The sequence below is a fragment of the Oryza brachyantha genome, chromosome 1 (assembly GCF_000231095.2).
Source record: "Oryza brachyantha chromosome 1, ObraRS2, whole genome shotgun sequence".
Taxonomy (NCBI): Eukaryota; Viridiplantae; Streptophyta; class Magnoliopsida; order Poales; family Poaceae; genus Oryza; species Oryza brachyantha.
The window spans coordinates 23,310,173-23,446,215 of NC_023163.2; the positions used below are offsets into that span (position 1 = coordinate 23,310,173).

At 42.3% G+C, this 136,043-nt stretch overlaps 11 protein-coding genes and 1 pseudogene across 18 annotated transcripts in view; 6 read left to right on the top strand and 6 right to left on the bottom strand.

Annotated features, from left to right (window-relative positions):
• The first annotated feature begins 17,804 nt into the window (after nucleotides 1-17,804).
• On the top strand, nucleotides 17,805-20,985 carry LOC102707442 (phosphatidylglycerophosphate phosphatase PTPMT2-like). Its single transcript, XM_006644615.3, has 6 exons — nucleotides 17,805-18,280; nucleotides 18,884-19,006; nucleotides 19,278-19,371; nucleotides 19,940-20,022; nucleotides 20,106-20,195; nucleotides 20,301-20,985. The coding sequence occupies exons 1-6, from the start codon at nucleotides 18,047-18,049 to the stop codon at nucleotides 20,700-20,702; spliced, it is 1,026 nt and encodes a 341-aa protein (XP_006644678.1). The 5' UTR covers nucleotides 17,805-18,046; the 3' UTR covers nucleotides 20,703-20,985.
• Nucleotides 20,986-25,818: 4,833 nt separating this feature from the next.
• LOC102706348 (endoribonuclease YBEY, chloroplastic-like) lies at nucleotides 25,819-31,965 on the top strand. Its single transcript, XM_040520118.1, has 12 exons — nucleotides 25,819-26,451; nucleotides 27,323-27,574; nucleotides 27,655-27,750; nucleotides 27,956-28,124; nucleotides 28,241-28,324; nucleotides 28,404-28,504; nucleotides 28,821-28,913; nucleotides 29,658-29,729; nucleotides 30,065-30,184; nucleotides 30,262-30,312; nucleotides 31,050-31,238; nucleotides 31,502-31,965. The coding sequence occupies exons 1-12, from the start codon at nucleotides 25,900-25,902 to the stop codon at nucleotides 31,667-31,669; spliced, it is 1,947 nt and encodes a 648-aa protein (XP_040376052.1). The 5' UTR covers nucleotides 25,819-25,899; the 3' UTR covers nucleotides 31,670-31,965.
• A 61-nt stretch (nucleotides 31,966-32,026) lies between these two features.
• Nucleotides 32,027-33,019, bottom strand: LOC102707722. Its single transcript, XM_006644616.2, has 2 exons — nucleotides 32,651-33,019; nucleotides 32,027-32,556 (listed from the first exon to the last, which is right to left on the bottom strand). Exons 1-2 carry the CDS (start codon nucleotides 32,887-32,889, stop codon nucleotides 32,256-32,258), a joined length of 540 nt encoding a protein of 179 aa, XP_006644679.1. The 5' UTR covers nucleotides 32,890-33,019; the 3' UTR covers nucleotides 32,027-32,255.
• An 11,010-nt stretch (nucleotides 33,020-44,029) lies between these two features.
• On the top strand, nucleotides 44,030-47,574 carry LOC102708008 (glucan endo-1,3-beta-glucosidase 13). 2 transcript variants are annotated; one of them, XM_015837485.2, is made up of 4 exons: nucleotides 44,030-44,195; nucleotides 44,558-45,832; nucleotides 46,998-47,028; nucleotides 47,137-47,574. In XM_015837485.2, the coding sequence occupies exons 1-4, from the start codon at nucleotides 44,150-44,152 to the stop codon at nucleotides 47,261-47,263; spliced, it is 1,479 nt and encodes a 492-aa protein (XP_015692971.1). In that variant the 5' UTR covers nucleotides 44,030-44,149; the 3' UTR covers nucleotides 47,264-47,574. The 2 variants fall into 2 exon arrangements, with proteins under 2 accessions (XP_015692971.1, XP_006644680.1); XM_006644617.3 differs by having other exon boundaries at nucleotides 44,032-44,195; nucleotides 47,134-47,573.
• Nucleotides 47,575-56,721: 9,147 nt separating this feature from the next.
• LOC102706623 lies at nucleotides 56,722-64,314 on the top strand (annotated as a pseudogene).
• A 5,101-nt stretch (nucleotides 64,315-69,415) lies between these two features.
• LOC102708289 (probable glutamate carboxypeptidase LAMP1) lies at nucleotides 69,416-76,414 on the bottom strand. Its single transcript, XM_015836650.2, has 12 exons — nucleotides 75,322-76,414; nucleotides 75,159-75,226; nucleotides 72,777-72,858; nucleotides 72,508-72,600; nucleotides 72,265-72,417; nucleotides 71,975-72,043; nucleotides 71,655-71,742; nucleotides 71,464-71,553; nucleotides 70,581-70,669; nucleotides 70,311-70,427; nucleotides 70,078-70,218; nucleotides 69,416-69,973 (listed from the first exon to the last, which is right to left on the bottom strand). The coding sequence occupies exons 1-12, from the start codon at nucleotides 76,351-76,353 to the stop codon at nucleotides 69,791-69,793; spliced, it is 2,205 nt and encodes a 734-aa protein (XP_015692136.2). The 5' UTR covers nucleotides 76,354-76,414; the 3' UTR covers nucleotides 69,416-69,790.
• A 4,141-nt stretch (nucleotides 76,415-80,555) lies between these two features.
• On the bottom strand, nucleotides 80,556-85,620 carry LOC102706905 (probable glutamate carboxypeptidase LAMP1). Of its 2 annotated transcripts, none has more exons than XM_006646245.3 (12): nucleotides 84,530-85,616; nucleotides 84,367-84,434; nucleotides 83,250-83,331; nucleotides 82,981-83,073; nucleotides 82,738-82,890; nucleotides 82,125-82,193; nucleotides 81,904-81,991; nucleotides 81,713-81,802; nucleotides 81,533-81,621; nucleotides 81,276-81,392; nucleotides 81,045-81,185; nucleotides 80,556-80,956 (listed from the first exon to the last, which is right to left on the bottom strand). In XM_006646245.3, exons 1-12 carry the CDS (start codon nucleotides 85,559-85,561, stop codon nucleotides 80,774-80,776), a joined length of 2,205 nt encoding a protein of 734 aa, XP_006646308.2. In that variant the 5' UTR covers nucleotides 85,562-85,616; the 3' UTR covers nucleotides 80,556-80,773. The 2 variants fall into 2 exon arrangements, with proteins under 2 accessions (XP_006646308.2, XP_040378995.1); XM_040523061.1 differs by having other exon boundaries at nucleotides 80,844-80,956; nucleotides 81,026-81,185; nucleotides 84,530-85,620.
• Nucleotides 85,621-91,328: 5,708 nt separating this feature from the next.
• Nucleotides 91,329-96,082, bottom strand: LOC102707181 (probable glutamate carboxypeptidase LAMP1). Its single transcript, XM_015837259.2, has 12 exons — nucleotides 94,952-96,082; nucleotides 94,802-94,869; nucleotides 93,918-93,999; nucleotides 93,594-93,686; nucleotides 93,366-93,521; nucleotides 93,116-93,178; nucleotides 92,901-92,988; nucleotides 92,687-92,776; nucleotides 92,511-92,599; nucleotides 92,182-92,298; nucleotides 91,950-92,090; nucleotides 91,329-91,845 (listed from the first exon to the last, which is right to left on the bottom strand). Exons 1-12 carry the CDS (start codon nucleotides 96,065-96,067, stop codon nucleotides 91,663-91,665), a joined length of 2,286 nt encoding a protein of 761 aa, XP_015692745.2. The 5' UTR covers nucleotides 96,068-96,082; the 3' UTR covers nucleotides 91,329-91,662.
• A 2,710-nt stretch (nucleotides 96,083-98,792) lies between these two features.
• Nucleotides 98,793-104,259, bottom strand: LOC102708569 (lysM domain receptor-like kinase 3). Its single transcript, XM_006644619.3, has 11 exons — nucleotides 103,511-104,259; nucleotides 102,544-102,621; nucleotides 101,956-102,255; nucleotides 101,272-101,417; nucleotides 101,099-101,188; nucleotides 100,900-101,005; nucleotides 100,408-100,559; nucleotides 100,214-100,311; nucleotides 99,980-100,130; nucleotides 99,336-99,443; nucleotides 98,793-99,230 (listed from the first exon to the last, which is right to left on the bottom strand). The coding sequence occupies exons 1-11, from the start codon at nucleotides 104,172-104,174 to the stop codon at nucleotides 99,066-99,068; spliced, it is 2,058 nt and encodes a 685-aa protein (XP_006644682.3). The 5' UTR covers nucleotides 104,175-104,259; the 3' UTR covers nucleotides 98,793-99,065.
• A 13,866-nt stretch (nucleotides 104,260-118,125) lies between these two features.
• On the top strand, nucleotides 118,126-119,311 carry LOC121053298. The gene has a single exon (XM_040520057.1). It carries the CDS (start codon nucleotides 118,126-118,128, stop codon nucleotides 119,068-119,070), a length of 945 nt encoding a protein of 314 aa, XP_040375991.1. The 3' UTR covers nucleotides 119,071-119,311.
• A 6,593-nt stretch (nucleotides 119,312-125,904) lies between these two features.
• Nucleotides 125,905-129,449, top strand: LOC102708847 (auxin-responsive protein IAA6-like). Of its 6 annotated transcripts, none has more exons than XM_006644624.3 (7): nucleotides 125,906-126,202; nucleotides 126,714-127,103; nucleotides 127,212-127,380; nucleotides 127,944-128,206; nucleotides 128,285-128,432; nucleotides 128,571-128,634; nucleotides 129,139-129,449. In XM_006644624.3, the coding sequence occupies exons 2-7, from the start codon at nucleotides 126,755-126,757 to the stop codon at nucleotides 129,175-129,177; spliced, it is 1,032 nt and encodes a 343-aa protein (XP_006644687.1). In that variant the 5' UTR covers nucleotides 125,906-126,202; nucleotides 126,714-126,754; the 3' UTR covers nucleotides 129,178-129,449. The 6 variants fall into 6 exon arrangements, with proteins under 6 accessions (XP_006644683.1, XP_006644685.1, XP_006644684.1 ...); XM_006644625.3 differs by having other exon boundaries at nucleotides 125,907-126,202; nucleotides 128,773-129,254; XM_006644620.3 differs by lacking the exon at nucleotides 129,139-129,449 and having other exon boundaries at nucleotides 125,905-126,202; nucleotides 128,571-128,888.
• Nucleotides 129,450-135,607: 6,158 nt separating this feature from the next.
• The window catches only part of LOC102710067 (uncharacterized tRNA/rRNA methyltransferase slr0955), a 1,699-nt gene continuing 1,263 nt past the window's right edge, over nucleotides 135,608-136,043 (bottom strand). Inside the window, exon 1 of the mRNA XM_040520184.1 lies at nucleotides 135,608-136,043. This exon is cut by the window's right edge and continues 1,263 nt beyond it. Within this exon, the coding sequence (XP_040376118.1) occupies nucleotides 135,649-136,043 (395 nt within the window). The 3' untranslated portion in view covers nucleotides 135,608-135,648.

Here is a 136,043-nt window from a genome sequence, read left to right on the forward strand (position 1 = left end):
TCCTGGGGCTAGGACGGATGGCGACAGGGGCAGGCGGGCTGGGGCTAAACCTGCCGTTGGGGAGGGTTTGGGGATCCTCGGCCTTACCCATGCCCACACCCAGTGTATATCATGCCCATGCATCCCCTCCCCATATCCACTGTCATCTAAATTACCCATACCCATTGTGGAATGGGTAAAATTGATGGATATGGGTAAGGAGATTTGGGTAATAGGCATAATAACACATTAGCCTGATAAAAACCAGGACATATTAGGGATAAAGACTGAAGTTTCCAGTGAAAAAACAAAGCAACTATAGAGAACGTTGATTTTCTCCAAATATCAACACAAAATAAATTATGACATTGGATGGGGAGCACTGGCCCAGGCAAAATGATAGAGATGTCTATTGTTTGAAACATAATACATCATCAAAGCCATATAATAGCAGCATAACAATATCTGCTGTTAATCATAAGATGCAATTCAAAATTAGTGACTGGCTAGCATCAGGAGCAATATGTTTCACTGTAATCTTAACAATTTTAGAAAACATGCAACATCACATCCAAGCTGATGTACAGCTGGCACTTCTTGAGTGCAGGACACACTACCTGCAGTCATTTGTTCCACAAAATCACCTGTTTTAGAAAAAAAAAGTTAGCAAGTTTATCAAAATTGTAACAGTATTGCACTATAATATTTATGATATCTAACTGGTATATAACCCCTTAGTCAATCCTGTGTACAAATCACAGCTTCAAGTGTTTGAGGGAGTAGGCTACATCTCTTGTCATCAAGTGTTTGCTTAGCCAAGCTGAAGCATGATTTAGAAGCTACCGTTGACATAGGAACACTCAAGATATCACGGGCCATTTGAGAAATAATCGGATATTTTGTACCATGCAATTTCCACCAATTTAAGATGTCAAAATCAGTATCACTTATTCCAGGGTGAGGAGGGTCGTCCAGATAGACATCGAACTCTGATCTTTTCTGCTGATTTGAGTTGCTCTCTTGAATAAACTTTTCTAATCCTAATCTGGTGGAAAATAAGCTCACCGAGGACGGTTGCAAACTGCTCTCCTGAAGGTTTCTTGAAGTGCCAACAACCGATGAGGATTGTGTTGGTTGCTTTGAATATTCATCAAATAAGTCACTAAAACATTTCCTAATACGTTCAACCTTCACTTCTTTTTCAAAAGGATAAAGTAGTCCATAGTAGTACTCAATAGACTTTAACTTATAACGAGGATCAAGAATAGTTGCTATGGATAACAACTTGTTACAAGTCTCCCAATACTTCTCAAATTTCTCTGCCATTGGCACAGCCATTGCAGCAATAAAGGCATCATTACTCAACTTCCACTCTTGCAGAAAAATATAAATTCCACAGAAATCATTAAAGTAAAGACTCGCCGTAGGAAATTTTGAGCCAGAAGCTCTCAGGGTTGCTTCATAAAAGACTCTCAAGCAATTTGTTACTTTGGCAACATGTATCCAATCCTCATCTGATGGGCAAAACTTGTAAAAACTATCACATTCTTTCAGTCGAACAAAAGCTTCACGAAACTTAATGGCTGTCTCAAGCATGTCAAAAGTGGAGTTCCATCTAGTTGTACAATCAGTTTCTAAAGATAGGGCTGGAGCACTGACTTGTTGGACAATCAATTCAAACTTTTCTAACCTTGATGTAGATTTGTTGATATAATTTATTGTCTCTTGAAGATTAACCATAATTGCAGCAATGACTTTTATACCATCCTGAACTATTAAGTTTAATATGTGTCCAACACATCGAATGTGAAAGAAATCACCATTCAAGTGCAATGCTTTCTTAAGTACTAGGACAGCAAGTACTTCCCGCACCACAACATCATTTACTGAGCAATTGTCCAAAACAAAGCTAAAGAGTTTCCTATCCAAATTTCATTCATACAACCTAGTCATAATTGCTTTAGCAATGGCAACACCTGTGTGTGGGGTTTTTACATGCACAAGCCCAATTATCTTTTTATGCAGCTTCCAATCAGCATCAATGTAATGAGCTGTCATGCTCATATAGGCAGTCATTTCTGTTGATGTCCACATATCAGACGTTATGCTGATTCGACTCAGATTTTTATCCAATATTTCATATAGCTTACCCCTTTCCTCCTTATATAACCTAATGACATCCTCTTTCACAACAGTTCTATGCATTAACTTAAATTGAGGTTGTAGGTTATAAACGAACTGTCTTGTGTAATAGTGCTCACACATGCAGAATGAGTAATTGTGGCACACTACCATTCGAACAAAATCCTCGCGACTTCTTTGCTGGTCAAAAACAGGAAGTGTTGCCTTTGGAGTACCGGTCTTCTTTTTCTTTGACTTTTGAAGCTCCGGACAAACACGTATATGATAACTCAAATGACTTGTTCCATTCTTATTACCAGTGACTAACTGTGAATTACAATGTATACAAACTGCCTTAGCACAACCCTCCACTAGTGCTATTTTAAAGTCTTTCCAAACTCTCGATCTTAACTTTTTAGTAGCATGATGACTTTGTGCATATCGACCTAGCTCAATTATTCCATCAACTCTATCGAATTGAATCAAAGGTATAGTATCAGTATATTCTACAATAAAATTGATACTCTATTTCAAAGCTATAAATATTTTAAGTTCTTTTAGCATGAATGATGAAAATAACACGAAGAATTAATTCCAAGTATGTGAAAAAGAAATATTACCCATCATTGGTTTGCTCTTCAGATGATTCATTCTGAAAACTTTGTAAATCTTGATTACCACCTGAGCTTTGAATCTCACATGTGTCACTTGAGCTCATGAGAGCAAAATCTCTCATGCCACCTAAACTTACGTGAATTGATGAGAGTAATGAAGTGACAGGATGTACAAGTATATTAGGTCTTTCCACTTACTGGAACTTTCATTTACAGCATGGTCATAGCTAAAGTCTTGCATTGAACCAATAATAGAAGCGCTCACCAATTAATAGTCTGTATCTGTCACGCCCAGAAATTTACACCAAATTTCTGAACAATAGCATGTATTAAATCTCGGTCCAGGCATCAGCCCGAGTACACACTATGACAAATCAATACACAGTTCCACGACTTAAAAACAAATAAAAACAATTATCTATCGAAATGCAGCGGAAAAGGAAAACAAACTAAACCATCTAATCTTCAGCTTCAGCTGGTGAAGACGGCTCCACACCACAGGCATTCTCGACGGCGGACTGAACCTCACTTCAACCTTTGGAACAACTTTCTTCTGACACAGGCTCTGGCACTTGCTCTGGTGGGGGAAAATTAAGCAAGGCTGAGTACAAACCACCATACTCAACAAGTAACATCCAAGAGAGGGAGAATAATGAATGCAATAGGGTATCAAGGATAGGCTAAGGTTAAATTGCACAAAGCTGCAGTAATTTAGCAAAACAGTAAATAGAATAGACTGAAATAAAAGTAAAGTAACATTTAAAATAATCATCCACTGTCCAACGTTACACCACGTTGCAACAGGCCCAAACCACTGTCGAACGTTACACCACGTAGCGACAGGGTCAACCCTCTGCCCAACGTTAAACCACGTTGCGACAGACCCAAACCACTGCCAACGTTACACCACATTGCGCAGGGTCAAACCAGTTCCAAGATTTGTAAAATTATTAAAGGGGTTCAACTAATCCCAGTGAGTTTGTCAGTTCGCCCAATAACCGCGGGCACGGCTATTCGAATAGTTTTACTCTGCAGAGGTGTACAACTTTACCCACAAGACATGGCTGCCAAGCATGTTACCATGCCCCAACGTATCACCACGATACCTCAGTACGGAAACCATGATAAGACCTTTCACCCAGCCCTCCCTAGACAATCGCACCACACTTCAGGTTTCACCCCCTCCTTTACACCAAGTCGGGCAGTCCCCTCTTGTGCCTTGGTAGATCCAGAAGCAGGAGAAGCTTTCGTTACACCACGATTGCCCGTCCATACTCCATCACGCCGACCCTTGCCTGGGTACGTCGAATAGAGATAAGCTAGATTACGAGTCTCACTGTTGCCCATTCTGGCTTGTGGTTAGTACGTGTAAGACCTTCAGGGTTTCCTGAGAACCGGTCCTTAACTGCCATGGGCACAACTCTCAAAACCATGCACCCACAGCCCACCATAAGCAATATTTTAGTTGTCATTAATCCACAACGGGAAAATGGGTGATGATCACAACCATTAAAGGTCTATCAAAGTTTAATCAATAATCAAATAAGAGTTGGTGAGCTAGTTGAACTAAGCATGGCTAAGCATTGACTAACCCTAATTCTAGTCAAATTAACCCTGGGATGACAATAATAATAAATGGGGATCAACGGGTATATTGGTAAATGCCCAATAAAGTAAATACATTTGAATACAATGCATGCTTGAATGTAAAAGCGGGGGATTTTATAAACATAGGTTCAATATGATCAAAGAAGGGTGCCACTTGCCTTGCTTAGACCCACGAGAAACTTCGGCGACGACTTCGAGAACGAACGGCGCTGCGACGGGGTCAAAACCTACGACAAACAAGGCAAAACAAACAAAACAGGCTATAAAACAACTGAAACAGAGAAAGAAACTATTTTTAATGGATTCTTAGCATTTTTCTGGATTTAATGAAACTTGAATGGACCTAAACGGAGACTAGATGAATTACTTATGAATTTTAGAAGTTTTCTGGGTTTTTTAACTAAACAGAAAAGTCCTAAATCAATTATTGCGCAATTAATTGGAGGGATGACGTCAGCATAGGAGTGAGAGGAGGCTGACGTCTGGGGCCCACATGGCGGTGAGAGAGAGAGGGAGAGGGGAGGCTGACCGGCTGACGAGTAGGGCCCGCTCATCAGTGGCCCAGAACAGAGGAGGACGGGGCGGCCTTGGCCAACAGGGGGGAGGGGCGGCGCCGGCCGGGAAGGCGGCGTGTCACACCCGGAGTTTCGTCCTAAGCCTAAATCGTAAAAGAAATCCGTAAATAACAATTGGCTTAATTAACTCAGGAAAAATCCCTCTAAAAGGAATTAATTCACTTAAATCGAGGCTCGCAAATCGACTAACAGGATTTAAATTCGAATTGCAGAAGTATAAAATTTGGCCAAACAAATTAATTTAAAACTCGGCAAAAGTGGGGTTTTCCTTTTTCCCTCCTTTTTCCTTTCTTTTTCCCTTCCTTCTCAAATTGGGCCGAAGTCCAATTTTCCTCCCTCTCTCTTTTTCCTTTTTCTTTTTCTTTTTCTTTTCCTTCCCGGGCCGGCCCAGCCGAGCCGGCCCGTCTTCCCGCTCGGCCGGCCCAGCCGCGCCGGCCCCTTCCCTCCGCCCGCGCGTGCTCCCGCCTGGGCCGCCGCTCGGCCCAGCTCGCGCGACGCCCGCGCCGCGAGTCACCGTCGCCGCTCCCTCCCCTCTCGCGCCACTGACAGGTGGGGCCCACCTGTCAGCGCCGCAACCGCCGCTCACCCGCGCCGCGCCGCAACCGCCGCCGCCGTAATGGCCGCCGCCGAGACCGCGTCGTCGCCGACTCGGTCTCCAACCTCCGCCCGCCCTAGCCGGTCGCCGCCACCCTATAAATCCCCTCCGCCGCCGCGCCGTCGCCCACTTTCCGCCGTCGCTCGTGTCGCCGCCGCGCTGCTGCCTCTCGCCGCCGCCGCGCAATCTCGTCGCCCGTCGCCGGTCGTCGCCGCTCTGTTGCGTCACCACCTCCGTCCCACTGTCGCCGACTTGTTGCCGCCCTCGCCGTCGCCAGGGAGCCTCCTCGGCGCCGCGCGTTCCCTCGTCGCCCGGCCGCCGCCGCGTCTCGCCCGTCGCCGCCGCCGATCGATCTCCACCGCCACCGCCGATCTCCCGCACCCGCCCGTCGCCACCTTCGCCTCGGTTTCGCCGACCCGTCCGCGCTCTCGCCGCCGCCGGTGAGCCCCCGCACCCTCCTCCCCTCTTTCTCCCCCTTTCCGGCCGACTGCAGCCGAGTCGCGTGCCGTCGCCGGACGACGCCAAAGCCCGCCGCTCCCGCCGGCCACCGTGGTCGTCGTCGCCTCCGCGTCGCCGACGTCTGGCCGCCGTCGCTTGCGCCCGCGCGTGCCGCGTCGTCGCCGCTTGCCAGTCGCCGTCACCGCTGTTCTTCCACCGCCGCCCGTGCGTCGCCGCCCCGGCCGTCGTCGCCGTCGCCGCTCGCCGGTCGTCCCGGTCGTGGCCGTCGCCGTCGCCGTGCGCCGCCGCCGCCGCGTCGCCCGCCGCTCCCGCCGGTCGCCGCCGTCCGCCCGACCGCGCGTTCGGTCCCCTTCTCTCTGTTCCCTCTCGCTGACGAGTGGGTCCCACTCGTCAGTCGCTCCCCGCGCCCGCCTTCTCTCTCTCCTCCCGGGCCCAGCTGTCAGCGCCTCTCTCCCTCTCTCTCTCACCGACAGGTGGTCCCCACCTGTCAGCCGTCAGTACCTCTCTCGTCGCTGACGTCAGCAGCCCCATTAATTGCGCAATAATTGATTTAGGACTTTTCTGTTTAGTTAAAAAACCTAGAAAACTTCTAAAATTCATAAGTAATTCATCTAGTCTCCGTTTAGGTCCATTCAAATTTCATTAAATTCATAAAATTACCAAGAATCCATTAAAAATAGTTTCTTTTGCTATTTTAGTAGAGTTTGTGCCTGTTTTATTTATTTTTGTGCTTTGTCGCTTAGATTCGGACCCCGCCGAAGAGCCGGTTTACTTCGAGATCGTCGCCGAAGTTCCCCAAGGGCCAGAGCAAGGCAAGTAACACTCATCCTTGAACATATTGAACCCATTATTGCAAATTCCCCGCTTTATGACTTCAAATATGCATTGTTTTAATTAAAGTACTTACTTTATGTTATTTTCGGGTAAACCTTATTATTATGCCGTTGTTTATCCAACTTTATTCATTGCTGGACCAGGGGTAACTTGATTAGAGTCAGGCCTAGGTTAATGCTTAGCCATGCTTAGAACAAATAGCTCATGGGATGACATTTAATTATGCTTAGTTCTAAATAGCTCAGATATTGATTCACTACCCGGTTCGGGTTAATGTCAACTAAAATATTGATAATGGTGGGCTATGGGTGCATGGTTTTGAGAGTCGCACCCATGGCGATTAAGAACCGGTTCACGGGAAACCCTGGAAGTCGTTAAGTGCTAACCACATGCCGAAATGGGTAAGGTGGGATTTGGAGCATGACTTCGAACTATTTGACGTACCCAGGCAAGGGTAGGCGTGATGGAGTATGGACGGGCAATCGTGGTGTAACGAAAGCTTCTCCTGCTTCCGGATCTACCGAGGCACAAGAGGGGACTGCCCGACTTGGTGTAAAGGAGGGGGTGAAACCTGAAGTGTGGTACGATTAAATAGGGAGGGTTGTGTAACGGGTCCTATCACGGTCTCCTTTCCGGTATGCCGTGGTGGTATGTCGGCGCACGTTCAAGTGTAGTGGAGTCGTGTCTTGTGGGTACAGTAGTACACCTCTGATCAGAGTATAAACTATTCGAATAGCCGTGCCCACGGTTACGGGCGAACTCCCAGCTTCACTGTGATTAGTGAACCCTAATAACTTGAGTAAAATCTGTTATCACTTGGGACTACTGCAACGTGGTATAACGTTGAGTAGTGGTTGGGCCTATTGCAACGTGGTGTAACGTTGGACAGTGTTGTGGTATTTTACAACTGTTTACCTATTTATGCTTTACTGTATTTAAATTACCTTTATTCTTTCAATCTCTGTTATTTATTTAAACTGCTGCTTTATCGCAACTACCCCTAGCCTGTCCTTGTTAATCCCATTGCATCATTTATTTTCCCCCTTGTCCGTGTTACTTGTTGAGTACGGTGGTTTGTACTCAGCCTTGCTTAACTTTCCCAACCCAGAGCTAGAAGCAGAGTCCGATGGAGGTGCCTCTCAGGAGTGAGCTGTTCCGCCGTCGAAGTGTTGCCTGTGGACTGGAGCCGTACCCGCTGGAGCTAGTCTACCCCTTTGTTTTTCTTTCCGCTGCATTTCCGCTAGAATAAGTGTAATTTTCAGTTGTTTCTAAGAACGATGGTTATGTAATCAACATTGTCTTTTTGTGTACCCTGGCTGGTCCTGGACAGGGATTTAATACACAATTAAGTTCAGAAATTCGTGTGAGGAATTTCTGGGCGTGACACGGCGGAGGGCGGTGACCGGCGGACGGCGGCGCGGACAAGCGGGCGGCGACAGGCGGCGGTGATCCGTCGGACGGCGATGCGAGAACAGGCAGCGGCGCTGAGAGCGGCGGCGCCAAAGGAGGACGGTGGCAGCTCGGGGAGAGCGACGGCAGTGACGCGACGAGCGCGGCGGTGCTTCGACGATGGCGGGGTCGCGTTGGCGACAGCAAGGCGAGGGTGGCGGCTGGCGGACGGGCGACGAAGACGGCCGAAGCGCGCAAGAATGCGGCGGCGGCGTCGGCTCCGGCGGCCACGGGCGGAGAGGAAAAGAGAGGGATAGAGAGGACAGCAAGGGCTTACCGGCGACGAGGACGGCGGCGGCAAGTCGGCGAGGGCCTAGGACAGGTGGTGACGGCCGGCACGAGGTAGATCGGCGGCGGCGATGGAGATCGCTCGGTGGCGCTAGCGCGGTGGCACGACGGACAACGGCCAGCGACGGCAACGGCCGAGAAGAGAAAAGGAATCCGACGGGGAGAGGAGGGAGGAGCGGTGCACGACGACGGCTCGGCGTCATGGCGTGTGCGCGGGGAGGCAGAGGACGATGGAGGGAGGGGAAACCGTGGCGATGGCGGCCGGGGACTGGCGGCGGTGTCGGCGCGACGACGGCTTGGCGTCGCGCGGCGCGGTGGCAACGACCGAGGGGGCCCGCTGTGGTGACGGCAAGGGAGACGACGCCAAGGTGGCGCATCGGCGGCGAACAGCAGCGCACGCGCATGGCAGCGGCACATGCGCCGGCGGCGGCTATCGAAGGGGAAGAAAAAGGAGGGAGAGGGGAAGAGGATGCTCACCGGTGGCGCGAAGGGCGGCAGCGAGTCGGCGTCAAGCGGGAATGGGTGATGATGCAGCTCCGCGACGGCGACCGGAGGTGAGGCGCGAGCTCGACTGGCGGCGGCGAGGCAATGGCGCAGCGACGGCTCGGGGACGTGCGAATAAAGGCGGCGGCGGCTTGAGGAGAGGGGGATTTATAGGTGGCGGCTACTGCGCGTAGGGCGGGGAGGTCGTTGGCGCGGCCAGGGTGGACGCGGCGCGGCGAAAGCGGGAGGTGGTTAGCGGCAGCGCGGATTACGGCTGGTGGTGGCACCCGGCAGTTGCGGCGCAGCCGTTGGGCCGGCGCGGGCGGAGCGGCGGTTCGACCGACGACGCGGCGGCACGGGCGAGGCACAACCGGTGAGGCGAGGGGCAATGCAGCTCAGCGCGACGGCGAGGTGCGCGGATTGCGGGCGGCGCGGCTGCACAGCTCGGGTATGAGCGTAGCCAGCGCGGGCGAGGCAGTAGCCAAGACAGCTCGGCGCGGGGAGGTGGTGATGCCGACCGACGGCGGCGACATTCGGCAGAGGGTGGCGAACGACGACCGACGCGGAGGCGAGAACCGATGGCGTGCGCGCGCACGACGGCGGCGCAACGACGCGAGGGAGGCGTCGCTAGGCCGGCTGCGCGAGCAACGGCCGGCGATGGCCGGGGAGAGTTGAGGGAGGAGGAAGGAGAGAATGGGCTCACCGGGTTGAGGAAGGAGGGGAAGCGGCGACGCGACGACACGGCGAGGTGGGACGCGACGAGAGCCACGGCGAGACGGCTGAGAGCGGTGGTGTGCGACAGGGGAGTGGCGCAACGCGGACGGCGCAGCGAGGTGACGCTGGCCCGAGAGCGGGGCGGCGGCGGCAAGGAGAGGAAGGGGAGGGGCTCGGGAAGAGGCGGCGCACTCCGACAGCGGTGGCGACCTGCGCGTGCAGAGGCGAGCAAAGGCGAAGAGGGACCGGCGGTGGCCGGGGAGACGCGGCAGCGGCCAAGCGGCGACGGCGCGCTAGCGGTCAAGGCGACCGAGCGACGGTGACGGCGACGCGGAGCAGCGGCCAAGGACGGGCGCGAGGCGCACGCACCGTGTGGCACAGCGGGGACGTGAGCAGAGAGGTGGATGACGTGCCCGACAGGTGGCCTCACCTGTCGGTGTCTCGGGAAGGGAGGAGGCGTGGAGGACTTGGGCGCAAGCGGCTTGGGCCGGGTGAAGGACTGGGCTGGCCCAGCGGGAGGGAAGGGAGGAGAGGAGGGAGAGCAGGCCGGAAGGGAGAAGTGGGCCGGCGCTGTTGGGCCGAGAGAAGAGGGAAAATGAGTGGGCCGAGGGAGGTGATGCAGACTTTGAGCGCCGGTTAGGACACGACTCGGGAAATTGCAGACAGTGCACGCATTCACACGACAGAACCAAATCATGCATGAATTAGAAATTCGTACGACAAATTAGATCCGATACGTGAAACCGTGAACTGTTAGCGGAACAACGGCAGGACTTAACGACCCGTTAAATTGAGATTTAACGACTCGCTAAACTAGAATTAGACGACTTTAACGTTAAACCAATCTACGTGTAAGAAATTGAATTTCATACTGTAGATCAATCTCACGCTAGCTAATAGATTGGAAAACCTCAGCAATTAAACGGTAGATTAACGATAGATTGATTTGCATGAATAAAACGTATGCAAACCTAAGGTTTGGTGGAGAGATCAGCGACGGATTGCGGTTGTTCCTCGCTGTTAGGCTAGAAAACCTGAACAATTAAACGGTAGATTAATTTAGATTGATTCGCAAGAATAAAATATATGCGAACCTGAAATTTGGTGGAGAGAGACCAGGGCGACGTGCTGCAAACCAGGATGCAGCAGGGCTGCTAGCGGCTTGCTGCGCAGCTGCTGGGATAGGGGCAGCACAGCTATAGCGGAGGCGGAAGAGGCGACTAGAGATGCACGGGAGAGGGAGACGGGGAAAAGAGGCAAGGGTGTAGGGGGTATTTATAGGGGGAAGCTAGAGATAGATCTTGTTATCCATCCCTTATTAACAAGGAATAGATAAGGTTTCAAAGAGATAAGATTTAGAATTCTAATTAATTGGAATTGATTTTTTGGTGGAGATAGAGATGAGGCTGCATGGCTTGGAGAGGAGGAGGAGAGGATCGCACAGGGAGGAGAGGAGGTGGAGTTCGGCCAAGGGAGAGGAAAAAGGAAAAGAGAAAAAGAAAAGGGAAAAAGGAAAAAAAAGGAGAAGGGAAAAAGAAAAGAAAAAGGAAGGAGGGAAAAAAAAGAAATTGCCTCCAATTTTGCCGATTTTTATTAAGTTTATTAGACCAAATTTTATTGACTGCAGTTCAAATATAAATCCTGTTAATCATTTAAAATGCTTTCGGGACATTTTTAGAATATCCGAAAAGCTTCCAATTAATTAAATTAATTTATTACACTGAGTTTTCTCCTGAACTTTAATTAATAAATTATTTTTAATGCATTATTTAATTATTTCTTGGCTAGGGTAAAACTCAGGGCGTGACAGTATCTGACAGAATAAAAGAAAAAAATTATTATAGCAAAACAAAAGGATTAGATGGCAACGTCTATCCTAGATCTTTTTATTTTCTCACTGTCTTGTCCCCCATCCACAAGAGCAAACCAGAAACAAAGGATTATCAAATCAAAGATTCGATCAATCTCCACCACAAGCATAAATCTGGAACTAGAATCATGCCATAGCTGAGAGCACAGGAAAGATTTGGTTTTTCTCTATTGATTGTTACTAGGGTTTGAGAAGGGGAAAGATTCCAGAAATCAAAGGAGTAGATCAAGCAATACCTTGTCACTGTTGCTCCTCAACGCCCAGGATCACCGACGGGGATGGCATTGTGCCGCTGCCTCACTCTCCACCACCGCCGAAGCCGCCGCCGCCGAAGCCATCACCAGTTCGCCGCTGCTGTCGAAGACATGGTTGGGGACGGGTATGATGGGGCACAAAGCGGGCAGAAATATCCCCATACCCTTTTAGTTTGTGGTTATACCCATACCCTCTGTATTTTTAATGGGTAAAGAAAATTTGATCCATACCCTACTCGTTTGATGTGAATGTGGGTATGGGGAACGGGTAAGGATACCCAACGGTAGGCCTAGCTGGGGCCAAGCGGTGGCAGGGACAGGCAGGTTGGGGCGTGAGATTAGGGGTATAGATTTCCGATATTCCAATTAACAGATGAAAAACAGACTTGTCTTTTAAGTTTAGGGATCTTTGGTGGACTTTTTCCTTGAGAAAAGAACTCTTTGGAAAAGAGCCCACTGGATGGCCTTTAATGTTAAGGGCTGGACTTAAAACCTCACATCCATTTCGGCCCATTATTCTGTTTATGCTCCACGATTCAGCGATGATTTGTGCGAAATGACTGCATTTTCTTTCATTTTATTAATTAAAAATGCAGTATGCATTTTTCTTCAGGGGTACGTGAAATGGACACCCACTAAGCTTAGTTATGGGAGAATTTAGTGTTTTTATCGCACTCCAGTGTTATGATATCTGCTTCTTTATGCTTTGTGAGTTCCAGGCTCGTGAATCACGCTTGAGTATGAGTAGGTTTTGCTCCCTTATCACGGTGGAGTACACGTCAGATGCTGGAGCGGAATCCGAATCTGAATATGACATGTGGAGAATATGTGCTTTTATCCGGCGGCAAGCGTGTATAACTGTACTAGTAGATCGTAAAGTATTATCTCGACAAATATAACAACAGAAAACTCTCCACATTTGCTGTTAAAGATGATCAAGTACGGAGTACTATATATGCAAAAGAACGGACTTTTACTACTCGTTCCCAAAAAAAAAACCTTCGTTTAAAAATAAGGTAATTTTTTTCTTGTTATAGTTATCTCAAAATAGAGAAACCTAACAAATGTTATTGATAAATATGTAATTCTAAGAAATTCAATCAATGAGCGTAAGTTCTACAAAATATCATTATATAAACGAATTTGTTTAGAAAATGTCATTGTCGTTATGATTCTGTCAGCATTTCTCTGTTAAGTAATATAGCATGAACAATGAATTTAACGACAGAAATGGACGGAACTCTAACGGCGATGTCATTTCTCAGACAAAGTCATTAGTATAATAGCATTTTGTGGAACCTGCGCTCGTCAATAGCATTTCTTAAACTCATACGTTTGCTAATGACATTTTTTAGATTTTCTCCTCAAAATAAGTTTGTTTCTGAGTAATCGCTGCATTCGCTGCATTGGAGTTCATGAAACCAAGAAATAAATACATTAAAAATAGATAAAGTATAATACAATTGTATTGGGATATGATAAAATGAAGGATATTATAATTATTTTGCTTTTGTATTTATATGAGTGTGATGAGTGAAAATAAAGTTCTTTTGGCGTAATAGTTAGAAATAAAATAGGAATGGTTTTGATATGAAGTGATTGAGAACATGATAGAAATATGTACATTATTATACAAGATATACATTATAGAAATACTTATATTTTAAAATATATGAACTAGACAAGGCATACAATCTTTTTTCTATACATGTTCTAACTTGGCAACTTCCAACTTATTCAGCTTTTTTTTTTCTTTCGTTGGCACACAACCAATGTCCAAAACGATCGTGTATGTGACCAATGTAAGGAACCATCGTGTATGTACTCTGAATTCGTAGCTTTGTAGGAAAAGGATGGGGCACTGCGCACTAGCCACAAGCGACAATCCCACAAGACTACAGGCAAAGGCCACGAAGGTCTTGTTTATTTTCCAAATTTTTTTAAAAAAAACATCGCATCGAATCTTTGGACACCTAAATAAAACATTAAACATATATGAACCAAAAAACTAATTGCACAGTTACAGAAGAAATCTTGAGACGAATCTTTTGAGCCTAATTAGTCCATGATTAGCCATAAGTGATACACTAACCAACATGTGCTAATGATGGATTAATTAGTCTAAAAAGATTCGTCTCGCGGTTTCTAGGCTAGCCGTAAAATTCGTTTTTTCATTCGTGTCCGAAACCTCTTCCGACATTCCGTATCCGGTCAACATTTAACGTAACACTTGTCCCAAAAATTTTCTCAATCTAAATACCACCGAAATCTTCAAAACGCAAGAGATAGCACGAAGCCATGACTCATGAAGCACGAGCGCGCGTGATGTCACTCGGTGTGAACCCTGCAGTATGGAGGCGATTGCGACTGCAGTCATTGGAGTTTATCTTTTGGTTTTTAAAAAATAGAAAATAATATACAAATAAAATGTTTATATATGTGTTCATAGCGATATAAAAACCAAAATTGAAAGATAAACTACAACAAAAATATCGCAAAACCAAGTCTAGATTTAAAATTTAAAATTCAATTTTATCTTGTAAACATAAAAAAACAAAAGATGAGGTGATTGCCGCAAAGCCATGCTACGGTAGTCTCCTGCCAGTAAAATATTTCGGTGATAATTTGACTTTTAAAAGTAAAAAAGTCAAACAATATATTTATAAATAAAAAATAATTATGAATAAAATTGTTATATACGTGTTCTTAGTGATCTAAAAGACAAAACAGAAAATAAAATACAATGAAAAAACTCAAAATCCTACAAATTTAAAATTTAGCTTATAAAAGTTAACATAGGGAAGGACGAGAACATTTGATTCGAAACTCTCATGTTTGTGTTGGCACCACGGCCTTAGTCAGTCTTAATGAAGGTTTTATGGATGTGTCAAACATATTAATTAAGTGACACATCCGTATAAAAGAGAATATTTGTATGAAACTATGAGAAGAGAATTAGTTTTATGGCGATGAAACGTCATCGGTAACATAGTTTTCATCGGTAACACAGTGAAACTTGCATTGAGGGACTTGATGTGTTTCGTACAATCAAACACTTTATACGCAATCAAACTTTTAGCAGTAATTATATGTTTTATTTAGCTTTAAAAATGGTACGATGAAAGTTGCACAGTGAATAGCTGTTTCATATATCGTTTGATCGAGTTAGCTGTTCTATAAACTGTGCAATGAAAAGTACTGAGTGGTTTTTTGGATCCAGTGATTTTTTTTAGTCTCTTGTCACATCGGATGTTTGGACGTTACTTTAAGAGTATTAAATATAGACTGATAACAAAACTAATTGCATAAATAAAGACTATTTTATTAGATAAATTTTTTAAACCTAATTAATCTACGGTTATCAAATGTTTACTGTAGCATCACATTCGCGAATCATGGACTAATTAGGCTCAATAGATTCGTCTCGCAAAATAGTTCAAAGTATGAGGTAAGTTTTATTAATAGTCATTCAAACATTCGATGAGGCAGGGAAAAAAAGTTTGGAGATCAAAAACCCGTGAGTAATTCAGTATGAGTGTTAATTTATTTCTCATCAAAACCTATCAGGGAGCTGTGTGGGTCATCGCTGTTCCAGACCAATTATGCAAGCGTGGGGCCGGATGGCCCGGATGAGGTGCCACCCAGCCACCCAGGCGAGCCGCTGAGCTGAGCACTGCAGCCGCGTCACGGCGGCTACTAGCGTGGTCGTACTCGTAGGCTCGTAGCCCGATCAATCCATCGACTCCTACGCGGCCACATGGTCAAACCCCGTGCGAGTGCGCTGGGCCCCACACCCCACCCAGCCAATCCCCCATCCGGTCCTGGCGCCCAAGGATACCGTCACGGTTCCCGAGGACATCAGCCGCCGCGGGCCCACGGGTGGCATCCGCCACCAACGGGATGCTTCCAACTCACACCGCCCAGGCGGGGGCCAGTGCTGCGGAGCCTCCTTTCAGCTGGGCCCGCGTGTAACAGAGCCGGGCAGCCCGCTTGTCGGAGAGAGACGGCGAGTTTTGAGCGCGAGTCCCGACGCACGCCGCGACGAACGACGGAGGGGGACGGCCCGCCCCCACGGCGCGTGCGAGGTGGCAGGTCGTACGCGCACGTCGCCTTGACGCCACTGGCGACGCCAGCTCGCCGCGGTCCAATCCAATCACGCGCGCGGCCTCGTGGCCGGCCGCGGGCCGCCTTTCTTCTTCTCGGAGCGTCTGATGCCGGCCCTCCGATCGACATCTGACGGTGCACAGCTGTTTTGCCGTGGCACAGGGGGACGATTTGCCTGGATTGGGAATAAAGGGCCGGGATTAGATAGGAGATTTCTGCACGATGTGAGTTGCCTTTTTTTGTTTGAGAAAATATAGCAAAAAATAATTGACAAGCGCATCAAGAAAGGCTACCTTTAAATGATACTGCTATGTTTCTGCTAGAAATACCAATCCATGGGGGTATTGTTTATAATATGATGCTTATGAATGGTATTTGTTGCATATCCTTTTTTTTAAAAAAAATTAGAACCTGATGTGAGTAGCTGAGTGCCGGCGTAAAGGAAAGGAAAATATTATAAATGTTTCGTGGTTATACGTGGTTTAGCAATTTAGTGCCATTGCCCATTTACACCCGGGAGAGCTTTCCATGTGTGGAGTTGGTGATAAGGCCTTTTTACGTTTACATCCTAAAACTTCCATACAATGATGGCCCTTTGTTTTCTAACTACTATTTGCAAGGTAGCTTTCTAAATTGCACTCTCAAAATGGACTTGCCACCCTTTTTCCTCCTTATTTGGTCTAACATTCTCTAAGGTGTAGCTATCTAAACAACTTTTGGTAGTTGCCATGTCACTTATTTACTCTAAAATACTTTAATGGTATGGTTATTTAAAAAATGTGTCATTGCACAAAACGACGGAAAATATAAACGAACTTATTGTAAGTGCATGTTTCATAAAATATATAATCCAAACGTACGCATCCTTGAGTTCATCTTCATATGTCGTTTGCTGGTGATTATCTAGCAAGACTGACCATAACTTAGAATAATAAGGGGAATTTCTCCAATATCAATGATCCTTAACCTCTCCCCTTATCAACCATAAAAAATGTGTGTGTTTATTTTAACACGTGTATAGTTTCTAGTCCCATTTGCCATTTCAGTGCTCAAAAGCAGGAGTTTGTTTTTAAGGTAATGTTGAGAATAAGAAATTGATCACACATCAAGATTAATTTGTTAGCAAATATCTTCATTCTCCCATCCTCCTTCTCACACACGCTCAAGATGTTTGTGTTACACAACACCTTCCATCTATTTTAGTTTAAGTGTGTTCAAAAGTCCATGCTAAAAATAAAAAAAAATAAAGTTCATATTTCAAAAGCGGCTATTAAGACAACAAGAACATAAAGGTGCACTTGCTTCCAAACTATTTTATGTATCGCATATTTTCATTGAACAAACTAAACAGCTCATTCCAGGAGAGCAAGAACTCCATTATATTGTAACTGCAGTACATAAACAATGTTACTGAATTTGTAGCATACCAGAACTTCAAAAATATTAACTCATGGAGCATATGGACCTCTAAGGACATGTACAATTTATCTGTTTAGTTGTCTGTATATATTAAATAGACAATAATTGTCTATACTTATTATACATATCTAAAAACTCTTCGATCTGTCCATACCATTCTACATTTGTATTATGTGGTACTCATTTTTCTTCTCTTAACGCAAGTGGGACACCAAAATCTTTTACATGTACCCTAGAAAATGAACCTCTTAATTCAAAGGTACCATGCAGCATGAACAAAACGCTGAGCGTTGAGGATTTGTTGTTGCACCTACCAAACCGTCCAACCATCAAAGAGCACAATTATGCAGCTGTTCGAGGACCTGACGAGAAGAGCGCACCCACGCTTCTTTCCTCGCCACCAATAAATTCCATCTCACCAACAAAAACCCACGAAACCAGCGAGGCGAGACCCGTCTCCCCCTCTCCGATTCAGCAAAATTGCCACCTGTTTCCGCGTCCGCCTCTACCGAGGTTTTAGACACCGCGGCGCTCTTCCCATTTCTCGCGTCCCGCGGGACAGGCCGCCGCACCACCACCACCTCCCGATCCGCGCGCTTTCTCTCCCGCGCCCCGGCGGATCTGCTGTCTCCTGAAGGGCGAGGGAGCGCTGGAGGCGTCTGGGCGGCTAGGGTTGGGGCATGAGGATTAGCGAGCTGGGAGAGTGTGACGGGGTGCGGGTGGAGGGGGAGGAGGAGGAGGAGCAGCAGGCGGAGGAGGCCAGCGTCGGCGTCGGCGGCGTGGTAGCGCGGCTGAGCGCGAAGCGTGCGCTCGTCGGCGCCGGCGCCAGGGTGCTGTTCTACCCGACGCTGCTCTACAACGTGCTGCGCAACCGGTTCGAGGCGGAGTTCCGGTGGTGGGACCGAGTCGACCAGGTGGTGCCCCCTTCCCTTGGCGTCTGAATTCGGGTCGCGTGATTAGCTGTATAAGCCTTGCGATTATAGGCTTTGCTTTTGGTTTACTCGTTACTGTTAAGGTGGTTGTTGACTTATCTCTGTAGGATTTGTTCACTTGGGGGTGTTTTTTTTTTTTGGAAAACTGGTTGGTTTTGTTATGCCTGGATAATACAGGGACTGCTTAGCTCTGCCGCAGTAACAAGTGAATGCAAGGCTGCCTTTGAATTTTTTTTTAAATCTTAAAGTGTTTCATTACCAGTGCCGGCGAAAGATAATACCCTTCGCTTCCCCGTGAGCAGTGATTGTTAATGCGGTTGTTCCATTTAGATTTAGGCTCTGTTTTACTGCTAGCCAAGAAATTTGAGTAATTGTTTTTTCAGTGTTAATGTTGTTTCGGCCTGTTCTACGGTGAATTTTTATGTAGATTATATTATTCTATGATCTTTCGTTTGTCATCGCTGGAGGGATTTGTGGACATGGCTCTAGTTATCGTTCTTAGCTGTTACACTGCAATTTAGTACTCTTAATTGAGTCTGCGCTATGAAGATGTCATCGACTGATTTGTCCGATCTCCATCATCAGTATGTTTTGCTAGGTGCTGTTCCTTTCCCAAGTGATGTTCCACGTTTGAAGCAACTCGGAGTCCAGGGAGTAGTAACATTGAATGAGCCCTATGAGACACTGGTCCCGACATCCTTATATCAGGTAAAATTCTGTATTACTTGCTCCTAGCTAGCACATAATTTCTTTTGAGTTGTCAAGCCCGACATGCCACGCAATTTGAAGATGAAACTTGGTCTCCATTATTTAGTCCTTGTGAGATTGTTTGATGCAGTCTTGTGTTAGTAATCTCCATGTCTTATAAAGCGCAGTTTGATACATGTGATTGATCCAGAGGATTTTAGATCAGTCTATTACGCGTTTGCAACCAACAATGCAAGTCCATCCTGACTGTAACAACATCCTACTTTTGCAGGCCCATGGGATCGACCACCTTGTTATTCCCACAAGAGACTACCTATTTGCACCGGCCCTTCAGGATATTTGTCGAGCCATAGATTTTATCCACCGTAAGTTCATTCCCTTTAAGAAACATAGTCCTAAATGTGGTCAATGTTCATGGCTTCATGACTTTTGTTGAACATGGTCCTTAGTGTTGTTGCGCTTAGATATTTTTCTACCCCTGTGCTATGCTGTAGTGTGAAATATTGTTCTTCCGCATGGAAACATCGATTTAGATTACAGATTGGTGAAGTCAGATTTAGGGAAATCGAGCTAGTTGTAGCCAACTTTGATTTTGCGAAGCAAGTGATATCTGTGTGACTGTGTCCAACTAATGGATATGGAATTTGGCATGCTATCATTGGCCAGTTAGTTGTTGGTGTAGTAGATGTATGCAAATTTAAGTTGCAGCGACATGTTCTGATTCACATTCCATTTCCCACCACGGGATGACAAGGTTCTGTTAGCTGGTGCTGTATGATACCATGCACGATTATTACGTAAAATCATTAATATATCTGCTGACCAAAAAAGAGGAAATCCGCTGGTATACTCTTTCAGCACTGTCATTTATGCAGACAATTTTCATTGACCTCGAATGGATATTTTCTAATAGACAATTACTACTTTTTTCAGGCAATGCATCAGAAGGAGGCAACACTTATGTTCACTGTAAAGCTGGAAGAGGCCGTAGCACCACTATTGTTTTGTGTTATTTGGTAGGCTAAACAATAATTAAAGTAACTCAGTATTGTACATCTTTTTGCTCCATTTTGCTGATGGCAGCTTACTTATTTTGCAGATTAAATATCAGAGCATGAGTCCAGAAGCAGCATTGGATCATGTCCGTTCCATTAGGCCTAGAGTGCTTTTGGCACCATCGCAGTGGCAGGTGTGGGGACTTTTTTTTTGTCATTGCATCTTGTCCAAGTGAAAACTATTACTTAATAAACCTACAGCTGCTAATCTGCTTCATGCAAATGACATGATTGTGCAGGCTGTAAACGTTTTTAGTACCCTCACCACTGGGTGTCTTCCAATGCGGAGTGCAAACCTGGGCCATTTTCTAGAAGCCGGGGATGACTGCATCACTAACACAGAAATTGATGATTACTACTCTATGGAGCTTGATTACGAAGATAGTGGTTTACCCCTTTGTCAAGTAATGTTACCAAGGCCGACCAGTCCCACAGTATGCACTGACGCAGTGCTCATAACAGAAGCAGACCTTGAGGGATATGATACTTATGCCGGTACCAGGAAGGATGTTGTATCGGTGGAAGTAGTAGTCAGCCGTAAACCCATCATGAGAAGACTATCATGTCTGTTTGGATCTCTGAAACTTACCAGCAATTGTGAGCCAACCCCAAGCCGGTTTGCTGAGGTTCGGGCCTGCTAGGTATAAACCACCAGCGCCTTTATGCAGTTTTCAATGCTGTGAATCAAGGGTACATAATAGTAGATAATAATAGGCAATTAGCCAGTTAGGCATCGTAGAAACAGTGATGTTTCTACTTTCTCTGATCATGGCAATGCCATCGGGAAGAAAATGTGTGCATAGGGAGTTTGGAGAGTGTAGAGTTGTGAATGCGCGGATTGTCTTGTTTTTCCCTGAAAACATGGGATTCACATCATGGTTGTTTCTTTAATTGGAATAAAAAAGATGTCCATGATCCAAGTCACTGTTTGTCTGCTGCTACTTTTTTTGGGGAGACAATGTTTCCTGCTATTCGGCAATCGCCACATCATAGTCTTGGCACTAGTCAAAATCTTGCATTCTTGCGTCTGTGTCTCTGAATTCTGAACTGGACAGCTTTTTCTTATGGCTGGATGCTGGATACTGCGGCTGCTTTGCTAATTGTGATTCTTATGGATAATGGAGTTATGGAGCATGTTGGTGGATAGAGAATTTGCTTAGAAGTGAGCACTCGAGGTTGGGGTGCTTATTTAGGTAAGAAGCGGCATGTAGAGACCGGGTTTTTAATCCATTTTCTAAAAAAAATTTAGGTAAGAAGCGGCAGACTTAACTATTGTTAAACCTCAATCTGCATGCTCCATTATCCATCTTCAATCTGCTTATTCAGGTTAAGAGGTTGGGAGTGCTTATTTAGGGAAGAAATGGCAGGATAACAATTGTGCGGCAGAACGTGTATTGTGTTTGTCATTCCTTTGCTTATTGTTAAATATTAAATATTATATATTTTTCCATACAGCTGTGGCAACTACGATAATTATAATATACATGCAATCAATCTGCATTCCATATTGTTATAATCTACTATCTTTGTTTCATATTATAAATTATTTTAGGTTTGTTCTAAATCAAATCTCTCCAAATTTAGCTAAATTTAGAGAAAAATATAACAATATTTCCATCATAAAGTAAATATATTGTAAAAAAACATATCTAGTGGTGGACTAAATGAAATTAATTTGTTGTTCTAGAAATTAGCACGTTTTTATTTATAACTCGGTATAACTAAAAAAAGATGTTTAACTTAGAACAAACCTAAAATAACTTATATTATGAAACAGATCCCTTGTAATTACTAATATGGATATTTCTTTCTCCTTGGGTTTTTATAGATCTCCCTTTGTTTTTTTTTTTTGGAGAGACCTCCTTTTGTTTACTATGGTGGTTTCTAATCATTTCGACCTTGTTTGTAAAGAAGGTCAACTGTGCTTCAAAAATCTGTAATAGAAAATGTTAATGAATCCTCAAGCAAATTAACCACATAGAACCTCTGCCACACATAACTTTTAAAAACTTACTCTGAGTTACTCTTTAAAAGTGATTCATACTTAATTCAAATTGCACCCTTCTCATACTAACTTTTTTATATAATAGAATTCATTCATTCCGGCCTTTGCTTTATAAAAGCTACAACCAATTGTCCTTGTATTCCCTAGACTAGTAATCAGATCTCCGAAATAAATGATTGATCCTAAGTCGATCAAATTCATGTTCCATCGCCGCTAGCGACTAGCGTGGAACTAAACGGAAGATTCCATTGGAGATTAGTTAAGTTATAGATCGATCATCTCTCCAAATCAAGTTCCTACTATTACCATTGAATCCAATCCATGGGTACACTGCCATGGTCCCTCTAACATTATGCTTTCTAGAAGGTCGTAACATTTAAATATATCACTACCACTATGTTTTCACCCAAAGAGAGAGGAGATTTTGCGATATCGTTATCAAGAAGATGTGTGGCACTAAGGTGTCACCAATGCCCTTCTAAAATTGTGACAATGTCTCCACTATTATATTCATTGACATCAAACCAAGAGCCGGAATCGCTAAACGCATCTGGGAGCAACAGTTGGTCATGATTACAGAATGTCACCACAAATGCTTTAAAAGCCTATGTGATGCGGATAGCGCGGTGCCACTAGCCTTGGACTCCCCCTATCCTACTTCGCCGAACATTGGTGCCCTTCCTGCTAGAGGCCTTCATGTGATGGAGGCAAACACATTGGACTGAAGGAAAACAAGAGAAGAAGTGGTCATTCCCTATTATAAACCTGAAAGAACCTTAATGTTGCTTAATTAGAGGAGGGTGACTAGGAGGGTGATTGCCATTCAACATATGTGCAAACCAAAAATAATTTTTGAATAAAACTTTTATATACGTATTCTTAGTGATCTAAAAACTAACAGTGGAAAATAAACTTTGGTGAAAAAAACCCCTAAAATCAACTTTAAATTTAAGGTTGAAAATTTAAAATTTGGCTTATAAGCATAAACAGAAGCGAAAAGATAGGTGTGTAGGTCTTCCTATAAAGCTCACAATAAAATTAAATTCTCCATCAGAGTATTCAATCACAAGCACCGGAGACTCTGGTCTAAATTTCTGGATATTTTGGTTTCTTGGCAAAAAAATATCCAAAGAGATGTGTGCCAAGAACAATCTCACATAGAGAGGAGATAGATGGAGCAATAATAAGAACTAAATGTATAAGTAAACTACTACAATAATCAAGGATATGAAATCACGAAGAAATCAAATAGAGATAAAGAGAACATTTTTCACCAAAGTTTGGATCCAAACATCTTGCTCTCTGTTGAGGGACTCCAAGGAATCGAATCTTTCTCAATCTCAAGCCTAACCCAAGAAACACCAAGGATGAAGCTTTGGTCTCCAAACAACCACCAAGGCAAACCCCCATTTTCAAACGACCACCAATAATCCAAGATTAGACAACGAGCAACCACCTTCGGTGAAGCTTGCTCTATCAAGCAACCTCCAAGAACAAGCTAGGTTATCACTCAATTATCTTTTCTTACAGAGATGAGGATGAACATTCACAGCTTTCGACAACTCACTACTACCTTCGGAGATCAATTGTGACTCCTAGCCGTTTAGGGGACCTTGATCTCAAAAAGTAACAAACACAATTGAAGATTTGTTTGCTATGAACTCAAGTGTTCAAGGGATAGAGTGAAGCTTAGTTGCTCCCAATCACGTAATCCACCTCTCTCTCCACAAATCAATCTCAGCAAGATCTACCATTAAGGTAGCGAATTTGGAGATAATATTTACCTATGCATAGGTCAACTCATGCCCCAACTCAACAGCTAATAAAGGAGGGGATGGAGGGGCTTAAATACTCGAGCTTCCTAAAACTAGCCATTACACATAGATTTGAACACTAGAAATTCTACTTGAAAACACTAGAGACTCTAGTCAATACTCTTTACTAGATATAGAAATCACACTAGAGACTTTGGTAAAAATAACCAAAGACTAAGGTAGAGCTATCTTTGTCTGAACGGTAAAGTTGGACTGAAATCTCCACTACTCCCTGATAACATTCCACTAAAGCGGTCATAACTCTTTGCCCTGGAGTCCGTTTTCGATAAACTTAGACTAGATGGAAGGCTAATTGAGAGGGCTATCCAATCCAACCAAAAACAAGGACTAAAACCACTCATAGGTTAGGTTAAATCTTGGTTTTCTCTCAAGGAAGCACTAGGATATGTCACTTTGAGCACCGAAACATAAACAAACACATCAACATTGAATCCCTCCTAATAGTACGGTATTTCTATACTCAATTGCAAATAGAAAAGCTATACTGCTAGGAATGCCTTCATGCCATCTTCTCACTTTACTTTGAGGGTTGCCAACGTCAACACCATTTCACCATTAGGACTATTCACCTACAACTCATAAACACATTACTCCTAAATCAATTATACCTTTGCCTTTATCAATACATCGTACTCTCTTGATCTTCGATATTCCATCTTGCACACTTCAAATTACCGATGTGAATCATCCATGACTTCACATGGCATTGAAAGGTTCATCGATATGAAGCCTATCACCCTTCACCACCAGATTGGTCCATCGGTGCCAAGTCCTTTGCTTGCCGTTTCACCACTGCATGGTCCACCGTGGCCGAGTGTTACTTCTGCTTTACCATCTTGCCATATAAAGCCACTTCGTTCTCCACATCTTCAATATCTTTTCTTCTCATCAATATATCCATATCTTGTTGCCGGAACTCAACCTATTCACTCCATTGCATAAACCAATAGTTAGTTCCAACATATGTTGTCATTAATCATCAAAACATCCTACAAAACAAGGACGATGGATATGCATGGCTGTAGCCAACGATCTTGACCAACATTGGTGATTTGCGTGCTACCATCCTTGTTTGCGGTGTCGCTCAACGCAGCCACACTTCCACACAGCCTTCTCGACGGCGTCGAGGAACTCCAGTGCCCAGTCAACCAACGTCTTGTGCGACGACAGTCGTGATTCTTAGCCAATTGATCAGACTACCGTTGTCCTCAGCTGTGAACACCCTGCCAACGCCACCCTCGGTTGCGCTTGCAACAGCTTGTTTAGGCAGCATCGAGATGGAGATGGCCTGCATCGTCTCCGAGTAAAATGGGTTGATAGTTATGCGAGCATAGCGAGCTTAATTAGTTGACCATCAAAGCCAAAATCTAAACCAAAACAAATGGTTAATACTAACTAATAATTTGTTTTAAGATTTGGATACTCTTTGAAAAAAGATTTCCTTGGGTGATAAATATGTGTAGAATAATATTTTGTCAAACTTTTTAATCGTATATCATCAATAATTTCTTAAATACTTAGGTAAAAAAATATATACTTGTTTGCATTAAAAAGTACTGCGTAATATTGTAAACTCGTTTTCATGACTTTTTTATATAAAATTGATGCTCAAAGTTTTTAAATTCTGATCGAATTTTGTCCTAGACGTTCAGCATGACTGGATGGAGTATGTAGGTTTCAGATTCAGAGTTCGAGACAAACAAACGGGTACTCAACATATTGCAGGGAGTACCCTCTGCAAAGCTCGAAATACCGTTAAGGTGATGAATCGAACACTCCATCATACAAAAACGTCAATTGCATGCTCATGGGGAGCAAGCAACGAATGCATTTTTTTGCGTAGGCTTCCAGAACTCGTACTGCAATTATCCAAATAAATGGGAAACAAAGCTCACTGATGAGTGATGATGATAAAAGAGCCCGAAAATCCGGGAAGCGGAGAAGAGACCCATCGCCGTGGGCCGGAGGAGAAAAAAAATATAGACCGTTGGATACGAAATGGACGGCCCAAGCGAGACCCAAGGTATACGCAGCACAGAAGAAAATCAAACGAATCAGCACGAAAACCCTCCTCCGCCCAACCTCCTTCCTTCTTCCCAGCCTCTCTCTCCCGCCGCCGCCGGTGGAGGAGGCGGCGCCTCGTCCTCGGCGACCATGGCTCGCATCGTGTCGCGCGCCCTCCCGTTCGCGTTGCGCTCGCCCCAGCCCGGCGCAGCGCTGCTGCGTTCGGAGGCGGCGCGCTGTCCACCCCTCGCCGCCGCCGCGGCGGCGGCGGCACCCGCCGCCTCGATGCTCTCCTGGCGCGGGCTCACGCCCACCCCGGATCCCTCGCGCTCGTCGCAGCCGCCGCCGCTGCCGCTGCCGCCCTTCGCGGGGTTCCTCGCGGGCATCCGAGGCTTCCGGAGGGGTAGGCGCGGCCAGTCGGCGGCGAGGCGTGCGCAGCCGCAGGACCCCATCCCTGCAGCTCCGCCCCCGCCGAAGGAGAGTGAGATCGAGCTCTACGCCCGAGTCAGCATCGACGATGACATGCCCGATGACCCCGAAGTGCTGGTATGCATGCTACTATGGAACTTATCAGTATTAATGATATCTGGCTGTTTTGGGTGAAGTCACTGGAATCACGATAAATTTGATGATTTTACACTTTCTTCGTTACCAAATTGTTTATGTTGACACTTGTGAGTATGATAAGTGGGATCTTCTGAGTCATACATTATTCACAGAGTAAAATGTACACACATGTAGGGGTGATCGTTTGGCTTGGCATATTTGCAAACGAAAAATAATTGGTAAATAAACTTTTACGTATGTGTTCTTAGCAATATAAAAGCCAATGCTGAAGAATAAACTACGGCAAAAAACACCAAAATCAACTCCAAATTTAAGATTGAAAATTTAATTTTGGCTTATAAGCATAAACATAAGCATAAGTGAAAATATGATGTTGGTAGCTTTCTCTGGATGATTTATCCTCAAATGTTATTCTACTGTTTCTAATCAATTTATTTGTGATTTCTGCTCCAGTTCATGTATGAAAAATTATGATTAGCATATATGAGACAATAGTTTACTGTTATCCCTAATTGGTTGTGTTTGCCCTTCGCTAAAATGAAGTACACACTTTGGGTAGCTGAGCATATGTTTTTGAGCAGATTTCTTTGATCTAGAGGTAAACAAGTGGGCAATGTAGTCGGATAAAAAGTTAGGCATTTGGATGTCTAATTATGTTTTGGTTGTTTGAGTAATTGAGTCGATCCATCATGTTATATTGGAGTTCCTTGGTTGATTTTGATTTGGTAGTTATGTCCATCCGAACAAACCTTTGTTTGGATATTCTGCCAATAAAATGGCATGCTAGTTTTGTTGCATTTTCAATTTGTGACATGCTTATTTACCTATGTTTCTGTTAATGTGCATGTAGAACATTGTGGAAATTCTAAAACTAAATGTTCCGATGGCGATGAAAATTGCGCTTGATGGGCTTCTGGATTCCAACTATAAATCTCGAGACACTTCAATAAGTGATGTTGGGAGGTATGATAAGGTTGAAGTGTCTGTGGTGCTATGCAATGACAACTTCATCCAGAACCTTAACAAAGAATGGAGAGGCGAAGATAGCTGTATTGAAATGCTCTCGATGTCACAATACATTCCTGATCTTGATGTTCCTACTGTAAGAATAAATCTTCTATTTGAGTGCTGTTCTATTAGACATGCCATCTAGTTGTATTTTCTGAATATTTGTGCCCGCAGTTAATGTTAGGTGATATAGTAATCTCAGTTGAGACAGCTGCAAGGCACGCTGAGGAGCGAGGTCATACACTTCTTGATGAAGTGCGGATACAAGCGGTATGCTCACTTGTTTATTGACTGTCATTAGCCCCCTACTGTTTAGAGGTTTGAATACACATTTTATCTTTTTCATGGTGAAGTTCCCAGCTTCCTTTTACCAAATCATTTAATCCCATGTTATTATACATAGACAGATAGACTGCAACACAGATAATATGGTACAAATACAAAAATTGACTGTTTACTTACTACTCTGTATTAGGTTCGTGGAATTCTACGTCTTCTGGGTTTTGATCATCAAACAAGCGATGAGTCTGCAGTGGAAATGGAGAAGGAGGAGCAGCTCATTTTGAAGAGTCTAAGGTGGAAAGGGAAAAATCTTGCTAAGAGTGTTCTTGATTCAGGCAAAAGCCAGACAGAAACATTGGATGGTATGTTCTTTTGGGATTTCTGTAGTTATAGTCCTTACAATTGTTTTGATATTGAAGAAGTACTTTCACACACATATGTTGGTAATCTAGCTCTTGTTGCCTAAGAATTTTTACAGAGCAAGTGACAAGTGGCCTAAAGAGAGCTGGAAGCCTAAGATTTTATAGACCAAAGTTCAAATATATCTTCTGCGATATGGATGGTACATCATTTTCTCTTTGTGCATATCACACTCTTGATATGTGTTTATATTTATCAGTGATCTTTTCTTTCTTAACAAGGTACACTACTCAACAGTAAAAGTCAAGTTACAGCAAGGAATGCAGAAGCTCTGAGGGAAGCAAGGTCAAGAGGAGTAAACATAGTTATTGCCACAGGAAAGGTACTACAAGTTCTTCATCTCTGTTTTTAGTAATGACTTAACTGTCCTTGCCAGGACAAGCCAGATCTCCTGGATCACTACTGCATCTTTTTCCCAGCCAGGCCAGATCCAACTAAAAAACTTACACTGCGCTCATCTCGGTATAATGGAATTAAACAATCCCCTAGAAGAACCCTGTTTATCGTTTACATTTTTTATATGCTGACAATCAAGAACACTGTCTGTTCTGTGTGCTTGTTTTTATTTGCTACTGCCATAATTTGGTAACTCAAAAATGCTGATAATTGTTTCCCATACATGTTCATCTTTGAAACAGGCACGACCAGCTGCCATTGATGCTCTCAGTATGGTTGACTTATCTGGAAGAACTGGCATTGTCTCAGCATCGTCTCCTGGCATATTTCTTCAGGTTGGTGGAAAGTGTTCAAATAAAACGTGCAATCTCTGAAGTATCATATTTTAAACTGAAGAATGCATGTCACATGCACTGTGATCTTTACGGCATCGTACTTAAATATGTGGGTAATGAACAAAATCATTGAATGGTTTTTTCTCTTAACTTTTTGCCTTCAATTCTTGAATTGAGTGTAAGTGTGGAATTTGGTCTAGTGACAGACTAATAATTCATACCTCCCTGCATTTGAATATCTGTGGAATGCTGCTACTTGAATCTATGATGAAATGTAACATAGTTAAAGGTTTATTCTTTTACTAAATTGTTTCCCCTTTTTCTTTCTTGTATATGTATTGAGTGAACCGCAAAATTTAGTCATGAGATAAGTCAACTTTTCTTACCTTGCTGGTTTCAAAAGGTGGCTATCTTGTGTTCATAGAACAGAAAGTGTGCTGCTGATGTTGCCCCGTGCAGCCGTTAATTCGTAACTTATATTCTAGACTTTATTCAAAAGAAAAACAAAAAGGTTGATAGCATCTTTTGATCAGGCCCTGGTGGTCTGTTCTTCTGTTCAATCCTATCATGTGCCTTCCTAAGTTGATGTTACCTTGTATTCTGCATATTAATGAGCTATGCTTTTTTCTTGAGCCCACTGTTTCATGACTATGGCGATGTTCCTACTGATGGATAAATGAAACAATTTTATTGTTGCTGTGTGCATGATTCCTGTTCTCATCAGATTAATGCTTTCATTTGTAGGGCCTCTTGGTTTATGGTTTGCAAGGAAGAGAGATTTATAAAAGAAATTTAGATCAAGAAGTATGCAGAGAAGTAAGTTGCAGTTTTCTTCTTTCTAAGCATTGAGAGCTTGGGGCCATAAATGTGTATACAAGAATAATTTAGATCTCAAATGCTACAATTTCATGGTTTTCCTACGTAATAGTTATATTACCTTGAATGCATCTCTCCAGTTAATGGACTAATTAGATACCCTCTTATGTCAATTTAATATGTTGTTGCTTATTAGTTGAACATTCTAAAGAAAATGCAGCCTATTTTTTTGAGCAGATAATTTTATTATCTTAGTATCTAACACTAATATTACCAATTTAAATTATTAGCTTCCAATGCTTGCACTGAGTAGTGACACTATTGGCTTGTTGCAGGCATTATTATATTCTTTGGAGCACAAGGTACCATTAGTAGCATTTAGCCAGGATCGATGCTTCTCTATGTATGATGATCCTTTGGTTGATTCTCTCCATTATGTGTATCATGAACCTAAGGTATGATGGTATTTTGATAAAGTAAATTTTAGTCCATATTCCTATTGACTTGACTGTAGTTGTGACTCTTATTACAGGCTGAAATAGTTCGGTCTATTGATCAGCTTTTAGGAACAGCTGAGATACAGGTGCTGTGCTTTCTTAACAATTTTTAGGAATAATTTCATGATCAGTTCGGTGTGAACTATTTTAATGTTCCTTTGCTTAAATACTAAAAGCATCATGATTCTGTCTAAGATGGCATTCTGGTTGGTAATTCATTTTCTCAAAAATTGATCCAAGTAATTGGTTTATAAAACACTATTAGTTTAGTTACCATAAAAAGCACGGGCTTTCTTTGGGACAAAAGGGGAGAAGGTAAGAAGGGACATAGTTTGGTTCAGAGACTTCGGGTGGGTGGGGCAGTTGTCCTACCATGTACTAATCTACTTAACCATGCAATAAATCAGGCCTATATATCTCTTAATACAATTGGAACCCTCTAAATGCAGTTATTACTCATAAAATTGCATCATCTGGATCATTTCTAGCCTTTGGATGATTGATCTGAGGTACAGGCTATACAAAGCAACAGAGGAACCAAGTCACCAAGCTACAAACTAAATCCACCTTGCATCTCATGTCTATCATTTCTGCATACAATCGAAACCATTTGGATAATCAAAGATTAATTGCTTGTTCAAGGCTTGAAGCAACTTAAAGGCAAAGGTTTTTACATATATTCATAATATAAACCAATCTATACAACAGACACGCTTCTCATTTTGACTCTGGCTGACATTTTCATTAATGGGGATTATTTTATTAGCAATTTGATGGTGCTAAAGATGCCTGTAGCTTACTGCATTATAGTTTTCATCTTCAGAAAGTGCTCTTCCTTGAAACTCCTGAGGGAATTTCTTCTTCATTGAGGCCATTCTGGGAAAAGGCAATAGAAGGAAGGGCCCGTGTGGTTCAAGCACAGCCTGATATGCTTGAACTTGTACCTCCTGCAACTTCAAAGGGCGATGGGGTGAAGATTCTTTTGGACCACCTTTGCATTAGTCCAGATGAGGTATAAGTCTAGTTCCCTGTTACATGTTTTTGCATAACGGAATACAATTGATACCATTGCTGTTCAGTTTGTTCAATTATGAAAAACCATCATTAATCTTGATTTAAGTCTGCACGAGTTTTCCAACCTGTTTACCCAGTGATCTAGAGGTATAAGTAGATTTAAAATGGATATAGAGATCCTTGGATCTTCCATAGAGCCATTGAAAGCACACCCTGCACTTGCATTACTTATAACTTCCAACTTTTTTTTTCTTCTGCAAGGTAATGGCTATTGGGGATGGAGAAAATGACATAGAAATGCTACAGCTAGCATCATTGGGTGTTGCGCTTGCAAATGGGTCTGAGAGGACGAAAGCAGTGGCAAATATAATTGGTGCCACTAATGATGAAGATGGAGTCGCACAGGCTATTTACGACTATGCTTTCTAACAGCTGCTAACTCTAAGGAGTAATGGGGTGGGATAGGATTATCTACTCTTCGGTTCTCCCCAGTGCCCTGGATTCACCGTATAACAAAAATTAATCACACATCCATCCACAAGATAATGCTGGGATGTGATCTGAAACCCCTGTTGGAGTGAAAAACATTTGAATTATTAGGCTTTGGTTTATTTTTGGCTTTGCGAAAGTTCATGACCAGCCATGCACCTGTGTGTTTGGAATATTTATATAATTGTATTCATTTTCTTTTCATCTTTGATGACCAAGGATTGCCTTTACGTTTCTGTTAAGCTGTTTTTTTTTTCCATAACAAAGGTAACTGGATGTATCACAGACTCATGCTTCAAAATTCAGAGATAGAAGATTGTTCATCAGCCCTAGACAGTTGAATGAAAAATTCAGTTTAGTTATTTACAAACAGAATTGATGTCTTCATGAACAAAATGATTCTCTGTAGATGGCAGAGAAAGAAATCCTCTTACATCTGCGACAGGCTAATATGCTTGTCAACAAAATCCTCAAAAAAAGAACAGACCTGAAACCCTGACAAAAAGAAAACATTTCAATGGTGTCCCTACTGATGGTATCCATTTTTGTGTACAGGAATTGGGGGAGGCCTATAGAGCATGTTCTTGGTGTTATTCCTAGCCATCAGATTTGCGCAAGAACTTCCAGAGGACTTCTTGGCTATTGATGTGCTGTTTGCTCCAGGTATATGACAAGCTTGCTGGTTCCCATCCAGTGCTACATAGCTCTTTGATGATTTGATCTTCTTGTATGGACTCTCTTTCTTGCGTAGATCCTCTAGGCATCTCACCTCGGACAAACATGCAAATGATTGAGATTTCCCGTCGTAGTATTTGGACAATCCTTTCCTGCAAAGAACAACATAGCATGCCCTGTGAGAAAGAATTCCTTTTGCTGTACATATATTGATACTATATGCAAAACTTTTTCGCAGGAACTTACTTGACAGGGAGTTGTGCCATCATAGATGACAGATCATAGAGGCTAACTGAATTCAGCCTTGTCGCCTGTGAAGCTGCCTGTTGCGCAAACTGGTATTCTTGAGCTTCAGCTTCCTCGCTGTCTGAAAATTGGGCCTCATCATCGGAGTCGCCTGAGATGGACGATGATGTCTCGAACAAGTCTTCATCTTCTTCTTCATGGTATACCGGAAGGACAGCAGCTCCACCGAATTTGCTCATCCTTGCAGATTTCTGCCTTCTGGAACGAAGTCACCGTAAGAAGAAGGTACGCTTTGTGTATGGATATATTCTTCCTCCTCTTGCTTCCTCTCTTTCACAACCTTTACAACGTCCGGTGGGAGGGGTGGGTATATATATAGCTCCAGCTGAAATGGGATAACGCTAGGTGCCTGCTTTCAAACACGGCATAGTGCCCTTTGACTAATATTATTAATCGACGCATTTTGCATCCATGACATCACCAATTTGTTGTGTTTACATGGACTAGTTAGGTTTTACCAAGACACTGACATGGACCCCATGAGCATGGCTGCTTGTGCCTTTGTCCCGTTTTTTTCCAAAATTAAGAAAAGGTAATAGAAAGAGCGTGAAAGTTGGTTGGCCACTTCCACATGCTTTCCCAGATTCTGCTGCTGGTGCCCTGATCTGATCTTATCTTCTCAGTTTGTTGAATGGGACCCAGATTTGTTCATATATCTCTTTGGCAAGTTGGTTTCTGAGCCTGACATGTAGGCCACGGCATGTTATGGTGGAGATGATGCCTCATCATGTTAAATCATTTTTGTGGGGAGCTAAGCGAGGACACGCGGCGCGCTGCTGTTGGTTTCTGATTCTCATTGCAGGCTGAGTCGGTGGCCGAGGTAGAACTCAACTTAGATCTTTCGGTTTCAGGAAAAATCTTTTCATTACTTAACCAGGAGTATTTGGGGGGAAATCACGTTTTATCATATCACTTTGGCGCCTTTAAAAAATTGAGTATGCAGCATACAGACGTAACGAATATTAAATTCTCAACCTTGGTAAAACCTGTTGTTTGTTTATCTACTTTCTAAACAGTTCGAAATGGTAAATTTTCAGCTAGTGCTATTTTCTTTACGTTGGCGAGGGAAATATGACTTGTTTAGGGGTGTTTGATCCATCCTGCTTTTTTAAGTCATCACATCGAATATTTGGACACTAATTAGAAGTATTAAATATAGACTATTAATAAAACCCACCATATATTTTGGACTATTTCACAAGACGAATCTATTGAGCTTAATTAGTCTATGATTAGCGAATGTGATGCTCCAGTAAACATTTGTTAATTATGGATTAATTAGACTTAAAAATTTGTCTAATGAAATAGTCTTTCTTTATGCAATTAGTTTTGTTATCAGTCTATATTTAATACTCCTAATTAACGTCCAAAACAAGGAACTACAAAGAAGTTTCTGGATCCAAACAGCCTTTTAGTCCTTGATAACCGCTAGAAAATACTCTTGTCTCCTATTTTGGGGCAGAATTTCAGCATACAAACAGTGTGAGTGGAGCACTAGCTGCACTATGGTCTGAAAGTTAACTGGTAATTTACGTAATCTCGAACAGTCTTAGCTTTCAAAACAGAGACCATTTTGCTCATTTCCTTCCTGATCACTGCTCACTGGTTCCCCATGTACTCATATATCTTGTTTCAGACATAACGGGTAAGTGGAGATTCCATGGACCCAATCAGAGTTTGGTGAGTAACACGTGTATGGTTTTCCGCGTCACAACTGTGATTGCACTTCGCTATGATACTTGGCCTCCATTGCACGCAATTTTGCAAGAGAGAACGAGAGGCAACAAACATACGGCCGGCTCTCGAAATAAAGTTGTATTACATCGGATTATCGTTAACAGTGTTAATGCCTGCCCATCAGAACACACGAGATGCTGTTTCAACTAGGAGAAGTCGATACACGCCCCTGCAACAGGATATCGTCGGTCTTAGCCACTTGTCCTGTCTATGGTTTCTTTTAAGACCTGAAATTTAACAAAGTATTTTGATATTCATACGGGTACTAAACTACAAAACTGTATAATTCTACACACCGAAGGCCTAACCCAGCGTAACGTGGTGAGCTGTTCAAAACTGGACACCCGTCGCCCCGATCCTGTAACGTGCCAAAGGTGCATGTTCGGTGGGCAAAACCAACGACACCTCACACGTCTGCCATTTAACACGAACTCCTAATAATCTACTAGTGAAAACGCCTTTTTTATATATAAACCCGATGAGACAGAATGCCCTGGGTACACATGGCACGAACACCATTTCTGGGGACACGGCCACAGGTTTAGTGGACCAACGAAACCGGCAACAAGCTTTCTTGCTCGTCACCTCGTGTCCGCGTGTTGCTCGGCACGAAGGCTGTCTGTCTACGTACTGCTACAATGCCGTGCTCTGGAACCCCACCGATGCAAGAGGGTGTAGCAGACGCCCCTGAAATGCGCTCGTGCTGTCTTTGCACTTTCGATCGCTTTTTTTTTTTGGGGGGTTCTTGAGCCAATTGCACATTTTGCATGTCCAAATCGGCGCCATTAACCTCAGATTTGAGGTCAAGTGATGGCTGCTTAGAATCTGTACTATGGATATTGATGCCCCCTTATCCTTAACCCTTATCCAAAGCCTGGACTGGTTCAAGCTTAGCGTGGTGGGCGAGCTGAAAGTATTACCGAATTAGTGTTCCATGACGTCTCACTCCCGTAGCGAAATTTTGACTTGAGTACATACATGTTCGTGGATGGGGGGCGGAGCAGCTTCTATTCCGGAAACATTCAAACACGAGCTTTTTACTAATTACTATCGAGCTCAACCTATGCATACACGTACGGACCTTCCTTCCGGCTGCATATGTAGCTTTCAGGTCTGAATTTTCACTATCTAGCTAACCTTTTCGCGACGACTTAAGACTAAACCCAGGTAGGAATTTTTCCCTCTAAAGCATTGTTCGTTCAAAACGCGTCGACGCCTCTGGATAGAGCCTGCCAGCCGAGCCAATCAACCAACCGGCCGCGCTCTGACCGGCTTGGCTCGCGCGTGGAACAACTAACACATGTTTCGTTTCATCCGCTCACTGAACAGGACCTGGGGTGGTAGTCTGGTAGAGAGCTCGGAGCGTCGGACCCGGCGAGCGAGCGAGTACCTGCCATCGCCCAAAAGACGCGTTTGGCTCGTAGTCGTCTTATAATCCCAAGCGATAAGCTTTCGCGGATCGTGCCGGGATCCGGCGAAAGCGACCGAGCAGGTAGAGCATCCGCGCGGCGCGCAGAAATCATGTGGCACGAGGCCGGGGAAGAGAGCGTGCCCCCTCCCTGCGATTTTTTTTTGTGTGTGTGGACCACGGGTCGACTACCTGTCCCGGCCGCGCGCCAGCCGCCGGAACGTGGTCTGCGCGCGCGCGCGCGGACGAACGGCGCATGTGGATAGCGCGCGGGATAGGATGATCGATGCCGCGTCGCTGTTCACCCGATCTTTTTCTCTCTCTCTCTCTCTTATCTCTCGACGCATCCTCCTCCTCGATCTCTCGTCTGTTCCGTGCGAATCCGGCCGGCCGAGGTGCACCACCGCCTGCACGAGCCAGGCTGCGACACGGGGACGCGTCGGCGTCTCCGCCTCTCATGCACGCACGTCCGGACGCGCCGCGCCGCGCGGAACCTGGCGTTTTTTTTTTGTTTCCCCTCCTTCTCCGAATCCGAGGGGCGAGGCCGGCCGAACGGCCGCACGGGCACGCAGGCGGCGGCGTCTCCTGCCGTCGTGGGTGGTCGCCTACCAAAAATCGGTGAGCGATCCAGCACAAGGAAAAGCCGGATCTCTCCGTTAAGTCTTGGGGAGACGTGCCGCGGCTCATGCAGGTCCAGGGCTCGTGCTTGGTCGGACGCGGCATGCAGGATGTTCCTCTTTGGGTGCAGTGGCCGTCATGGGAGCGGACTACGCCATTCCACTGTAGTGGATGGGCGCATCGGAATAACGAAAAGGGCGAGAAGGACGTGAAAGTTTTGATGGATGCGAGTCCAGTAGTATAACTCGACTACTGGTTCCTAAAGGTTAGATTATATAGTTGATTATGTAATATCGATATATATTCAATTGTTCAGTTAATCGGTTATATATAATAGTAGGTTATATATTTACATATAACAATGGGTTATATCTATATTATAATATTAATATTAATACATGCCCATCTCTTTTCTTATATATATTTTTAGAGTTTGTCTTGTGGCAGACTATACATTATAAATATGTATCTTGTTTTTCTTTTATTTCCTTTCATCTTTCCTCATAAACACAAATATAAGCGTTAATTTTTATAGCGTGTTTACATTATGCTGATTCATTCATGCTGCGTGCGAATCCTGCACACTGTATTCTCCCCATGTATATCATGTGTGCTAGGCATGTAGGAGTAACCTCTCATTTGCTTTAGATAGTAACAGAAAATCTTTATTGAGCATGTAACATGTTCATATCACGGCATCACGCATGGGCTTAAAGAACTTTCTTTATATGGCTTCGGAGTTGAACCGTGAATCACAAAACGAAGGCTGCAGCAGATCTTCTCGCCACGGCTTCGCTCGCAGGTTTAACCGGCCGATTTATGGCACATAAAGAGAGAGTACATAGAACCACACACATAACAAAATCCAGATCCGTTACGTACAGAAGGCAGCTCCCGAAAACATAAGACATATCATCAGTTCGGCGCTGGCCGGCCGGCCGGCCGACCATCAATACAACTATTGCAAATTGTAACGCCAAACTTATCAGGCGAGACAGCACCAAACTAGAATGATGAGAAGTTCACCTTGTGTTTTTTTGCTTTCGTCAAGGGCGTTTCAGTGGCGTTACACGGCTGACGACTGACGACCGAATCTTGAGGGGATCAGGGGAGCGGCGGTTACAACTATCAAACTGACGGGAGGAGAGACGCACGCATCGTCGTCTGACCGGCCGCTCCTCTCCGCCCCGCCCTGCAGCATGGGCATCCCAGTGCGGGCGATCGATCGGGTGGGCGGATCGATTGGATTATTAGGCGCCGGGAATCAGGTGGTGGCGGATTTTGAGTGGAAGTTGGAATGCAAGTTGCCGTTTTCTTTTTCTCCCATCGCGTGGTCGTTCAGCGGCCGGGTCAGATGCATGTAGCGGATAACGTCGGGGTTTTCGTAGATAGGCGTCCAGAATTTTTAGATGGCTTTGTTGTGGTTTGGTCAATGTCTCGTCCTTTAGTTTAACTAAGTAATAAGGTGATCCATCGTATGGGCAGCTGGAATCCAACGAGAGGCTTCTGGAGACGCCGCTGCGCCGAGAGGGGCGTGTTCTGTCCAGATAAAACTTACTCGTTTCCTATTAAAAGATTTTTTTTGAGATTATCTAAATTGTATATTTTATTAGTATATAATTAAATTTAGATAATATTAAAAAAATTATAGTGTGGAACGGAACGAATGCTATTTATTGGCAAAGCTAAAATTTGGTATTGCCAAAATTTTGCCAAGGTCAAGATATTAGGCTATGTTTAGTTTGATACCTTGCTAATTTTTGGTATACTTTTGTGAGTAGAAGTTTCTAGAATTTGGTAAGGTTATGGTAAGGTTACGAGGGTAAAGTTTAATTTAGTTTGTTCCTTAACAAAATTTTGATATCGTCAATGTATAGAATGGTTGATGCTGGTACCAAGGCCGAAATCTCTGATAGTGCGTAGGAAGGCGATGAGCTGGAGAACAGAGTGTTGATTAGGTCCAGTAACTTATATGTGATGGATTTTCGGCCCACAGAAAATGCTATTCCTTACGGCCCACAGTAGCGGTTTGCAAGACCAGTTCATCGGTTCCCTGGACTCCAGCTACGCCTCTTTGACCGTGGAATCATCGAAATGCACTGCTACCATTCCCAAATATATAAGAGTGTCAAATTATCCACCTCGTATTTTTTACTTTTGTTTATTAAAATTTAAACTTTTAGTTTTAAATTTAGAGTTGATTTTAGATGTTTTTTTGTCGTAGCTTTTTTCCTAGTCTTTGCTTTTATACGCTAAGATCACGTATATAAAAGTTTTATTTATAAATTATTTTTTATTTGTAAATATGTCATTTTGCTTTTTCTAAACAATCACCCCGTCAAATTTCACAAAATAGCAATCCACACATACCTTAAATACCTTACAGTACCAAAATTGGATAATTCTATAATCTCCTTCACCTAACACCACAAAAAATATTTTGGTAAGTCATTAAGCTCAGAATATCTTCGAGAGGCGTGTAAAATTGATCTTTAAGTTGTATTTAGGAATTAGGTCAGAAAACCTATCTTCCACATGTTTCTAAATCTATTTCAATATTTATACATGCCTAAAATAAACTCTCGTATTCTAGATTTGAGATAGACATATGAGTTCACAATACAAATTATTCAGTTTTAGACTCACTTCGGAGGACGCCGTAATTTTTAGGCCTAATATTTTTTCTAATGGACCGCATATATAGTTTTGGGAGTAAAATATTAGCATTCTTTTGAAGACACTAGCTAAATGTTTGTGTGTCGCAAGATGTTATTGAAAATAGAAAATTAAGGTTTGTTGACAAATATTCTAATTGGTTAAAACAAAATTTTATGTGTGTTATACTGTGCTTAAAAGGTATAAAAAATATTCTAACTGAAAGAAAAACAAAATACCATGATTAGGAAACTGGCTTTTAGAGCTATCCAAGTAAAAGAGCAACAAGAGCATACGATGGCATTAGCATATGACAGTGATGGTGGTGATGACCCACCACCAGCACGTATGCAAATTGCATCATACAGTGAACTGAACGACTGGCTAACTCGTATAAGGCTCATGGGCTGTGTGCCTGGTCCTTCCTTTCACTGGGCCGGGACATGGGCTGCTTATATAGTCAGGCAACCGTAGGCCGTGTTCGGGTAAGGAGGTGATATGTTAACTTATCCGGTACGGAAAACGTAATAATAAATAAGTACATAATTAATTAATTGTTAATTACTAAAAATATAAAATATATTAATATGATTTTTTAAACAATTTTTCTATAAAATTTTTTTTGCAAAAAAGTAGTTTGAAAAACGTGCGTAAGGAAACGAGAGAGTTAAATTATCTTACCGGGTAGGGCGAACGTGGCCGTAGACAGATGAATCATCTTGATCATGTTTGCTCCTTTTAACCATGAGACTGCATACGATGTATCCCTAGTCTTATAAAACCAGTACAAATATAATCCTAAAATAGTTTGAATAATAGTTTCGACTGACATAGCATCTACTTAGCGTGTTGACCTGGGTCTTCATATGCCGTGCGACATCTACATGACATAATAATTGAAAAGATAAATAAAATAGTTCAATTCACATATCAGTCACATAGAAAAAAGTGAAAAACAATCAGGTCCCAGCCTCTTCTTCCTGGGCGACGCACAGGCAGGTCCCCGATAGCCTCGATCAATTCGTCCATACAACAGCAAAGAGCAACTCGGTCGGGTGGTCATGACGGTGGAAGTGCCATGGTGCGGGGAGGGGGTGAGGATGAAACGGTGGTGGCAAAGCTGCACTAGCACTAGAAGCTGGACAAATAGAGGGATTCTCATGATCTCCATCTCCTCCCAGGCATGGCTCACCTCACTTGAGCCTTAGTGAACTCTGAGCTTAGTGACACTAGCAAGCTCAACAGTGACCTCCTTCGACTCGGTGGTTCCTACTTCAATTCCGCCTTCGCTGCTGCCTATTGGTAATTCACATGTTCATGAGCAATTTACAACTCAAACTAGTATTGGTTGATTCTACGAAGGCCAACATTTCATGATTATGTAAGGTACAGTTGTGAAACACTTACAAAACTGAATAAAAATATTCATTCATCCAGAGAAATACAAGATAGAGAGGAGTATCATACATTCACACTTGTTTACATTAGAAAACAACCTAGACCACCGTTAATTCAACTCATCAACGTGTATCATTAGCCACTCAAACCCAATCCATGCAAATTTTAACCCAAATAGAATCCTTATACCAAGAGCAAATGAAAGTGAAGGCTCTCTCACAAGTCATATGTCTCATTAGGCGAGCACTCCGTCTCTATCAATGACCACTCGTACTTCTGGATATGAGAATTCACAGATCATGCCCACTAAATATGAGCACAATTGAACTGCAAGAACAAAATGAAACAATTTGTGAGACAAAACGATGGGGATGCATATATAAGATATTACATGGCAGATGGTGCCCCCCCATAGATGATGATTCTCCTCAGGCATCAAACATTTGTTCATGCATGGTGACACATTAGTGAGTATGTTGCGATGCTCAGGGTCGTGCGGTGCCAACATTGGCACGAGCAACGACGTGGAGGCGAAGAGGTTTCACACTAAAAGAGTATATCCGGGCAAATTGACGAGATGAACTAATACACCTTTACTATCAATGATAGTTAGTGATTGTTTTATGATAATTATCATATTTTGTCAGTATAGCAGCCAAGTTTAGATTAGTGTTAATTAGTGATCATAGATGTAATTTGTTGTTAATTTGTATTAATTACGATAAGATCTATGATGATTAATTTATATTATTAATTATCAGTCATTCGATATGCTCATCCCATCCATCCTTATCCATCTAACAAAACAAAAAAAATTGATCATCCCGTCCATCCAACCTGGATCACCATATCACTAAAAATATAGACGGTCATATCACATCTCACCTTGACAACCAACCAGCTGTCAAGGGTCTATACAACATTAGGGTTGACATCGAGGTAGGCCGAGGGCTTCGCGGGTGGACGACACGACGATAGGTACGAAGCCAAGAGTGGTGGCAGTGGCGGTCGACACACAATGGTGTGGAGGCAAGGGTCATGCCTGTGGAACCGAGGTTGAGGAGTTTCGGTTTTTCGTGAATGGAAGGAGAGAGGAAATGTAGGGTTATGTAAGTTTGAGAGTTTATATATAATGCTCTCGTAACTAGGCTATTAGGCCTATTGGATTTCCAAAAAAATAGACATTGAGTGGGCTCATACATTTCCGTGTTTCGTGGGGAAAAAACTTTCTTGTCCCCAATCCCGTAGGGGTGGGTCGCTTGCCTTGACGGGAATTTCGCCATCCCTAGGCACCGTCTTCTATTGGCATGAGCTCTCGACGTCAATGATCATTTTGTTGAGTAAAAGAGTCTATTTTCTATTAAAGTTTTTAAATGGTTTATTTATGATAATTTTTTTTTGAAAAAACTAAAAAATTCAGCGTTGGACTGTTGAGTATTCTTGTTAAACTAAGAAAACTCCGAACTCATGTTTTCCTCTCATTGGCATTGCATTTTTTTTGCACGGCCCCAGTAGGCTGTGCTATTATGGTCGCCTCCATAGAGGCCCTATTTAGTTTTTATTTTTTTTTCAAAAACATCACATCGAATCTCTGAACGTCTAAATAAAGCATTAAACACAGACGAAAAAAACTAATTGCATAGTTATGAGAAAAATCATGATACGAATCTTTTAAGCCTAATTAGTTCATGATTAGACATAAGTGCTATAGTAACCTACATGTACTAAGAGCAAATACAATAGCAGACTATACGCCAGCTATAAACATACTTTAAAGAGATAATGACGAGAGAGAAGAGAGGTGAGCTATAGATTTATAGCTAGCTGTAGCATGAGCTCCGAGACGCAGCATGTGTTTGACATGTGGGAACAAGTATTAATGGTGTGTAGATAACTATTGTATAAATTCACTATTAGATTGACTATAGTATACAATATTAGACCATAAGACTATAAATCAGTTATAAATATACTATATTAGAGATAAGAGAGTAGAGAGAATAGCAGCGAGCTATATATTTGTAGCCAGCTGCAGCATGAGCTCCAAAACATAATGTGTGTATAACAGGTGAGACAAGATAGTATATACTTGTAGATAATTATTATATTAGTTGACTATAGATGATTTGGAGCTAGTAGTTGGCTATACGATTGAAACTTGCTCTAATGACAGATTAATTATGTTCAAAAGATTCATTTTACAGTTTCCATGTAATTATGAAATTTAATTTTTTATTCATATCAAAAACTCTTTTTATATCCGATCAAATATCTATAATCATGCTCAATTTTTTTCCATCTATAACACCCCTATAATATGTGGAGCACATTAGCACAGTACAACAACCTGAGGCGTGTTTTAGTGGCGGTTTAGATCCAATGACTTTTTTTTTTTGTCTCTTATCACATCGAATGTTTAGCTCTTTATTAGAAGTATTAAAAATAGACTGATAACCAAACTAATTGCATAAATATAGGTTATTTCATTAGACAAATTTTTTAAGCCTAATTAAGCCATAATTAGCAAATGTTTACTATAGCATCATATTCACTAATCATGGACTAATTAGGTTCAATAGATTCGTCTCGCGAAATAGTCTAAAATACCGGTTATATTTTATTAATAGTCTATATTTAATACTTTTAATTAGTTTTCAAACATTCGATGTGATAAAGAAAAAAAAAAAGTTAAGGGATCCAAACACCCCTTAAATTGGCTGCAGCTCCATGCTTCCGCTTCCCAAAACGCCAAAAAGCGCGCCAAGCCAACAGAGGGAGGGAGCCGGCGCTGCCTTTGCCGCTCCGTGACGGGCCCACGCCGCGCGTGTTTTTGCGCGCGGACTGCGCTTGCCGATGCGACATGTCGCTGTCACCCCCGCCTCGGTAACCGGTGCGCGACTCTCCTCCGCTCCTCCTTCGCTTGCTGCCAGAGCCCATGGAGTCTCATGGACCCCATTCCACTACTCCAGTTCCTGGCCCCAGCAAGGCTATTTATCGGCAGTTTTCTCAAGCAAAGTATCTCCATGATAGGATACGCCGCTAAATCGCTAATAAACCCGTGTAAACAAGTGTGGTAAAGTAACAGAGTATTCCACACGAGCGAAGAAGAATCAAAACGACCCGGCTCTAAAGTCATTTTTTACCTTGTTTGCTCAGCTCGACCGACATGTGGGGGTCCTTGTAAAAGAATCTCCTCAGCCGCAAACATTCTCCCACTAGGCATAAATCGCATACTCTTCTCTCTTCGTCTCCCGATTATACTGATACGGACGTGGGCCGCTTGTGTTTGAACACTCGGAACCCAATTTTATAACGCCCACCTCGCGTCCGCCTCGGCACGGTCACGCACGCACTCCACTGCACTGCTCCGCACTGCGCGCTTTGCTCTGTGCTCTGCGCGCACCGCCAGTGGCTGCCTGTGACCTTCAGGCGTCTGTCCGTGTCTCGCTGGCTGCTCGTCCTCCTCTCTTTCGTCGAGACCTCTCCGTCTCCTCCACGGCCAGGCAGGCCACGGCCGCGCGCACCGAGCCACGCATCGTGGGCGCGGCCACCGGCTTGTGGGTTGTGGCTTAAGCATTGGCACAGGAACCAGGCGACGGAGCTCGGGGCTCGGACGTACGCCAATGGCGCATGAGGCTCTTGTTGCGGTCTTCTTCCTGCTGCTCGTCGGTGAGCAGTTCAACCACACGGAGTTTTTCTTCCCTTTTGCTCTCGCTTCGCATAGTAGTGTTACCTTTTGGGGGAAGTGTTCAGTGAGTGCTACCGCTAGATGCCTTGCTTGCTGGTGAGTGTAGCAACCTGTTCTTATACACGATTCTTATTGTTTCGTGGTTGTGGTCTTATTTTGCACATTAAACTTTTTCGTTCTTTACTTTTTCTAGTGTGGAAATCACTCATCTCAATGATGCATGTTTCAAGATTGTTTCTTTTTTTTTTGGGTGGGGGGGGGGTGATGAAGAAAACGAGAAGAGGAATGACCACTGAAAGAACGAAAAATGAGCGCTTACAGCCTTGCAATGTGGCTTTTTCAGGGCATTGCCTAGGCGGCAAGGTTGGCATCTGCTACGGTCGCAACGCGGATGACCTGCCGGCGCCGGACAAGGTGGTGCAGCTCATCCAGCAGCAGTCGCTCAAGTACGTGCGCATCTACGACACCAACATCGACGTCATCAAGGCCTTCGCCAACACCGGCGTGGAGCTCATGGTTGGCGTCCCCAACTCCGACCTCCTCCCCTTTGCACAGTACCAGTCCAACGTGGACACCTGGCTCAAGAACAGCATCCTCCCATACTACCCGGCCACCATGATCACCTACATCACCGTCGGCGCTGAGGTCACCGAGAATCCCGTCAATGTTTCCGCCCTCGTCGTGCCTGCCATGCGCAATGTGCACACCGCCCTCAAGAAGGTCGGGTTGCACAAGAAGATCACCATCTCGAGCACGCACTCGCTCGGAATACTGTCCCGGTCGTTTCCGCCGTCCGCGGGGGCGTTCAACAGCAGCTACGCCTACTTCCTCAAGCCGATGCTGGAGTTCCTTGTCGAGAACCAGGCACCGTTCATGGTGGATTTGTACCCGTACTATGCGTACCAGAACTCACCAAGCAATGTCTCGCTGAACTATGCGCTGTTCTCGCCGCAGGCTCAGGATGTGATTGACCCCAACACTGGACTGGTTTACACAAACATGTTCGATGCACAGATTGATTCCATTTTCTTTGCACTCATGGCTCTGAATTTTAAGACTCTGAAGATCATGGTCACTGAGACTGGGTGGCCGAACAAAGGTGCAGTTAAGGAGACCGGAGCAACATCTGACAATGCTCAGACCTACAATACTAATCTCATTCGTCATGTTGTTAATGACAGTGGGACGCCTGCAAAACCTGGGGAAGAAATTGATGTTTACATCTTTTCATTGTTCAATGAGAACAGGAAACCGGGCATCGAGTCTGAGAGGAACTGGGGGCTGTTTTTCCCTGACCAAAGCTCTATATACAGTCTAGATTGGACTGGAAGGGGAAATGTGGACATTATGACAGGAGGAAACATTACAAATGCTAATGGTACCTGGTGTGTTGCTTCTGCTAATGCATCGGAGACAGATCTTCAGAATGGTTTGAATTGGGCATGCGGACCAGGCAATGTCGATTGCTCTGCTATCCAGCCAAGTCAGCCATGCTACCAGCCTGATACATTGGCATCGCATGCTTCATATGCATTCAACAGCTATTACCAGCAAAATGGGGCTAATGATGTGGCCTGTGACTTTGGTGGTACTGGAATGCGGACAACTAAAGATCCAAGTAAGTTTGCCATCATTTATATGAAATTACATATTGATCATAGTATGTACTCTTCCATTTGACAATTCCTTTGTACAACCATCACTATACTACTAGTTGTTTTGATGTCGTCTGTATAATACCAACGTAGCTGAATGAAAGCATATACTGGAACCAACGTGCACTGGTTATGACTTTTTGTGATGGTAACATAATAGTATCTGACCAAAATTGTAGCAATAGAAAAGCTGGCAACAGATGCTGCAATGTGGGTTATATTTATGACTTAAATAATATTCATATGTTTATGGTGACATTTTTTGGTCCTATATAGCATACAGATCTAAGTGTGTTGATGTAGTAACATATAACTCGGGGTTAATTTGAGTTGCCTGTTATTTATTTGACTCGCTGTTCTCTTGTTCGATGCTATGCCTTGCATGATCTCTTTGAGCTTGCCAACTGGTGATAAGCATTGTTGATTCAGAATGTATGGTAGTCGTACTCTATTTCACGAGTTCATAGTGTTCCTATTGTTCAACTCTGTTGATCTTACAATGGGTGAGGACATGGATAATGTTCTTATGAATTTACTAAGCATTGTGCATGGATCAGCACATGGACCCTTGTGCATGGATCAGGACATGGTTTTGTAAAAGATCATGTATATCAAAATTTGATTGTGGATGCTTGTGTATTAATGACTTTCCAATGGGTAGGTGGATTGACCTTACTCCCTAAAATGCTACTCCCTCTGTCCAAAAAAAAAAACGAATTCTCCGGTTTCCGTGTCCAACGTTTGACCATCCGTTTTATTTGAAAAAATTTTAGGAAATTAGAAAAAAATTAGTCACATGGAAAGTACTATTCATGATTTATCGTCTAATAAAAACAAAAATATCAATCACAAAAAAATTTGAATAAGACGAAGAGTCAAAAACTGAAGGTAAAAAGTGAAAAATTGGTTTATTTTGGGACGGAGGGAGTAGTTTGTGGAAATGGAACAAACTTCAAGATCGGACTACTAGAGATATTGATGGTTAGATCCATGCCAATTATTCTTACAATGGAGTTTTTTTTTTCTGCATATGCTTGATTGTTTAGTACTACTAGAATAGGCCTAATTCACCTTATCTTTGTTTCCTACCATGGTATTCTGCTCATGCTTTGTTTTGCTTGCTTGCAGGTTATGACACTTGTGTTTATATGGCTGCCGGGTATGAAAAAGCTTTCTCAATTTTTGTTCAAGTTTTTTGAAGCATTTTGCACCAACTAATTAGAGAAATAACTGTGCTGACTATTGTTTTCTTCTTCTCGTGAAGCAGTAAGATGAGCACAACAAATTCATCCGCCCTTCCGGTTTTAAATGGTTCCAGCCCATCGCGATTGGACGAACGCTTCTCCCGGTTGCTCTCCATGCTAGCCATTTGGATTGCAGCCTGTGTTCTGTGATATGTTCGGAGAGGTATTCTTGCTGAAGCCTTTAGGCATGGAATTTGGAACGGCAATCGCCTGATACTGGAAACCAGTACTGGTCCGTTTGTGTCTTGGGGGATTAGTAGGTAGTGAGGTGCTATTAGCATATGTGGTAGGAAACTAGTAATTGCCTCGGACAATATATACTATGAGTTAGCATCAAGAACTAGGAACTTTGTTCAGATGATGTCTCTTCGTTGCCATGATCCTATTATGCTCGCTGCATTTTTCAGTGACGCTCTTTGCATGCTTTCTGTTTCCTGGCACAATATTTTTTTTTTGCTGTTAGAGCATCTCAAAGAGATGTCTGAAATTGATCTCTAAAACCTAATTTTGGAAATTGAATTAGAAAATATATCTCCAGGTTATCAAATACATTCCTAATATTTACTCATGCCTAAAATTATCTTAATTGTATCCTAAATTTAGGGCAAAAATATGATTTTCTTATTTATTTTTAGATTTCTGTTGGAGCAGCGTGTAATTTTTATGCCCAATATTTTTCTAGATAAACCCAATACAAGTATATTAGCATTTTCTTGGAGATGCTCTAAGATATACATATAAAACATATAAATTTATCTATAGATGAATCTAGACAAAACCCCGTTATCTTTGTTATAAAGTCCTGTTTAGGGAGCTGCTTGTGGTTTTTTTTCTTCTCTTCGAATTTTTAGCTTCCCATAACGGTTCCCATTATAAGGAAACTCACTCCATCCTTTCTACAATGTAAAACTGTTATTTTATGTTTTTATATTCATATAGATGCTAATAATCTATACACATAACCAATCCATATGGATTGATCAGTTCATGGATTAACCAGGGCTAGAAATTGAAAAATTTGGTGTTTGTTTAGAACATCACCAACGGTTGCTCAAAAATCCATCCCTAGAATTCCACCACCCCTAATCTTTGCGGATCAGTTTAGGCTTATAACCCAAAATTTAAATTAGATCGAGTAGAGGAGGCATCACACCTTGAAGGGCAGAAGTGGCAGTCGTACTGGGAATTCATTGTTGCATAGGGGAAAGGTGACGGAGCCGGGACCTGTCGGTAGCAAGGTGGCTGGTGGTGACGAGCAAGAGGCTAACTCGTATTTTTTACTCTTTTGTTCGAGCCAACATTTTGTTATAGTTTTTTTTTTAAATTGCGTCCTCTGTCACGCCAACACAACGTGAGAGGTACCACCATATCCCAAAACCAGCCTCAATATGCCTTAGAAAGTCGTTTCCACTTGTTTTGAGAGATGATGAATGTGTTGTATCCAGATACAGATTTATAGTTGAAAGCCTTTATTCAAACTCGACGATAAGATAAGTGAACTGAAATAAAAAATTTTCTCAAGCCTACAGTAGTATAGAGCCTGTTTTGCTATCTTGAGAAAAACTTGTCTGGCCTGATACAAGCCTAAGTGAAGCATGGAGTTGTTTGGTTGTCACCTGAGATGCAATCTCCCTCGCGTGGCTTGGTACGCTCCAACGATGGATTAGCCTGACTCAGGCGAGTAAAATCAGTCGCCTGAGACTTAGGCACAACATCGATTGCAATTAGCTAGGTACTATCCTTGGTAGATATGCTGCAAAATACTGTTGCAACCATCGCCGGAGATGCTTTCTCCCTCTATTTTTTGTTAGATCCTATCATCTTTAAGGTTTTTCTTATCCTAGGCAACAGAGGCCAATCAAAGAGGTGAACTGTCAGGCTGCCTAGCTAGGCAAAATTTATCAACGTATGTGCCTCTCAGGCATACAAATTTATCAGGCATCGTGCTCAGGGCACCAACCAAACAGGCTCATAGTATTTGGTTGTGTTTGAGATAGATTACGGATTATAAATTTTAATTTATTGGAATATTTTTCAAACTCTTGAACTGTGGATTTTGTGCAAAATATTTTTATATAAAAGTTCCTCATCTGATACTTCTAAAACAATATTTTATATTTTATTAGTTAATTCACTTGTTTATATCTTAAAGTAGTTATAAAAAACCAGCTAATCAAAAAAAATCCACCACATTCAAACAGGGCCTAATTGGTGTGGGCCTGCCAACATGTTCCAGTTCCGACCTCATAACAAATACAGCCCATATTTCTTGAAAGTTGAAATGCTTAGACCTACGTGGTTCCTTCTTTTCAAGGCCGATACATGAAGCCCAAAGCAGCAGTTAGTTGAATTTCGATCGTGGATTTATACACCGTACACGCACCATGGTCCATGGAGGGGAGGATCTGCAAGTCTTGTTTAGCATACAGGTCGATACCTGGTATCCTGAGAGAAATAGCATTAATCTAATCATCGCTATTACAGCTACCGAGTGTACATCAATGTGACCTTTTTTTTTTCATCTGGAATATGCGGCGGTTCTACTGTGAATTCGTGATGATCTGCGCACCAGCCAGAATGTGGACTATGTGTTATAGAACATACTCCACTAACATAGACTTCTAGTAGTAGTGCCAAGTTGTTCCTTGTTTATACTATTGCACGGCGTGCAAGTTGCATGGTGATACTTTGTACAATGATTTTATGATTGATTACTACAAATGACAGTCGAGTTGAGAGCTATCTTACACATGCGAACCTTTTCAGCAGAAGATCACAGGAAGGCAAGTGGCATCGAAGGTTTGATCCGCTGCCGGTGGTTGATGTAGGTGCGCAGGTGACTAGGTGAGTTGGTGTTTTTGTGCGCCAGCAACCTCGGCTGATCCTGCGCATCCTCTGATGATCACCAGAGCAATGAACATGTATGGTAGTTGCAGTGGCAGTTAAGGCAGGCTCAGCTCAGCACCTCCATCATTCGGCAAGTTCTGGAATCCACTAAACATATTCCTGAACGGAGATGGTCCGGAGCAAATAACTATAGATTGGAAATTCGAGCAAGATCTGCATAAAGAGGATTAACAGTTATTGCTAACAAACACACGAGGTACATAATAATACTGTCAGCATATATGCATCTTATACATTTATTCTAAAATAAGTATATCTTTCTATTTAAACTACAAAGATGAACTTATTTTAGAACAAAGATAGTTTGACTAGAATTATTACATTGACAAGAGAGAGTAAGACCTGAGATCAGTTGTAGAGCCGCATCCGCATACTGACATACACCCAGCATTGCCAGTTTGACAACAGAATCGATCACTGGACGGTTGCACGTAAGCACGGTCTCTCAAATCTCAATATTCGAAGCATATGCTGGGAAACGCAGCAGTCCACCAAGACCAAAGCATCACGTACGATCTGACCAGCCCTGAACGCATCGATCGGATCACGCAGATCGTCCGATCGGTCGCGAACGACCACCACACCCATGGTCCTCTCCATGCGTACGTACCGTCCACGCACCTCGGTCTCGCTCGAATCGACGCAACCACCAACCGCAGGTCCAAGCGGCGGATGTGGCGGCCGCGGCGCCCAATCCGGTGGCCAGGCAACCTAGCTCGGTCAAACCGGGGGCCAACCAACGACCGAGGGGGGCGGGCCAACCCTAGCCGGCACATGCGCTGCGTACCCCTGCCGCGCGAGGTGTGCAGCACGCACACACGCGCACATGTAAGCAGCGATCGAGCGAGCGGAGGAGGGGCCGGGGCGAGGGCGGATCGGAGCTAGTAGCAGACATGCGTATCTCGGTGCGGATTACGGGGGCCTCTTCCTGCCGTCGCGCACGAGCAGCTAGCACGCATGCCATTGGACGGAATGGACGCTTACAAAAGTTTCCGAGGCGCATCGTGATGCCGCGCGCCGCGCCGCTGCGTCGGATTGGCGGTGGCGTGCGTGCGTGCGGTGTCGGCCGGCAGGGGCCGTTAAAACCGTTGCAACCTGCATGCGGAATACTGTGGGATCAGTGTTACCGAGCTCTGATTTTGTCTTCGGATTCCGGAGTTCCCTGATCGGTCTCACCGTAACTCTAGGATTCTGTCCAGGTCGCTTTCACCTTAATTTGTTTACTGCTGGTGATTTGACGTCGATTTACACCGCCATGCCACAGAATTAGCCAGTGGGCAGCTCCGTACTATTCTATTGGCAAGTTTTGGGGGTGTTTGTTCCTATCGGCTTTTTTTTATCCTGTCATATCGAATATTTGGACATTAATTAAAAGTATTAAATATAGAGTACTAATAAAACCCACCCCATGCTCTACACTATTTCACGAGACGAATCTATTGAGCCTAATTAGTCCATGATTAGTGAATGCGACGCTACAGTAAATATTTGCTAATCATAGCTTAATTAGGCTTAAAAAAATTGTCTAATAAAATAACATTTATTTATGCAATTGGTTTTGTTACCGGTCTATATTTAATACTTCTAATTAACGTCCAAACCTCTGATGTGACAATAGACTAAAAAAAAGTCTCTAGATCCAGACAACCACTTAATTTGCATGACAAATGCGTATTCTTCGTAGGAGTATATATTGTACACCGTTTGATCTGTGATGTAGAATATTCGAACATTCAAAGCGGTCATCAGAGCGATCATGACAGTAAAGTAGTAAAAAGAAGTCAAAATTGGCCGTTGTAGCTACAACCAAATATTTGTTATTTATAGCATTAATCTGTTGTGAAATTCTTATGGAATAGATCTAGGAGGGGATATTTTGAACAAAAGTTATCCTGAGGTCCAATCTCTTGGAAACTTTTATTTGAGTCATCATCTCTTCGATGGTTAGGCCTACAGGTGGGTTGGATTTGTTTGGAATCAATGGGATGGATATTAATCTGGATTGCATTGGTTGGTTTTAAATGAGCCACGACCTTTATTTGGATTGGGGGCGGTTTGGACTAGCAAGATTTATGGTTTGGGTTGGGATGGATGCGAGCTAAGGAAGTAAAATCAATCTATGGAATGAACTCATGGACTTTGAACATCTCTAGTTCCCTACAACTTTGCTACGGCGGACGATGGCTTGAGGCCACGAGCAACAACATAGCTCCTATCGCCCATCCACCGTCGCTGCCAACATCATCATCATCATCATTTCACTCTCAATGCTGCTCCATCGTGACCAACCCATCACCGTCACATCCCCCTTTCATCCATACTCCCAGAGCTGCTATATATGCCGCCACCAGCCATGTCATGCTGCCCCCAACATCCTCACTCACTGCACCGCTTCGTGACCTCCCGGTCTTCGACCTTCCTCCGTTCTCTAACCAGGTCTTCATCACGAACGATATCCTCTTGGTTAATCTCTTGATTTGGCGGTATCAACTTCCAAAAATTCTAATATAAGTCAGAATTTCTGGAGACCATATCATTTGATTTGATCAACTTCTGTTGTTTTGATTCATATTTCTCCTTGAATTTTTCTACCTCAAGGCCAATGATAAGGTTAACTTCAGTGTATGTAGGATCAAAGGAGTTTCCCGCTCCATCAAGAGCTAGAAGTAGCCACTAAGAAGAGACAATGGACCTAGACTTTTTTGGGATTAAGTTTGAATATGGTTTGGTTTGAACCCATGGGTTTTAAATGGATTCAATCTGCCTGAAGAGAATGGGTTAGCCTGGTTTGGTTTGGAATTTTGTATGAGTTGGTTCGATTAGGGTGTGTTTGGTTACTCGTATCGCCCTAGCTGGCCCATCTCTCCCATACAGGATGAGTGTAGCCTGGCTCTGAGTGTACGCATGCACTTGTTTGGTTGTTTGCATTAGATTAGCCTGGCTAGCCTGAGATAGTGTTTGGTTTGTTGTACGAGAGATACAGTAGATGAGAGATTTTGTTTGGTTCATATGCAGGAGTACATATATATTTTTTCGGTTAATACGGCCAATTGATGAAAAAAATCCTACTATACAGAAATTAAAAATTTTGAAACCATAAATTCAGAAAAATCATTGTATCATTGTACTGTCTTGTATCCCATATAAAATAAATATTATTTTCAGAAAATAATTGGAAAATTCGGGCTAGGAGGAGGAGGCAAGAGGCGGCCAGCCGGCAATCGACGGAGAAGGCACGGCTGCCCACGCGACGGCGGCGGCCATCGACAGGGACGGCGGTGGCGGATCTGGCGTCGGCGGTGGGTCTTCGAGGGCAGCGTCGTTGGCTGATCTGGCGGCGACGGTGGCAACCGACGACGCGACGGTGGCAACCGACGACGCGACGGCGGCGGATCTGGCGACGAGGTGGGGGTGGCGGCAACCGACGGGCGCGGTGGCAGCGGCAAACGACGGGGACGGCGACGACAACTGACGGGGCGACGCGGTGGATCTGGCGATGGGGCGGCGCCAGCGGGTCTTCGACGGGACGACGCCGACGGGTCTTCGACGGGGCGGTGCCGGTGGATCTGGCGACGGAGCAGCGCCGGCGCGCCGGCGGGCCTTCAACGGAGCGAGGCTACGCTAGTTGATCTAGCGAGTGCGGAGGAGGCACGCGCTCGCCTGGGAGGAGGCATGGGTTCCGCACGAGCACGTGCAACGCGGGGTCACGTGCGTACGGGCGGGTGCGTGGTTGCTGCATCCACCGAGCGAAGCTCCCCTTGCGCGTTTCTCTCAGCCAGGCCCGAAGGCCGAATTTGCATGTCCTCAACCAGACTTGTACAGACAACCAAACATACTAAAGTTACGAGGGAATGCGAGATGGAGCTGGTGCAGACAACCAAACACCTCCTTAGGATCCTACAAGTGACAAATTGTACTGGGTTCAATTAGTTAGCTGCTACAAAAGGAGGTGGGTTGGGTTGGGCTTGGATTGAACTTTAGGGGCTGTTTGGATGGTATACTTAATTTGCCTAAGATTGTCACAATATTTTAGCTAACTTGTCTAAGGTTTGGCTAATAAAAATAGAGCCACACTTTCCTGTGTCATTGACATATGGGCCATGTATGTTGAAAATAGAATCTTGTCACAGGTGTGACACAAACCAAACACACATCTAACTTGGTCAAATTTAACTAACTTGAGGTGTGATAAACTTAGGCAAGTTATGGTAATTAACCAAACAACTCCTTAGTCTATTAGTAGGACTTAGTTCCTACATTTTTCATGTGATCCAATCAAACTATTATTTCTATATTTTTATTGTATTTTGTAACCTTTATTTTATATTTTATTCCTATCAAAAATAATATTGTTCTTATTCGTGTGTTTTTGCAGTCGTACCTCTCAAGAAGGTTATCTTCGGCCTTTTAATGCAAAATATGAAATGCCATATTATAAATAAAAATATTTTGTGAATAAAACTTTGATATATGTATTTTTAGCGATCTAAAAGTAATAACAAAAATAAAATATAATAAAAAAAACCAAAATCAACTCCAAATTTAAAATTAACAAAAGTCAATTTTTAACGGAATGACGAGTTTGTCGTAACAACGACTGATATGATACAGTGAGTGTTAAGCTAGCTAGGAGTAGAGGGCTTGATTGGTCAGAACAATTCATGCATTTTCATCACAGGTTCACGTCAGTCCAAGAGCTGCCAGATAGGACCTGTCCGCATCCAAGGAGGACTGCTTTATGTCCAGACAAAAGACAGAGATCGGATTAGGTTCCCCATAGCGATATTCCCATGTGCCGGCCATCTCGCACTGTCACCTCATCACGCTGTTTTGGACTGTGCTGCTAGATATAATCATAATTAGTACTAACTCTGTTTTAAAATAAGATTATTTTTCGTTTTTCTGTATCCGACGTTTGACATTTTTTTATTTAAAAAATTTGTAAAAAACTTACAAAAATTAGTCACGCATAAAGTACTATTCATGTTTTATTAACTAGTAACAACAAAAATATTAATCGCAAAAATTTTTCAAATAAGACGAATGGTCAAACGTTAGACACGGAAAAACGAAAAATGATTTTATTTTGGGACGGAGGTAGTACTCACTTGGCTCCAAAATAAATTTTAGGTTGATTAATATAGATTAATATTAGGGAAAAATAATATGGATTCAGATGAGTGATGGATGAGAATGAGAGGCTAGTTAAGGATAAAGCAAAAAGAATTTTAAATGAAATCTGATTGATAGGATAAATAGTACCGTGTACCCAAAAAAGTTTATATTACGAGATAAAATTTAAATTCTAAAAATATTTTATAAATAATACGTTGTCCTACCATGGCCGTGTTTGTTTGGATGGAGATAAGTTAACTTATCCCGGCGCAAAAAACGTAGTAATAAATTAATACATGATTAATTAATTATTAATTATTAAAAAAAATATAAAATAGATTAATATGATTTTTTAAAATAACATTTAACAGTTTAGGAAGCATGCGTGTGAAAAACGGGGATGGTAAGTTATGTAAGTTGGACGGACAAACGCGGCCCATGTAGTACAAATTAGCACAGTCTATGTAGAGATAAGAACCAGGGGTGGAGTTGCATTAGAGGAGGGGTTTTCTAGAAACACCGTTAATTTCAAATTTATGTTTAAAATTTAAATTTTCATATATAATATAAGTGGAAAGAAAAAACACATGGAATCTGTACATGACCAAAACTATAAGGCTACTCCTGATCCTAAATATGTATTGAAATTCCATTTCAAAACTTGAAAAACTAGAAGATAAAAGTAAAATTATATAAATTCAATTAATTAAGCCATACGTTTGAAAAAATTCTGGCTCCGTCACTAACCAAAACAAGCATGTCATGCATGCACATATATATCCCCTGATAGATTGGGCACGTATGATATATCGATTTGATTGGTAAAATAATGTGTTATCTCCATTTTCGTCTCATACTGCATCTGCATTACTACCCCATGTTTCGACATGATGCACTCATTGATCCGTACGTACAAAAAGACGAAACTTTGGGAAACTGGCTAAGCGCGTACAGTACTGCGTGCTACGAGTACTCCACTTCATTATACGGCGAGGCCCCAGTGAAGCATAAACGCCGACCGGCCAATATAGGTGAAACGTTCGCGTCATGGACCGATCGTGCTACGTATGGGAGGCAGCTGGGCCAACCAGGGCTGAAACTATCGACGGACGTACTAGCCGGTCCGCGCGCGCGCCCCCCTTCTTCTCCCGCACCGATCGATCGGCGGGTCACTCCGGTGTTTTGTCACTACGCCGCGCCGCGCGTTGATCCCGCTTCCATCTATCGGAAGGTAGCGTGTGCGCTGGAGCAATTTCGTTTCGGCCGCGGAGGGCAGGCAGAGGAGAGACCGGCCCGCAGCGCGGCGGGGAACGCGATGCGCGGGCAACGGAGCAACGCATCATGAATTCATGATTCATGTTTGCGTACGCATGGCATGATGTTATTCGGGTGCCTGTAGCAGACGTCGGGCACGTAAACGGCCAAGGCATCACACACTCGTGCGTACCGGTCTACAAGCAATAGGTCCAACCTTTTTGTCAATATGTCCAGTACCACTGCTAGACAGGGTCTTAATTTGCCTCAGGAACGCAAAGTAGAAACACACCTCGATTATTATGGAAATAAAAGCAGACCGACGCTAACCCATGCCCGCAAACCGCAATGGCGCAAAGTCTTCCAAGTTCCAAGTTCAACTTGATCAATCAGCACTCCAGTACCCCTGGTTTCTGGTCGGCACAGCGTTTGCTCATGTACTGCCCCATCTTACATATAAACTAACAATTAAATTTTAAATTCTGAATTAATTTAGGAGTATTTTTTTATTTTATTTTACTATTTACTGTCTTGGTAAAAAATGTAAATATTTCTGGTTTGTTTAAGGTTAGAGAGAGAAGACTACGTTATCACTTAGGGTGCGTTTGGTTGGTGGTCAAGGTGTAATGTGATATGACCATCCATATTTTTAATGATATGGTGATCTGTATTTATGTTTGGTTGGATGGATGAGATAGTTCAATATTTTGTTTGGTTGGATAGATGAGGATGGATGGAATGAGCATATTTAATTACTAATAAATAATAATATTAATTAACCAACATAAATATTATCCTAATTAGTACAAATTAACAATGAAATATATCTATGATCACTAATTAACACTAATTTAAACTTGTTAATTACTAATTAACAACAAAACACGCTAATTATCACTAAACAATCACTAATGAACACCATTAGTGAAGGTGGATGAGCACATCCAACCAATTTGGCTGGATACACACATCCAACATCTTCATAGAATATTACTCTCCTGTACCACTCTATCCAGCTTCGCCCTCAAACCAAACACAACAAAAAATTGAACGGCCATCTCCTATCCAGCCAAGTCCAGCCAACCAAATACACCCTTAATAAATACTACTAAGGAACATATATCCGTGGGAGTGTTGGTGTGGACAAAATAAGAAAATATTTAAATGAAAAGCAACTTATAAGATAAGTAGTATTGTGAATAATGTTATAAATAATTATATTTTAAAACATTTAAATACAACGCTAAAAACATGTATATATAAGTTTACTCATCAATTAATTTTTAATAATTAATATGTTATTTCTCATGTGTTTAATTTAAGCGAAACCATGAAGACAACTCCACCAGATATAAGCTGCACACCATGTAAATATATTTTATATGGATTTTCACATGAAATGTTCAATTTCTATAAAATTCTACTCCCTCCGTTTCGTAATGTAAGATTTTTGATTTTTTATTTTAATATTTGATTATTTGTCTTATTTAAAAAATTATGAAAATATCATTTATTTTGCTCGTGACTTTCTTTATTATCAAAAAACTTTAAGCATGATTTATTATTTTTTATATTTGTACTAAATTTTTAAATAGAACGAATAATCAAACGTTGCAAAAAAAAGTCAAACATTTCACGTTACGAAACGGAGGTGGCAGTGAAACTCCTCGAACCGAATAGCCCCGTATTGACGTTCATTCTCCGGTTACCCTGCACAAGTCCAAACCTAATTAACAGATACATCTCATTCAGACCAACGAATTTTGCAAAACTTCCATAAATCCTCTCTTCGCTACATAAGTTTAATATCACTGAGAATAAAAGATAAAATTGTTATTTATAATTTTTTTTACAAACATATCCATAAAGTAGATTTCCTCAACAACCAAAGCCGGTAACCGGATTGTCTCCGTCCTGGTGGCCGGTCGATTCATTTCATCGTCGCCTCTGGTCGACGGGGACTGCCCATGCGCCTGAGTGCCACTACATTTATTCGAGCTGTTACGTCCGGTGGCGCGCGCAGCATACTCGCATGTGAGCACAGCTAGGCACCAGCTGCTACTACCTGGCCCCGCTGCGCGACAGGCCACGCCGGCTGCGTATATCATACACGCTCGTTCATTGGAAGCAACAGCAACCTAGCTTGATCGAATTTAATTCGTGAAGAATGCCATCATCGTATTAAACAGATTGTTGTTAGGGCTAATGATCCCGTCCACCTGTCGTGTCGATCGATGTCGTTGCTCGTTACCAAACCTCTGATCGATGATTCTGATTCATTCTCCTCTGCTTTTAGTTTCTTTAATTTGGTATGATTAGTTATATGGCCTATACCACTCATCGGCCATATGTGGACATCCAGCATCTTCTGCACCTTGGCTAACGAGTGCACGTAAAACGAAAAACGATATTAGCTTATTATTAATTAAGTATTAGTTATTGCAAAGTTAAAAATGGATTAATCTATTTTTAATATTTTTTCGCTGAAAACACTAATTAGCAGTTCGCGAAACATGCGCATGAAAAAAAAAACTAACTTAGTGCCCGCGTTTGCAAATGCACCCCATATCCACAGACAATGCCAGTTAAATATTAGCAAACAGTAGACATGATTACTTACATGGCGGTTCAAGACTAAGGACATGTCTAATCCAAAGTATAAGTGAGTAGCCTCAACAAATATGATCATCATGAGACCATAGCTCCCCCAATCCAACATGGTTTTGGATGTGCCCAATCAAATCTGAAGCCACAAGTCAAAGCCACCAAAGCTCACGATCATGTGGTCTAGAGTAGTCCATACGCTCACTTTACGCTTCTCTCTTCCCTCTTTTCCTCGCTCTCTTCTTTTTTTTATCCTGGCGAGACCACATTCGCATTGCCAGCCACGATCCTCGTTCTCTCTTTTCCTCTTCTCGCCTCTCCAACATCATTAGTGAAGGGGTCGATGGTCGATGTCAGATCCGTCACCACAAGCAACCGAGGGATCAAAGCCAAATCCATTGGCACGAGAGCCAGAGGACAGCAATTGCTAAGGGGTCAAGATAGAGGACGTTAACCGTCCTCGATGAATGCTCTAGTCGTCGTCGATGAAGATGATGGACAACACAACATGCCTTCTTTTGCGCTATTGGTGTTCTTCTTGCTAATTAAGGAGTTGGATGGGGAGTTCTATTGATCCTCGGACTACCCGGAAGGCCATATCTCGCCCAATGCTCGGAGCTGAGTTCTAAAGTTATGGTTCTCCACCTGTGACATGTTTAAGTTATCAGATCTTAATAGAGCTCCACGGAGTCACACGACGTCATTATCCTAGCAACCCCGTTGAGCTGTGGCCACTAGCCACTAGTCACACGACGTCATCTGCAGCAAGCTTCGAGTATGAGATGAGATGATGACACCAGCTGTTCTTTTCTGGTGTTGTGCCAAGGATTTAATTACTTGTTGGTTTTATTATGGGCTATAAGAGCTACTCTAATCCAGACTAGTTTTTCGTTTCAACTTTAGCACCGTACTTTTGGCTCGATAGTCTTAGCTACTCATCAATTTTTATTAGCATAGTCTTCAGGCTGCTAAGTTGTACGTACCGTATAAAAGCTTTATGTACTGAAGATATTTTAAAAACCAAATAAATCTACCTTTCAAGTTCTCAATAATTAATAAATAGGTAAATCGGCCGATGAGTATTGCTACAATATGGTTTTAGGGATTACCTAGGGCATGCGAGAGCCAACGTGGAGGAGATATCGTTCAGGTGCAAAACGGGCAAATCCTATTCCTACCTATTACTGTCTCGGCTCAAAAACATTTTTTTAGTTTTCTTTTATTTGTCAATTGTATTAAAGTTTGATAAAGTAGAAATCAAAATACTGAGATTTGAAAAATAGAGCACAAAAAGGATATTTAGTCTTTATAGATAAACTGAAAATATTTTTTTTTAGAGGGGGAACCTTTCAATTTTCCCGACTGAATACAAAACTCTGTCTGCGCCGGCTCACACGCAGCGGCCCAAACAGGCCGGGCGCGCGCGTGGGTACACCAGCGCTACATATAACAAGCGCGAGGGAGCAGCAACGGCCGCGATAACACCTGTGATACCGGGCCGGGGATCGAGCGAGCGCGCGCCATGGACCCCTGCGCGTTCGTCCGCCTCACCGTGGACCAGCTCCTCCTCAAGCTGCCCTCCGTGCCGCGCCCCAGCTCCGGCGCCGCCGGCGTCCACCCCTCCACCTCCCCTTGCTTCTGCACTCTCCACCTCCAGGACCACCCTTCCGCCGGCTCCCACTCACGCACCGCGCAGCTGCCGCTCGCCTCCGAGTCCCCGGGCCCCGTCGCCGCCGGGGAGCCCGTGGTGATAAGCCTCGACGCCGCAGCCGTGCAGAGGCTCTCGGCGCGCCCCGCCGAGCTCGTCGTGTCCGTGCACGCCGGGCAGAAGGGGAGCACCGGCTGCGGCATGAGCGCCGGCCGCGCGCTGGGCAGGGTGCGGGTGCCCGTCGACGTGGCCCGCGCCGCGGCGGGGGAGACCGTCGTGGCGCGCGACGGGTGGGTGGACGTGGGCAGGCCGGCTTCCGCGGCGGCGTCCCACGCGGCGCGCGCGCAGATCCACATGGTCGTGCGGGCCGAGCCCGACCCGAGGTACGTCTTCCAGTTCGGCGGCGAGCCGGAGTGCGGGCCAGTCGTCTACCAGGTTCCCGGCGGCGCCGGCGGCGGCGGCCAGAGACAGCCGGTGTTCACCTGCCGGTTCAGCGCTGGGCGGAGGGCAACCAGGACCAGGTTGGTGGCTTGGTGTGTGGTACACGTATTACTATGTGCATGCATCATTGCATCTTCTTCCTTTTGCTCGCTAAGTTAAGTTTGCCGCTGTTAGTGTTAACAACGTGCTTTACAGCGTCTGAGTGCTGATAACACTTCATTGCTTCTCATGGAATACGTTAGGGCATTTCTAACCCAATGACTAGTATGTTGTTCATAGTATTAAATAAGTTATCATTTAGGATGAAAAATGATGTGGTAAGTGAATAAATGAGAAAAGAGAATGAAATCATGTCTTGCATGAGACATGATTTCTATACAATATTTAAGATATCATGTGAGATAAGTAGCATTAATCGAAGTATGAAATAGTGATGTTTGTATTAGAAAAGTAGTGTCTAGTACTAGTTTCTTGATGACGTGAAGTTTATAAAAACTACATCTAGTGTTATGGGTTAGGAATGCCCTTATATCTGTGCTAGATATACGAGGGGTAGTTGTGAAGGACACTTGGATATAAGAGCTTTTTAGATGGGGGATAAAATACAGTATTACGTCATTAATTATTAGCAGGTCGATGAAAATATTGATGAATTTATAAGTAGACTTTAGACTTTTGCTTACTTTTGTTGAAGGCGCGAGATTTGCTTCCTCATGTCCCAAAACAACTAACTAGTTGCTAATTTCTTGAAAAAAAATAACAATACGTCATCGTATTAGGATTCAAGTATACCGTACAAAATAACCGGCAGTTGGACTTGGACAGTATAGCATGTGGCCTTGGCCTGCCCATACATGTTTATCAATGCAAACGTCCCAAGCAGTCCACATTTTAGAGTTTATTTTTTATAGTTCACTTTAGTGATTTGCTTTTAGATTATTAAGAACAAATATACAAAACTTTATTAAGGAATTATTTTTAGTTATCAATGATTTGTTTCGCTTAATAAGTACCGCCTCCCTTTTATAACGCAAGATGTTTAACTTTTTTTTAATGTTTGACCGTTCATCTTATTTAAAAATTTAGTACAAATATAAAAATAACAAGTCATGCTTAAAGTTCTTTTTAATAATAAGTAAGTCACAAGCAAAATAAATGATATTTTTATATTTTTAATAAGACAAATGGTCAAACATTACAAGTAAAAATATTAAAAATCTTACATTATAAAACAGAGAGAGTATAAGCAACATGATGGGATTGTAAATAATGCCAACAATATAAATTTTCCAACCAAAAGAATCTAATTCTCAAGAAAATATCTTTTTGCGGTATACATTTTGAGTTTAGAGTTGTTTTCAGGCCATCAAATTTATAAGGCCAGAAAACAGAGGAGATACCTGTAATCGAATTGCTAACCAATACCGACTTGTGATTCGGCAATGCTCGTTTTTTTTTTTGGTGAAAAAAAAAGTAGCACAGCTCAACGAAGAATGTGATCCGATTCTATTTCATCCCAACTATCTTCATAAAGAAGTCGAAAATCATTTCTCCCCTTTTCATCTGCTTTTCTTTCATACGGAATTCCTTTTCATTATTGGATGCCAGCTATTAGATACCTTGTGGTTTATATCATGCAGCGGCATTGGCAAAGTCATTGGATAAAATATTTCAACTTCCATAAATAACGACATTTTAAATTAGTTTGCCATGGAAGGGAAACTTTTAAATGTTAGAATTAAATGGTCGGAAGACTTGATAAACAAGCAGTGTCAATTAAATATTCCAAGCCACTGCTAAACTGCAAATCCTACTAAGAAAGTAATAAAGCACCTCCAATCATCCATGAATATATTTGTGTTATTGCTATTTGACCAGTCAGGTTGGGTTATGACACATGAGAAGCTTCACTGTCAGTGCTAGCCCTACTGAATTTTAATCACTGGACTTTGAAAATGAAATACGCCATGGATATATGGACGTCATGGTCAGATATAGACGACACCAACCGTGCATGTGACGGTCTTAGCATTCTGGCTAGTTACCTTACTAAATTGCTCTGCAAAATTCAAATCTTTAACCTCATTAGCTGGCTCAGAATCTTCCCTGCATCATGTTCACCATTGCCATTACCTACTGGCAACTGATCTTGTATCACTTGGCGCCAACTTGTTATGCTTTTCTCAAACTAAACGATTAAATTTTGTCACTAGCCATGCACGCATGCACTTCCATGTTACTACTACTTAGTAGTCTGAGCTAAACTAAACTAATCTTGCATGTGCTGTACGTTGTGGCCAGATCGCTGACGTCGGAGTCGTCCATGACTCGAAGCACAGGCCGGAAGCTGCGGTCATGGCTGAGCACGCTGCACGGCGACCGCGACGCGCAGGCGCGGCGGGAGCAGCGCAAGGGGTGGACGGTGACGATCCACGACCTGTCGGGCTCCCCCGTGGCCGCGGCGTCCATGGTGACCCCGTTCGTGCCGTCGCCGGCGGGCTCGGGCCGCGTCTCCCGTGCGAACCCGGGCTCCTGGCTCATCCTCCAGCCCACCGGCGCCGGGCCGGCCAGCTGGAAGCCGTGGGCGCGGCTAGAGGCGTGGCGAGAGCGCGGCCCCGTCGACGCGCTCGGCTACCGCCTCGAGCTGGTGTTCGACTCCGGCCCCACCGAGTGCGCCGTCCCCATCGCCGAGTCGTCCATCAGCACCAAGCGCGGCGGCCAGTTCGTCATCGACCCGGCCACGTTCCCCGTGGGCGCCGCCGGCGCTCCGTGGCCGTTCTCCGGCGGGTTCGTGATGGGCTCCACGGTGGAGGGCGAGGGGAGGACCAGCCGGCCCACCCTGCAGGTCGGCGTGCAGCACGCCACGTGCATGGGCGACGTGGCGCTGTTCGTCGCGCTCGCCGCCGCCGTCGACCTCTGCATGGACGCCTGCAAGCTCTTCTCGCAGAGGCTCAGGAAGGAGCTGTACCATGACCAAGAGGATTAGCGTGGAGATGGAAAGGAATCAAGTGCATGTACTGGTGGTGCTCTATCTTGGGGTTTGGCTTGTGATGCATGCGCATCACTTGCGAGATGTGATTAAATCAGTCGCCTAGCTATTTGATTGTTTCTTGTGAAAGTGATGGCCTGTGGCTGTTTTTAGTTTAGGCTGGGTCGGATCACAAGAACATACTTGTGTCTGTTTATATTCTTTCGGCGATATTCTTTCCATTCTTTTTAATTTATAACCATATCTGTTCGTCTGTTTATTACTCTGGAAGTGAACTCGGTTAGCGATGCTTATACCAAGGCCTTTCGATGACGACGGTAATCGGTGTCTGTGATGGTGCTTGGTGAGTTGATGTACCTCGTATTACTGAAAAAAAACATCTTTCTCAGGCGCTTCAGCAGGTGCGCGCCATGGCCGGAACGGTACCGTGGCCAAACGTGAGCCCATTTGGTCCGGAATGACGGAACAGGACCGTGACTGAGTGCCGCGTGCGGTCGTGCGGGCCCTTGTAAATGTACGGAGTATTGTCGAGTCGAACGGGATTGTGATGGACGTGCGGCCCACTACAGAACGGAAATGTAGCGTGCGTGAGGCCCGTTTAGGTCAACATAGGCCGGTTTAGTCCGGTGGAGTCGTGTTTACCACCCAACCCGTACACTAGCGCAGTGATTTGCGTCATCCGCAGAGCCTTTAGGAAGGAACTTAAGATAAGGACACTAGGGCTTGCAGCAGTTCTGAAAATTAGAAGACAAGCTTCAAGGGTAACACGGATAAAACAAGGAGAAGCCTGTACCAAACATTTCCATATGAAAATGACAGTGAGGAAACGAAGAAACCACATTCCTAGCTTCCAAGCAGATGGACAGACTGCTCACACCCAAGAAGACAAGATGGAAATGATCTACAAGCATTACCACACCATCCTGGGGGAGAAAATGGAACGATCATGCACAATAAACCGGGACAGATTAGGCATGACAAACACCCAGAATGTGGACCTTGACAGAAACTTTACGGGAAACTGAGATTCTCTAAGCTAAAAACTCGTCATCTGAAAAGGCTCCCAGATCGGACGGCTTCAACGGCACATTCTACAGATCGTGCTGGACCATAATAAATGAGGATGTTATGGAGGCTTTCAACAGTTTTCATCAACTGTCAGAAGGGAACTTTGGGAGTATAAATAGGGGAAACATAACCCTAATACCAAAGAAAGAAAATGTTTGTTCTGAAGTGACTTCAGGCCAGTTAGTTTGATCCATTCAGTGGCAAAACTATTTGCAAAGGTTTCAACAACCAGTTTATCCTCACGTATACACGAACTGGTTTCCAGCGCTTAGAGTGTTTTCATAAGAAACAGGTGTATTCAAGACAATTATCTCTACGTGAGGAATTTGCTCAAGATCTTCAACGGGCAAGGCAAGGCGACTCTTTTCTTTAAACTGGACATAGCCAAGGCCTTTGACTTGGTATCCTGGGAGTATTTCATTGAGATGATGCATAATAAGGGCTTCAGCAAACGCTGGATAGACTGGATAGTAATTCTGTTATCAATAGTTTCCTCCAAAGTTATGGTAAATTGCTACCAAAGTGAGAGGATATACCACAGACGTGGATTGAGACAAGGCGACCCCCTGTCGCCGTATCTCTTCGTACTAGTGATTGAGCTGCTGCAAAAATTGCTGGATATGGCCACTGACCAAGGAATGCTGGTGACAATGGGTTTAAGATTCGCTAAGTGTCGACTGTCCTTGTACGTAGATGATGCGACGATTTTTCTAAAACCTAAAAGGCCAGATGTCCAAAATTTGATGCATATCCTAGAAGGCTTCGGCGATACCACGGGCTTGAAGGTAAACATCCAGAAGAGCTGCTTAGAGTGAAAAACCCTTTGATTCCTCTCGGTGTGATGCTAGTAGCTCTTTCCTCAACGGTGTGTAGACGTTGTCAGTGTGGGATAGTGTGTTTGTTTTTGTTTTTTCTGATTATAGCTTCTAAGGACTATGCCTTGTAATTTTTTTTATCAATTTGAAACATTGCATAATATGGTGACATTTGTGTGTAAAGAAAAGAAATATGATGGTAAGTGTTTTATGGAGCGGAACATGTCACCAAACCAATCACAACCATTTGATTGGGGCAATGAAGAAACACAAGCATTACACCTTGCATGTGTAGTATTTGAGTGTAACGAATCATGATTTTGTCTCATGTCTATCAATTGCTCGGTGTTGCTTAACTCAGATCGTGGAAATCGGTTTACCCAAATGAGGGCAGAAACATAGCGTGTGAAGCGGACTGATAGGCTAATCACACCGATGACGAATGGAAGGGCATAGCTTGCGAACAGAAAATCTCGTCTTTTATTTTTGTAGGTAAGATATCACGGCAAGTCTTTTTTTGTTTGTCGTTAGTATTGTATCTCTGATATGATGGGTAATTGGGTATAAACGGTTTGTATTTACTTTGCATTGCTTTTTAAAGACTTAGTATTATTATTATAGGCTGAATATATAGTTCAGGGGAAACAAAATTCCTAACACACCGCAGGGAAACAAAATAATGGAACTTACTGCACGGTACCATCCTTTCTAAAGGAAATGATAATTGAGCTAAGAAAATGCCCCTACAAAAGTAACCAAACAATAATAATAGATGTAGTTAACAGGAGGTTTGGATGACGCCGTGACAACCACATCCACATGCCTCTACTTTAAGTGCTCATGCTACTTGACAGAGGGAAATTTAACTTCTTGCCTCTCTTACGAGTGGTCAAAATAGATTTGTCACTCGCTGTCTATGACATGTGGGCCCTTATAAGTCTATGACATATAAGTCCAATGGTAAATCTGTAATAAACATTCGTAAATGTGGCAAAAAGTTAAATGGCCCCTTGATAGGCTGACGACACTTCAGCTATGTCCACTGTAATACCGCAGTTCGAGGTTCATTGCTGAGTCAATAGATTTTTTTTATCGGACTATACAAATGATTGCCATGAAGTGTACCATCAAACAAGCCAACAACCCTACGCAACCCGCGCATCGCCGCAGGAAATGGATATGGGAAGAACACAGATTTAGCAAAACATATTTTATAAAAGAATCAGTAGCTTTCTAAGCATAAAATCCGTCCTTTTCTCCCAAAAGCATATTCATGTGCACTTAGACTATTCTTTTATGATTGTTTTCTTTTTGGAATTTTGAAATGAATTGTTTGCTCCAACTTCAAAAAATACGGTTTCTAAAAATATGTACTGCATTGGATTCCTTAGACCATTTGTTTTAAGCTATTTGTGAAGGGTATTTTCTAAAATACTAACTTACCATGTTAATCAACTAAGCATCAGCGTGATAAGGCACCCAACAATAATTTTTCTTCTGTTCAAATCTTCTTATTTTTCATATTACAAACATGAACTTTGTTGCATAAATATGATAATAATGTAATCAATAGTCCATTCTAAATATACCACCAAGTATTTTTCATTTATATAGAACTCCTTCGGTCCAACTCAAGTTAGGTGTGTGTTCTCCCTTTGTCGATAATGTAGCTACTTCTATTATTCATTTTTGGCCCAAAATATAGCTACTTTTCCATCTACTGCATTATTTTAACCATTCACAACCATCTTTTATTTAATTTATCCTTCTACTTTCTCATCTAAACCAATCTTGTTGTAAAACTCCCTAAATCACTTCTGCGACCATGTTTTTTCCCTTGAAAACGGAATCAGAAACGATACCGATATCAAAAATATTGGAAAATAAAAAATAGAACTATTCGATCAAAAACATTGTGGTATCTTTCGGAGGCCAGTAAATCAAGTCGGAAACAACTGCACAATTTCCATCTACATTATTTGTACCATTTGTTTGTATGTTGCTTCCATCGGTGCCAATAGTTGGAGGTGCATTTTCAATAGTTAGAGCTAGACGACTAGTTTATGAGCTGTACCCAGACTGTGGCATGTGGGGTTGCCCTAGTTTGTTAGGTTTTCATAGTATAAACGTAATTTACCGTATTATACAAACAGTGATTAACAAAAGAATGTACTCTCTCTGGACAGAATTAATTGATGTTTAGGACAAGCAAATTAAAAAAAAAACAAGGTAGAATACTTGGCCAAAACGTCAAACGAACGTGACCGGAGGGAATAGTAACCAAGCAATACAGATGGAAATAGGCCACGCCGTTTTTGTTACCGTTTCGATCTATCTATTATATATTATATAATAGGAAAAGGAGTCATCACGTTTACTTTTACAGGCTAGAAAATCCCACATTAATCCAAGAAAAATAAGAGAAAGAAAGAAAAGACAATGATTTTTTTGGATCAGTCAAGGAATTTTTTAGGAGAAAAAAAAAGAACGTAATTAATTTGTTGGATCGGACAAGGAGGAGAGAACGTGATTGATTTTTTGGATCGGACAAGCTAGGAGGAAAGAACTTGATTGATTTTTTTTTGATTGGACAAGGAATTTTTTGAGGATAAAAAAGAACGTGATTTTTTAGATAAAAACCCTTGATTTTTGGATTTTTTTGGAATCGAAAAAAAGAAAAGATAATGATTTTTTGGTCAGACAAGGAAAAGAAAAAAACAGGTTTTTTTTATCGAACCGTCGAAGGAAAATAAGAGATAAAAAAGAAAAGATAATATTTTTTTGGAATCGGACCAGCAAAGGGGAAAAAAATCAGTTTTTCTAATCGGCGCTGCTGCCGTCCAAGGAAAAAAATTAGGTTTTTTTGGATCGAGCAGTCGAAGGAAAATAAGACATAAAAAAAAGAAAAGATAGTATGTTTTGGAATCGGACAAGAAAAAAAATTCAGGTTTTTTTTTGAATTGACGCTGTTGTCGTCCAATCTCTACGGGGATATAGCGGCAGATTAAACTAAAAATAATAATCTCATATACCTAAAAGTTATTTAATTTATTTAAGTAAACATAAAGTCATTTGAAACATGTTGCGGATAATTACAAATAAGTAATATATAGTGATTGAAGAAGACGGAGGGAAAAAGAGATATTATGACATAAATTTTATACAGCAATATTATTTTTAGATCTATTATGTTATTAAGATAATATAAAAGAAGTCAATGTTTTACTTTGTGTGGAGCATCAAATATAAAAGTTTGATCTAAGTTAGGTCTGAGTTTTAAATTATATTACTACTTTAATATTTATATTTCATAATATAATATAAAATTATATATAATATTATATAAGAAATTTTCATAACGAAGTTAGCCATGGAGGCCACCATGCTAGTTTATGGTAATTAGGTAATTACAGTTGTCGTGTTTTTTACCCGGAAAACTTTGGAAACGATAACCGGTCGGCCGGTAATTACCGTTACGTTTTCATCCTCACTCCCCATTGCCAGCATGTCTGCATGTTATTCTCGTAAGCATTTTTCTCTGCGAACACAATGAAGAATCAAGCAGTATTCCTATATCTATACACAAAAGTTACATAGCTATGTGTATAAATCTACACAAGCATCTGTACAAGTAACATTCTAACTTGGTATTTGAACCGATCACCATGAATTGTGTATAATATATCTTCAATCTTTCCCTCGTAGATCAGATATACAATCGTTAATAAGATCAATAGCCAGCAAAATATGACTATCCATGCGAGTCAAATGCTCTTTGGCCTGTTGCGTTTTCTGTCATTGCTGAAACAATGTGCACGCTATTGGGCCCAATGGCGTCATGTCAGGTTGCCGGTAAGTACAACAGAAGCTTGTGTTATTGCCCTTGCGACTCTGTAAATCTCATGCTGTACAAACTTCCATGATTCCGTGGTGTTGTCCCTCCTCGCGCTAGCTATGGCATTGCCTACACCAGGAAAAGATGCGCTTTCCCAGTCATTCTGTTCTGAGGGTCCATACACCTGTGACAGGCAACAGTCACCACTTAGTACAACTGCAATATAAAGCTGTGATGCCATGCTGTGATTAAAAAGAAAAGATAACAGCGTAAATTGAATTCATTCACCAGGTGCTTGAACCATTCTTGCTTGAAGAGGCCTTCCCTGCTAGTGAATGCCCGTTCTGCCTGCATAAGCCGGTCATTGAGCGACCGTGTTTTCAGTGAATCCTTGATCAGCTGGTTGCTTAACAGTTGCCTTTGAAGTTCCTAAGAACAGTAATTCCTCTTAGTCATAATCAAAACCTGGCCTGAAAGGCTGTCTGGAAGTGGAAGAGAAGAAACTCTGAATGTACATTTACCTTCCTCTCGCCATTTACTTTAGTAGCTGCCGTTTTCAGAGCTCTGATTGCATTGTGCAATGGAGAGCAACTGATAGCTGTGCCCCTAACTTCATTCTCTACTAACTTTGTGTATGCCTGTGATAAACACAAACCGTAATCACGTATTGGTTTCAGTTGTCAGTCGCATAGAAGGGAAACCAGCAGGGTTCCTCTTTCTATTCGCGGCCTTTGGTAACCTCGAAATGCCGTCGCAATCTATAGATACTACTGGAAATATGTTGACAATACCTCAAGTTCAATTGTGTACGACATATAGTTGAAGGGCAGGATCTCTTCGTCCGCAAGGCTCAAAGCCATCATTCCCCAGATGCTAGCAGCTGCAATGTGAAAATGTTGCTCATCATGTTTAGGCCTTGTTTAGTTCTCAATTTTTTTTCCCAAAAACATCACGATAAATCTTTGGACACCGAAATAAATCATTAAACATAGATAAACCAAAAAAACTAATTGCACAGTTACGAAAGAAATCTTGAGACGAATCTTTTGAGTTTAATTAGAAAGTGATTAGCCATAAGTGCTACAGTAACCAACATGTGCTAATGACAGATTAATTAGGCTCAAAAAATTCGTCTCGCGGTTTTCAGCCGGAATCTAAAATTTATTTTATAATTAAACTACGTTTAATAGTTCAATATATATCCGAAAACTTAATGTGATGTTTTTGCAAAAAAAATTCAAACTATTAGGCTCTATTTAGTTCCTAAAATTTTTTCCCAAAAACATCATATCGAATTTTTGGACATCTAAATAAACCATTAAATAACACTAAACATTAAAAAAAATTACATAATTATGGAGAAAATAGTGAGACGAATCTTTTGAGCCTAATTAGGACGTGATTAGTCATAAGTGCTACAGTAACCAACATGTGTTAATGATGGATTAATTAGACTCAAAAGATTCGTCTCGCGGTTTTCAGGCAGAATCTGAAATTTGTTTTGTAATTAGACTATATTTAATACTTCAAATGTATGTTTAAAGTTTTGATGTGATGTTTTTGCAAAAAAAATTTATAAACTAAACAAGGCCTAAACACCACCTTAGTTGCAGAAAGTGACAGTACTAACATCCTGCATAAAAAAAGGAAAGAAAAAGAAACACAGTGTACCACCTGCAGCGTGCCTACGGAACCCAGGATCTCCGAAATTCTCCATCCACACGAAGTCGTCGTATAAAGTATGATATACGGGATAGCCTGGTCCTGAAAAGGCCAAGGCACATTAAGCAAAGTACATAAAAAAATGAAGTGGGAAATCCATTTAAAAGATTTCTCTTTAGAAAATACAACATGAGGAGCCTTGCCTTCTCCAAAACCCATGGTCGTTGAAGGAATACCGACATGTTGAACAAAAGCTGCAAAATCTGATCCTGCATGGCCTAGCCGTCGAATCTTTTTTTTTTTTTTCAGAAAGTCAGCAATGATGTTAAATATATTAGAAATGAAAAGGCTTAGGGTCTCTTCATTTCAAAAGATTTTTACAGAAAAATTGGAGGAATTGAACTATTTCCTCTAAAATTCCTATAAAATTCCTGTAAAACAAAAAGGCCATTAAAGCTGAACATTTTCGTTGGAAGTACTAGAATAACTATTCATGGTCCAATATACACGATATACAACTCACCATGGGAGAAATATTGGACTTGACCCATGAATCATATACAGTCTGAGATGAGTTGTCAGGATCTTGAACCTTCATGAGTGCAGAAAGTGCATTTATAGTTATCAGAAATAGCGACCAAGGAAAATTATAAGCATAAAAATGTCTCAGTAGTGTTTGAAAGTTGAAACACCCATTATTGATTACCGGTACCTAAAAGCAAACGAACAGTAAAGTGCACTATGACTACAAGGCTTTTTCCTTTTCTCTCTTTTCCCTGGAAATGTCACTATGACTTCTAGCGATGTACTCACCAATTTCATTGTTTCCTGAAATAGCTCGTCAAGTTGGGGAGTTGCAGAAGGACGAAATACGGGGCCAACTACTGAAACGTCAACATTAAGATAAGCAACAGCTCTTGAGGAAAGCATCTCCATGTTTTCTTCAACCCATTCTGTAGATCCTGTCTGCATAAATGTAAGTTGTGATCACCATTCTCGTTGCTCTTACTCTGCATACGGTGTACTTTTAGTGGAGAGAGAGACAGATAGATTTACCAGTCCATACTCTTCAGCATCCCAGCTGCAGAAGATTATGGTTCTTCTAGGTCTCCATCCTTGCTTTTGCAGCACCGAAAGCCTTTGAGCTAGCTATGAACAGCAAGGGAAAACAACACGTTAATATTCATAGTTTCAGAGTTGATCTTGTGCTGACTACTCAGTTTAAATATTCTAAAGCGCCAAGCCGGTAGTGAGGTCCAGCAAAGTTATGAGAAAGTACAGTCCACTGGATAGCAGAGAAGAAAACTTTGTAGTCAAAGAATTACCTCGATCATAGATGCTGTTCCGCTGTTTGGGTCTGATGCTCCAAATGTCCAGGCATCACGATGGTTACCAAGGATAACATATCTTTATTACAAAAGGATCAAAATTCAGCTCTAGTTTCAATTTGTGTGGTTGCTGGTACGCATTTCTGCATACTGGCACGTCCCTAACGATAACTGGATCTAATTGCTCCCTAAATCATTCAGCAAGAAAATTGTTTGCTATTTACAGATCAAGCAAATAAAGAATAAAAGAAAACTGTGCTTGACTATCAAGCTTACTTTTTTGTCTAACGTGTTAGATACTCATAGCTTCATTGCATCAAAAGTAACAAATCAGGCACTAAACTATCCAAGCGACTTCAACATGCTGCTAACTAGACTAAATAGTTAGATATATGATTTATTTTAAAAAAAATCTGTAGCTCTGTTACTTTTTGATACCTTTAGTCTGTAGGATATGAATATCAGGATTCAGGATATGATATGAACAGAAGATTGTGGACAGCTATATCCGAAATATAAAATGAGGCATGTATAGCTTGCCAGGATAATATTTTTTACCAAAGAATCTATTGAAATATTGGAACTACGGAAAGAAAATATCAAGGAATTCCACTATTTCAAAATATCCAGTTTCAAGGGCTAGAAATTACCATCAATATTCGACCAGAAGAAAAACATTTGTCGATAATGGTGGTGATTGGGTAAAGATGTCATACCTAGATTCATAATGTAGAATGCTACATTTTTTTTTTACAATTGAGTAAAACTAAACATGATATCTTGTTTTACCCCATAGACATCTAAAAAGTACCACAGTTGTGCAGAAAATTCGCTTAACTCTAGTGCACGTGAAAACCGTTTTTCGTTGTTTTTGAGTACTACGTAGTAATAATAATAGCATTCATAAAAGTCCGGTACCCAAAATTCGCTGTTTTTAGTAGCATGTATAGCCGTGTTTAGTTCCTAAAATTGTTTCCCCAAGAACATCATATCGATTTTTTATATCTAAATGGAGCATTAAACATAGATAAAATAAAAAACTAATTGCACAGTTATGAGAGATATCGTGAGACAAATCTTTTGAGCCTAATTAATGTATGATTAGTCATAAGTGCTACAGTAACTCACATATGGTGACGATGGATTAATTAGGCTCAAAAGATTCGTCTCGTGGTTTCTAGGAGAGCTATGAAATTCGTTTTTTCACTCGTGTCCAAAACCTCTCCCGACATCTGGTCAAACGTCCGCCGTGACACCTAAAAATTTTCTTTTCGCGAAGGCCCGTTTAGTTCCTAAAATTTTTTCCAAAAACATCACATTAAATATTTGGACATCTAAATGAATCATTAAACATAGATGAAAATAAAAACTAATTGCACAGTTAGCTGAGTTAGGGGGAAAATCGTGAGACCAATCTTCTGAGCCTAATTAGTCCATGATTATCCATAAGTGCTACAGTAACCCACGTATGTTAATAACAGTAATTAGGCTCAAAAGATTCATCTCATGATTTCCAGGCAAGCTATGAAATTTGTTTTTATTCGTGTCCGACAATCCCTTTTGATATTTGTTCAAACGTCTAACGTGACACCCATACAAAAATTTTGGGGAACTAAACAAAGGTGTTTAGTTGGGAAAAACAAAATTTTTGGGTGTCACGTCAAACGTTTGACTAGATATCGGAAGGGATTTTCAGACACGAATGAAAAAAAATTCATAGCTCGCCTGAAATAGCGAGACGAATCTTTTGAGCCTAATTAATCCGTCATTAGCACGTGCGAGTTACTGTAGCACTTATAGCTAATCATGGACTAATTAGGCTCAAAAGATTTCTCTCACGATTTTCTCTGTAATTGTGAAATTAGTTTATTTTTTCATCAATATTTAATGCTTCATTTAGGTGTCCAAAGATTCGGTGCGATGTTTTTAAGAAAAAAAATTTTGGGGATTAAACATGATTCTTAAAGGTCAAAAAATGGTCCCAAAAACAGTGCACGGCAATGCCCAAGCAGGATGCATGTGTTAACTACCAGCACACGCTGTGACTGAGAATCCGAGAGTCTAAATTAGTCATCTATATCTTTATTTAGATTATCATTTAAAACAGTTTTATTTTTCATATCTCTTTTTACACTAGCAAATCATTCATATATGATAGTTTTCATATTTCTTTATATGATAAAAAGAGAACATCCAAATATAGAGTTTTTCTCCTGGTATGAATGACATCTAAAAATAAATGATGAGACAGACTGTTGGAACTTATTTTTTATCCCTCGTCCTCTATTTTCAGGACGAAGATGGATACTCTCAGATTCGAGGACGAAGGATAGTGGACTAATTAATCTGATATTGTGATGCAATGTCAGAAAGAATTACCTGTCCGGCTCCTCTGCACCTTCGATCACCGCGAAGACATTCTCTATGGTGGCCATTGTATCATTCCCCTGCGAAACTCCAAGAGAAACCGTTGGCTCCGCTGCAACCCACGACAATTAAATTTCAATGGCCGAGATAAAGAGGCGTCTTGAATTTTACTTACGGTATACGTTAGGTTCAGGATCGCCGGCCCAGGGCCGAGGCGGTACACCGGGCTCCCCTCCCGGCCCTGCCAGTCCACCGGCGCAGCATCGCCACCCAGCGCGCCGTGGATCTCTGCGGCGTCACGCGCGGACACCGGCAGCGCCGGGATCCCCGGCATGTCGTCGGTGGCCATTGCCTCCTCCACGCTCACGCGCTCGCACCCCTCGGACGACGCCCACATCGGCGTCGTCGGGTCGCCCACGCCCAGGAACAGGCTGCCTACCTGCACGCCGGACGGCGGCAGCCATCGCGAGTTGGGGAACCACGCCTCCCCGGGGGCGCCGCCGTACTGCAGAGGGTCGGTGTACACCACCGCGGCCGCGGCACCCGCCACGCGCGCGTTGCGCACGATGTCCTCGCAGTGGATCCTCCCGTACCGCGCGAGCGCCACCTTTCCCGCGACGTCGACGCCGCGGGAGGTGAGGTAGGCGAAGTCCTCCTCGCGGCCGTAGTTGGCGTACACGGCCTCGGCCGACACCGACCCAGAGGCGGAGTAGGCGTAGAACGTCGGTATCACCTCCGCCGTGGCGGACGCGTAGGGGTCGTTCGGGTACGTCTCCTGCGACAGGGAGAAGCTCTTGGTGGTGGCGCGGCCGGGGACGGTGAGGGAGAGGGAGCGCTCGACCGGGTAGGAGAGAAGGACGGAGTACGGCGTGACGCGCGACGGGATGGAGAGGGACGAGAACGCATCACGCACGTAGGCGGCGGCGAGGGAGTTGGCCCTGGTGCCCGCGACGTGCGGGTGAAGCGTGAGCGCGCGGAGGTGGATCGCCGCGGTGTCGTTGGAGGCGAGGGAGAGGAACAGGCTTCCGTAGTTCGGCGGCGGGCTCGGCGCGGAGTGGACGGCGAGTACGAGCAGCGAAAGGGAGGCGCCGAGGACGGCGAGGGTGGAGGAGACGAAGCAGAGGAGCCGGCGCCCGCCCTTCCGTTTGGGCGGCGGTTGCGGCGGAGAGGGAGATAGGAGGAGGGAGGCGGCGTCGAGGCGGGACATGGCGCACGGAAGGGGAAGAGGGGTCGAGCAGAGTGGCGTCGCTCTGCTTCCGCTCTGGACTCTCTTTCTAAAATCCGCGGAGACAACAACGTGCTACCAGGTGACAAGTTGCAAGCTTCTATACTGCTGCTAGCCTGCTACTACGCCGCCACACCAAACCAATCACAACCATTTGATTGGGGCAATGGGTAAACGCAAACGTTACACCTTGCATGTGTAGTATTTGGGTGTAACGAATCATGATTTTGTCTCATGTGATTGGCTATCCTATCAATTGCTCGGTGTTGCTCAACTGCAATAGTGGAAATCGGTTTATCAACGGAAGGGCAGAAACCTAGCGCGTGAAGCGAATTGACAGACTAAGAGAAGGTACAATAGCAGCATATTTTAAAGAGATAAACGGAGAGAGAAAGAGATGTGGGTTACTAATTTGTAGTTAGCTGTATACGAGTTTCAAGACAAAATATGTGTATGTCATGTGGAACCATATATTGATGTTTTATAGGTAACTTGTATGAGTTGGCTATTAGATTGGTTATAAATAAATTGAAGCTAGTAGTTGGCTATACTATTAAACTTGCTCAATACATGGTTCCACATGTCATATATACATTTTGTCTTGAAACCCGTATACAGCTAGCTACAAATTAGTAGCCCACCTCTCTTTTCTCTCTTATATTATCTCTTTAAAATATGCTTATAGCTTGCTTGTAGTGTGCCATTGTACCTGCTCTAACCACACTGATGACGAGCGGAAGGGCATAGCTTGCGAATAGAAAATCACTTGTCTTTTATTTTTGTAGGTAAAGATAGCACGTAATTCTTTTTTGTTTGCCGTTAGTATTGTAGCTCTGATATGATGGTAATCGGGTATAAACGGTTTGGTATTTACTTTGCATTATTTTTTAAAAGACTTAATATTATTATTAAGGCTGAAGACATAGTTTAGGAAAACGAAATTCCCAACACACCGCAGGGAAATAGAAAATAATGGAGCTTACAACACGGTACCATCCTTTCTGACGGAAAGAATAAGAGCAAGTATAATACCAAGTTATAATAAACTGTCTAAATGCTTATGTGAGGGAGAGATGGGAGGAGAGAGGAGAAGTGAACTGTAATCTTATAGCCAGCTTAGACATAAGAACCAAAATATGTAAAAGAGACATGTATGTCATGTATTTAATAATAAATAGCTAACTATGAGTGGGCCAAGAGAAGAATACAGGAAACTTATAGCCAGCTTGTTTGCTATATTATTAGTTTTGCTCTAATTAAGCTAAGAATACGACCCTGCAAAAAGTGACCAAACAACAATAGACGTAGTTAATATGGGGCTGCCATGACGCCATGACAACCATATCCGCATGACTGATGCCTCTACTTTAAATGCTCATACTGCTTGACAGAACGGGGCGACAATTAAGTTATGTCCACCGTAATGCCGCAGTTGGAGGTTTATTGCCGAGTCAATAGAGTTTGTTTTTACGGATTCAACAAATGATTGTCATGAAGCTTACCATCAAACAAGCCAACAACCCTGCACAAGCTGCGCATTGCCGTGGGAAATAGATATCAGAAGGACACGGATTTAGGCAAAACATATTTTTTATAAAAGAATTAGTAGCTTTCTAAGGATAAAATCTGCCTTTTTCTCCCAAAAGCATATTCATGTGCACTTGGACTATTATTCTATGATTGTTTTTTTTTTGGAATTTTGAAATGAATTGTTTGCTCCACCTTAAAAAATACGGATTCTAAAAAAACTGAAGTCACAGAGAGACAACCTAGAGGGGGTGAATATGTGTCCTGAAATTTCTTCGAAACAACAGCGGTTAGTAGGGGGCCAGACCGTCCGGTCGGCACTAGAGATCTAGCTAGACCGTCCTGGTTAGAATACCGGATCGCTCGGTCAATGAAAAATGCAGACTTGACAGTCTCCTTTTCTAGTGAGTTTCCTATAGAAAGATCGCAGGAACAAAAAGAACACGGAAATCACAAGTACAAAGACACGAGAGAGTTTATCCCGAAGTTCGGATCTTTTAATTCTACTCTCCGTTGAGGCGCTCCTGCTAGCGGGATCTCTCTCAATTTTTTCCCTCTCTTGGCTTCCTCCCACAAGGCCAACACCGGTCTTCGGATTCACACCTAAGGACTAGCAAGCCCTTGTTCGACCATTAAGGTCAAGATCAAAGCGTCTTGTTTAGCCCTAGGTTGCAATCCGCTCTACTCTGCAGCCATCTATGAAAAAGCACAAGAATCCACTATCAATCTTACATATTTCCTTGCGGAGGTTAGACACCAACCTTCACAACTTGCTCCTAGGCAATCCACAAGAATCGGAGGCTCGCGGGCGACGTCTATCCGTCTAAGGGATCAATCTCCAAGATTAATAGGTCACCTTGACTCCACATGCATCTATCTTCACCCAAGAACAACACTCTATCACTCACTAGCCTAAATCACATTTCTAAGTCATGATCCTCGGATTAAACTCTCTAGGAAGTATTTTGGGTTAGTGGGGGGCTTGAAAAGTGCTAGGTTAACCCTAGAAACCAGTAGAATCGAACATAAAGCCTCACCAACGGCTAGATCCGAGGAGGAGGGGGCTTATATTGGCCGGCAGACGTCATCTAGCCGTTAGGAAACTAACTTAACCGGACCATCCGGCTAACACTCACCCAGACTCGACTTGAGCAAGGGCTAGACCATGGGCTGGACCATCCTGCCACCGGGCTGTCCGGGCAGGAGGCTAGACTGTCCTGTCCTTGCTTCTCATGAAAAATAGCGACAAGCCTCCAACTAAGCTTTGACTCAGACCAACTCACTCTAGGATGTATGTAGAGATTCCAGTGACTCCTCTTAATATTAGGAGTTTCTATGACTCAAAAACGAAAAAGAATTCTGCATTCGATTGTCTTCAACTCCGTAGAAACTTCGCTTTTGGTCGCATACGTTTCAAATAAGATTGCCCACTGCTTTAAAAGAAATGGTTTCTTTTCTTCTCTGCGATCACACAACACTAGCGCATATATGCTTGTCTAGCATTGTCATTAATCATCTAAAACTTCGTTTAGCGGCTAGATGCACTTTCAAAAACTACTTATACTGCATTGGATTTCTTAGACCATTTGTTTTAAGATATTTGTGACGGTATTTTTAAAATACTAACTTATCATGTTAATCACTTTCAAACGGGGTCTTAGCCCATAATATCTCTTGTGTTCAAATCTTTTTGTTTTCATATTAGAAACATGGATTTTGTTGTATAAATATGATAATGAAATAATCAATAGTCCATTCTAAATATACCACTAAGTATTTTTTTCATTTATATATCACTCATCCTATCCAATTCAAGTTGGGTGTGTGCTCCATTTGTCGAGAATATTGCTACTTCTATCATTTAATTTTTCCTCAAAATATAGCTACTTCTCCTGCATTATTTTAACCATTCATAACCATATTTTATTAAATTTCTCCTCCTACTTTCTCACCTAAACCAACCATGTCAGAAAACACCGTAAATTATTTCTGCAACCATATTTTTTTTTCTCGGAAACAGATAACGATATTGGAAATATTGGAAAAACTAAAAAACAAAAATATTTGATCAGAAACATGGTGGTACTAGGCCGATAAATCAAGTCGAAAACAACTGCACAATTGTCATCTGCATTATTTGTACCCTCTGTCCGTGTGCTGCTTCCATTAGTGCCAATAGTTGGAGGTGCATTTTCTATGGTTTGAGGCTTTGAGCTAGATAGCTAGTTGATGAGCTGTACCCAGATGTGGCACGTGGGATTGCCCTAGCCTCTTAGGCTTTCAGAGTATAAATAGTAATTTACTGTATTATACAAACGATAATTAACCGAAGAATATAGCAACCGAGCAATACGGTCGGTAATTGGTCATACTGTTTTCGTTACCGTTTCCATTTTCATTTATAGTAATTACTGTTTCTATAGTTTTCACCCGGACAACCTCAGAAACAATAGCCGGTCAGCCGGTAATTACCGCTACCTTTTTCATCCCTGCTTCTCCCTCCGTTGCCAGCATGTCTGCATGTAATTCTCATAAGCACTTCTCTCAGAGAACACAATACAGAATCAAGAAGCATTCCAATATCTGTCCACAAAAGTTATATACATAGCTATGCGTATAAATCTACACAAAGCATCTGTACAAGTAACATTCTAACATGGTATTTGAACCGATCACCATGAATTGTGTATAATATATCTTCAATCTTCACTTGTAGATCAGAAATACAATCGTTAATAAGATCAATAGCCGGCCCGGCAAAAAATAAGATCAATAGCCAGCATAATATGACTACCCATGCGGGTCAAACGCTCTTTGGTCTGTTGCGTTTTCTGTCATTGCTGAAACAATGTGCACGCTATTGGGTCCAATGACGTCATGTCAGGTTGCCGGTAAGTACAACGGAAGCTTGTGCTATTGCCCTTGCGACTCTGTAAATCTCATGCTGTACAAACTTCCATGATTCCGTGGTGTTGTCCCTCCTCGCGCTAGCTATGGCATTGCCTACACCAGGAAAAGATGCGCTTTCCCAGTCATTCTGTTCTGAGGGTCCATACACCTGTGACAGGCAACAGTCACCACTTAGTACAACTGCAATATGAAAGCTGTGATTAAAAAAAGTAACAACCTAAATTGAGTTCATTCACCAGATGCTTGAACCATTCTTGCTTGAAGAGGCCTTCCCTGTTAGTGAATGCCCGTTCTGCCTGCATAAGCCGGTCATTGAGATCCCGTATTTTCAGTGAATCCTTGCTCAGCTGGTTGCTTAACAGTTGCCTTTGAAGTTCCTAAGAACAGTCACTCCTCTTAGTCATGATCAAAACCTGACCTGAAAGGCACTGGAAGTGGAAGAGAAGAAATTCTGAATGTACATTTACCTTCCTCTCGCCATTTACTTTAATAGCTGCCGTTTTCAGAGCTCTGATTGCATTGTGCAATGGAGAGCAACTGATAGCTGTGCCCCTAAGTTCATTCTCTACTACCTTTGTGTATGCCTGCGATAAACACAACCGAAATCACGTATTGGTTTTAGTTGTCAGTCGCACAGAAGGGAAACCAGCAGGGTTCACGGGCTTTACTAGCCTCGAAATGCTGTCGCAATCTGTAGAGACTACTGGAAATATGTTGACAATACCTCAAGTTCAATTGGATACGACATATAATTGAAGGGCAGGATCTGTTCGTCGGCAAGCCTCAAAGCCATCATTCCCCAGATGCTAGCAGCTGCAATGTGAAAATGTCGCTCATCATGTGGGGAAAGTGCCAGTACTAACATCCTGCCAGAAGAAAAGGAGAAAGAAACACAGCGTAGCACCTGCAGCGTGCCTACGGAACCCAGGATCTCCGAATTTCTCCATCCACACGAAGTCGTCGTATAAAGAATGATATACGGGATAGCCTGGTCCTGAAAAGGCCAAGGCACATTAAGCAAAATACATTAAAAATTGAAGTGGGAAATCCATTTAAAAGATGTCTCTTTAGAAAATGGAACATGAGGAGCCTTGCCTTCTCCAAAAACCATGCTGGTTGAAGGAATACCGACATGTTGAACAAAAGCTGAAAAATCTGATCCTCCATCGCCTAGCCGTTCAATCTTTTATTTTTCCAGAAAATCGGCAATGATGTTAAATTTATTAGAAATGAAAAAAAAATAGAGCTGAACATTTTCGGCACTTGGAAGTACTAGAATAACTATTCATGGTCCAATATACACATCCACAACTCACCATGGGAGAAATATTGGATTTGACCCATGAATCGTATACAGTCTGAGATGAGTTGTCAGGATCTTGAACCTACGAGAATGCAGAAAGTGCATTAATAGTTATCAGAAATCGCGACCAAGGAAACTTTATAAGCATAAGGGCATGTTCCAAGGTAGAGTCCATTGTCGACTCTTATCTAAATCACGTCAGTAACAAGAACCTATTTTATAATGATACGTATAAAGATAGAGTTAGGTATGATTTTTTCGTTAATGCAATAAAATATTTTTTATTACACTAGTTTCTTTTTATCCACCCTTATGCAAGAAAGTTTTATTTAATAAATGCTAAGAGTCGACTCTAAGCCGTTGTTATACATGACAACGTCTTTTCTCTCTCCGTCCCTCTCTTTACTCCACGTCACCAAATTTACTTCCGTAGCAATTGATTGAGTGAGCTAATAAGCACCTTTGTACGTATCTAAAACTGTCTCGGTAGTGTTTAAAATTTGAAACACCATTATTGATTACCGTTAGTCCTTTACCTAAAAGCAAACAAAAAGTAAAGTGCACCATGACTACAGGGCTTTCTTTTTTTTTCTCTCTCTTTTCACTGGAAGTGTCACTCAACTCACCAATTTCATTGTTTCCTGAAATAGGTCGTCAAGTTGGGGAGTTGCAGCAGGACGAAATACGGGGCCAACTACTGAAACGTCAACATTAAGATAAGCAACAGCTCTTGAGGAAAGCATCTCCCTGTTTTCTTCAACCCATTCTGTTGATCCTGTCTGCATAAATGTAAGTTGTGATCACCATTCTAGTTGCTCTTACTCTGCATACACTGTACTTTTAGTGGAGAGAGAGAGACAGAGATTTACCAGTCCATACTCTTCAGCATCCCAGCTGCAGAAGATTATGGTTCTTCTAGGTCTCCATCCTTGCTTTTGCAGAACGGAAAGCCTTTGAGCTAGCTATGAACAGCAAGTGAAACAACAGATTAATATTCATACTTTCAGAGTTGATCTTGTGCTGACTACTCAGTTTAAATATTCTAGAGCGCCAAACCGGTAGTGAGGTCTAGCAATGTTACGAGAAAGTACAGTCTACTGGATAGCAGAGAAAGAAAACTTTGTAGTCAAAGGATTACCTCGATCATAGATGCCGTTCCGCTGTTTGGGTCTGATGCTCCAAATGTCCAGGCATCACGATGGTTACCAAGGATAACATACCTTCATTATAAAAGGGTCAAAATTCAGCTCTAGTTTCAATTTGTGTGGTTGCGGGTACGCATTTCTGCATACTGGCACGTCCCTAATGATAACTGGATCTAATTGCTCGTTAAATCATTCAGCAAGAAAATTGTTTGCAATTTACAGATCAAGCACATAAAGAATAAAGGAAAACTGTGCTTGACTATCAAGCTTCTTTTTTTGTCTGACGTGTTAGATATTCATAGCTTCATTGCATCAAAATTGACAAATCAAACACTAAACTATCCAAGTGACTTCAACATGCTGCTAACTAGACTAAATAGTTAGATATATGATTTTAAAAAAATCTGTAGCTCTATTACTTTCTGATATCTTTAGTCTGTAGGATATGAATATCAGGATTCTGGATATGATACGAACAGAAGATTGTGGACAGCTATATCCGAAATATAAAATGAGGCATGTATAGCTTGCCAGGATAATTTTTTTTTATCAAAGCATCTATTGAAATATTGGAACTGCGGAAAGAAACTATCAAGGACTTCCGCTATTTAAGAATATCCACTTTAAAGGGCTAGAAATTTCCATGAATATTCGACCAGAAGAAAATCATTTGTCGATAATAGTCGTGATTGGGCGAAGATGTTAGGCCTAGATTGATAACATAGAATGCTACTTTTTTTGCAATTGTATAAAACTACACATGATATCTTGTTTTACCCCATAGACATGTAAAAGTACCAGAGTTGTGCAGAAAATTCGCTTAACTTCAGTGCACGTGAAAACCGTTTTTCGCTGTTTTTGAGTACTGCACAGTAATAATAGCATTTATAAAGGTCTGGTACCCAAAATTCGTTGTTTTTGAGTAGTATGTAGTAATAGCATTCATAAAGGTCAAAAAAAATGGTCCCAAAAGCAGTGCACGGCAATGCCCAAGCAGGATGCATGTGTTAACTACCAGCACATGCTGTGACTGAAAATCTGAGCTTCGAGAGCGAAGTATAGTGGACTAGAATTAATCTGATATTCTGATGCAATGTCAGAAAGAGTTACCTGTCCGGCTCCTCTGCACCTTCGATCACCGCGAAGACATTCTCTATGGTGGCCATTGTATCATTCCCCTGCGAAACTCCAAGATAAACCATTGGCTCCGCTGCAACCCACGACAATTAAATTTCAATGGCCGAGATAAAGAGGATCCTCGAATTTTACTTACGGTATACGTTAGGTTCAGGATCGCCGGCCCAGGGCCGAGACGGTACACTGGGCTCCCCTCCCGGCCCTGCCAATCCACCGGCGCTGCGTCGCCGCCCAGCGCGCCGTGTATCTCCGCGGCATCACGCGCGGACACCGGCAGCGCCGGAATCCCCGGCATGTCGTCGGTGGCCATCGCCTCCTCCACGCTCACGCGCTCGCACCCCTCGGACGACGCCCACATCGGCGTCGTCGGGTCGCCCACGCCCAGGAACAGGCTGCCTACCTGCACGCCGGACGGCGGCAGCCATCGCGAGTTGGGGAACCACGCCTCCCCGGGAGCGCCGCCATACTGCAGAGGGTCGGTGTACACCACCGCGGCCGCGGCACCCGCCACGCGCGCGTTGCGCACGATGTCCTCGCAGTGGATCCTCCCGTACCGCGCGAGCGCCACCTTTCCCGCGACGTCGACGCCGCGGGAGGTGAGGTAGGCGAAGTCCTCCTCGCGGCCGTAGTTGGCGTACACGGCCTCGGCCGACACCGACCCGGAGGCGGAGTAGGCGTAGAACGTCGGTATCACCTCCGCCGTTGCGGACGCGTAGGGGTCGTTCGGGTACGTCTCCTGCGACAGGGCGAAGCTCTTGGTGGTGGCGCGGCCGGGGACGGTGAGGGAGAGGGAGCGCTCGACCGGGTAGGAGAGGAGGACGGAGTACGGCGTGACGCGCGACGGGATGGAGAGGGACGAGAACGCATCACGCACGTAGGCGGCGGCGAGGGAGTTGGCCCTGGTGCCCGCGACGTGCGGGTGAAGCGTGAGCGCGCGGAGGTGGATCGCCGCGGTGTCGTTGGAGGCGAGGGAGAGGAACAGACTGCCGTAGTTCGGCGGAGGGCTCGGCGCGGGGTGGACGGCGAGTAGGAGCACCGAGAGCGAGGCGCCGAGGAGGGCGAGGGTGGAGGAGACGAGGCAGAGGAGCCGGCGCCCGCCTCTCCGTTTGGGCGGCGGTTGCGGCGGAGAGGGAGATAGGAGGAGGGAGGTGGCGTCGAGGCGGGACATGGCGCGCGGAAGGAGAATGGGAGTCGAGCAGAGTGGCGTCGCTCTGGACTCTGTTTCTAAAATCCGCGGAGATTACAACGTGCTTCCCGGTGAGGCGGTGACAGCTGACAAGTTGCAAGGTTCTATACTGCTGCTACTACGCCGCCACACCGGGCGGCCGCCGGCCTGGCAGTTTGATAGATCGTGCGGCGGCGACGCGACCACGGCACGTGCGGCACACTGTTGCAACGTCTCGGCTCAAAACAATGTGAAGCTAGAAAGGAAGAGAGTATCTTGCCGGTTTGTGGAAGCAGCTAATGAATAGGGCTCGTCCGGGCATGAAAAATGTTTTTACCCGACGAGTGGTCTTAATTTATCACATGCGAGAATTGTTTAGAGGAGAGAGGTGAAAGTGAGTGGTTTTGGCAAGCACCTTGTGACTTCCGTAGGGCACGATGGCATCATCAGAGAAAAGTGCTGAGCCACTAGTGAGGACTCACATTGGGGATTGTAGCCATGGCTTGTTTTGATCGGCGTCGCCAGTCGCCTGCGTCGAACTGTGCCATCGGTATCGATATTCATCGTCGGAGCCTACCAGCGGCCACCTACGCCAAAGTCAATCAGCGCCGCTGGAGCCCACCTACAGCTGCTAGAGCCTGCCCACGTACGTCGAAGCCCGCCATCCGTCGGGCTCAGATCCACGCTGAGAGAGATGTCATAGGCAGAGGGAGCGTACCGGTGGTGGGGTTGGGAAGGAGCAGTGCCGTTGGTGGGGTTGGGAAGGAGCAGCGCTGGCGTTGGGAGGGGGGTAGAAAAGAGCAGCGTTGGGGGTGGAAAGGAGCATCGTCGGTGGAGGGACGAGGGAGGAGGTCGGAGACAGCTGAGAGATGAGAAGGGTCAGTGACACTGACTACAAGGGATGGGGAGTTTTTTTAAAAAAGTTATATCTTATTTTTCAGTGTACTTAACATAATTTTTAGGATTTATATCGAAAATAAAAAACTAAAAGGATTTTAAGTGTAAAGTATGAAGAGTTGAGATGCATATTTAAAGTCGCTGATCAAGAACACTCAGACCGTGAGAAAATAATTTTTTAACCATATGATCTTATTATACATGACGTATCGAGATCACTCGACAAAGCTATGTGAACTATGATGTCAGGCTCAGGGACTCCATTACAACGTGCGCCACGGTTGAGTACGCCGACTTGCCGCTCGCACCGCATCATGACGTCCCGGGAGGCCGGCTCCAGCTCAGACATGTTAGCTTCCTGAATAGGTCTCACGCCGGCCGCTAGGACGATGTTGATGTACTGATGTAACGCGGTTAGGATCAACGCTTGAATAATTGATGGGCTGTACCCTGTAGGAAACGCCAACATGTTCAATGGTGTTTAGGATTTTGACCTCCTATTAGGGATCTTGAGCTCTTCACGAGTTGATGAGTACTGCTGGCCTACTGCGCGTATGGGGCTAGTGGTTGGTTGGATGGTGTCTCCAGACTTGTTAATGCTCCATTAGGGCCAAACAGAAGTAAATCCACCTCGTGTCCCTTTCTTCTTGTCAATTCATCCTATTATAAATCCAAAAGCTTGATCAAAGTATGGACCTTAGTTATTCTTAGTGCGCACCATTTATGAATACCTCAAACTATTTGCTGGCCTGTTTTAAAATTTGACATCTTTTAAGCTACGTGACCTATGTCGACACTATGTCCTCATCTTTTGTTTGAGTGTTATATTAGACTTGCTACTTGCTAATGCAGTAGTACTTGTTAGATGGACAACTGAAACTCTCAGATGAGGCATCAAAAGAAAATTAGGGAAATATACAGAGAACAAAAGGCTTTCAGTGTCATGTAAGAAAAAGGAACAAAAGTTTTCGGTGCTTGGATTTATTTTTCTGATCTAGATCGAGACCAATGGGCCTATCGCTGCGACCGACGCTGGCTAGAGATTTTCAGAAAGTGTGATATTGACGTCTTGCACAATCACCGCAACCCTCACTTCTGATAATAGTAGTATATTCCTACTCTTATCGTTAACCGTAGCCTCGTCGCGTTGCGCATGATTGTGGCCTCTACAGATCGTCGTCACTCTTCAACACTACTGCCTCGGTGCCTCCCTCCCGAAATAAGATTATTTTTCGTTTTTTTAATGTTTGACCATTCGTCTTATTTGAAATTTTTTGCGATTGATATTTTTGTTCTTATTAGATAATAAAACTACTTTATGCGTGACTAATTTTTTAAGTTTTTATATAAATTTTTCAAATAAAATGAATGGTCTGGACACGAAAAAACGAAAAAGATCTTATTTCGAAACGGACGAGGTACTTGTCGATCGTTTTGCTAGCATTTCAGCTGTACTTGCAGTGGGGATGGGCTGATGGTGACGTCCTTTGCTCTTTTTGTCCAACGTAGCTTATTAACCATCCTTATATTTTTTTTATGGGAAAGATGTCACACATGTCATATTTAGAATGTGATTTTTTTTCAAACAATGGTACAAACGCCGGATGCTCATAACACACGCCCATTTATCTTATTAAATTTATACTTATACAAGATATGTTTATAATAATCTTTAAAGATTGGACCAGTCATATATTAAAATTGACATACCACAACACCTGCTTATCCATCACCTATCACTTAGAAAAATAATTAGCAATAAACATGAGTAAATGACAAATTTAGAATTTGAACTCAGGTGGATAGTTCCCACCGCAAGAAATTCTTAAATTAAATGATACAATTCACACATGAATATTGGAATCAGAACAGGTCATTAAGATTTTGTAGATTTCATGCCACCAATTCGTACCTACGCAGATTTTAGTCCCCTGAGGTATTTGTTACATTTTTGCTACCTGAAAATTTTAATTTTTAATTTTCGTATGTCTAATTGTATGGCCTAAATTGTAGACATCTAAGTTTAAGTGATGTTACATTTAGATGAAAATATTTATAATTGTAAATTTTAGTTTATGTCTAGGTTGGAATAACTCGCCGTTTAAACTTGTATCTGAGAAAGGAGGGTCATGCTTAGGCCCTGTTTGGTCTAGGTAACTAATCCGTTAGTCCCTCTATTTTAGTCTCCTTTAGTCCCTAAAAATCCAAACATGAGGGACTAAAGGTGACTAAAATTATATTAGTGTATTAATCCCTTCCATATGTACTTATTGGGACTAAAACTTCATTTCACACCAACCCCCTAACAAAACTTTCTATATATGATGCACTTTTAGTCTCTTTTAGTCCCTCTAACCAAACAGTAGTGACTAAAGATTTTAGTCCAGAGACTAATTTTTAGTCCTAGGACTAAATAACCAAACACCACCTTAAATAGGCAACCAGAAGAGTGCTAGGAGTATAAGAAGGTTTAGTTTAACGAACAAAGAAAGTGTGATATGTCAGTCAGGGTTCTTGAAACCATGATAGCCGCTGTGATAATTGCAGTTACCACATGCTCCACCGAAGGACGGTAGCGGTAGGGTATGGTTTAAGCTACTAAATTTCGCCCAAGTTCAAAAAATAAGTTTTTTTAAAAAAATAATACCTGGATAGGGATCAATTTATAGAGCTGTCTACTGAAATAAATATGTAAATATGTGAAATTTTTAATGAAGATTAAGGTCCAAAATATTGTTAGGTCGATAAAAATGAAAAAAAGAAAGAAAAATAGCATTATTCATCATGACGCATGACGGTCCAACTAATATTGAGGGATAAATATTATCTGGTCCCCAACCGAACAAGGTCCCCCCACTTCGGACAAGGAAATATGGGGAGGTTCCTAGCCTGAGCTTGTTGCCTCCACCGCCGACGCGCGAGGAAGTGGCTAAGCCACGTGGTTTCTAGCGGTAACCATGGCAGCAATGACGGTAGTCACCTGGGCAGGCGGATGTGTGGTAAGCTCTTGAACTCCAGTGGTTTTCAACTCCAGTGGTTTTCACGTGTTTTGTAGCCAAAGCTTGCATGGCAGGAGGCGACTACCGTTGGCATGTATTCTTTTGCTAGAGAGTAGCTAGTTGTAGTTACCGATGGAAACCGTGCGATAATCGTGAGTTTTTATGCAGTGGCAGGTCTAAATATCTTGGCATATACTTATTCATGTTAGTTGAGTTGAGGAGTATTGCAAAGATAGTGTGAAATATAGTTTATGTTCATATAGTTTGTGATGTAAATGACGATTCATATATTTTGTGTTAGTTGCAGTGAGGGAGTACTAAAAAACACTATCTTTGTAAGAAATATGAAGAATGGTAGTATGTTGAATTATTTGTCATGAGTTAGTATGTAAAATAGTTCTTAACATATAATGTTGGAAACATACATATTTACTCCTTTAAGTTATAATGCTAGAAACATATATATATTTACTTCTTTTAGTTGTAATGTTAGAGACATACATATTTACATGGATGCATGGGCTATACGGCGGATAGAGAAAGATGTATTAATATTTATACTATGGAATATGAACATTACAATATTTGTGCTAGTTATTAGTGTATATGGTGTAGGCATGTATTTTAACTTTTAATTGTATTCTATATTAATTGTCGATTGTGAATTATTATTAATTGTTCCAATGCTCCTATTTTAATAGAGGCTATGCTGAGTTTTTCTATTTTGCAAATATCCTAACTGTTACAAATGTATCGTATTATTTATTTATTTTTGCAATTTTACAATATTTTTTCAGATTTTTTTTCTATTTTTTTAATCATTGATCGAACCGTTCATGGTTTTCTGCACAAACGTATGATTTTCGGGCCAAATCACGGTTACCGCTGTAATTAAATTCAAAATTTTCAAATTTAAATTTACAATGGTTTTTATGGTTTTCAAAAAACCACACGGTAAACTTCATATCGCCGGCAATGAGCTTCAGTGGCTAGGGCCCCGTTCAGCAGGAGGAGGTATGGGGTTAGTTATCCGGCATAAAAAACATGGTAATAGATTAATACATGATTAATTAATTATTAATTATAAAATAGATAAATATATTTTTTAAAGTAACTTTCCTATAAAAATTTTATGAAAAATACACCATTTAACAGTTCAAAAAACGTGCACGCAAAAAAGAGCAAATACGAGGACAAGAAGAGTGAAGCGGAACGCGGGCTAGGCCTAGGACGGTAAGAGCATCGTTAATGTATGTTCTAAGAAAGTGCATAGAAGAGAGATAAATCTATAGGATATATGCTATATATTGGAGAAAGGGTGCTAAGCTAAATTTTCTAAGTACCAATTGCTTATCTAAGTAACCAGTTCTTAGATTAAAAAATATTGCATGGTGGGGGAAAAGTGAGAAGGATGGCAACTTTTTATCTCAGTGGATCCCACCTTAATCTAGCAATATAAGTTTAAGCATTGGAGCACACTTAACTAAAATAGCACCTTATGACATATCTATTCTTAAAACTTACCAAGGAAATATACACTAAAGATACCCTAAGCACAACCCTGATATTAGTCCTTAGAAGATATACCGGCCGATAAGTTACACGTGGCGATTAACTCACGGACAAAAGGGAAGCGTTCCAACACTACAGGATTTACAGGTAGATGTTGCCTTCATGGAATCTTTTGCGTGTACCCATTTCTTCGTGTATTAATCTACCGTGTACTGACAGTGAACCCCCAGCAACCAACTAATGAAAATTTCGCGATCCGGCCAGTATTCTTGTGGGGCCACGGTGCTGACGCAGTATATACTAGTCCGGCACCATGCCAATAAGCAGCGAGATTCCAAGCATTGTCGAGATAACATTTTTTAATTACAAAAACAGATTCACGCTGCTCAATTTGTTGTGGTACGCTACGACAGTGAAATGTAGACAGTAACGTAACTCTTAAACAAGTATGCTTCCCGTTTTATTCAATGGGAATCGGGTTAACCCATCTGCAAAAATTCTTACAACAAATTATTTGTAGTATGCTATAGAATCACTGAGGGTAATATTAACACCAATAATTACGATACTGACTTAGGATAGTTCCTCAATATGTTGACAGGTACATATGTAACTATATCATATCGTCGTAGCTATGGAGAGCTGGTATCCCGTGTTTAAGCTGCACAAAATGAAATGCAGTGAATCATCTATGTATCATGTTAGCCTACCATCAAGGACAGCTGAAGCCTTGGACACAGCCCTTGCAGCCCTGTAAATTTCGTGCTGCAGGAGCTGCCAAGATTCGGCTGTGTTGAGCTTATTCGCCTTGTCGATGGCCGAGACGATACCAGGAAATGCCTTGGTGCCCCAGTCGTCCTGGTCAGACGATGCGTATATCTGTCAAAAAGAAAATGGTTGGACATAGGTTATTACTTGTCAGCACAGAATTTGGATCAGAACTGCACGCCAAACAGCAGAATTTCAGAACTGATGATACTCACCATATGTTTGTACCACGGCCTACCGTCGAGACCTTCTCGGTTGATGAAGGCTCTCTCTGCCATCATTAACCGATCGTTGATATCTCTGACCTTTACTGTGTAGTCTCTCGTTTTTAGTCTCCAGTTATCTGCTTGTAGCATCTGCAGCAGACACGATATGTTATACCATTGGAATCTTGGAGAAATTTTGCACGCCATACACTTCTGCTTCGCTGAAATCGATAGGTGTTACCATCTTTTCTTTGTGAATTTTGTTGGCTGCCTTCCGAAGCTGGTTGATTGACTTGTGTAGAGGAGCGAAACTGACAGGACATCCTGGGCACCCACCTTCCACAACTTTCGTGCATTTCTGCAATAATAAAGGGAAGAAGATAATTCATATGTTAAGCATTTGTTGCAGATTGTTCCACCAGCTCTGATAATTTCATAGCCACAAATTTACTGATAAGCAAAAGTGTATCTTCTATAACAATTCTGTCCTGTTTCATTTATACGAGGAAACGAAGTTTTGCCTTGAGGGCTAAATTGGTTATCTCAATTGAAGGAAAAAAGGGAAGTTACCTCAAGTTCTGACGCGTAAGAGTCATAGTTGAAGGGTAGGATCTCATCATCTGCAAGCCTCAAAGCAATCAGACCCCATACACTTGCCACTGCATGATTGTACAAGGAAAACAAATGGATTCATCAGTTTTTGCTATGAGATGAAAAAACTTTTCAAGCAAAAGCTAGTTCAGTACATGCTACATGTCTGTGAAACAATGGGTCTCCGAATCTCTCCATCCAAACATAATCATCGTATAGTGAGTGGTAAACAGGGTAATCTTCCACTGCAAGAACAATAATATTTAGCAGATGCTAAGGAAATGGCAGCAGCAGAGACTACAAACAATGGTGAAGCAATAAAAAAATTAGGAGTTATCAATATTAAGATGTCCACTATAGTATCATTACTTATTCCGTAGGACATGTCAAGTGAAGGTACTCCAATATATTGCAGAAAAGCTGCAAAGTCTGTTCCTGCACCAGCCACTCTAGCAATCTGCAAAGACAAACTTATCACTTCAGCACGAAGACAAGTTTTTTCCAGATCAAAGAGTGCTCTTGTGATAACTCATCTGGACAGAACAGGATTATAATGGCATTTCACCACTGTACAGTGTACGCACCGGAGGATGGTGGCGAATCATAGTGTCATACAATGTCTGCGATGGATCATCAGGATCTCGCACCTTCAAAAAGTAGGGTGGAAATGAAATGATTTTGTGCCTTTGTAAGACTGCATACTGACTGTGTTGAAAAAAAAACAGATTATCTCCCTCTTTCTCTTTCCAAAAAGACATCTTAGATATAATTCTTAATCTAAAAATAACATGGCTGTCCAATTTGTAAACAATGAAAGGTGCAAAGCTTAAATACCATTTGACTTGCTTCTTTGATCAATTGATCAAGTTGAGGGGTTGATCGGGGGCTAAAACCTCCAGGGCCGAACACTGATATGTCCACATTCAAATAAGCAATAGCTCTTGAGGACAGCATATCCATGTTATCCTCGACCCATTCAGTAGACCCTATCTGAGAGAGTGTAGTGTGCTCAGCATCATTACACATCCTTCTGATAACCAAAATTCAGAGTCAAGGATATACCAGAGCAAACTCTTCTGCATCCCAACTACACATGATGATTGTTCGTCTAGGTCTCCATCCCTTCTTCTCTAGCTTGTACAGCCTTTCCGCGATCTATATACATAGGTGTGATACTAAGATTACATCATCATCTCTTGTTATTAAGAAATTAAAGATTTTTTATCATCAACAAAAAAAAACCATGCCCTTAAATAAAACTAGACAAGGTTTACTAAAAGAGGCAAGGATGAAAAGCACATGTAGTCCCCAAACATCTGAATATCTGATGGAAGATGACTTTTCTGTATGGTTTTCTACGCTAAGCTGAAATGCTGAATTGATTACCTCAAGCATAGCTGCTGTTCCACTGTTGGGATCAACTGCTCCAAATGTCCAGGCATCACGATGGTTGCCAATGATCACATATCTGTTCACATACAAGCAATTTATTCTCATTATCTTTGCCTTGTCTTGGCCTTGCAAAATTTCCCAGACCTAATCATCTCGTATGATATGAAAAATGAAACTATCGACTTTGATATAGCTTTGTCCCAACATGTACTACTCCCATATCCCAAAATTAAGATCATTTTGTATTGTTTGTCCCAAAATAAGTTCATTCCTAAGCAATCATTGCATTAGAGTTTATAAAAGCAAGGAATAAATACATTAGAAACATATAAAGTAAAAGATAATTGTATTAAGATTTGATAAAGTGAAGGTTACGTAGTCTTTTTGTTTTTGTATTAGTATGCGTGAGATTGATGAAAAATGAAAGTTATTAGAGATTTGCTAAGGTTCAACAAAAAGTATCTCGAGGTATTGGTACCTCGAGATACCAAATCGTTTTTCACCATTAGATCTAGCTGAGTAGTATGTGCACTGTTAGATTCAACGATCAGAAATGATTTGGTACCGCGAGGTACCAGTACCTCGAGATACTTTTTGTTGGACCGAAGCAAATCTCAAGTTATTAATGATGGCAAGAGTAACTAAGTAATCCTATTGTCCTTGTAGCCTGCATTTTCTATACACATAATATTTTCCAAAATCAATCTGTATATAGAATTAGATGACAGAACAACAAGCACAGAGGTAGGATCCCCAAACTTAGTCAAAGCCTAATAAACAATGACACCACGTGTTCACGTGCAACCAAATTCTGTACGTCTGCATAAACGAAATCAAGAATGCCATTTTCACATGTTCGAGAGACACGGACTAGTTACCTATCAGGCTCTTCTTTTCCCTCGATCACGGCGAAGACATTTTCGATGGTTGCTAATGTCTCATTTCCCTGCAGTTCTCCACAGAAACAAGGATGAGTCGATGAGTTATGTTCGATAATAATGACTCTAAGAACACTATGATCCACTCACAATGTACGTGAGGTTTAGCACAGCAGGACCGGGTCCGAGCCTGTACATGGGCGCGCCCTCGCCGCCCTGCCACTCCGTCGGTGCCGCATCGCCGCCCATCGCCTTGAGGATCGTCTCCCCGTCCCTTGCCGACACCGGTAGGGCTGGGATACCGGGCATCGCGGCGCTCCCGTCCAGCTCCTCCTTACTCAGCCGCTCGCAGTCCTCGCCGGCCGCGCAGGACGGCCACAGCGGCGTGGTCGGGTCGCCGTTCCCGTAGTACAGGGTCCCCACCTGCACTCCGGTCGGCGGCAACCAGCGCTCGTCGGGGAACCACTTCCGCTTCCCCTTCGCTCCTGTGCCGCCGAAGTCCTTGGCGTCGGTGTAGACGATCGCGGCGGCGGCTCCCGCGGCGCGGGCGTTCCGCACCATGTCCTCGCAGTGCAGGTTCCCGTAGCGCACGAGCGCGACCTTCCCGGCGACGTCGACGCCGCGGGAGGCGAGGTACGCGTAGTCCTTGGTGTTGCCGTAGTTGGCGTACACGACCTCGGCGGCAATGGAGCCGGAGCCGGAGTAGGCGAAGTACGTGGGGATGACCTCCGCCGACGCCTCCACGTAGGGGTCCCCGGGGTAAGTGTCCTGGACCAGCGCGAAATTGAAGGCGGCCGCGTGACCCGGCAGGGAGAGGGACAGGGAGCGGTGGATGGGGTAGGAGAGCAGCACGGAGTAGGGCGTGACGCGGGTGGGGAAGGAGGAGGAGGAGAGCACACCCCGTACATACTCAGCGGCGACGGCGTTGGCCTCCGTCCCGGCGACGTGGGGCCGGGTGGTGAGCGCGCGGAGGTGCGCGGCGGCGGTGTCGTTGGAGCCTAGCGAGAGGAAGAGCGCGTGGTAGCGCGACGCGGGCGCGGGCGCGAGGTGGTGGTAGGAGGCGACCAGGGCCACGGAGATGGCCAGGAAGGCGACGAACCTGCGCCTCCTCATGGCACCGCCGCCGCCGTCTCCCCCGCGGTCTCCCGCGGGCGCGGCATCGGGGAGGAGCAGCGGCTGCCGCTGCTGCGGCTTGCCGTGGCGAGGCATGGGAGTACCAGCTTGGGCTGAGCTGGGAGAGGCGTAGTAGCTTGCGGTTGTAAGCATGTCAGTTTGTCAGCGCGAAGCGGTTGCGTCGTTGCGATTTTAATCGTGCCGCACCGCACCGCAGCCGCAGCGCGCGGTGCTCGCACACGTTCCAAGTTGCAGCGAGGGAAACGCGACCAGTACTATCCCGCAGTATACTTTTTGTGCAATTGTGCATCAATAATTAAGCGCTTATAATAATGTGTGAAAAAAAAAACATCAAGGCAGATTATGTATGTGCGTCAGCTTTCAGCCCAATTGAGTTGATGCAGACGGTGAGCAACGTTCCAACTCCGCGAGCTGAACTACCGTACGGTACTACTGCTCAGTGCTCCCTGATTGTTTTCTCTAATAAAGCACTACTACTACTAAGTTAGACCGTGTAGTCCTAAGTTAGACCGTGTTGTTTATTTGGGTTGGAATGTGTGCAAAAAAGGAAGCAGTGGATCTATAATTATTTAATTATACTATATAAAAATATTAATATAATTTTTCTAAAGCAACTTTTATTTAGAAAATATTTACGAAAGATCCATCACTGAGCGGTTCAATAAATGTACTTATGAAAAACGACAGAACATAAGTTAGAAATAATGCTTAAACAACACATCCTTACCGATACTATTGTTTTAGTGTTTCTATTGCAATGCGTTGGCATGCAAAGTTTGTTTTGCCTCAAGGTCTACGTAAAGAAACTTCAATTTTAACATATACTATATCGATACATGACAAGAATGTAGTTTACTTTCCCAAATCATAATATATTTTCTAATTTGATTTTCAAATTTTAATATATTTGTCCCTTTATCAAACTTTAACGTAACTATTACTCCCTCCATCCCAAAATAAACTAACTTTTCACTTTTTACCTTTAATTTTTGACTCTTCGTCTTATTCAAATTTTTTTGAGATTGATATTTTTGTTTTTATCAGATGATAAATTATAAATAGTACTTTACGTGTGACCTATTTTTTTCTAATTTTCTAAAAAAATTTAAATAAGACAGATGATTAAATGTTAGACATAAAAACCGGAGAATTCGCTGTTTTTTTTGTTGACAGAGGGAGTACTCTTAATAGAGTTTTTGCTGAACAGGGAGATAGTATATACACTAGGGGTAGCCGGTAGGCAGCAGTGCCGTTCCGTTTAGTGGTTGGTACGAGGTTAGTGGACGTGTCGGAGTTTGCACAGCGTGAGTCACGCCGTGACCATTCCTCACAAGTCACATCCATCGTTCAAACTCTTGGGCACCCATCGCTCTCGCTCTTCTCGTGGGAATAACAAGATGGTACATATGTTTCCCAAAAAAACAACAAGATGGTACATATGTTTCAAAAAAAAAAAGACAAGATGGTACATATTAGGGGTTACGTGATCACGATTAGTTCTTTAATCATCACCCGACGGAGCGTAATTATCACGGATTTTTATGATTTTAGGTGGTTTCTCGACGCGATCGATAATCACGTAACCGTGTTAACCGCATTGGAGAAATCACTGGTTTCGTTTACCCTGGTACCTATACGGCTATAAGTTTAGTTTGCTGTCAAAATGAACCATACAAAATTTAAACATTACTTAAGCGTATATATGTTTGTTTTGATGCCATGCATGTTGTTTATTTATCTAAATCCATGTCAACCAAGTTCAATTCAACAAAGTACTATTTTGTAATTTTCGGTATCGACCGTTATTTTTACAAAATTTTCATTTAAATAGTATTATTTTCAAAAAAAATCATAAAAATGACGAACCGGAAGAGCCGTCACCATCGGACCACATCGCTGTGACGGACTGACGGTGACGCTGTATCGAGGGCGAACCACTTCAGATACTGCGAATCGACAACAAGATTCATCCATGTCCCTGTCCAAGATTAGTCAGTCGTACCAGCGTAGTAGAGGCCAAACACTGGCACGGCACCACCACGATTTGCTGATGCCACATCAATAATGCGCCCATGGGCCCAGTTCAGAGCATAGAATTCAGGACGACGATTTGTGCAGGAAGTTACTATCAAACGACAGTTTTCGTACCCTTTGCTTTTTTTCTCGGGGATGAAACGAGAAAACGCAACACCACCACCAATTTTACATCGCATCACCTGCTCCACTGGAAAAACACTCCTGCCGACTGGAATGGCATGGCACCGCAACGACAACGGCGTCGACTTTCATCGACGTGAATTTCAGTGCACTCATAGATCAACTTTTGGACTTTGGGGGGACTGGTTGATATCACCCATTGGCCATTGTCCTATCCAGATATCCCAACTCGAATAAAACAAGGAGCACATGCACGCATGAGAACGTTGCCGGGCTTAATAAAGTCTTTAAAACGTTTTCGTCGTATGGGCTACCTTGGGCCAAAGCAGGCTTGGGCTTGTTTGGTTTCTAGCCCAAATTATAACACCAAAAAGTAAAACTGGAATGCCAATGAGATGAGGATCCATATGCTTTCAAAATTTTGGCGCGGTTATATCAACTCCAACAACAGTACCCAAATTCTATTTTCTAAATCTGGTGTTTTAGTAAGTTTGTAACTAATATGGTCAAGGAAAAATTGTTTTATCTCTAACAGTTAGAGATATTCCACTTATCAAAAACATATTTAGTCATCAAAATAGTTAGAAGTTAAGAGAGATCGCATTAGATTGCCGTCGCTCTCGTCGCCCCACACCGTCTAACTTTGATCTTGACTCAAAACTGAAACAGACTGATGCATCACATACTATTGAAACAGGAGACGATATGGTGCAATATCATTGCATTGGAACTTGCGAGGCACATTTGGTTATACATACATGCATACATACATACATAGTTACATATTGTATCACCCACCAAGAAATATATTGCACTGTGGTAGATACTGTCAAGAACTTGCAGAAAACTGCTCGACTGGGCAAGAAACCAGCAAAATGCAGGAGAAGGTTACAGGAGAAAACGCCTCTAGTGGAGCAGGAAAGGAGATCACCGAAGAGCGCATGGAGTACGCAACCAGGCCAATCTCACAGGATCACCTCCCAGCCACAAGACCACTGAAAACTTGGCTGTTCCCAGCTAGCGTCGCTTCCCACTCGGTCGATGAGAGCAGTATTTGCGACAGCGTGATTACTGCCTGCTTCATGTCTGGCCGTAGAACAGGATCTTCCTCCACGCATTGTTTCGCTAGCATGGCCATCTTTATAAGAAGAATCTTTGAATGAGATTTAGCTTTCAAGCAAAATTATGTGATATGTGGAGGAAATGCTGGTTATCAAGCACCAAAAGAATTTATCGTGCACACCTTGTATACGCAATCGTGTGGATACAGGTCCATTAGGTTAGGGTCAATGCAGTCTTTCAGGCTCCCCATATACATTGAATTACGACAATTCCTCAGTGCACTCAGCATCTGCATTGTTAAAACTAAAGAAGTTCAAAGCTTTTGGAGTCAAAATAACAAGTAAAATATAGTAAAACATCAACATAGTCAATGAAAAACACTATAACATTGGATGGCATGATAGTTCTAAACCCATAAGTTATAATAGCCATATATATTAAAGATCTCCTTTACGGTGCACCATACTATTCTATACTAATGGGTCACACTAGTGTCCAATGGTTCAGATCCACTCTGTACTAGTAAAATCTCTTCTACAATATAGGTAGTATACATAAGTTTTACATACTAGTATAAAGGCATTATAGGGGAAACCATTGTATATATCATATATGTAATTTGTTACCTGCACCTTAAAATTTATGCAAAAGATTAACTCCAGTCTCATACTCTATATAAAAAGTTTGAAATTATCACATCACTTACAAAAATACTCATGCAAATGGAAGGTTAGATTTTATCTATACGAGTACTTCTCTATCACTAGTATAGTGCACCTAAAATAACCCATGTTAAATTTTTGGTGCCAAACTTAGAAAACTTACAACTGATGCCAATGAACGCCTTTCTGAGTTTGAGCCTTCATTCATTCCATCAGTCCTTGTAATTGCCTCCTTTCCAGATATTAACTCAAAAAGTACTACTCCAAAAGCATAAACATCACTTTTCGTAGTTGCCAGGCCATCGCGTAGGTATCTACAATAATAAGTTAAATGTCAGAATTGAGCCAGAGATTTATTTTTCTAAACCTGGACTGAGCTACCAGTAAAAGTTCTCACTCAGGGGCCAAGTAACCAAATGTACCCACAACTTTTGTGACAGAAGCCTCTGCATCAGTGGACTTCACTACCAGTTTTGCAAGACCAAAATCTGAAATCTACAGAGATAGAAAATGAAGGTAAATAAAAGTTTGTAAAGTGTTATAAATGGTACCAGGAAAAACAACAAAGTAAACAATTTCAAATCACTTAACCTTTGCTCTGAAGGATTCATCAAGCAAGATGTTACTTGATTTTATATCCCTGTGAACATAATGATCCTTTGTATGCTCATGAATGTATTCAAGTCCTCTAGCCGCATCAAGAGCGATTTGAACCCTGTAGATCCAAGATAAGGATGTGTAACCTGGAGAAGAAACAAGGAAATATCAATCAATAACAATGAAAAATGTACATGAGTGTGCAGAAAAAAAAAGTTAATGAAACTTGAGTTAGTAGCAATCAACAAATGTTCTCAAGCAGCAATATTTTATAACTTTATGTGATGGTTTCCTTTCATTGCTACGTACCTGACAAATACAATGTTAAAAGTGCTGGAGATGGAAACATTGCATGGCGAGGTTACCAGAGTTAAACAGAAGATGTAGGTCCCCGAAAAGAAAAGGATGTACGATTTTCACAATATCAACATTTTTTAATGTAGGATTTAGGGTTCTACAAATTGATCAATAAGAGTAAGAGTATACCTTTGCTTTGAGGATCATGAAGGTGATTCTTGAGTGAACCCTTTTGAGAGTATTCATATATCAGGAATAGTTCATCCTTGCTTGCTGCATAGCCAATCAACTCTACCTTTGACAAATCATGGGTCACACAAATGAAACTCAATAAACATGATACAAGACAATCTGTTCCAAGGGTTTACGAGACTGTAAAATGCCATACCAGACTGGAATGATGAACCTTGCAAAGAACTTTCATCTCTACTATAAATTCTTTAGTTTTAGTTGCTGTCATTCTCTTTATAGCGACCTCCTATTGAGAAAAAAAAACATGTTTGTTATTAACAAGGAAAAATCAATAGTTTTGTGTAGAAAACATCAGCTCAGATCCCAGACCTGGTCTCGAAGAACACCATAATAAACAGAACCGTATGTACCATGACCCAGAAGATTTGCATCAGAAAATGAATCGGTTGATGCAAGTATTTCTTGATATGTAAACACAATGGGCTTCTCCCTATCAAATACGTCTACTACGACACCTGTGTGAGAGGAAAATTGAGGACAGCTCATATATGACAGGAACAAAATAAAAATAGAAGAAATCAAAGTAGAGTGTGCTAGGCCTCTGGCAATGGCCAATGGCTCATCACACTAAGAAAGATATTTAATTGTGAATTTGTATATTGACAGTTTTTTTCTTGGATCTTATTTGGATGGACTACTTGCGTATAGAAGTTCAGATCATCAGATGTGTTTGGTGCTACTTGAACTCATATAAAATAATTAATCAGTTGTATTCATTCCTAAATCATTGCAGGAAAGCAATAAAGCAATGTTCGCATGAGTGTCATATGAATAACATTTTGATACGAGTTCACAGTGTGATTGAAAGAAGAAGATCCTTGAGGTTTATGCATATGAGAACATTTTTATCTGTAATATGCCTATATTAGGTACCACATTTATCAGGCCACTCTTATATTAATATCCACGTGAAATGGACTCTGCAAAATCCAGTCGTGACCGGGTTATCAATCATGTGATAACACAATTATGGTTAACAGGAGATGAACTGACCTTTTGGGATACTTGTATGATGATCACCACCATCTGTTCTTGATTGTTTCACATTTCCAAATTGGCAGCATAAGTATCTTCCAGAACCATAACAAAAGCTACCACTCTTAAGAAGTTGAAATTTATGTGATATAGACTGGTCTGGGCTCTTTCCCTGGTTATTTGGAGCTTGGGGATTGTATTGGGAGAGCTTGCACAGAACAAGTGCAAGAAGAGCAATAGCAATCAAAGCAAGTGCAACTCCCATGCTGCCAATAACCCATCCGTAAGGGAATTTTGTGGAGTGATGTTCTGACACATCTGCAGTTGTAAGAAAAACACTGTTAGGTTACCATAACAAGGAACATGCCAATTGTAGTCTACCCAAACTAACAAAACCAATTTCTTTCCAACATTAATAGTTGAAGGAAAAAATAGGACAGGATTCTCAGAATGAAGTGGCAATGCACTGAAAAATTGTAGGAAATAAAAAAATGTGGTAACATGTAGTAATACAACTATTGGCACCAAGTGTTCTCAAAATATTATATCTCTGCCAAAAATACCCTAGCAAACAAAGTGTGTCAACTCTAATAGGTACTTCCATACCTGGGAATATATTTTGTGCAGGGGCTGGTGCAGGAGTAGGAGTAGGAGGAGACATCACAGCATAAGGTTGTCCAGGAACTGCAAATGACATGGTTTTACAGGAGTGAAGCCAAAATGAGGTTAAAAGCAAGAACTTCGCCCAAAAAAAAAACCTTACAAGTTAGAAGAGAAGTATCCAAAATAAAACAATTTAAAAGTCCATAAAAGAACCAAGTGGAGTAATATTTTTATGCCAAGAAGAGAGTACTATATAGATATGAATTATAACATTGGATAAGGTTAGACGGAACATAATGGAAACAAGAAAATAAGATGAAGCAATTTGGTAACCGCAAAGGCCAACATTGCCACATATTAAGTGTATTGTGGTCCATGCTTGTAACTTAGGGTCTCATCACTATTAAATACAGGTAACACATATTACCTTATGTTTGGTGGCAACATAATTGAATTAACTTAGAAAAACTTAGAAACATGGCATATGTTCTGAGTACAATCACCGGATATCACAATGTGCCTCATTGTTTGTGCCAAATTTGTCTGTACCAGCACATCAATATATGCTACCAACCAGTCAAGGACTGAAGGGATTATTTTACTCCCTTCAGTTTACACTCTGAAGATAATAATCATATGGACCTCGCAATTCCATGGTGGTAGCAAATTTCAGAGACTTGTTTAGGCTGAACTGTGTTCATGCTCCTTCCCATTGAATTGAAATCAATAAAGAAATGAACTGTTAAATCCCAGTTCTATCTAGCCGATTACCATATAATGGGCAAGCATCTCTGTTACTCCCTTGTTAAATAAGGCATTACATTCTTTATACAATATCAGATATATAAACTATTAGATCAAATAATTTGCCCGTGTTTGTGAAATAAACGGTACATTCCCGGTATATAATGCGTAAACATGGAAGTTTGATCAAACTGTCGGATTGAATTATCACGAAACATCTGTTCACCTGAGTTTAGTGGGATGTAGTACACCTTCCCCGTGGTTATGGGATCAGGGCCGGCCATGCCATTGGCGGCCTCGATGGCGTCCATGCTGGTCCCGAACCTACTTGACAACGATTCCACCGTGTCGCCGTCGACGCCGACGTAGCTGAGGAGATAGTTCCAGGGGCCGGAAGAGCAGCCACAGAGTAGGTGGAGAGCCACCACGGCGCCGGGGCGCGGCGGTCGCAGAGCAGGTCCGCCCGGCGGCGGCACGGCTAGCCCGGCGTACGCCGCGGCAGCCACGTCGGCCGCTGTGGTGTTCGGTGTCTCCGCGGCGGCGGATGGGACAGTGTAGGTCGTGTTGGCGAGGTAAGTGCGGGAGGCGAGGCAAGAGCAGTTCTTGCGGACGAACGCGTAGCCCGGGCTGGCGGCCGCGTCGGCCGTGAGGTCACCCGGCGCGGCGTCGAACATGGACTCCAGCACGGAGGCGTTCGCGGCCTCGCCGGCCGCCGGGAACGCGAGGAACGCCGTGCAGACGCGCGAGAGCTCGGAGCAGGCGAGCGGCGCCGAGGGGGTGGCGTTGCCCGGGGCGTCACCGCCGGCGCCTTCGCCGCGGGAGGCGACCGCCAGGAAGAGGAGGGCGATGAGAAGCGCGCGCGCGCGCGGGCGGCGGCGGGGAGGCGGCATTGGACTGGGGGCTAGGGTTCTGGGCTCGAGGTGGCGAGGTGGTGGTGGTGGGGCATGGAGGTGGCAGTGGCGGAGCAGAGAGCTGGATGCTTCGCGTGGTCGGGTCACTGGAGCACGCTGGGGGACGGCGCTTTAGTAAGACGACGGGGTTAATTAGCAGGCAAGCACGCACGCACGCACGCACGGCCATGGTAGCAGGATATCACACGGGCTCCCTTCATTCCTTGCGTGTGCTATGCCCATATTGCCCTTGCATCCATCAGTAATCATCGATATTTTTTCCGTCCTTCTTGGAGTGGTACCCGGTTTAAGCTGCGCTGGACTGCTGGGTACAAGGTAGGCCTCTGCGGCCTCGCCGACGAGACGAGTAAAGCCCCGGTTAATAACGGTGATCATTGATCAAGGGAGCGAAATCAATGCTCTTCCGATGACGGTACATTTTCAAGTGCTTTGTTGGCGTCTGACCTGGATTAAATCTAATCTCAACAGTGTGCCACTTTATACGCCTTTCTCGATAGAATACTCTCTCCGCTTTTTTTAAAGCACATTTAACTTTTAAATTTAGGTTTAATTATTTGTCTTATTAAAAGAATATGTAATTATTAATTATTTTAATATGACTTGATTTATTATTAAAACTAATTTAAGAATGTTTTATACTTTTACATGTTTACATACGAATTTTAAATAAAATAAATGGTTAAACGTGGGTTCAAATGTCAATGTCAAATAAAATAAACAGATAGAATACCAGAGATAAAGTATTAGCATCGTGCAACTTTAGTCTTATATTTTTGCTTCTGTTCATGCTTATAATGCAAAATTTGAAATTTTCAACCTTAAATTTAAAGTACATTTTGTGGTTTTTTCACTATAGTTTATTTTTTAGCCTTCGTTTTCAATTTATAAATATTTCATTTGGCCTTCTCCTCAATCACCATCTTTATATGCTTATATATATATAATACCAAAGGGGTAGGGAACAGGTTGGATTTTTCAGAACCAAATTTATTTAAGCCCCCTTTATTCAAAGGAAATTGAGAATTTTATTCCTATAAAAAATTTTCTTACAAAGCCCTTTAAATTAAAGGAATGAACCCTATAAAATCATATAAAATTCCTATGAAATGTCTCTTCCCATACAAGTTTTGGAAAAAATTTAACGAGAGGTAGAACCTCGTGGAAGTCTTTATCTCTCCTCAAATTCATGTGTTTTTCCTGTGGTACAATTAAACGGTCATTCCTACGTTTTTTCTGTGTTTTGCAGTCATCTGTTTTATACTTACATTTACATTTCCTGTTAGAATACTATGTTTTTCCTATTTCTTTATTTTTTTCATTCATGTGATTCAAAGTGGCCCTTAGCAAAAAGATCGGGGAATTATAAAGTACCTCATGGGTACAATGGCCTACGGTATGCTTGCCAAAGGAGAAAGGGGTTGGGTAAATAGATATTGAAACAATTAACAATTAAATAGATATGTATTACCTTTGTTTTATTTTATTAAGATGTTCTTAACCTAGATTCATATAGTCATAGATGTAGATAAATGTAGGCATACGTAGAGTATATAAATATATTTATAGATAAATATGTAGAACTAAAATATTTTATTATATAAAAGAGATGAAATGTTAGTAATTTAGTTAGTGAGATTTTTACCGACGACGATACAAAATAATCTTTAGAGCAAGTATAATAGCTGATGTGGAAAAGAGAAAAGGAGGAGAGAGAGGAGGAGCTGACTATAAACTTATAGCCAGCTCAGGCACAAGAACTAAGATATCATGTGAGAGACATGTGATTCTTGCATTAAAAGTGAATAGCTAACCATTATATGAGTGGATTATAAAAAAACTATAAAGAGTCTTATATCTAGTTTGTTGGCTATATTATTAGTCTTGCTCTTATTTGGTGACCGAGGGCGAAAACTCGGGGACCGTAAATAAATCCACACCCAAGATCAAAGAAACTTCGGGGCCGACGTAGGAATTGGAAATCTACTCCGCACGGGGATCAATCCACGCACAAAACAACGGAAGCAGGGCCAAACCCAGGACCGCACAATTAACGAGCTTCCGTTTGTCTTGGGCACTATTTTTACTCTTTGAAAAAGGTTAGCAATCCAAAAGCACCCGATGATCAAAGATTCCACTAGCTCGTTAATTACTGTTCCGAAATAAAGATGAGTGTAGCAGAGGTAGTTAACTGTAGCTGCCCCCTCCTCATTCGGACAGTTTGACGGTGAGTCGTTCGTCGGTGAGTTCATGCAGCTTTCGTCAATTCGTCTCTATAGTTGTCTATACCCCACACGTATTAGGTGCTACGTGCAATATTGTTCAATGATGTTAACCGAGAGATCTACTGCTCCATCCGCGCTAAACTGTTGCCTGTTGGTTTGTGGCCATCTCTCCCGCTCACCCCAGTTCGTTCGAAAAAGGAGAACTCTTACCCTCCATAAGAAATGCAGAGCAGATGCGTACTTCTACTGTGCAACTTCCGATATCCCGAGCATCCCAACCACGACTACTGCAGCATGTACAACTTATGGTACCCTGAGCAATCAATCCACCACGTACACAGCACGAAATAGTTTCGCAGTTACACCACCACCACTATTGCACTAACCATTAACTAGCAGCATACACAGCTTGAGTAAAGCAGGGGGAGTACTGCCCGTAAGGTGGTAGCTGGCCGTCGTTAAAGGTCTGAGCCGAGCGGCAGCGAAGGATGCATGCGCCGATGTGGCCAAAGGCCCCCGCACGTGGGGTGGCCGACAGCTGGTTGCCTGGTACCATGGAGGAGGTATGAGGTGGTGGTGATGGTGGTGGCGCACCGCCACGCCACGCCACGCCACTGCCAGCGTCTCGGTACAGACAGGCAAGAAAAGAACGGTTTTCTAGCTGAGTTGTCTGAGCGTTTCCGTACGCACACATCCACTCAGATCTCCGGGGGTTTTTTTTTTAACGCCTCGCTGCAGCTCACAAAGGCCTGCAGCCGTGCATGCGCGGTTGCGGCGGCGCGCGCGTGGCACCGGCACCAGCTCTGCGAGAAATATAGGATGGTTATCCTTTAGTTATACGCCGTGGCCCGTGGGTTAGGTGGTATTTAGTTTATAAAAAAATTTACAAAAACATCACATCAAGTTTTTAATATATATTAAAATATTAAACGTAGTCTATTTATAAAATAAATTTCAGACTCCGGCTGAAAACCGCGAGACGAATTTTTTGAGACTAATTAATTCATCATTGGTACTTGTTGGTTACTGTAGCACTTATGGCTAATCATTTTTTAATAGGCTCAAAAAATTCGTCTTAAGATTTCTTCCGTAACTGTGCAATTAGTTTTTTGATTTATCTATGTTTAATGCTTTATTTAGGTGTCTAAAGATTTAATGTGATGTTTTTAGAAAAAAAATTTAGAAACGAAACAAGGCCTTAGCGTGTGCTACCGCTAAGTGCTGTCAGCTGTCCGAATATTACCGTGTATACGGTGAATAGTGGTTACAGTGTTGGATTATCCCGTACCACGATTGCTACCTAGTGCCCGTGTATACGGTGGATAGTGGTTACAGTGTTGGATTATCCCGTACCACGATTGCTACCTAGTGCCCGTGTATACGGTGGATAGTGGTTACAGTGTTGGATTATCCCGTACCACGATTGCTACTAGTGCCCTTGTTTAGGACCTTAGAGCAAGTTCAATAATATAGCAAACTACTGGCTCCAATTCATCTATAGTCAATCTAATAGCTAACTTATACAATAGTTATCTACAAAAAATCAATACATGATCCCATATGTCATATACATATTTTGTCTCGAAGCTCATGTGCAGCTGGCTATAAATTAGTAGCCCACATCTATTCTCCCTACTCTTCTCTCTTTAAAATATGCTTATAGCCTGCTATTGTACCACTCTTAGAGCATCCCCAACAGATCATCTATCTCATCATCTATCTTGAAAATAGATAATGAAGACTACAAATTGAGCTCCAACAGAACGGCTATCCTATCATATATTTTTAGATGTCATTCATATTAGGAGAAAGAATCTTTATATCTGGATGATCTCTCCCTATCCTTCAAAAAATATAGATGATGTTATATATGGATGTTGCAGTGGAGTACAAAGAGATATAAATGATGAAACTGGTTTAGATGATCATCAAATGAAGATATAGATGATCAAATTTAGATGAGCTATTGAGTATGCTATTAGGGTTAGTGCAAGCTCAGCATAGAAACAGAGAAGCAGGTGACCAAATCACCTGCTTTGCTTTTGCTGAACCATTGAGAAGCAGACCACGATTAATGTGCAACTAAACTGGCAGTCACACGTAGGGAGACAAGAAAAGCTCCGCTTCCCCTGTCGTTACAGCTGAGCCAACGCCTGCCTTAATTCATGCGTTGGTAGTACTCGTAATCGTACTATATAAGCACCAGCTGTTGTAGTCGATCAAATCAACAAGCGATTATTAGGAACGCGCGTATTCATCCAGGCACCGTTTTGATTCCGTCCCCACGCGCCGCGCGGCGCCCGTCCAGTACCACTAGTCTGCCTCGCTGCCTGTTCGTCCCACGTTTGCCGCCGCTTCCTTTGCCACGCCCCCCCACCTCGGCGCGCGCGTGGCGGCCGCTTCTGCGCGAACAGGCGCCGCACCCCGCGCGCACCTTTGCGCGGCCGAGCCATCACCGTCTCTCGGCTCTCGCGGCGCAGCGCGCCTCACGGGCGACGTGCGATGCCCGCGCAACGGCGCAACGACGGCACCGGCGCCGCGCGCGCGATCGTACGTGGGAGAGAGAGCGCCCGGTCTCGCGACGCGCGAGGGCGAGGAGTAGCTGTTACGTTTTCCCAGCCGGCCGGGACTGTCCACGCACGGTACCGGGCGGGGCGGCCGGGTATTTTCCATTAAACGCCGAAAATACACGACAGATTCCATAAATCCACACCCGCACATGAACTCTATTTAGAGAACATGGCTTGCTTCGATGGACGCAATAATGGGGATGGCCCCAGTCGCCGGTAGGAGAGCCCCACCAAGTGAAACGTAACAAAGCCGATCGATAAGATGGGGTGATCGCAGCTTCACGTACACCTTTCACGGCCACAATCTGCAGCAGGACACGGCTTGAAAAGGGCGGAGTGCAAAACAACCGAGTTGGGTTTTCCTGATAGACGTGGTGGACCATTAGGACTTTGCACACCGCACCACGTATAGAGCGTTAGAGCGTATATCCTCATCGGACCTGGTCCAGCACTCCAGCCTGGGGACCTGGCCCGAAATCTTTTCATCAGCTATAGGTTGGAGTAGCTTTCATATAAAAAGATGATACTGTGGATGATCTCCCGTTTGCGGCACAGAGTACAGACTGCAGAACCTCGGTTTACGACGAAAGAACTAATCGCCGTACCACATAATGCAGCAGAAATTGGGATCCACTGCTTAACTTTCCGGGGGCCGTTCTAAACTTAGCTACTTTCTCGATATCTGGCGGAATGAATCTCAAATTGATAAATGGTGTGTTTCGTTTGAAAACTTCATGTATTAAGCAATTTTACAATTCTTGAGTAGGTACTAGGAGATACCAAAAAATTAGTGTAAAATTTAGTAACTCATAGAATCTACGGTGACGGATCTAAGATCCAAAGATTGGAAGCTAGTTACCTTCTTACTTCTTTAGACCATGTGAAGATCCTCTTTACCTATTCTTCTCCCTCTCCTCTTTTTCTCCCTCCTCTCTCCTTAATTTTATACAGAAGATCCGACATGTAGGGGGCTCTGCTAGCCCCTCCGATAAATCCGCCACGGAGTATCTAAGTACTAAGAGGTACCAAATTTATATTGAAAAAAAATAATATCTCCTTGTACCTTATCAAGATGGTAAAATTGCTCTCCTATTATATGTGCTATTTTACGTGAGGCTGATCAGGTAACTATAAACTTTGAAAGTAACGCGCCATAGTATGTTAGACCATGTGATATTAGCTTGGAATACATTCTTGCTTGGGGCTTTAAAAAGGCTACCAACACGGTCACTCCTAGTGGCAACTGGAGAGTGGGAGACAGAACTACAAAAGCAGGGGCATTCATGAGTGGTGGGGGTACAGCCAGGTAGTGCTGCACAGCATGCACTGAACACTGTCCAGCTCGCTATAAGCGATTCATGTCATGTGTTAGGTGACCGGCAGGAACCGCTTTCTCCTCTACTCTATCTCCTCTCCTGTTTGGCTAACAGGCCTATGTCAATATTAGAACACCGACAATAATGTTGTGCCGGAAAAGAATATATTCTATATTTTGTACAGGCAGATGCCAAATATGCATATAACTGCAGTTCTGCAGCTATCACTGATTAACGTATTATTATTATTATTGTTGTTATTATTATTATTATTATGATTATTATTATTATTTTTGCAAAGGGGAATGGGGTCGTGTAACCTTTCAGTTTTGCAACGAAAATTTTCAAACCAGATATGAGGACATAACATGGAAGTTCTGGGTAATTGTTTGGTTGTTTCATAAAAGAAAGTCAAATGACATATTTATAAACGATAATAATCTATGAATAAAATTTTATATATATAATTTTATCGCTTGAACTCAGCGGGTGCTGTTAGCCACTAGGCTAAAAGAACGTTCCTATTCAATACTAGTGCTAATGTGGTTGACTTGCCAAGCAAAATAGATCATTTGATCAAGAATCCACGCACTTTGCCAACTTATCACATCAACCCGCTTATTTGTCGAGGTCAAATATATTTATCGACCAAGTTCTTGCACTAACGCGTTTAATTAAAGTATTATGCTCAAATACAGCTACCTAGGACGCGTTTGGCTGAGTATTACTTATCCGACGTAGAAAATATAATAATAGATTAGTACATGATTAATTATTTATTAATTATAAAACCTATAAAATAGATTAATATGATTTTTGTAGAATAACTTTTCTATAGAAAATCTTTTGAAAAAATATACCATTTAGCAGTTCGGGAAGCGTACGAGTAAAAAAATGAGGGAATCTGGGTTAATAAGTTGAGGAGAAGAACGCTACCCTAATCAAGGTTGATTGTTTGGCTTTTTTAGGGAAAAAAAATCAAACTACATATTTATAAATGAAAAATAATTTATGAATAAAAATTTTATATATATGTTGTTAGCAAACTAAAAGCCAAGGCTAAAAAGTAAACTGCAATGAAATTCCCCCCCCCCCCCCCAAATCAACTCAAATTTAATGTTGAAAATTCAAATTTTTGCTTATAAACATAAGAAAAAGCGAAAAGATAGGATTGTCAGTTTTTATTTCCTATAGTTTCAAATCCAAGATTTATTCGAGCTGGGAATTCTAGCTCTACATATCTCTGAATACATGATTACATAAATAACATATGGATGAATCATTTTGTTTCTATTTTTATCAACTATAAAACTTTTAGAGCACATCAATTTAACTTATCAACTTCAAATCCAACATAGATCTAGGATTTTAAGCTGTGTCAAATATGACCTTTTATCAAAGGTATTATTTTGTGATACAAAGTTATATAGACCTTCTCACCACTTGAGGTATAAAACTAATCTCATAAATAAGAGTTTGATTGGAAATTCATATGCGTACTTAGTGTTAGTTAAGAGGTAACCTACCAAGAGATACTACTTCCTGATTAACACAACGAGCGATATTTACACTATGCTGGCATTTAGGAGATGGGCCGCTGCGCGGAGACAATGGGTAGCCATCTGACTGGTTGAGCAGGCAGTGAACACCAATGCAAAAAGTCCACCAAAGGTCTCTGCACTTTAGTTTTGTTTTTTTGTCTCTTAACTGAAATAGCAGAAATGTGTATCCCTAAACTCGTATAATCCGTTTAAAAAAGGTTTCTCGACAGTATTGACTCATTTTTTGACTGATTTTACTGATGTGGCGTCCGGTGGATCCCACGTGTCATGTTTTTTTTCCTAAACCATTCTTTTCTTCCTTTCTCTTCCTTACTCTCCTCTCTCTTCTTCCTCTCTTTCTCTGCTTCTCTCCTGTCCTTCTAGCTCACGGCCGGCGACGGGCGGTGCTGGCCTGCAGGCTGGGGCGCGGACAGCGGGCGGCGGCGTGGGCCGGTGGGCTCAGGCAGCGGCATCCCCGATGACAGTTGGGTCCCCGACGACGTGTGGCCCGCGTGGGCCGCGCTCAGTGGACAACAGGTTCAGGTGGTGGCATCGCCATCAATGAGCCGAGGACTACGCCGACCGAATCGTGCATCTTCGTCACTGGCGAGAGCTCTGGCGCTAACATCCTGCACGACATAGCGCCGTCAACATCGAGGGCATAATACTCCTACAGCCATGCTTCTGAGGCAACACACGACTGCTGTCCGAGAACTCGCCGCCCGCGCCGCGACGGTCGTCATCTCCGTCGATTACCACATCGCACCAGAGCATCCACTACCTATGGCTTACGATGACTATGGAGAGCAATAACTTCATGGTTTTTATCTCCTTTAGACCTTGTTCGGTTGGAGGGGACTACGCGGGATTGAGCGGGATTGGGCCACAAACCCTTCGGATTTCTCCCCTGCGGAATAAATCCTGGCTAATAGAAAAATCGTTATTCGGTTAAGCCTAGTCGAGGTTCTAGCCCGGCCCATCGTAGGATTTTTCTATTGTCTTGACCGAGAAATTAGTCTTCTTCATTGGTGGTGTGGAAAAAATCCAGTCACCTTATGTGATAATGTGTAAAATCTTAACATGCTACTTTTTGTAAATCCCTACCAAAACGAACGGATGTTTTCATGAAAGAGATTATGGGAAAGCTATGAATTCAAACCCCACGGAGATTGGGTGACATGGAAGAGGTTCACCCAATCCCTCCCAGAATAGATTTCTCTTAGGAATTAAATCCCAACCAACCAAACAAGACCTTAAAAGATGCATCCCAGCCATTTACAGCAGTAGAACATGTAAGGCAAGTGCGCCGTCGGTTCATCCTCTAGCCTACGCCGCGCTCGACAAGTGCGTCGTCTGCCGCATCATCTGCCATGGCTTCTCCGCCAAGAAGGAAGGCAAGGCCGGCGTCGGTGTCTTCACTGTTAGAATATATCTGAAACATGCATGTAATACGTATGTACTAGAGATTGAGAAAACACGTACTACCGTCGCACCGTACGACGTTCCTTCCACAGCCAAACATAGATTAGTTTCTCTTTCATTCACCACGTCCACCAGCGGCCGCACCTACGAGTCCATCGAGGTCCCCGGCGGCGGTGACGACGACCCGGCCGCCACGCGCAAAGCGCTGCTGGTCTGCAGGGTCATCGCCGGCAGGGTGCACAAGCCGCTCGAGAACCTCAAGGAGTTCGCCGGCCAGACCGGCTTCGACAGTTCGATTTGCTCGTCGGCAAGGTCGGGCCCTACTCCAACATCGAGGAGTTCTACCATGCTGAACCCGAGGGCGCTGCTCCCATGTTTCGTGGTCATCTGCAAGGCATAACTCCGGACGCATGCATTGCAACGACTAATCAATCAAGTAATTAACCATTCTTTCCTTTGTATACTAGCTACCGATCGGTTGCCCAATTTGTTGCCGTCTCTTACGAGCTATACACGTAGAAAAGAGGAAGAAGGGGGAGGAGTGAAAAGAAGACAAGGGAAGAGAAAATAAAATAAAATAACCTAATATGTGGGACCCATCGAACCCGTCATCAGCGAAACTAGTAAAAAAAAATCAATACTGCTAAGGAACCTTTTTAAATGACCTATATGAGTTTAGTGGTACATATTTCTGTTATTCTAGTTAAATAACGAAAAATAAACTTGCAAAGTTCGGTGACTTGGACTTTTTCCAACACCAATCCCCTACAGAACGACTCCTAGCTCAAGTTGTCGTGCTCTACGGTGGACGAGCGTAACCTCCGTGTGCACCTCACTGTGCACATGGGCGTGCTCCAGGACCGCATGGACAGCCAACATCCCAGGAGCAGCGTACTTTCCGGGAAGAAAATAGCACAGGCTCGGCCGAACATCATATTGGGCCTGTACTATTTACTGCTTATAAGGCCCTATGCCAGCAGCGAGCTTGGCCCATTCCTTTTGCGGAAAAGTCTGTTCTGTTTCTCTCAACTATGAACCAAGTTTGATTCATACCTCTCACCAGTAAAACCAGTTGTTAGAGCAAGTTCAACAGTGGGCCTGTTTGGAGGAGCATCTCTCAGCTGTAACTTTTTCCAGAAACTGCTTCTGCCAGAAGCTGCTCCAAACGGCCCACAGCTTTTGAGAATCTATAGATACAGATTCTAGAAAATGAATTAAGAATTCAGAATCTAGAAAAATTGGGTTTAGGAGCTTTTCCAGAATCTCAAAAGCTGGCTACCAAGCAGTAGTTTCTCAGAATCTAAAACTCCCCTAAACAGGCCCACTAGTATAGCTAACTATCAGCTCCAATTCATCTATAGCCAACTCGTACAATAGCTACCTACAAAACATATATCACCATGTCTCACATGCCATACACATATTGTGTATTAGAGTACGTGCTACAGCTAACTACAAATTAGTAGCTCACCCATCTTTTCTCTCCTCTCTTGTCTTCTTAAAATATGTTTATAACTGGCTTATAGCCTGCTATTGTACCTGCTCTTAAGGCCCCCTTACTTATCAGAGCAGTTCGTTTTTAACTTTCTAAATGGTTGTAATTTTGTTCAACTGTAGATTTACCTTTTAATTTACTTGAATAATTAGAACATATTATTTTTTCCCGGGCTGGCCAAAATGACCAACCTAGATTCATTAATATAATTAGAACATATTATTACATTTAATCTTATAACACATTTCAGTTATAACACTTACAGACAAGCATATGATTTAGCTGATTGCTTCATTTTAACTCTAGGATGATGGTGATGACGAAGAAGATCTAGATGATGACGATGAAGAGGAGGAAGGCACTGATGGTCGATGAAGATGCTGAGGTCAAGAAGAGAAGTGTGCTGAGACCATTTTAGCACTCTGTTTGTTCTAACCTGCAAGTGTTGCTGTTATTACTTTCTGTATTCATGGTGGTTTCATTACACCTAAGAATATACTTTCAGGAGCTCATTAAAGTCGTTGAAACATCGTAAATCCTAAGGGACATGACTGCATTTATACTCACTTGAGAACTTGGAGTTCAGAAGGGCTGAAGGGTTGTTATCTATAAGCTCAAAATGCTTCTGGTTCTGGGCTGCCAACTTATCTGCAGTTTTTACAGAAGGGCTGAATGTCCCATGATGCTTGAACTGGTGCACACAACATTTGCTTGTAGTTGGCGAAATTCTAAGAATCCAAAAGATGCAAGAAACAAGTGTATGTATTTCTTCTGTTTCAGGGGGCAATCTTTTCGCTTATTGAAGGAAAAAGTCAAACAGCATATTTACAAACAGAAAATATTTTATGAATAAATTTTTTATGTACGTGTTCTTATCTTAGCAATATAAAAAGTCAAGTCGGAAAAATAATCCAAGATGAAAAAAATCTAAAATTAACTCTAAATTTAAGGTTGGAAATTTAAATTTTGGTTTATAAAGCAAAAGTAAAAAGATAGCAGTATTAGTCCACGAGATGTTTTTCCTTTTTTGCCATGAAAATCATGTGGCCCATGCATTAAACCTAAAAGAACTCAAGGCCCCATCTTTTGGCCGGCCTGAAACGCATATGTCGTTACCAAAATTAAAATTTAACCTGACTTTTAAACTGTTTTGTGGTTTTTTAATTATAATATTTGTTTTACATTAGTATTTAAATAGTTAAGAATACAAATATAAAATTTTAACCATAATTTTTTATATTTCCACTAATATGCCGTTCGTATTTTTCGTATTTGGCCATCCAATGGGCCCTCAAAATAGAGAGGGCATACGTGAGGCGCACATGCAAACAGGCAAAAAAAAAAAAGTCCAAAAATTTCGAGCCATCCTAATACCTAATAGATTCAAATCTTTAGCACAAAAGCCCAAAGCAGACATTCAAAAGATGCGTATGCAAATCGAGCCCGGTAACAAAGTGGCCCAAATAGCAGATCAAAATCTGTTGTTAACGGACTCCACTTCGCACAACCACGAGCATCCCAGCCAACCAACTCATCTAAATTTAAATTTAGATGGTCATCTACAACAATTTCATCCTCTATATATATATTTGTGTGCTTCAGCAGATCATCCATATTAAAGCATCTATATATTATACTATTATATTTATAACTATCATGCATTTATTTTATATTTTATAGTGGACAAAGTTTTGGAATGTATATAAATTGAACCACTGTACACGAATATTAATTATTTGGACCACTGCTTTCCAACTGTGACTAACCATGGTAATTTCCAACAGTGATTACCAGCATGAAGTTGACTGGCTTTTTTCTGTAGATTTCCAAGATATTTAATTTTCAGCCGTGAGAAACAATTATTTTTCAACGATTTGATTTCCATGACTAGCTTGAATATATATACAAGTTCATCAGCAGTTGTCTTCTTCATCCATTGAAATAACTCAACCTCAACTTGCTACATGCGGTAACAATTGAGTTTTAGATGATGGATGTTCTCTCTCCTGATACAGAGTACATCTAAAAATAGAGGATGGAATATATGTTCCGTTGAAGCAATAATTTTACGCATCGTCCTCTATTTTTAGGATATATGATAGGATAGAAGAGCTGTTGGGGATGATCTTAGCAACTTAATCACTTATTACTAGAATTAGCATAGTGGTCCGCGCAGACTGCACGGCTATCTTCGTTATGAAATTTCTTATATAATATCAAATATAGTTTTATATTATATTATAAAATATAAATATTAAAGTGGCAATATAGTTTTAAACTCAGATGTAACTTAGACCAAACTTTTATATTTAATGCTCTATAAAATAAAGCAGTGACTCCTTTTATATTATCTTAATAACATAATAGATCTAAGAATAATACTACAATAGATAAAAGTTGTATAAAATTTATGGAAAAATATCTATTTCTCCCTCTGTCTTCTTCAATCACATATCTTCCATATATATTACTTATTTGTGATTGTCCATAACTTGTTTCAAATAACATAGTGTTCACTTATAAAATAAAATAAATATTTTAGTTTCAAAATCATTATCTTTTTTTATTCCAAAAAAAAATCCAAAAATCACGTTCTTTTTAATCAAAAAAAATCAAGTTACTTTTTCTCCTAAAAAACTCTTTGTCCTATGAAAAAAGTTTTTCTCTCTTACTTTTAATTAATATAGAATTTTCTAGCCCGTGGAAGTAAATGTGGTGGCTTCTTTTTCTATTATAAACACTTTATAGATTGTCGGTAATCATTGGTCTAAAACTGTTAATTAATCTCATATGTCCGATTAAAAAAACTGATTTTTTCTCTCGGTGTTACACACGTTTCGTCCGATTCAAGAAAAAATATGTTCTTTTCTCCTTGCTGTCACACGCGTTTCTTTGTCCGATCCCAAAAAAAACTGATCTATTCTCTTTTTTTTCTCTCTCGCTGTTACACACGTTTCGTCCGATTAAAAAAATCTATTCTATTTTTTCTCTTATAGAAACCTAAAACCTTAAATTTCTTTTCTTGCCTGATTAAAAAATATCCTTTCTCCTTTTATTTTTATGATTAATCCCAAAATTTCTAGCCCATAAGAGACAACGTGAAAGCTATTTTTTTCTATTATATATATATAATAGATAGGAAGTTAGGATCGAACCCTTTGGATAAGGTATATATTGAATTGTTTAGCCATGCATGCATGTCCGATGACCCAAAGTCCCACGGAATTGATTGACGGCCGGATTTCTTCTTTTCTCAAGCAATTGATTAATAGTTAGATAAAATTCTTGGAGATAAATTACACGTACCTGCATATGGTTACATCCGGCAGTTACTTTATAAGGTAGATCTATTGGCCTGTCGCACATGGCTATCGACGGCGAGAAAGCGGCCACACCGGCCAGTAACGCGGAGCTCGGCTCGTCACGTCGGCATCGGAAGAGGCAACTGATCCGCGGTAGCGCTGGCGAACGTCAAGATGACCGCGTTCTGTCTAAGATTAGGGTTGTATCCACTGAATCAAGCCCTAACAGCACGAACGGAGCAGCCAACAGATGTGTTGTTCAAGCTGAGGATAAGCTCATCGTGCATGAGGACAACGCAGATATAAGCAGCGCCCCCGTGATCGGCAACGCGGTGCGCACCCGGCTAGCCGAGCTCAGCGCCACGGCGCCGTGGTTCATCGCCCGCAAGGTTCTCCAGAACTCCGACGCCAGGAGAGAACAAAGCAGGCTGCAGCTCTCCTGCAAGGGCAAGGACATCGGCCCGCGCCGCCGGCTCGAGGAGGCCTTGACGGAGGCCGAGAAGGCCCTCGTCCGCAGCAAGAATGAGGGGCTGGAGGTGACGGCGCTGGACCGGCGCGGCCGAGAGTACTCACTAAACTGCAGGTACCTCGAATCCGCCAAAAGCTATCGGTTCATCCAAAACTGGGTGGAGTTCTTGAGAGAGAACAACATACTCATAGGCAAACATGAGTGCTTGAACCGGCGTGTGGAGGTGGAGCTGTGGGCGTTCCGCTCGCGCGAGCTGCGGCATGCCACCGGCAACAAGGATGCCGGCCACCAAGACGGCGCACTAGGGTTTATTGTGTTGCACAAGGACGAGGGAGATGAGGTTGAGCAGCAGCAGGAAGCGGCTGTTGGAGCACCGGTGCCGGACACAGAAGAGAAGCCTGCGCGTACGTGCCCTGAGAAGGGTGAGAAGCTGAGTTCGCTCGAGACGCTTGCTGCATATGTGATCGCAAGCTTGTGGACAGGCACTCGATCAAGGCAGACGAAACACAAATCTGATGACGATCGAAGAAGGCCATAGAATCGAATCTTGCATGAAGGAATGCAAGATGCACGGAAAGTATTCCAGTTCTCTAAAACAGTTTTTTTTGGTTAGAGTCAGACTTTTCCTTTAGATTCTTCGCTTAATGTTTAATCTAGTTTAAACTTCATTTTTATGAAGCAATTGATGACATGCATTGTAATTCTCAGTGTCATTAAATATTTTTAGATTAGCATGAAAGAAAATGAAAATACTCCTATGTCATTAATACACCCGAGTCGCCGAGTTGCAAAAATTACTGAACTTTGCGAGGCCTTCTCTTCATACGTTGCTTTTAAGAAAATGAATTGGATGCTTGATGTCTGCGACTTAATTCATCGAACTAGTTCTATATATAGCTGTCGTTGTAGCCACTGTTTTTGTACTTAGATAGCAATATGGAAATTTCCTATTTGTATATTGATCGGCTAAACTTGGACAGTCCATAACCTAAATTTATGTAGGAGTTGGGTTTTGTTAGCTTTAATGTGATTTTTTTTCTGTGTTTATATGAATTCACATAGATGCTATCCACTTTATATCTGTAAGATTCACTAAATATAGAAAAAAAATCATACGTCATATTGAACAACTAAACTTAATAAAAGTAACTAACAAGCAAGATGAAATCAATCTACTTGATGAATATAAATGTCAGAGTGGTGCTCCCTCTTTTACTTATCTGATCCTGAATCGCCCAACCGCTTGAAGGTGGAGGTAATGAAAATTGTATCCATTCCAAGGTTGGCAGGTCACCCAATAAAAATCGCAGAGGACCACATTGGACCAGCGGTAGTTACAACATGGGGTGATGAGTCGCAATCAGGTAAGCTCAGTCAAGTTTTTTTTTTTTTTTTGCTATGTTTCTGACCGACTCGCTGCATCAGGATTTGTTCAGCGACGTCAATCTCCCGTCCCCCTCGCACTGTCCACAGTTCCACATATGGCCACCTCGATAGGGGCATTGTAGATCTACAGCGTGCTGCGTGCGTGCATGCATGTTGTGTGTTTGTTTCCAGCTAGGAGGCGAGCCATCCTATCAATCAATCTAACCGATCGAAATAGCCAGTGCCTACAGCGACACGGGGGGAGCCTGTCGGAAACGCAGCAAACTTTCCCACAGCTAGCTCTGCTTTCCTGCACCGCACGCAGGCTAAGCACCGGAAACCACGTATGTGCACGCACAATGCCCCTGTCGTGGCAATGAGATTTAGCTCGCTACGTATGAGCTAGTCCGTTAGGTCAGCGTGAACTGTGTCCTAGTCAACCAAAATGAAGTGGCTTGAAATGTAAAAAAATATATGTGTAGCTTGCATTGTGATGCTAGCATACTCATCTCACTTGACATGCTATGGCTTCTTATGTGAGAAGTCTGCATGTTCTAGTAGAGACAGAGACGACTCCACCACGACGCGTCCAAAACACACACGACGACGGCCGAGCCGAACGGTGGAGAGGCAAGGCAATCAAACGTGCGCGCCGTCCCAGGAAAGGCTTGCCTGCCCCCCCCCCCCCCCCCCCACCCCCACCCACCCTGCGCCGGCCGCGCGGCAGCTGAGGCGGCCAGGGCGTCGCCGGCGGCATCAGGGCGCGTGCATGCATGGCGCGGCACGGCACGGCATGCATGCGTTCGCGCGTGCGACGGCGTGCGCGATCAGGGGGAGGGGGGCCAGCGCTCGCGCACAGTGCAGCGGAGGGGGGCGCAGCCGTGCAGCGCAGGGGGGCGACCTGAGACCTGACCGTGCGCGCGCGGAGGCCGATGCGGGGGCCGCCGGATCGAGGGCGCGGACGTCGTCGGCACCCGCGGCTCACGAGCCCCCGGGGTTTTTTTTGTCCCGTGCCCATCAATCAGGCCCCTGGCCGGCTAGCTACTAGCCCGTGCACACCCGCGGCTCCGCCAACCCTGCGCTGACGCGCTAGCTCCATCTCATCTTCTTCCCGTACGTTACGAGCAACTGGTGGCCGCTCGCCCGTACGTACGTGGACCATGCACGCAGCCACGCACGCACGCAGTGCATTCCCCGATTCCCGTTTGGTGGGCACGCACGATATATTGAACGAGGGAAATCTTGCTTCCTCTACTGATGATCACTACTCTGACGCGCGTGATCCGATCCGATCCGATCCGGTCGACGCGGGTGGCTATACAAGCTTATTGCATGGTAGTTGTAGCATGGCATGCACGGCCGGTGACGAGTGAATGAGTGATGATGCAAACGACAACGGCCCGCCTGGGACGTGCCATGGCGCATGACGGGATACGTGCCCGTGGCCAGTAGCCACTAGCCACCGATCGCTGCATTGCAATGATAAACCCGGCCACCGTATGAATCAGTACAATATACCAGGCCGGCAGGCCCATTTTCAGGGAGCAGTGAAGCACAGTATGGTAGTACTACCACTGGCCACTGGGTATGTGTAGTATATGATGAGTTGCTGACTGAGTACTACTGTAAGATGCTTTAGAGCAAGTTCAATAGTATAGCTAACTACTGGCTCCAATTTATCTATAGTCAATTTAATAGTTAATTTATATAATAGTTACTTATAAAATATCAATACATGGTCGCACATGTCATACACACATTTTATCTTGGAGCCTGTGTGCAACTGGCATAAATTAGTAGCTCACCTCTCTTCTCTCTCCCCTCTTATCTCTTTAAAATATGCTTATAGCTAGCTTATAGCCTGCTATTGTACCTGCTCTTATATAGATGAGATCCTCGGTTGTATTACCCAAGCGGTATGTGTCACTAACATGTGGACTTGATGCAGATGAGGTCCACCTGTCAATGACACCTACTGCATGTTCAGTACTACGGAGAATATTAGCTCTGGGTAGTCAGGTAGAATAGCTGTTCAGGATACCATTCTAGTTCATACGATTGAACTCTCAATTCGTAGCTAAGATAGCCCGAATAATTTCATTGGCATTTACTATCCCGGTAAAAAATACTTCATTTTTAACCTCTCTTTTTTAGTCCATAGAGACTTGTTTTTAAATAAAGAAAATTTGCAAATATGCCATTATAATTTTGCAAAGTTAGAGATATGTCATTAGTATCACAGTGACATGTGGAACCTGCATGAGTCAATGACATGCGGATCAGGATGACATATCTCCAATTTTACAAAATTACAGTGACCGTCTTTGCAATTTTCCCTTAAAGTATATTTGTTGTATTAGGGTTTTGGTTAAGTACGAGACAATTGCGCCGCATTATAAAAAAAGGAAGAGAACAAATACATTGAGGTTTGAAAAAGTAATTAGAGTTTTACTCCAATACTACACTGCGCCTAGCCTCTCCCGGTGAAGGCAAGGGTGATCTATCTTTGAAAAGCTCTTAGGCTGCGTTTGGCCCAATGTTAGATAACTTATCTCCCTCGTTTTCCGTGCGCATGTTTTCCGAACTGCTAAACGGTGTATTTTTTGTAAAAATTTTCTATAGAAACGTTGTTTTAAAAAATCATATTAATCTATTTTATATTTTTTAATAATTAATAATTAATTAATCATGTACTAACGTATTACTACGTTTTCCGCGCGGGCTAATTTATCTTACAACTTTTCGAACGAACGCGGCCTTAGAGGAAGTGTGCTCCACAACAGCTCGCCAGCCATACCTCCGGGTCTCCTGATTATGGTGAAGGTAAGAAAGACTAGGGTCTGTGGAGGTCGGGTCAAATAATCTAATCTTTTTTTAAGCCCCAACGGGGTGTGGTCGAATAATCTAATCTGTCCATTATCTGAAAAAGGACTAGCGTCAAATGGGATCAAATAAGAGGGGATAAAGAGAACAAATCTCTGTTAAATATATTCTCCAGGTTAAAGGTGAAAAGACACCGACAACGGTATGTAACGTAAGGGATAAAAGCTGTGCTCAATGTTATATAAAGGATCGAGGGTTTTTAGTGGTACAAAAGAAAAGTAGTCTATCCTCCGTGTCATAATTCACTTTCAGTTTGTACTATGTCAAATATTTTTAAATTTGACCAAACTTATATAAGAATGTATTGACTGCATCTCCAACACTAAATTAGTTTTATCAAATCTATTATTGAATATACTTTTATGGTATATTTATTTTGTATTGGAAACATTGTTATATTTGTTTTTATGAATTTGATCAAGCTTAAAATATTTGAGTTAGGACGTGGTCTAACTTAGATAAAGCCAAAATAACTTATAATGTAACGGATGAAGTATTAAATACATATTCAAGGACAATTGTCCATTTTCCCTTTGTTTTCTTTTCTTTTTAAACAATACTCCCTTCGAGTGGTCAAAGACAAACTAAGTGGTTGTTTGGATCTAGGGACATTTTAATCCCTTGTCCCATCAGATGTTTGGATGTTAATTAGGAGTATTAAATATAAACTGATAGCAAAACTAATTGCATAAGTAAAGGCTATTTCATTAGATAATTTTTTAAGCCTAATTAATTCACGATTAGCAAATGTTTACCGTAGCATCACATTCGTTAATCATGGACTAATTAGGCTCAATAAATTCGTCTCGCGAAATAGTTCAGAGTATGAGGTGGATTTTATTAATAGTCTATATTTAATACTTTTAATTAATATCCAGACATTCGATGTGACAGTGACTAAAAGTTTCGGGGAACCAAACACCCCCTAATTCATAGATTATGAAGTAGGTTAAAAGATTAATATGCACTGTATTAATGTGCAAAGAAAACAACGTGGAGTAGATGGCTAAAACATACGCCCTCCCTCCGTCCTATATTAGAAGATTTTCTGACTTTATTTAGATTAATATGTGTATCAATGAATATATACACATATACAAAACATATATATTAATACATGGATGAATATAGTCAAATTTAGAAAATTTTATATAATGAAATAGATAGAGTAAAAAACTGATAAGGAATATTAATGAGATCCAGTTTACCGCCTTCTAAAATGTATTTTTTGTGAAACATATTTTTATGTCACAACTATACTCTTTGAGGGATGAGTACATGAGATAAAATTATAGCTACAACTCTGTTGCTACGATAGAAAGATAACCTACCAATTACCAACACCAGATATAGAGTTTTCCTATTTCTTTTAGTTTCGATCAATCTAGTGCTAGAGTTTTTGTTACAGTAATTTCTAAAGACACCCTTGCAGATAAACTTGTTGAGGAGGCAGGTGGAGTATATAGATTGGTCTGCAAGGATTTGAGTGATTGGAGGAGGTATATCCGGGGTTGGTAGCCGCTTTTGTCGCAATGATCCGGACGCGTGTGGCTGAATTCGACAAAATGGAGTTAAAAAAAACTGAGACGAAAAGTGGGTAGTATGGAATGATTAGAGCACTGGCAGCGACTTGTACTAATGGTGAATGAGAAATATCACTGATGATTGAGTTTTGGAGCACGATTAGGAAGCTAATCATATGCGGTAAAATTGGCAGGATTTGAGATAAGGACGATATTTACTTTTAGTTCCAAGTTCCAACCTCGGGAGGGAGGGGCTCACTTTTGTCCACCTTGTAGATTATGGGCAATAAAAGTACATGCTGCAGCAGGCACTGCATGGATGCAGACCCTACCAGCTCAATGACATGCAACGGGTGGCAGAGGGAGCCCAGGAACAGCGAAAGCTAACAAAATTCGGATTTTTCAGATGGAAGAGCCATACTAAAGCTACTCAGGCCGCGTTCGGCGGGTGGTGGTTAGTTAACTTATCGTTCTCGTTTTTCACGAACATGCTTCCCGAACTGTTAAACGGTGTATTTTTTAGAAAAAATTTTTATAGAAAAATTATTTTAAAAATTATATTAATATATTTTATATTTTTTAATAATTATTAATTAATTAATCATATACTAATCTATTATTACGTCCAGCTAAGTTAACTAACCTCCTCTTTACCCGAATGCGGCCTCATCCCTATTATAGTCGGAATCCGTGCTGTTTGAGCAGTAATGTTTTTTTCTTAGGAGTTCTGTCATGTTGGATGTATTATTGATGCATCGGCGAGGGACTTTATGCAATTATCACAAAACTGGGTCCGGTCATACATATACACAGAAGCGTTTGACTGATCTCGATATCTAGCTGTGCATGCAGGAGTCCAAGAAAAAAAGCAAGTATTATTTTTTGCCGGCGCAAAGTTCTTGAGAAAGTCAGATGCCGGGGTCAAAATGCCTGGAGCAGCATGCGCGCATCCTACTCAACTTGCGCGACTGATGGGCCCTCAACTGTTTAAAGATTCGATATGTCAACGAGTTGAAACAGTATATGTTACCGTCTTCTTTTCTTTAATCCTCTCTTTCCGCACCGCTGCTACGAAGGGGCAATGTACCGCCGGTCCACAGCCAATGTTATCTGGATATATATCAACAATCTTACAGGCACAAGCTTTGTCAACAAAGATGATCTAATGGTCCAAACCCAATCAAGCAGGAGGAGCTCCGCTCCGCTCCAATCCAATCCAATCCACAGTGGTTCAGCGAAGACGAGGAGTAGTAGAGGAGAGGAGATGGGTGATGTCCTCATCAACAGTGGTCCCCCGTGGTCGGGACGTCGGGCGTGGAAGAAGGTGGAACCATTCCTTACGCCACCACCAGCAGCTAGCGGGCACCACCACACGGATGGAGTATGTGCGTAAGCCAGCCAACCAGCCAGGAAGACACCCATCAAATCACCCCACTCGCTCGGATAAGCGTGCCGCTGTTCCTGTCCTGGGCGCACGCCTTGCTCGTCGCGCGGCCAAACCGCACGGCACACGCGCACGCGCAAGAGGACGCGGGCACAAAACGCGCACGCTTTCGTGATCAAGCCACCCTCTCTTCCATTAAAACGGATTCTCTGCCGCGATTCACATGCTAATCTCCCAGCCATACACCTGCTACTAGTCACCAAAGTGCGTGCTTCTCCAGAACAGAGAGCGCGGCGAAGGGAGGCAGGATAAAAAGGCGAGCTGTAGGGGACTAAAGAAGAAAGGAAAGCATAGAAGGGCACGGCAAGCAACCAGCTCGAGGCACCACGCGCTAGTACATAAGCCAAGGTGCGATTTCGCGAGCTCTAGCCGCTTCCACTTGGCCATTTCCCATCTGCCTTCTCCTGGAGCTCTAGCTCCGGCCGGCTACGTTTGCAACTGTTGTTTATCTCCTGGTGAGTCTTGTCAATCCTGTGTGTGTTACAGATTTGGCCCGGAGCACAGAGTTTTTTTTGTTGCTTGCCGATTTTACTTAATTGAAGGTTGTTCTTTTTCTTTCCTGAAATGGTTGCGATACAAGAGCTAGTTTTGATCTGTTACTGCTTCAATCATTGCTTCTATGGCAGGCTGTACATCACGCTTCTCTTTAGATGCTTTAGCCTCATATTGATTTTTGTTTACGTTTCACCATGAGTAGTTATGAAGGACTTCAACTAAGCAAACGTCTAGAGTGTTGCTTGCTACACAAATACAAGTTATATGCTGTTCCATTTACATTTTTTCGTTGCCTGAACTTGATCTCAAGTCCCCCGTTTTTTGTGTTATCTCTCGTTTTCGCTTTGACCTCGGTGTACGCTTCGTGTTGGTTTGGTGTTTTTCTCCGGCCCAAGTTGAGTGTACAACTAAACTTTTCAAGGAGTTGGTTGAACTTCTCTCATTGCCTTCAAACATTTGCTACCGTTCTAGGTGGGAATTAGACTCGTGAAGCCTTTGAGCTAGTTAACCTTATGGAAGAAAGCTCCAAGAAAAGAGAAAGGCTTCCTCAACTCCTAGATCTTATCCCAGATGAGAAGGAATGGAAGCTGAGAGAAGCATTAGGTCTAGGGAGGTCGAGAAACGCAGGATTCGAGGGTGAAGAAGACAAGAAGCTAGACCTGAAGCTTGGCCTTCCTGGTCTAACAGAAGAGGATAAAGCAGCTACCTCAAGAGATTACTGTAGGCTACAGCAAGAGAACTCGGCTCTCTCCCTTGGTTTCTTCCCAAAGCACTCCAAGACCACCACCACCACCACCACCACTCCTACGACAACTGGTGCAAAGAGGGGATTCATAGACACAGTTGAGACCAAAACAGAAGGTAACAAACAGCTTTTCACTCCTCTTGGGCACTTGTTCTTGAAACATGTTTACTTGGGACTATAAACATGGAAACGACCTGATGGAATTACTCTTTGTTTATTTTAAGGTTATAACGACCAGAAGCAGCAGGCAAGAGCAGGATGTGGGAAGGAACTGGCAGTGGAGGAAATTATAGCAGCCGTGAATGAGAGGAAGAAAGGATGCTGCCCCCCACCACCATCACATGGTGCTCCTGCTATTATACCTGCGCGCAACAGACCACAGGCCCAGGGAAGGTACTGGTAACCTATATGCTGCTTTTTCCATCTTTTCTGCTCTCAGCCAAGACATGTTCGTTTATTCCTGTCACTCATTTATACTATAGTTCATTCAAAAGATTGCATATAGTCCCTCTATACTCTTTTCAGGTTCCCAGAAATTGCAGTGTCCTATGTCCATTTCATCTTTTGATTTTAACATGACATCTAATGGTGAATATACTTAGCTGTTCATGGTCAATGGGCCTCATAAAGAATACATTTTCTTCTTTACCCCAAAAAACATCCTTTTTATGCTTTTTTGTATGGACTTGTTCTTTTTCTGAATACTGAAATAAATTACTAAGTTCCTAGTCTTTTTCACTTGTTCAACCGAGCTTTGTGGTACTTAATCATTCTAACAGTTTAATGTGTTGGAACTATAGCGGTACATTCAGAAAAAAAAATATTAGTATCAACCACAAGATGTTGTGTAACTACTCCTCGAAAGTTTTACTATTATATATTGAATTAACATTTTGCAACCATATATCTGGATGGCCTTTCAGAGGCTAACTCACAAGTGCTCTAACCTGTTGTAGAGGAGCTGCAGCGCCAGTGGTTGGTTGGCCTCCAATTCGATCCTTCAGGAGAAACCTTGCTAGTAGTAGTTCAACCAAACAATCCCCTGAACCACAAAATGATGAAGCCAGTGCAAAGGTGACGCTCACCTGCAAGAAAAACCCTTTTGTAAAAATCAACATGGACGGGATTCCTATTGGAAGGAAAATAGACCTTGAAGCATATAACAGCTATGATGGGCTATCATCAGCTGTCAAAGAGCTCTTCCATGGTTTTCTTCAAGGTAGAAACTAACAATCTATCCAAATAAAATAAGTATTTCATTTTTTTAATCCTTACCTTTTATGTGACCATATTGCAGCTCAAAAGGACCAAGCTAATGTAGAAATTGCACAGCAAGGTACAGATGACGAAATATTTTATCAGTTGTTGGATGGGTCTGGTGAATATACTCTAGTTTATGAAGACAGTGAAGGAGACAGAATGCTGGTTGGGGATGTGCCATGGAAGTAAGCTTGCTTGTCCCCTTTGCCACTTACAGTTTTTTACTGGCATTTACAAAATAACTAAAATTTAAAAACAATAAAAGGACATTGCCACCATAACTCACCACCTAATTTCCTTTTCGTGTTCTCCAATTCCTGCAGTGTGTTTGTCTCAACTGTTAAAAGGCTGAGGGTTCTAAGGAGTTCAGAGCTTTCCCATACCCTGGTAAGACAAACTAGACCACTTAATGTTGCGTCCAAATCTTTGGTGTAGCCATAAAAAAACTATATTTCGCTAAATTTGAATGGAGATAGCTACACGTTTATGTTACTCTCATATCCTTTTTTTTTCCCTATTTTCCAGATTGGAACTACTTCTAGTGCTAGGATCTAGGAGAGTCACCAATTACTGAAATGCTGGCAGCTTATTAACCATCAGAACGAATGAGTGTACACTCAAGCTAGTCCATTCTCCTTTTTGGGACTACCCCCTATTTTGCCTATAGAGATGATCTACTGAGATGAGTTAGCATACAGCAGATGCAAGGAAATGGCAATCTATTTTGTAAATTAGGTTACCACCTTGCTATGGCATGTTGCTTAATTAAATTCTAAGCGGTTTTGGTTTTATTGGGGGGAGCCGCATATGTAGACTTGCAGCTCGCCCATGTAAAGTGCCCCGTTCTGTGTGATAAATTTGTATTAATCGCTGCTGCAATCCGACATGCAGATCCAATGTCACCAGCGTGTCTCAGAGGACAGCAACTAGGCCAACCTGATAGCATCAGGTCATCACTCCACGTGGAATATACTACTAGTAGGGGGGAAAAAAGACAGAATTATCCACTGGGTGAATTGTTATCCTTCTAACCCCATCACTTTCAAAAATTTTGTCACAAGCACAGCGAGAAAGGTTTGACCCAGATAATGAAACTGCCGAAAGCAAATATGTGCTAATAATGCCTTAATGCTTATTGGGTATCTAATAGCTATCATGTGAGAATAGTGGCATGATTGTGACCACATGTGAGAGGAGTAGCTTTTCATACTCTTGGCTGTTTAGTTTCCAAAATTTTTTTCCAAAAACATCACATCGAATCTTTGAACATCTAAATGAAGCATTAAATATATATAAACATTGAAACTAATTACACAGTTATAGAGGAAATAGTGAGACGAATCTTTTGAGTCTAATTAGGACGTGATTTGCCATAAGTGCTACAGTTACCAACATGTGCTAATGATGGATTAATTAGACTCAAAAGATTCGCCTCACGGTTTCCAGGCGAAATCTGAAAATTTATTTTGTAATTAGACTAAGTTTAATACTTCAAATGTGTCTTTAAAGTTTTGATGTGATGTTTTTGCAAAAAAAATTTCAAACTAAACAGAAGCTAAGAAATAAACAGTTTGTACTATTTTTAGTTTTTAAAATGAATGCATTATTTAGGTCCATTAATGGTTAAAACCATCTGATAGCACTAGCTGCCAAACCTGGATGTTTCTCCAAGCTGCCCTGGTGACCATATTCACATGTCTTTTGAATAAGTCAATATCAACAGCTGGTGGTACTGGTTTTTTCCCCATAATAAGTATAATGCATTAGTTTCAACTTGACGGTTCACCCTGTGAGCAGAATTTTTTGAGAATTAATATTATTTTAATGAAAAATTGCAAAATTATAGGCTATCCACGGAAAATCGCAAATTTATGGTCCTGTCGAGCTACCGTAGTTCGATAGGACCCCTATCGAACGGCCAGCAATCGACTATAGAGATCAGACTAGATCGCCAGCGCTGCAGTTCGATAAGGCGTGTCGAACTACCCCTATTCGACAAGCCGCAGTTAGACAGGGGGGGTCTGTCTAACCACGGCAGTTTGACAGGCCGGCAGTTCGATGGGCCCGACTGGCTCAGCAGTCGAACAGGTGGTGGGCCCTGTCGAACTACCTCTGTTCGATAGGCCCCAGTCGAACGCCCACCGATCGATAGACCTCTAAATTCGTGATTTCTCCCGGATTACGTCTACTTTTGCAATTTTCCATTAAAATAATATTAATTCTCAAAAAAATTCGTGAAAGCATGCCTAATGCCGTAATACATATAACTCTTGCAAATATGTATACCAATAGGAATATAAGATGTTAGTATATACACGGTAACATTTTTTGGAGGGTGATTGTTATGAGGCATACCTGAAATAGGACTATGGAAGAATTTTGTAAGTCAATCTTGAGGCACCTTCAGGGCTGAAATTTTCCACAGGAAAATTACAACACAGCCATTTCCATGTTCATGCATCTGGACATATAAAAACCACATGTATTCAAGATAAATAAAGCAAGTGGACACACTAAAACCAGGAGAGAGAGGAACTTTTCTGGTAAAGGAGGATATTCACCTTGATCCTTCCGAGCCTTGAAACTGGGGACAAAGGAAATGTCTTTGTCATTGGACCATCCCTAAATTCTGGACAGCAGGAAAAGTAGAAGAGACGGGGTGGATTACGAAAGAATCTTAGGCTCTTTTGTAATGTCCTTACTTGAACATCTTTATCCCCGCAGTATCGTGTGCTCATGTGCTGCCACTTGAAGTGTGTGACTGAGTACAATTTACCTATGTGGCATAAAAAACTATACTCCTTTTGCAAGAACAGTTCTTTGGTGACGGTGAAAGACAAAAAGAAGTGCAGACAATACAATGACAGAGCTAAACTTATTTCAGGCAGTTGAATAGTAGACTACTAGTTTAAGGTAATGGCATTCAAAGATGTACTACGGAAATACAGTAGAGAAATGTAAAGGTGTGCATATAATTGACACAATAGCATTTAGCATGATGGGATCAAAACTAATGAACAATGCCATATATCTTGTGTAGTATGCTGTGTGCACTAATTCATGATGCTACGGTTAACACCATAGACAGTCAGCTTCAGGTTTCAGCCCAAAAAGGGATGACACATCAAAAAGATCATCTTCTTGCTTACCTATCCTAGCTAAATGTCCTAACATGGATAAAAATGGACTAGCCCATCCCACTTAGTTGTTGTTTCACTTGTCAATCGAGAGGTACTACTTCCGTTTTAAAATATAAGACTTTTTTATATTGTCTAGATTTATATGAATGGTAATAAATCTAGACATAATCTAGCCATAGCTATAACGTTTTACATTATGAAAAGGGGGAGTAATTAACCTTTTAACCATAAGAGTTTGCATTAGTTTTTAGAGAACACACATGAGAGCAGCAAATCTTTTTACTAAGAAGATAGCTCTGCACTTCTGCAAGAGTTGGGCCTGTTTGGGGGAGCTTCTTCCAGCTACAGCTTTTCTCAAAAGTTGCTTCTGTCAAAAGCTGTCCCAAACGGTCCATAGCTTATGAGAATCTATAGTTACAGATTCTAAAAAAATAAACTAAGAAGCCAGGCGCTAGAGAAGCTAGGTTTCAGAGCTTTCCAGATTCTCATAAGCTAGCTACCAAACAACTACTTCTTAGAATCTAAAGCTCTCTAAACAAGTCCTTAGGCTTTACGCATCATATCTATTAACTCACATAGGATGGGTAAGTTGGTTCATGAGTTGGTCCAACCCAGCCCAGTTGGTGATTTGCATCCCTACATCCTAAAATATCAACACATCTCTTTGTGTCAACAAAAACCATACTGTTATCACCATTGTTTACCAAAAGATACTATACATCACGCAAAATATTCTGATGGACAGAATCATATATTAATAAGAGATTAGCAACTAGACCACAAGAGAATTGTGCACAATATTAAGAAATCAAAAGGAAGAAAATGACAGCACCAGTGAATGTCATACACGTAAGCTTGATTGGTAAAATACATTCACCTTAGGTTTCATTTCCGGGGACTGCACATGCCAACTAATCAAAAACAGATAAATCAGTATATGTCACATTTAGGAAGAGGTGAAAATTAAAGAGCAGGGGCAAAGAATTCCTTTACAGCACAATAAGCAATACAATCACACAAAGGAATGTCGTTAAACATAAAGTGTTCACTAAATGGCAAATTGGGAATTGTGTAGTTCAAAACTCAATGTGGCACACCATCCTGCATGTGTGCAACCTTTTATAATCCAATGCCTACCTAATTGCTTCACCTAATAGGATCTGGATGCAGTATTACTGCAGTAGCTTATATAGTTTTGCAATCTTCATCTTATTTCTCTCTCAGCAAAGATACTCAAGACAGGGAAGAAATATGTTCTCATTTTATCCATGTGCGCCAACTATAATTTGGTGTTTCCCAATTATTATTCGCGTGGCATCATAAGCTGTTCCGTTTCAGGTGAAAAGTTGGATTTTTGTGTCTTGTACTGGCAACATGTTCATATTTCCACCTCTAGCCAAGTACTATATGTTGAACAACAGTATAAGGACAATCTACTTATGATCTATCGGATCAAACAATATTTTACAGTTCACAGCACAGTAAAACCTTTCTTTTGAGAAGAAAGCATGGTAGCTACTGTGCATTAGTACACCTTCCTGTCTCATAAGAATACACAAGCCCAATTTGCCTCCATTTCAAAATACGAGTACTTATCAGCAACTTAGCATTGACAATCATTATTTAGACTTCAAGTCTTCGACCACTCATAACTTTAAATTGATGGATCATATTGAACAAAGAAATCCGGCTATATTTGCTATGCAACATACTACAATAATATAGTAGATTTCAAGTATTTGTAAGTTTATTACCAAAAAAGTGCTCAAAGTTCGAATATGAACAGTTTGATGACAAGTATTAAGACACAGAGGTAGTAATACTATTATAAAAGAACATCTGGTCCTATAATAACACGAACTGGAGTGCAACTGTATTTTACCAGGAGAATATTGTTACTCCAACAGGACATGTCTAGTGCATTTGAAATAGAAGTAAAATTATAGTCTTGTCGCTTGCTTACAGGTACTGGTAGGCTGTTAATGTTGAACTATTATCTTCTGCTTTCATTTCCTAACTTCTATTAAGATGCTACTGAAAGTTTAAACAGCATGAGGGGACAATCATACAAACAAGATTTCCAGAAAAGGAACAGAACACCTACCAGGAGGTGGAAAATAGCAGGACCAGATTCTGTTGAGATGATTCTATTTGACTTTCAATTCATATCAGTTTCCCTTTGAATCCTAATTTTCAGCAACTTCTAATAATTAACAACGTCCTCACCCTTCCAGAAAAGAACAAAACAACATTAATACTGTTGCAAAACAGTACCTATTGGACCACATCCTAAGGATCAGCTAAATCTGGTTTTTTTTTTAATCCCCAAATACCACCAGTTAAAATAGCCTGGCATGCTATTCCAGAAATTAATCACAAAATGGTAGAATTGAGCACTTGAGCTCAATCCAACATTCCTTGGGTTTAAAGAAAGTACAACTACTGATTGATTAGGATTAAGGAGGAAGAATACCCATGGAGTGGTAGAAGTAGAACTGTAACCATAGATTGGATGCTAAAACCGACTTCCACCTTTTCAAAATATACAAGGCATATTTCGGGTGAGCACAAGGTTTGTGGGTATAAACCCCCAAAAGAGAAGAAAACAGCCATGGTATACATATTTAAGTACTTGGGAGTATGATAGAATAGTTATTTATATCATTAGTTACAAATATAGGTAAGAAAAGATGTAAACAGGAGCAGAAAAGGCAGAACGCAAAAGAAAAAAAAGAATTTTGAGAAAAATACCTGTGTCTACCTTTCTTTTTTCATATTATGATGGAGTAAGTACAGTAGCAAGCAAGGATGCCTTTGTGGATTTTTCATGGATTCCCCTCAGACCCTCAAAATAGTTTGAACTTGCCTGTCGATCACCTCCTAGAGCCTTCAGTACTTGAATCATCAGTTCCACAACACATAACCTTAAATATAAGTTGCTTTAAATTCTCTAGGTCTGCACTGGCTTCATTACTTTTCTCAGTTTCAGTTATTGCTTTGCATTAGAGTACAAATAGCAGTTTAGCACATCTATCTTAACTGACTGGCTGCATTACTTTCACATGAACTAATATAACATTCAGTATTTAAGCTGCTGAACAATGCCATTCATATGCTTCGGCCCTTGAAATATAGAAAGCAGAATTGTTTCAGGGCATTTTAAATTATTGAGTCACTAAAACAAATATTTGCTGAATAAAGCTGGGATGAAAATAGAAGGCTTAAGTAAAGATGGTATAGTATGTGTACCAAGAACCATGCACAAAGAAGTACATAAATTTTAAAATGAGAGCTGATGCTCTTGCGCATATATGACACTTTTAAACAAACATATATAATAGTATGTGCACCAAGGAAAGCCATGCATATAGAAGCCACGTTCGAGAATATATGATACTTTGATTGTCACTTATTATATGTACATGTTAAAAAATCTATGAAATGTTACATAATGAAATATTTTACATGACTAGTGATATCATGTTTCACACGACCAATGATTTTATTTTTTTTCCAGGTGTTACTAGTCGAAGTAAAATAGGTTTGATGGCACAACTTCTAAAAAGTCATATATTAGTAGGTACACCAATGTTTGCCGCATTGCCTTAGAAAACCAAGACACATGTTAGCCTTTAGCTTGACTTATCCAAATAAAATGTGGTAATTTGGTAGCTAAAAAATTAAGAATGTATTGAGTACATAAACAAACCTGTAAAAACTTGCGAAATTGGCCAATGGCATGAGAAAATAGGGATGAACGTGAGGGTGACAACTTGTCAAAAACGGAGCAATGTTATTTTCTAAGTAGGATGATTTTTCTAGTGTTACAGAGATATTACACCTTAAAAACAACACTCCAGATGGGATATTGCAAGGTAGATGCAGGTAATGCCCATTTCTTGGTATGCTAGAACAAGAGCCATCTGGGTAGTCATGTACATAAGGAATAGATTGCCACTGCCTTCATCTTTTTTGACCTTTTGGCCTTCTGAAAGGTGTTTCCAGAACATAATTATGGCACTGATAGTATTAGTCAATGTAATTCTGTTACACTCATATGTATGACATGTTGGCATCCAGAAAACTGATGGTCCCATTTCAAAGTTCTGGCCCTTCTGGGTGCTTATGACAAACAATCGTTTGATAATGAATCATGAATTGCTACTGACCCAATCTAAAATACTAGAAATTCAAGTGCACAGCAGAAACTAGACTCAGTGAAAGAGAACTAACATAAATAATTACGATATAGATGGATGAATCAAGAGACATCGGAAGCATTTGCTCCAGTGAGATGATATAGCAAAACTCCTGCTGCAACACTTACATTCAAGCTCTCTACTGCAAGGAATGATTTCATATCTTGATTTCCTGAATAATTATCACCTTCTTCCCCTCCATCTGTCTCTGTATCTGCTCCTACAAAAGATCCATCAACATTACCCGGAATTCTGACCAAATGTGTGCAAGATCGCTCAACCAGGGGCCTCAAACCAGTGCCTTCACTACCCAACACAAGGATTGTTGGTTCTCCTGGCACAACTTCAGTTAGAGGTACAGCTTTAGGAGCAACAGTACCACCAAGAACTCGCCACCCATTTTCAGCCGATGAAGACAAGAATTGCATCATGTTCCTGCAAGAGAGCAGCTCAATCA

Coding starts and splice junctions, on each gene's coding strand:
- LOC102707442 (XM_006644615.3), top strand. CDS start 18,047: ATGAGGATTAGCGAGCTGGGAGAGTGTGACGGGGTGCGGGTGGAGGGG. Junction 19,372..19,939: donor AGCCATAGATTTTATCCACC/GTAAGTTCATTC, acceptor TACTTTTTTCAG/GCAATGCATCAGAAGGAGGC. Junction 20,196..20,300: donor TGGCACCATCGCAGTGGCAG/GTGTGGGGACTT, acceptor ATGATTGTGCAG/GCTGTAAACGTTTTTAGTAC.
- LOC102706348 (XM_040520118.1), top strand. CDS start 25,900: ATGGACGGCCCAAGCGAGACCCAAGGTATACGCAGCACAGAAGAAAAT. Junction 30,313..31,049: donor TAGGAACAGCTGAGATACAG/GTGCTGTGCTTT, acceptor TTTCATCTTCAG/AAAGTGCTCTTCCTTGAAAC. Junction 31,239..31,501: donor TTTGCATTAGTCCAGATGAG/GTATAAGTCTAG, acceptor TTCTTCTGCAAG/GTAATGGCTATTGGGGATGG.
- LOC102707722 (XM_006644616.2), bottom strand. CDS start 32,889: ATGAGCAAATTCGGTGGAGCTGCTGTCCTTCCGGTATACCATGAAGAA. Junction 32,557..32,650: donor ATGGCACAACTCCCTGTCAA/GTAAGTTCCTGC, acceptor TGTTCTTTGCAG/GAAAGGATTGTCCAAATACT.
- LOC102708008 (XM_006644617.3), top strand. CDS start 44,150: ATGGCGCATGAGGCTCTTGTTGCGGTCTTCTTCCTGCTGCTCGTCG. Junction 45,833..46,997: donor GCGGACAACTAAAGATCCAA/GTAAGTTTGCCA, acceptor GCTTGCTTGCAG/GTTATGACACTTGTGTTTAT. Junction 47,029..47,133: donor TGTGTTTATATGGCTGCCGG/GTATGAAAAAGC, acceptor CTTCTCGTGAAG/CAGTAAGATGAGCACAACAA.
- LOC102708289 (XM_015836650.2), bottom strand. CDS start 76,353: ATGTCCCGCCTCGACGCCGCCTCCCTCCTCCTATCTCCCTCTCCGCCG. Junction 72,044..72,264: donor TTCAGGAAACAATGAAATTG/GTGAGTACATCG, acceptor GCACTCATGAAG/GTTCAAGATCCTGACAACTC. Junction 71,743..71,974: donor AGTCCAATATTTCTCCCATG/GTGAGTTGTATA, acceptor AAAAAAAAAAAG/ATTCGACGGCTAGGCCATGC.
- LOC102706905 (XM_006646245.3), bottom strand. CDS start 85,561: ATGTCCCGCCTCGACGCCACCTCCCTCCTCCTATCTCCCTCTCCGCCG. Junction 81,992..82,124: donor AATCCAATATTTCTCCCATG/GTGAGTTGTGGA, acceptor GAAAAATAAAAG/ATTGAACGGCTAGGCGATGG. Junction 81,186..81,275: donor AAGTAAATGGCGAGAGGAAG/GTAAATGTACAT, acceptor GACTGTTCTTAG/GAACTTCAAAGGCAACTGTT.
- LOC102707181 (XM_015837259.2), bottom strand. CDS start 96,067: ATGCTTACAACCGCAAGCTACTACGCCTCTCCCAGCTCAGCCCAAGCT. Junction 94,870..94,951: donor TGCTAAACCTCACGTACATT/GTGAGTGGATCA, acceptor GGAGAACTGCAG/GGAAATGAGACATTAGCAAC. Junction 94,000..94,801: donor GGAAAAGAAGAGCCTGATAG/GTAACTAGTCCG, acceptor GTATGTGAACAG/ATATGTGATCATTGGCAACC.
- LOC102708569 (XM_006644619.3), bottom strand. CDS start 104,174: ATGCCGCCTCCCCGCCGCCGCCCGCGCGCGCGCGCGCTTCTCATCGCC. Junction 101,189..101,271: donor ATGGTGTTCTTCGAGACCAG/GTCTGGGATCTG, acceptor TTTTCTCAATAG/GAGGTCGCTATAAAGAGAAT. Junction 99,444..99,979: donor GGCGTTCATTGGCATCAGTT/GTAAGTTTTCTA, acceptor TTAACAATGCAG/ATGCTGAGTGCACTGAGGAA.
- LOC121053298 (XM_040520057.1), top strand. CDS start 118,126: ATGGCTATCGACGGCGAGAAAGCGGCCACACCGGCCAGTAACGCGGAG.
- LOC102708847 (XM_006644620.3), top strand. CDS start 126,755: ATGGAAGAAAGCTCCAAGAAAAGAGAAAGGCTTCCTCAACTCCTAGAT. Junction 127,104..127,211: donor AGTTGAGACCAAAACAGAAG/GTAACAAACAGC, acceptor GTTTATTTTAAG/GTTATAACGACCAGAAGCAG. Junction 128,207..128,284: donor CTTCCATGGTTTTCTTCAAG/GTAGAAACTAAC, acceptor ACCATATTGCAG/CTCAAAAGGACCAAGCTAAT.